We start from the raw sequence: 114,620 nt of genomic DNA on the forward strand, positions 1-114,620 counted from the left end.
TGAACAGACCGTCAATAGTGCTGAACTGTGTTGTGGCTTTGCAGCATGACAAATGTTTAATAAGACATTTCCCAGACCTGAAGAAGAACTTTGCATTAAGCTCAAAAGCTTGTCTCTCTCACCAACATAAGTTGGTCCAATAAAAGATATTACCTCACCCACCTTGACAATCTAATAAGAAAGAGACTAACATTACCAAGCTCTCTTCTTTTGTGATGCAAGCCAGGTTTCCGAACACATCATGTTAACTCTGAAGGTTCTGTTCCTCCTACCCAAACCTCCCAAAGTAAAATAGCATTATTTTTGAGGAACCATAGTATTTCAATCTCTGTTTTATCATGGTCAAACAGAATAACCACTCCTCACATACCTACAAACACATACATATATGCTGCAACCCACAGGCTACTATAAGGGAGAGAAACATATCGGTGAGAGGCAGAAGAAAAATCAGAGTTATTCACATTGCAAGAAAACAGATATGGGTCCCATTTGCTAGCGTGTTGGCTATGTTAGCATGCTTTAATATTAGTGTGTGTCAGAATAGTATATCATAATATTTTAAGAAAAACATCCATATTAGCAGCTTTTCCCTGGGGGTCGGGGGTGGAGGGATATTCACTTCAAGTGTTCCTGTGTCCAAACAAGCCCCAAGCAATTCCCCATTCATTTTGCTCTTCTGGCTTATCTTTTCACTGCTTTGGAGTGTATTCTTCCTTATCTTGGAAACAAATGGCCTCCATGGAGTGCTCCAAACAGCAAAGCTATTTATCTGTTTGACGTGTTTCCCTGTTTGGCTCCCCAGCCTTGAGACAACCAGCTCAAGTTCTGACAATCTTTAGCTGTGTCTGTGGTGGAGAGCTATGTGCCCCACTCACTCCAGGGGTGTGAATCAATTTCTTTGCCACATTTATCATTTACTGCAGTAAATCAAGTCTAATCAATGCTTCCCTCACTTGGTATGGGATGAAGTCTATGTAGACTTTCAGAAAAACAGGCTGGAAAGTAAAAGGAAAATAAACCAACCCAACAATTAAAAAATCAGTTATTTAATTTGAATAGTTTCAGACACCCTTTTTTGTTGGGAGCTGGGCAAGGGGCAACAGATAGGGTGAAATCTTGGTTCTATTGAAGTCAATGGAAAAACTCCCATTGACTTCAATGGGCCCAGGATTTCTCCCATTGTTGTTAATACTGAAGTGCAGTTCTACTCTAAAAAGGGAGTAGGTAAAAAGACACCATGCTCTGTAAGGCACATGATCTCCCTGTTCATTCAGCATCACATCGACTGACTTTAGAAACAAAACGAAATTTTCCCACTCCTCTTAGCCCTGGAGAGCCACCACAGCCAAGACTTGGAGAGCTGGACTGTATTCCCTCTAGACATCACCAGCAACAATTCCCAGTTACAGAGCAGTGGGGCTGGCACAGGTGTCACCAAGAGCATAATTTGGCCTGCAGATTCCCTCTGTCTAGCTTTAGCAAGAAGCAGCACTCCAAGCAGTAGCAAAGCGGGCAGGAGGCCTCCCTACGCTTTGAGCAAGAATGCTGGCAGTCAGGAACTGCCACCCGCACCCCTAACCTCTGGAAACATGGGCCGTTAGTGGTGACTGCCTTTGGAAATGATGCAGGTTGTAATAATTGTGCCAAGAACTGGGGGCAGGAAGTGGGACCTAGCCGGGCTTTCCCCTGGAGCAACATAAGAATGGTGCCTCCAAGGGAACCAAACCCAAATGACCACAGGGTTTCCCTGACAGAAGAAGCAGCAGTAGGGAAGGGAAGGGGAAGGGGATGGCTCAGCTGGGGGCCCCTTATCCCTAGGATAACAAGGGATCCCCTCTTGGACTCCAGGCCCCCATCCAGCTGGATGGCTGCAAATAACCCTGAGTAGCCACTGGCAGCTGCGGATTGAGGTCAGCTTCCGCCATGCCCCCTGAGGCTGCAATCAGGAGACAGAGGTTGGGTAGAAATCATCACGCTGGCCCTATGCCTTCTGAAGAGCCTCCTGCACTGGTGTGATCTTCCCATGGTTGGCTACACTGGCTTTGCACCAGCAGCACAACACAAAGTGGCTGGAACATGAACCCTAGTGTTTAAATACTCCAAATCATTCGTTATATAAGATAGCACAGACTGGCTTGCTCCACTGTCACCAGGCAAATTGCACCTAGTCTCTCTGAGTGCACACCCTCTCTTGGGGTGAAATCAGGTGATTGCAACCCAGGGCCCGGTCTGAGAATCTCCCGTGTATCAACCATGACTTACCTCAGCAGGTCTGATTTAGGCCAGTCTCTGCAATTCTGTTCTCTTCAGGACAATGACAGTAATAATCAGTGAGCAGACAGCCTCAATAAAGCCAAGTATTATTTATTTAGAACACAAACATTTCAGAGAAAGCATACCTTAAAGGCAATAAATCAGACTCTCCGCATCTCTAACTTACCAGGTGGTTAACCATCTTCCACATGGGATATCTGGAAGGACTAATTTCCTGTAGACTCTGGCAGACCCTCTCTCTGTGTCGGCCTGTTAGGGCTCATTGACAATGCCACGGACAGCCCAGGCAACTCACTCCCCTTTGCAGGAATCGACTTCCTTTTTAACTGTTTATTGCTCTTTGATCTGAGGACTCCCAGCTCTGGCAAAATGGGTCTGCAACTCATGGGAGACGGGAGCCTTGAAGCTAACAGCTTGCCCCACTGTCTTTGCTTGGTCCTATCTGGGAAGCTATTGTGCCGCCTTCATGCACAGACCCCATGGAATTTGAGCATTCTAGGCATATAACAGACATTCCACTACCTCCAATATAAATTAGATCAAGACAGTCACATAGGAAATTGCAACAACTCAATACACAACTACTTCTCCCTGACCTGGTAACCCACAGTGCTCACAACATTGTTACATCTCTGCATTCCTAACATTACTACATAGCAGCACTATGGCTGTCCCACCAAGCTTGGCAAGGAGGCAGGAGTGGATGTCAGCAATGGACTGAAAGGAGAGCATTCTGAGGAGGAATTTGGAGGGGGAGGAGCGGGATGGCATGGTCCAAAGGATCAGAGAGGAGGCTCCTGGCATGGAGAATGGTGCTGGGAGGGCGGGGGGGAGAGAAGGCATGGAGGTGCGAGAGGCAATTTGGCAGAACATCGGGTGAGAGTCAGGGTACTGGGTTTTATGAGATGTAGACAGGGCAGAGCTATGCACGGCCTTGACGTTGAGTGTGATGACCTCTTAATATGAAAGTGTGACCCTAAGAGCATCCCAGTGCCAGAGGGTAAGGGGCTCTCTGGTATCAAGCAGTGACAGCTGGCCTGACCAGCTCAGTGCACTCAACTCACTGCTGTCATAATTTTAATCTAAAGGGGGTCATGTAAGGTATCATATCTGAACTGGTAACGTGCTGGTCATAAGCGTTATTGTGTGGTGTATGCACAGGTGATATATGAAAAATTATAAATACGGGCTGGCAATATATTCTTAACATGTGTTTGGAAAAGAGGGCTTACGACTCCCCCACCCTCCCGCCCCAGGACAAAGAAATGTGGTTCTGCCAGCTCGAATGTGTCTCCAATGTAAACTGAGCAAGGAGAGACCATGGAAGTATGTTTACATAAAAGGTAAACAAAGCCATCAAACTAGCCAGTGGGGGAGATGTCCACTTAACTATCATGAGGGGTGGGGAGAGGAGATAAATTAATGTGGTGTCAGCTCCCTACCTGACACAGCAAGCTGAGTCACAAGGAAAGAGAAACTCAGAGAAAGCCATTTTGGCATTCTTCACCTGAGGAGACAAAGAAACAAAGCACTTGGGGCTCTGTGTGGGATCCTGGTTTAAGGACTTGCCAGCCATGCTGGAAGAATGACTGTGGTGAGAAAGCTATTCCAAACAAGAGACTCTAGTTTGTTAAGATAGGTTTCAGTCTTCAAAGCATATGTTTACTTTTGTTTGTAACCACTTCTATCCCAATTCCTTCTACTCGGAATCACTTACACATCTGTTCCTTGGTAATAAATTTAATAATCTTGTTTTACTACACAGCCACCTCAGTCCTGCTGTGTTTCAAACTAACCTGTAAAATCCTCAGCCACACTAACAGGTTGATGCTGTGTTCTGTCTCTTTAAAGAAGAAGCAAATGCGTTAAGGTTTTGAGAGGGAAATAGTGAGAGGGTCTGAGCACTCAAAGGAGAAGGTTTTTGGGGAAACTTGAACTGGACGGGTTGTTTCATCACCCTGCAGGGAGTAACCAGGCTAGTGGAAGCCAGGGTGAGGTCACTGAGCTGCAAACAGGGTGATGGTATCAGGGCTCTGAGCCAAAGCTGCACTGCACAGTAGCACCCAAGGTTAACAGGGAGGCAGTGACACAGCCCCTTACTGGTCTGGGTGACACCCCAAAGTGTCCCAGAGAGTTACTACGTTCTATATGTTTCTATCCATATGGAATTTGCTACAATGTCACTCTGAGGAGACACTGCAGGTATTTCACTCCAGAAAAGTTCCCTGAGGAGTAGTGGGAAAAGGTCAAGCTCTTGTGTGCCTGGACAAAGGCAGATTGGTGTAATGTCCTTAGCCATCAGGAGGGTTAATCCTTTGGAACAAAGAGATTTATTTCACTATAAAAGAGGTAGCCAGGTCCGAGAGGGAAACAAACCGGTTTGGAGAACAGGCAAACCAGCTCTCCTTGGCAGCCTGCCACAAAATGGGGGAGAGAGAAAACAAAAAATGAAAGCAGCAGATATGGACTCTGACGTGTACCTTTAACTTTTGCAACCTGCATTTCCCAACCCATATTTAGTTCAGCTTTCTGCAGCTTGTTTCTAGTAAGTTTCAACATTCACCCTTTATTTCTACCTGTTTTCTCTCTGTCATTCTCAAATGCATCTTGCTTATACCAGCTATAGTTGGATTTAATTGTGAGTAGGGAGAGAAAGAAATGCTCACTTAATTGTAAGATGAGGAAGGTTCCACCCTTACAGGAAGAGGAGAAAACAAGTGGCGGTGAAGTGACTCACAGGTATCTAGGATTATAAATTCAGTATCAGTAGCGTGAGGACTGCAGTTCCTTCCAACAGAGGTGAAACAGGAGCATGTGTTGGCACAGAGCAAGCCTGCTGATTTTAGAGGTGCTGGGACAATAGCAACAAGGGTGAAGAATTTAATGTTGTTAAATTGTGATTTCCTATATGCTTTTGTAATTGTAACTGAAGGTCAAAAAGAAAGTGTGGGAAGACTAAATTTGAGATGTGCTGGAGTTTCACAGTTCCCATGAGAGCACGTAAATCCTTGAGTTCCTCATCACGAATCTGTTACCCTGTTCCAATGACAGCACAGCACCATCCGCTATGCAATAACCATCCCTTTTCAAGAACTGTCACTTACCAATGACAAACTACCAGAAACTCTGCCACATTCAAATTTGTTTTTTCATTCCCAAAAAATTGGATTTTAATATTAGTAAGACACACCCACACCACACACATGAAAGCAAGAGACCATTCAAGCTAGCTTTCATCCTGAAGCAACCTTTTATGAGTAAGTCATACCTGCCTGGAAATATGGCATTTCATTTGTAAGACGTTAGACTTTTCACTATTACCATGAGCATATTAATTGATATTCTCACAACATCACTGTGAGATAGGCAAGTATTATTCATATTTTACTGATGGAGAAAATGAGGCATAGGGAGGTTAAATGACTTTTTCAAAGACACAGTGGCAGAGCTGGGACTAGAAATTATGAGTTCCTGGCTTTTATTCTTGGGCTCAGAGCAGCAGACCACATTGTCTCACCACCTCAGTGGGGCCAGCAACAGCCCTGGAATAGTAACACGAAGCAAGATTTTTTCATTTTTGAAAGGGAAACAACATCTACACCTAGAAACATTTCAAAAAATGGACAGCACAGTAAAGTAAATAAATGCTGAAAGTGGTAAAGAACAATTTATAACAGGACTGTAGACATAGAAGATTATACATAGCATTGCCTGGACCTCACAATAAAGAAACTCCCTTTATTTTGTACTAACAAAAAAGTGAGGAACACTTATTTGGATCTACAAACACAAACTGCCAGTGCTGCTTGGATTTTTATGACATTCACCATTCTTTTTAAAGTAGAAATTAGAAATAAAATATTCACAATCCAATAATGTAGTAAAATGTCATTATAAAAGTCACGAACATACGGGTCTATTTATCAAGATGATGTCATCAGTTGAGAGAGTTAACTGATGGTACAACTATTTTCAGTTATATTTCATTCTCTCTCTTCACTCCATTACTAACCTTAATGAAAACCGTTCCTGAAAGTATTTACTGAAGTTATAGATTCCTGCATTTGGGGATCAAAATTTTACTTTCTGATGAATCACTGGTGTACAAAATATATCTAATTATGAGGGTCTGAGAAAGTCTTGTTGATTCCCTTCAAAGGACTCTTGTGTTTAAGAACTGTCAACAAGGTAAAAAAAAAAAAGAGGAAAAATATCACCTCCTTTTTGCACACATTAGATGTAGGAACAATATCACATTATAGCAATGAGCTGTATTACGTAAAGGGTCAGAGTTTTTCCTAACACGCTTGTTTAGTCTTCATCTTCATTTGTTCTGCCAACAAACAGCAGTAGGTTTTCCTTTGGGGAAACCTCCAAGAAATTTTCTTTTCCACTTGGATCCTCTGAAAGTCTTTGGGGTTCAACTGCATAATTTGCTCCTTTCTCTTGCAAAACTGCGTAGCTTGCAGTAGCCAATCCTTCAGTCTGTTCTGAAAGCCTAATTGCAGTCTGCATTTTCTTTCCTAATTCCTCTATCAGTTTTCCAGAAACAGATGTAGATTGTAAAGAAGCCTTTGATTTTTCATTACTAACATCTAATGTCAAAGTGTCTGTGTCTCGTCCTAATCCATTGCAGTCAATAAGTGGGGCTGTCCTCTCCTCTTGGAGTGTCCCTTGTAGAGAATTTATTTTCCCATCTTCACTGGTTGAGGACTCTTGTTCATCTGAATCAGAGCTTTCTGTCTCAGATGATGAAGTACTGCTTGATTCTTCAGAGTCACTCGTCTCCAATTCAGAGGAACGCAGCTGTTGCTTGGAAACAGCACTGACAGCTTTTAACTCACTTTCTTCCTCTTGTACCAGAAGCGCAGCTGATTCCAGCTCTTCTAGTTCAAACCCTAAATGGGCCTTAGTTAGCTTGGCTTTCTGTAAGGATTCAGCAAGTGCTGCCAACTTTTTTGACCTTTAAAAAAGAACAAAACACATTGTTAAACGCTAGAAACAAAATATTTCCCATTTGATAATAAGTAGCAGGGAGCTAAACATTTTTGTTATTCATTTTGTTTGTAAACAACTTCTTTCTTCAGTTACAGAATGGTAACAGAAAAGGTACAGGAAACAGAGATAAAAATGATCCCCTATTCACTTGAACTTATTCACTCCCACAAGGCTAGAAAAGCAGCTACATAAATCATCACCTCAGCAAACTTACAGTGAATTTTTCAGAAGAAAGCACACACTTCTTTACAAGCTTTGGAGATACATTGTAATGAGAAACACCAACTGCAACTATGATGATGAAGCAACAGGAAATCTCTGCAGAGAGATTATCTATTTTTAATGTTGTAAAACTTCAGCATTTGGCTAGCCAAGAGGCTGTCATTAGCTGGTTTGAAGCAGCTTGGTAAGGCATGAATCCAGAGGGGACTAAGTCAGTTGGCTTTGTCGTACCCCAAATGCAAATAGGGTATGACAATTTTCTCTCAGCATTATCCAAAATACAGTATATTTACAGAATATATTTTATCAGGTTCTTCTCATTGGGCTACTTGCACTATTTTTAAACTCCTATTTTTCCCCTTTAATGCCCCTTAGTTATCTGATGCCTTCAGAATTATATTACATATTTACCAACCTCTTATTACCATTTCATTCTTATCCTAATGGATACAAATTACTGTTGATTAACATACTTCCCTAGTAAATGAGCACCTCCAAAACAGCAATGTTAACAAACCTGGGAAAGGTGGTACTGGACTTGGTTTTGTTCAACTGAATGACGTAATTTGTGAAGACAAAGTAATTGTATTAAATTTAATCCACTTAAATGCACAGAAAATGGGAAAAATAAAAATAAAAGAATGAAATCAGGACACAGGTTTTATGGCTAAGAAATCTCCTACAACTCTGTTACAAATGTGTATCTCCTCTGTGCAAGTCTCACCACTTTACTCTACACATTATTCACCCTAGGTTCATTCAGTCCTGAATACAAATAATTTCATATACTGCATTTCTCAATGCTTCCTTTCTACCGTCATTCTTCTAATCCCTCCTTTCCCCTTCCCTCTCCAATTTCTTAAAACCCACCTCTTTAAGACAACAAATCTTCCTGTCTTATCTTTAGTGAGTCCTACACCTTCCCTCAGCTGAACTGCTGATACATGCCAAATAAATATTTATGTTAGGAGTAAGAAAATATGTTGCATTAAAAAAACAAGGCTAACTGATATGAAATCCTAAAGTGGTAAGGTTTAGACCAGTTTTTTTTTTTTTTTTTTAGATGGTAGGTTAAAAATACAATCTTTGGGGAAATATTTGCCTATTGGTCTATTTTGAGCCACACATTTAGCAAATAAATTTTCATTAAGCCAAAAATAATTCATTTTACTTTAAAAAAGGAACAATGCCAAAAATTTAGATTTAAGAACTGATCAGCCGACAATTACCTCACACTAAGTTTTCCAAAAATTATCTTTCTTGTTATGTAAAGTTTAAAAGAAAAACATGCTGCAACCATGTAACTTCTTATGGGCCCTATTTCATATATGTGTTCTCTCTCCTATCACAGCAGCACATGTGCACCTGTTTTAGAACGTGTTGCAGAATAAATCAGTTCTAGATTTATTTTAAATTTATTTAGTATTGTACCTAAGAATGAACTAAACAAAGGTTTCAGAGCAGCAGCCGTGTTAGCCTGTAACCGCAAAAAAGAACAGGAGTACTTCTGGCACCTTAGAGACTAACAAATTTATTTGAGCATAAGCTTTCATGGGCTACAGCCCACTTCATCGGATGCATAGAATGGAACATATAGTAAGAAGATATATATATATATATATACACACACACACACACACATATATACATATACATACAGAGAACATGAAAAGGTGGAAGTAGCCATACCAACTGTAAGAGGTGAATTAATTAAGATGAGCTATTATCAGCAGGAGAAAAAAACTTTTGTAGTGAACAAAAAAACTGCTATACCCCTTTCGGTAAGGCCTACAATAGGGGACAACAGACATGGTAGGTCAACTTTCAGGCTTAGCAAGCTCATTTAGTACAGCTGTAGCCATAAAAATTTCTTCAAGTATTTGAAATTCAGCACATGCTTTAACAGAAAACTGTGTCATAAATTTATAAACAGAGAGAACAAAAAGCAAGAGAATGTCTTGAAATGTGGGAAAAAAGAAAACCAGGTATAAATAGCAAACATACATCCTGTTTCTTACTGTAGAGTTTTGCCTCAGACTATCAATCAACTTTTCACCACTTCCTGCAACAGCAGGTCTACTATAAATCCTGCAGTAACTGACTGGGTTTCATTTCCTCTGCCAAAACCTGCTAACCTGCAAGGTATGACACACTGACACTGGAGCAAGCAGCTGATAATGTAATACATAACTCCTGCGAGGCAAAAGTTAAAGCGCTTGTTCTCTCAGTTGAATGACTTTAAAGATCTTTATATTCTGCTTCCCAGGGGGGATAATTACTCAGTATAACATAGACTGTGCAATTTTTTTCTCCTAAAGGAATTTTATTTAAAAGGTGGAGGAAGGGAAATTTAATGCAGCTTCTTACACTTTCTTACAGAGATAGTGTAGCATTTAAAAACAAATCTTGGATTGAAACGGATTATTTGTTAACTTTCTCCATTCAAACCAAAGAACTCAGAAATTCATGTTTATGAAGAGTAATCAAAACCACATAAAAGTTTTAAAACAATAAAAAGCACGGACAGAAGCTCACAAATAAGCCACACACTTCTCTATGTAATGCCTGATACACATCCAAAATTTTCATCAACTATTTAATATACTAATTTACTTCATTAAATAACCCCAGTGATGTTCAGTCATAACATTTCCCCCAAATCATCTTCAGCAACTTGCATTTTCCTTAAAAGTACAAAGTTACGCAGGATCATAGGAACTGCCAGAGTGGATCAGATCCAAGGTCCATCTATCCTGCAAACCCCCCTGCAAGTAGACTGTAATGGAATAACCTGCCCACTCGGTTTATTTCCTGACCCCACTATTGAGAGGTTGGTTTATGCCCTGAAGAATGAGGTTTTATATCCCTTCCAGATCTCCATTTTTTTTTAAACTCTACATATGCGTGGTAACCATATAAAAATGCAATCTTTTTTCAAATGTTACTAAACTCTTGGCTTCAATGATAGTCTATGAGTGCACAGACTAAATGTATATTGTGCAAAAAGTTCCCTTTATAACTTTCAAACATGCTGTCTTTTGGTTTCACAAGTAAACCATGACTGATGCGAAAAGGAGGAATGTTTTTCTCTCTGCTGACTGTTGTTCAACTCCAGGCACGACAGCCCCTCCTTCCTCTCTTACTGCATAAAATTCAAGACAGCTGTTGTCACATGTAATCCCCTATATAATCTTATCCCCATGTTTCTCTTCTCTCATTTCTTCAAGCTCTTCTTCCCAATACTCTTTGTACTTCCTCTTATCTTCCCTTTCTTCACTTTCTGGTTTCTATCATCCAAATTCTTCCCTATCAAGTGCACCTCCTCCACAGCCCCTTCAAATCACTCCTTAAACCCTCCTAACCAAACAATCCCACCTCCCTCCTTCCTTTTAATATTCTCCACACCCTCCCTCTTCTCAGCTCCCAAGACTGCTAGCTCTTTATGGATGAAATATATCGTATTTCAGTTTGTAGAAGTCCAGATAAATTTACAACACTCCATAAATTTTATTATTAATACATAATAATTATCTGTGCCCCAGAGTATCTAAAGCTTAGAGTTCAAGAAGAAAATATACGGTAATATGTTTTGGCTTCTTCATTTGCATTATGCTACTTAACAAAAATGTAATACTATGGCTATATAGAAAGAGCTTATCTCTTTGAAGCAGCAAATACTTGTCCCCGCCACTCTTTATGCAAGTACAAGTACATACTAAACAGTGAGTCCACTTATGAAAGAGTTGGTGTCTAACAGGGGCAAGTCAGGAAGGAATAAATACTCTCCTACCGGATAGGTACAAGACTGCAACAGAAAATACACTCAATCTCTGAAAGCTTTGGTTTACTTCCTATGATTTGATCTACTTCAATAGTAATTTAATGATCTTAACTGATTTTCATTGCATAGCTGTTGCTAAAAGATCCACCCTAACCCTTCACATTGAAAGTTTTTACCAAAGTTGCTGAGAGATGACGTATTCTCTACCTATATCAAGTGCTACAGGGGAAAGGAGATAAAAATGACATAAGAGACCCCACTACTTTCTATAAAAATAAATAAAGCAGTTATGAGTACTCTGACTTGATTAGTAAATGCTCTCCAAAGACCAACAATTCCCCTCCTGAACTCTGCAGTTGACTTTCTGTAACTCTTTATGTGCATGGTTCTGTGGAGCCGTTGGCATGCTTACAGCAGATAAACACAAGGGCTCAGTTCCTGAGCTGTGGTCAAGAAGTTCTTGGTGCAGCTCACGACAAGGTGGAAGCATGTGCAGATTTTAAGCTACTGTTGCACTCCCCTAATCCCGAGTCCATTTGCAGCAGCCTAGAGGCTGTTCTAAATTCTGTTGACTGCCAGCAACCCCAAAGGACTCTTATGGCAGGCAGGGATCATGAGGGTGCAGGGACACCTTGGCTTCAGTAAGGGGATAGTAGCATCTGCATGATGGAGGCTCTTTGACACTTAGTGATCCCCATACATAGAGGGATCCTAGAGTGGCAGTAATGTTAGCATTGTTAGGACAGCTTTGTGCTGGTGGAGCACTGCAAAACTGCCCTAACGTACCTGAGGAATAGCCCAAGGAATAACATTTTGTTCTTGTTGGACTACATCCATTTCAGAACCCCATATCAATGTGCATGATGTATATATCACATAAAAGCAAGGAAATTCAGAATTCATATTGGCATCCTATTCTTATTCTGCTAAGTGCAACAGCCCACAAGATTAAATAATACTGGAGATGTATCTAAGAGCCCTGTGGTACAAATGTAAGTTGGATGATTGTATCAGCTTTACCACAGCACGGCCTGCAAATGAAAAAATGGGTTTGTGCCTTTCCCTCCACTTCTTTATATAATGTACAAAGAAGGGCTTTTCCCCTGCTTGTCTTGTCATCCCCTTTTTTCTGGAAGATGGCTTGAGAACTGGAATAGGAGTTTGTTTAGCCCTCACTTAAGGACTAAAAGATTATTTCTCAAAGATCTTTTCCTGCCACTGTGTCAGATATTTGAGTTCAATAGATTTTCAACAGTCTGAAAAATCCCTCTTCCTTTCAGTTACTCAGATTTCATTTTTTTGGTGCATATAATATCTTACCCCTAGGAGTGGTCCAGTCATCCATAGTCTCTTTCAGGAAAACTGGAGTGTACAAAGCTGACATTTCTAATTGTAAAAAACAAGCAGAAACCACTCCCCATTGTCAGGCCTTTATATATCATAAAGCAGCATAAAAAAGCACAATGGCTATTTTTTCTGTGCCGGTTCACTTTAAATCTTCCCTGCAATTGATTGATTATGCTGCAATGTTAGCATTATTTAAACTTGATTTTTTTGTATGCTATTCTCTTTGTTTTATGAATGGTAGATTAAAACAGAACAATGAACAGAAGCAGTACAGAAACACCTGATGACAATGCACCTGAATCAGGAATAGGCCAACTTCATCAGCTGCATGCTTGATATTTGAGATAGGTTGGAAAGGAGATATCAAGAAAAACAAGAACTTCCTATGTTTTTAAGAAGCAGATTCTATAAATGTTATTTGGGGAGTTTCTCAGCTCTATATTTTTTGTATTGTTGTATCAACTGCAAAAACACTTTTGTCTATACTGTATTTAAGGACTCTAGGATATTTTTAACAAGCACATTCTTAGCTATTATCACATAAAAACATGCAAACTTTCTGATAAAATGTTTGGTTTTTTTAAAATAATTTTCATCTTTTAAAGTCCTTTTGCTAAAGCAATTATGTAATCACTTTCCCTGATCTGAAGAATCCCAGGCTCAAAACAAAGAACAACGTGAATAGAAGATTTTCTACAGCTGACAACTAGTTAGATTCTGGACTTGTGATAGAAAGGGTGCCTTTTGGGGGAAGAAGAGGAGAGAGAGAGAAAGAGAATGACTCCTGATAACATGGAAAGGAAATAATGTAACTCCTCGGCCAACAAAAACAAACCCAATCTACATGTAAAGTCTGTAAAATAAAAGTAGGTCTCATCTATCTAAGAATACTTTCTTTTTTCTGGATATTCTGAGCATAGCTGAAGAATCAAGATCCCAAATTCTGAGCATAGCTGAAGAATCAAGAAACAAATCATCTGCTAAAATAATATTGTATATACATTCTTTGAACTGTAGAAGAATGAAGGCAAGTAAAAATCTGATGGTCAGTTATGCAGCTGCCATCAGGGAAAAAAGTTTCTCTCCTCTATTTAAGAGATAAACAGAACTAAATAGTTGTTGGCACACACCTGCCAATTGGGAACTGCCAGTTCATTTTATTTTTAAGGAAACAATCCACTAGCAAGGAGAATTGAATCTCAGGAATCCAGCTAGAGAGAGAGAGTACCAGAAACCTGACTCAGTGGAAGACAGCTAAACCACACTGCAGAAATCACAGCATAGAACACTTTCCCAAACGAGACTGTGGGTTTAGTTTGATAAATTGTACAGGTTAAAACAATAGTCCAGGGAACAGAAGTGACTGTATATCATGAACAGAATGGGGGATATAGTGCAGAGTTTAGGGACCAGGTAAACATGCCCTTCTGTTTCCAAGACCTCTAGAATAGTATTTAAGATTAAAGTAACTCTTTCTAGTAAAGTTAATTCTTCAGTAATGATTAATGAAATCTCATGATTACTTGAAGATATGCTCATTCAGTATGCACATTTGTGGTAATATCATCTTATTATTATGGTAATAGTGATCCTACATAAACATGCATAATAGGTATTTAAAGCATTGCACATAGTAATTATTATTGTCAAGATGCCAATTGCACTGGGAAAATGCTTTTAACTGCAGGTTAAATTGATAATAGGCACGTTTTATTTAATGTACAGCTTTAATAAATAGACAGCAGAGACCTCACACGTCTTGTTCATACACCTGACGTAATTACTGGAAGACAATGCTGCAGTATTATCATTAGATTACAACAGATCTTTGATGTGCTAGGTGTTTTCCAAATATGTATGAAGAGAGTGTCTCTGCCCCCCACAGCTTATCTGCTAAAAAGACAAAAACAGATGAGTGTGAGGGAAATTGAAACAGCACACAAGTAAAGAAGTAGGAAAAGGAAGAGAATGGTGAGAGGAGAGAGAGAAGGATTGAGAAGGGTTTGGGGAGCAGGGTGAGTGAGGCCAACAGCAGAGGGCAATAATGGAGGGGGAAGGAGGAGCCTGAAGCAAAGCTCCAATCAGCAGACAGAAACGAAATATCTCAATGTTCCAATTAAGGTCCTGTCTGCTGATATCACTGGAGTACAGGGGATTTAAAGACACCCTTTGCCTCTCCGCAGCTGATAGTGCTCCCAGAGCTTCTGTTCTGTCTCTTGCAGTCAATGTGGCTTGTGGAGTCAAAGGGCACTTGGAACCTGGTGCCCCATACAGTTGTCCTTCTTAGCCACATCCAGGGGAGTGAGCTGCCCAGGTCTCCTCCCCCAAACCTGCTGGCAAAGCACCTTCCTGTTTTATGGAAATTATTTTTATCATATTTTTGGAGGGGGAATGATCTGGAGAGTTATAGTTGCTGAAGAGGGGAGGGATAGCTCAGTGGTTTGAGCATTGGCCTACTAAAGCCAGGGTTGTGAGTTAAATCTTGAGGGGGCCATTTAGGGATCTGGGGCAAAAATTGGGGATGGGTCCTGCTTTGAGCAGGGGGTTGGACTAGATGACCTCCTGAGGTCCCTTCCAACCCTGATATTCTGTGATTCTAAGATAAGTTCTGTAGGGAGCCAGGGAGAAGACAACTCTTACAAAGTGAGCCTAGATATTAAATAAAAAGAATACATGCATAATTTGAGGCATCCATCCTGCCTTTGAATCCCTTGTTTGTAGTTTTCCCTAGATATTAATTTGTAGCAAAATAAAAGTAAAATGATGCACAACCTGCCTTTCTGAGTAACATACCCATCAACCAGATATAACACTACATAGGAAAAACTAAAAACACAGGAACTACTGGAGCAGGCCTTTCAGTCCTTGTGGTAGATTGCCCTGTGTAGCAACACTCTTGGTTTAGGGGTTTAGCCCAAGTAGCAAAACTACCTGAAAGAGTTAAAAATCAGTTAGCAATAAATATTCTATATAATGCAAGAACATTTAAGCATGCAACTTACATCATCACCATGGGAGTTACCCAGCTAAATTACTGTGTGGAATATTTACACCTTTGTGTATAAACACAGCGGCCAGGTTGGTACATCAGGCTTTGAATGCATAGCTCAGTGATATTTTGCTACTAAATGAAACAAAATAAAACCTCTTCATGTGCAGATAAAAGCGCCACCTTAATGGTTTAAAAAAACCCACAATAAAAAGATTATTCTACTGCATCGTAAGTTCGGCATGGCATTTTACAGATCTATAAAAAGAGTTCACTACCCTGAGAAGTTTACATTGTAAATTAGACATAACAGCATGGGATGGCACAATACATGCATAAAGCAACAGTGCTTTTTTTATAGCTATTCATTTATTGAGGTAGTTTTAACAGGTTTACAAATCCATGTCATCCAAATATCAGGGACAAAACAATAACCATTACAACAGTGAGTGTTTGTTAGAGAAACATTATACAGTAATACAATCTTCAGATCTCTCTATTTAACAGGGTGCTACCATATTACAGGTGAGCGCAACAGTGCATTCTTACTACCTATGCTTGCTAAGTCACACTGAGTTGCTGTGTGATGCGTGGATGCTGCCATGCTGGATCGCACAAATCACATAGCTAATCTGATTTTACATCTATGTTTCCTGATAGTCTGGACAAATTCTATAACATTTGTCTGATTCTGCTACCACTTCCCACTTTTTTCTGCTTTCATTGGAGAAAGAGCCTCACTACATTACAAAAACAACCAAGCCAGGGGATCGAGTTGCAACAATGTTATCCCCAATCCCAGGTGCAGCATAGTTCAAACCTGTTGTGTGGACAGGACCTGACTAGGCTTTAACCAATAATCAGACTAAAGGGTTTAATAATCAGACTAAAGCCTTGGCTATATTTCATTATGTGGTCCCGTTACAAATAATGCAGTCAGGCTGAATCTATACAACAGATTTTAATTGTGTTGTGCCTGGAGTAGGGGGACAACCCTGCTGGTAAACCCCTAACTCAGTTGGTTTTGTAGGGCAGACGAGCCCTATTTTAAATTAAGCCCTAAATTTAAACCTGCATTTTAAATGTTTAAAGAAAAGGCAGGCAAGCCTCACAGATGTGGCAGACTGTCCCTGGATAGAGTCTTCTTCATATAGTTTCCGGAGGTTCTACCATATGGGAAAATGAGTTTGTTACACTGCTAAGCAGCTATCCCCCATGGGAAGCCTGCAATGCCTCAATGTGCATTCAAACAGAAAATGACATCACACTGTGCCAATCAGTATAGCTGACTGATTTACCAAGGGCAGTTATTTAACTTATCTCCACCCTACGGGGATCTGGACTCACGAGATTCACCTTAGCGTGAAGTAGCTGCATTATCAAGCTAAAGGCGTTGTGCATGCTGGATTGCAGGGCATTTCCAATCACGCAAGTTTTACATGATTATTGTACAAGTTACCGAGCTTTAGTAAAAAACGGGGTGAAGACAAATTGCTGCTCTTGGTAAGGCCCGTCACAGTTCAGACTTCCATGCACTACGGCACTGAGCACACCATATATGCTTCGATATATAGATAAAAGAATCCATGGCAGATTAGTGAGCTTGTCAGGGGAGTATACCCACCTGAAATCAGTTCAGAATCATACCAAGCTGCGTTGCTCACCACTGCCCCATTATTCCGTGACTAGATGCATCATACATCTTAAGCCTCCTCCACTCTTAATATTGTTCTCCAAGTGGTTCCAGTCATGTTTTTAGTGATACATTTGTCCCCATAACATAAGGAAGGTGAAATGAGTGTGTGTGAATTTAGTGTTTGGGAAAGATGATGAAATAGCAAATCAGCCTATAAAGGACAATGAAATTATCTGCTTAGCCACCACACAGGTAGAACATAGACAGCAGTAGGATTATTTATGTTTCTACATGAATCATCAATGATGAACAGAAGTCATACAGATTTCAACGCATCTGGGAAGGGTCAGCCCCTTTGCGCTATTATTTTCTGTTCCCAAGAACCTGGCTCTCTCAGGAGCCAGCCTGCCATTGTCTTCCAGCCCAAGCCACACTAGGTTCATACTCCTAGGGAGAATGAGATAATGTCGACATTAATTTCACACAGGAACTTTGATGAAAATTAATTTGCAAATGGCAAGATGTCTAATAGCTGGGCTCCTTTGAAACAGAAGGCTCAAGCAAAGTTATAGTTGACCATGTTATCATGGGAGGAAAGAAGCAGAAGGGAATTTGATCCTTGAATGAAACAGATGGCAAAATAGCCATAGGTATTTGAAAGGAAAAGAAATTAGTTGTCAATCTAAAATTTGGATGACACCTTTCATCAAGTATGACATAGGTGCTTCAGCAGCCAAACCTGTGATTGGAAGATATCATATTGTTCTTCTGGGAACATCCCTTGAAGCTGATAATGAAAAGCTGGCCCCCTAAGGCAATACTATAAGTTACTACAATGGCATATTTTGACATCTAGAAAGTAGTACTCAAATCACTCCAACACTACTGAAAAAAGAGAGGAGATAATAGATTAACGATAGCATACTGTCCTTAGAAATTAAACTGAAACAGTAAAAGTTCCCTCCAAATCTTGAAAAACAGTTCCAAGCTGCTAGAAAGGAAAATCAACATTGATTTAATTACTGAGATACGGAATTGAAAGACAGCGAAAGAGCTCAATTAGATTTCAATAAAATACAGACATAAAAAAGATAGTAAAAAGAGCAGGCTTGATCAGGTACTATTAAAATGAAATAGAAGTGTTAATGATGATGGCGTAGAATGCAAAAGTAGACCCTTCGTTAATATGGACAAAAAAGCATAAATAGCCCAACAATCGAGATTATTGTAGGGTAATTTTTCAGAAAAAAAATCCTTACAAATGAACATTTAACTATAACAATAAACATCAACCTACAGACACCATCCATTTGCTGATCTCACTCTTTATAAAGCACTGGGTTACAAAAAATAAAAAACTTCAAAATATGGTTGGAGATAAATCTTTGACTCAGTTATATCTCTTGGCATATGCATTTTACATAAGAGGCCATATTTCCATGCTGCTATTTACAATTTCAAATTAGTCCTTCAAGAAAGGCTACGTCTACACTAGAAACTTCAAAGCGCTGCTGCAGGAGTGCTTTGAAGTGTGAGTGTGGTCACGTGCGAGCGCTGGGAGACAGCTCTCCCAGCACTCCTGGTAATCCACCTCCACAAGGGGAATAGCTCTGAGCACTTGAAGCGTGGCTCCAAGCACTCGGAGCTTGTCTACACTAGCTCTTTAAAGTGTTCAAACTTGCTGCACTCAGAGGGGTGATTTTTCACACCCCTGAGTCAGCAAGTTAGAGTGCTATAAAATGTAAGCGTAGACAAGCCCTTATAAGCTACTCACCCACTGGCACTCTAATCAAATTGTTTAAAAAGAGTAAGCACAGCATTTAGCCAACAAATATGCCCTGTATTGCTTATTAGGACCTAAAAATTCTGTACATTTAGCTTGTTTGCTCTGAAATACAAAAGTCATGTTAGACAGCCTGTGGATTTGTACTGGAAATGTTTATAGACAATCTGAATCAACCACTTTGCATGGCTATACGTTATTGATATTGTGATCATATGATATGATCTTACATTTATACAGTTCTTTTCATCCCAAAGTATTCTACAAAACAAAATGATATAGCAGCACAAACTATACATAGGTTTCATTTTAATCCATTGCTGGGAATATAGCCACCTCCAGCGTGAAACTTGTCTACTATTTAACAGAGCACAACAGTACACAAACGGAGGCCGAAGAACCCCCAAAACAGCCAACTGAAACCGGAGTTGAAACTTTTAAGTAGGCAGAATGTAATCATTGAGTTGGAATGTTCCAAAGACACAATGATTATCACCACTAGCTTACAAAGAATAACAGTTCTTTAATGAACGCAGGGGGGCAGGATCTGTTTTCCGTCCTCCCTGAAACATAGGATCTGTTTTACTTCCTCCCTGAACCATGGCATGTCCAATAGCACAATGCCATCTAGCACACCAAACAAATAGTGACAAAGAGAAAATGGTAGCATTTACTGAAACACCAACACTGCTTCCAGCAGTTCTTACTAAATCTGTTCCCTAGAGATTTCCCACCCAAGTAGAGACCTACTATGAGTCTACCTTAGCTTGTGAGATCTGACAGGCTCACAGAATGGGGTGATATGGCTAAAGGCTGATATTATAAACACAAATAATATATGTTTTACATATTTATTTTATTACACATTTTTCACAATAAGTCAGTGAATAACTGTAAATTATATTACAATAAATATAATTTTATTGACCACTAAAAAACAATAAATAATATTTGTATTGACCATTAAAAAAAAAACCCAAACCAAAACATCCCACCCAAATGAAAAAACTCAAACCAAAACATCCTACTAAATCTGATCAGTGAGCTCCAGAGAAAAAGTAGGGTTTCTTAGGATTATAAAACTTTAGCTGAAATGAAAACTGAACTAAAGTTTACACTACTTACTACATTATCTGCAGTAGAAGAAAAAGACAGAAAAGTTTAAACATGACATAAATACTGCAATATTTGTTCATATGAACTAGGGTTAAACCACCTTTATGGGCAGGTAGTAATTCATTCCCAGTAATGGGAGTTTTGAGCTTCCTCTGGTAGTATCAGCTGTTAGAATAACATGGGCCTAGCCAATATAAATTTCCTGTGACTGCAGGGAGCAGAGACTGGTAAACTTTCATCCTTCCCATCATCTCCAATGAATGGGGCTTGTGTTTTTTAATTGTTTCCTTGAGAGTAGCCCTTAGAGATAGAGGAGAGTATGCTTCAACCCAACTCTTCTGCTATAAAACTAGGAGATCAAAAAGAGAAACAATATAAACTGGAGCATCGTGTTCAAGAAGGCACCTTGAGGATTAAGTTCTCTCCCTGTACATGGAGGGCTGTGTTGCATAAATTTAGATTAAGTTTAGATTAAAGGAGATTCCTTTTCAAAGCAAGAACCAATCATCTGGCTTTAGAAAATGGAAACTGAACTTGCCCCTTTTAATATGAAACACTGACTAAAGTGGAAGAATCCACTGACCCCGAGTGGCACAAGACCTGTCTTCCGTTTTGAAAGTTTAGCTTCCAAGGGAGCATAAACTGGTTCTAAAATTAAGAGGGCGATGACAGGAAGGCAGAGAAAAGGAAGTGTACTTGTTACAGTCTAACTGGCAATACTGTAAACAAACTGGTGGCTCAGAGCACCACACTTCAGGAAACAAAATCTGAAATGCAGTACCATTGCTTCTACTTAGTTGCGCTGTTTCATGTTAAAGAGTTTGCCTGGTTGTCTCAAATGATAGTTGTCTCCCTCAATGGTAATTCTGAAATTCTACAGTGCTCCTTTCACACCGACTCTAAAGACTAATCTTTAGCCAATGCACGTTTATAAATATTAAGAAAGGATAAAGCTTTAAGATGTCACATCTTAGTTTCATTACTTGGATTTTCCCATAAGGGGAAATAAAATGTATTAAGTATAAGTACAGCAGGCAGCAACCCACAATCCCTTCTACATCTCTTGAGCCATCTTTATACAGGCTTTGGTCTCCATCTTGTATCTCTGGTATTCTTTTTTATGACACAGCACTCCTAACACAGTATGGTATGTAATGTGGGTGCTGTACCAGGAGACCAAAGGCATCCAAAGGAAGTGTACATTTTAGTCCCAGAAAAATGCTAGTGAAGTTATGACTAACAGATCTGCCAGATTGCTACTACTACCTTTAATCCTGACAAAGGAAAAAAGCCTCCATCCTTCCCAACCTGCTACCCTGGATTCTTCAGTAAAATGCACATCTAAAATGGAGGTGTGCCAAACTTGACCAGTTTACCAATCCCTGGCAGAAGGGAGGAGTCCATCCATTGCCATCTCAGAACAGCCTAAACAACATAGCTAGCTACAGTATTTTTGATCTGTGTTTGTACAGCACCTAGGACAATGGTCCATGACTAGGGCGCCTAGGTGCTACAGTAATACAAATAATCATCATCATACTCTTTTGCACCTAAAATGGTTGATGGTCTTGTTCCCTTGCTGGCTGACTCTAACAGGGGAATTTGCTAGCCATTTCGAGTTTACACCTAGAGCTGCTGGCCCACACTTGATGCAGCTGACCTAGAGCAGTAATTGTTGAGAGAGGGAGTCCCCAGGGAATAGTGGCTAATAGGCGTTAGGCCACAAACTGTAAATCATCAACTCGGCACATTATTAATCGAGAACTTTCACCCTTTTCCTCCGCTCACTCCATCCTCGTTCACACTTGTGGTTTATGGTGGAATCACTGACAAGGGGAGAGACCAAGCCAGCTACTGACAAAGCTGAAAACAGAAAAGGAAGATGTTATCTGCATGGAGAACAGCTTCCCCCTTTGATCACAGCTGCACACTCCACCTGCTTAAAAAGGCAACAACTACACAGGCTCATCATTCCTGTAGTCAAACAGGAGAGTCAGCAGAGATGTGCTGACTGAAAAGACACGACCCAAATCGCTGAGCCGTCTGAACGCAAACAGGAACTGCCTCCTCGCAACTTCGGAAAATCAAAGCCCAAGCCTGAGGGGAGAGAAGTCGGCTTTTTTCTTCCCCTCATTTACCCATAGCAAGGTGATTCCGACACTGCCTGGAGGAATACGAGCTAGAGAAAAGTGACGGAATAAAGAAAAAACAACAGAGATGAGAAAGGAAAAACATCAAAGGAAACTGCAGCCAGCAGCTGGGAAGAGAGATTAAATCCCTTATTAAAAAGCAATGTTTTACAGGATTTGCTAAAACATGTATAAAGAGGAGTTTCTGGTATTATATCCAACTATTTGTCACTTTTACAAGCCTGCAGGGCAAATAGGTTGTTACTTGAAGCCTCGACTCTAGTCAGTATTTTATATTACATGGGTAGTATTATTTATAAAGAGCCCTCGATGTACCTACTGTGACAGGTGTGGGTTTTAAAGAGGATGCAATCTACATGAAAAGTATGGTATTTCAAGATTACATTAAAAAAGGGAAAACATATGAAAAGACAAGCATTGCAACAATAACAGATGAGACAAAAGCTTATGGAAGTGCACACAACTTGTTAGCTACTGTTTTTAAATCAGGGACCCACGATCTAGTAGTTAAGTCATAGCAATTTGAGTCAAAAGACCAGGTTCTATTCCCAATATAGGCACTAGCTTTCAGTGGGACCTTTGACAAGTCACTTATCCGCTCTCTGTCTACGTTTTCTCCTCCGGAGAAAGTGATAACACTTTCAGAGGTTTTTAAGGCCAGAGAGGAACCTAGGGACAAATGATTATCTAGTCTGATCTCCTGGATAACACAAGCCAAAGGACCTCACCCCAATAATTTCTACATCAAGCCCATAACCTCTGTTTGAGCTACAGCATATTTTTTAGAAAGATATTTGGTCTTGACTTATAGACTACAAATGATGGAGAATTTACTATGTCCCTAGGTAGACTACTCCAATAGTTGATTACCCTCACTGTCAGACCACTGGATCTTGTGCCTTTTTCAACTATATTGAACTATATCTACTATCAGGAATCTCTTTTGATTGTAGGTACTTGCAGAACATGACCAAGTCACCTCTAACCTTCTCTTCCATAAACAACTGAACCTTTTTAATTCACATATTTTCCAGACCTCTAATCATTCTTGCAGTTTTTTCCTGAATCTTTTCCAATTTTTTAACATCCTTTTTGAATTGTAGACACCAGGACTAGAACAGTATTTCAATCATGGTTTCAATAAAGCCACATACAGATGTAATACCACCTTCCTATCCTTACCTGATGTTCCCCTGCTTACCTACCCAACTAGTGCATTCACCCTCTACAGCATCACAGTAAGAGCACTTGTTCAGCAGGTTATCTACCATGAGCCCAAAGCCCTTTTTAGAGTCATGGTTTTCCAGGATATGGTCCCAAATCTTAAAATGTCTCCTTCTGTGAGGTCACAATACAACCATAAACCCACTTGGAGAGTTTCTGGATAGAAACAGAGACCCCTTTAATTCTGCCTGTGGAAAAAAGGGGGCCTAAAGGGCTTAGTCCTGTCTAAGTAAAAAGCCAACACCAACATGATTGATATGAAAGTCTAAGGTCACCTTCACTAAAAACCATGAATTTGGCCAGAGACATATCTTTTCTTTATAGAAAACTGTGTAGGGGAGATCGGCCATTAAGGCTCCTAGCTCACCAGTTCTCCCAGAAGAAGTGATAGCTTCGAAAAATAAAATCTTTACAGAAAAGTGCAGAAAGCAATACTTAGCTAGTGGCTCAAAGGGAGGCTTCCTCAGAAAATGGAGAACCAAATTCAAGTCCTATGAAGGAGTGGGTTTCCCGACTTTGGAAAAAAGGTTAACTAGCCCTTCGGTGAAATTGGAAATGGTGGGGATAACAAACACTGAAAACCCCCAACAGGGGAATGGAAAGCTGTGGTAGTTGCTAAATGAACTTTAATAGAGCTCAGAGTGAAACCCAAAATCATTAAACAAAATAGGTAATCTAAAATGTCCAAAAGGGAAGGACCGAATGGGGACAAGTGCCACTGGCTACATCAATGGTGGAATCTCTTCCATTTCTGCAGAGAGATTTTTTCTAGTTGACGCTTTTCTGATATTAAACAAAACCTCTTGAATCTCTCTCCTACAGGAGACCTCTATGATGGTTCCTGGGAGTACCCAGGGTTGTGAGGCACCTCGCTACCACCTGCCCTTAACACAAGGCAGCCTTGTCTGCACCTGATGTGGGTCAGCTCCCCAACTTCACTGGCCACAGGCAACCCAAGCACTCCCCTCAAGGCTTCACAGGCCCCGCTGTCACTGTACAGCAGAGGTCCCGAAACTGGAGGGCACACCCCCCTGTGGAGGGCACAGAGGAACATTCAGGGTGGCGCGGCCACCCAGCCTCACCCGCCCCCAGCTCTGCTCCAGCCCCGCCCCAACCCCATCCCTGCACCTGGCCCCATCCCCAGCCCCGGCGTGGTTCTGCATCTGTCTGCGGGCCCGACTGCAGCTCCGATCCTGTCCCCAGCCCCCTCCCCAGCCCCAGCTCCATTCCTGGCCCAGGGCCGAGTCTGGGGGAAGGGCCAGGAGCAGAGCCTCACCCAGCCACAAGCCCAGCTGCCAGCGGCTCCATTCCCAGCCCAGGGCCGAGGCTGGAGGCAGGGCCAGGAGCAGAGCTACCCCCAGCCATGGGCCTGGCTTCTGGCCCCCACCGCAGCCCGGATGTGGCTCTGCTCCCACCCCTGACCCCAGCCTCGGGCCATGGCTCTGTTCTCAGCCCTGGCCCCACTCTTGGCCTCAGACTCACCCCCAGCTGCGGCCCCCTTACTCCTGTCCGCGTCCGACCCCTCGCCCTGGGAGCCGCAGCCCCGCTCCTGGCTGGGCTGGGGGGGAATCATAGACTACCAGGGTTGGGGAAGGGACCTCAGGAGGTCATCTAGTCCAACCCCCTGCTTAAAGCAGGACCAATACCCAACTAAATCATCCCAGCCAGGGCTTTGTCAAGCCTGACCTTAAAAACCTCTAATGAAGGAGATTCTACCACCTCCCTAGGTAACACATTCCAATGCTTAACCACCCTCCTAGTGAACAAGTTTTTCCTAACATCCAACCTAAACCTCCCCCACTGCAACTTGAGACCATTACTCCTTGTTCTGCCATCTGGTACCAGTGAGAACAGTCTAGATCCATCCTCTTTGGAACCCCCTTTCAGGTAGTTGAAAGCAGCTATCAAATCCCCCCCCCCCATTCTTCTCTTTTGCAGACTAAATAATCCCAGGTCCCTTAGCCTCTCCTCATAAATCATGTGCTCCAGTCCCCTAATCAGAAGACAGGGACTGGGGTGCAGACAGGGATAAGAGAGGTATGACCCTTAAAAGTTTGAGGACCACTGCTCTACAGGTTAGTGATAGGCACACTGCAACCCTCGAGCCCTCCGAGAATCTCCCTGAAACATCTAACCTCTGACCCACTGGACACTCTTAAGTATTCAACAATCTGCTGCTTTCAAAGAAGCAGTACACAGCAGCATACCAATTTCACCCCAGATCACCCCTTCACTTAACTCACAGGACTTAAATTTGTGTATGGTGAAATCAAGTATAGGTTTATTTAAGAAACCATAGAGATTCAAGTAGTAGCAAGTACAACTATTGGAAACAAATGGTTACCTATAAAATAAAATCATAACAAGCATTCTAGAGCCTAGACTTAATTAACAAGTTACTCTCATGTCTTGTATAGTATTCCTCACCCAAAATCCTTACAGCGCTTTTCAACCAGGTTGTGACCTTCCTTTCATGAGACAAGCACATTGTCAGTTTCCCTCCTAGGTGAAGGATTCACTGTGTCTTTTTGCACTGAGCGATACCACACCAATCCTTTGTCTTTATTCATAAATGGGACATCCCCCTGCTGTTAGTTTTCTCCTGTATATTTCCTCTCGTTGATTTCGCAATCCCTCAATTCACACTTGGCTTAGTATGTAAATAGGTATACAATACACAAATGAGCGACTCTAGAACCTGATGAGGATCAACACTCATTTGTTCAGACTGAATTTGCTGGAGGTGTAAACAGTTCTCAACCATCCTTAGAAGCAGCACAGTTGCAACCTGTGAAGTGCAACAAAGGTGCAGGATGCCATGTGACCTGGGAGCAGCAAACAAGTCCCGGCTATTGTCTGTGGGCTTATTTGAACCTGTGAAATCAGGTTAATTATCATAAATCTGTCTATTGGTAGCTAAATTCTGGACGTTGTGGCACCTAATGTGGCTCCTATAAACTGTATTTGCTGAAGAAGGGTCAAAGTAAACTTTCCTCTGTTGAACTGAAGTCCTAGCTTGTAAATCAGCATCACAGCTTTCCTACTGCAGAATGAACTTTGTTGTGGGAGCACAAGAGCAGACAATTACTCCCAACTGATGCAGTTGAGTGGCTACCACTGCCAGAACTTTCATAAAGACTCTGGGGGCAGTAGAGAGTATGAAGGGAAACACTTGACATTGACAGTGCTCCTGGCCAATCACAAAACACAGAAACCTCTTGGGAGATGGATGCATCACAAAGATAAAAGATCTCTCTTGTAGGCCAAGGGCTGCAAACCAGTCCCCCAGATCCAGAGACGGTGTTATAGCTGTGAGCATCACCATCCTGAACTTCTGTGTTTTGGTGAAAGCATTCAACAACCTGAGGTCTAAGGTCGGTCTCCACCCAACCTTCTTCTTGGGAACCAGAAAGTACTTGGAATAGAACCCCTTCCCTCTGTATTGGGCAGGTACTGGTTCTATGCGAAAAAAGGATAGGAATTCTTGTCTCAGCAGATGTTCATGAGCTCCGAAAAGGGGAAGGGAGAGGATATTGATGGAATAGCTCTGTGTTATAACCTCCAAAACTCAACTGCTGAAAGTAATCTGCTCCCATACAGTCAAAAATGGAAGAGACTATCTCCAAAGGGTGGGGGTAAGGGAGTGATGAGAGATGCAGCAGGATAATGCAGCTTTAGATCCAGAAGATGGGACAGTTCTTGCCCCTCAACCAAAGCATCAAAACTGACACGTAGATGACAAAGGTGGCTGAGGAGCGGTCATTGTGGAGGCAGATACTTTTTTCTTCTGGAACCCAGATCTCTTATGTGATTCCTTAGGTCTATGGTAGGCTGGAAATTGGGCTGGGCAGGAACTCTGCACCATCTGTTATCTGCTGAATCTGCTTTTATTCACATGCATGTAGATATCCATGGGAGTGGATAGTAGCCACCTTCAAACCATTGAGAGTGAAAGGACTCATTGTGGGGACTCACTGAAGAGACTGAGCCTATCAAAAACAACGTCCTCAACAGTATTCTGGACCTCTCTCAGCGTTCCTGATGATTGCAGCCAGGAGGCACGGGGTATGAAAATCACTGTAGATCTAGAGTGAGCTGCAGTGACAGTCACATCCAGGGAGGCCTTAACAAAGTCCTTGCTAATAACTGACCCTCTGAGACGATCTCCTGGAATTGCACTCCATGTTCTTGAAGCAGAAAGTCAAAAGAAGAGTTACACTTCCTGTAGTTGGTATAGTTATAGTTTGTGATCAGAGCTTGATAGCTGGTGATTTTAATCAGCAATGGCATTGATGAGTAACTTTGGAGATCAAGGAGATCTTGGTGTTTTTGGTTTTTATCATGCAAGGTGGCTTTAGAATGGCATTGCCAACTATGCTCGTGCATAGCATTGACGACCAAGGAATTAGGTGCTGGGTACGTGAACATAAATTCGGAACTTTAGCAGGAACATAATACTTTTTATCTGTCCTTTTACAAGTTGAAGGTCTGGTAGCTGGGGTTTACCAGATTCTTTGGCAGGTTCAAGTAAAGTCTCATTTATGGGCAAGGCTACCTGACCTGAGGTGGCAATATGGAGAATGCCCAAAAGTTTATGTTGGGTCCCATGGTTCTCCTCCTCCAAAGTGATCCTCTTCATAAGTTCCTGGAACTGCTTAAAACCATCCACATATGAGAGAGGAAGAGACATCACCATCTCACCAGGTGAGGAGATGTTAGTTTGTGGTGTAGCTTCCTCATCAGCCCTTTTCTCCTGTTGCTCAGAAGATCACTCCTGAGGTGGAGACAGATGCGGAGGAACAGGAGGAGTAGGTGATTGCTGCCTCTGGCACTCTCCAGGGGTGTAGCTGGGTGCTCTGGAGAACTGTAGCTGATAAGCAGCCCGAGCTGCCAATATGGCCACTGGGTGGGGCCATAAGGAAAAGGAGGGGAGGCACCAAGATTGGTCATACCAGGAGGAATGCACAGTGACACAAGTCTGCTTGCATCTTGGTTGGACTCTCTTTCTCAGAAAAGATGTCAGGAGAAGTAACTCTTAAAGAAGTCCCCCCCAAACAAAAATTACAAAAACTACTATAACTAGTAGAAACTAAAAGGGCTAAATAAAACCTAAGCAACAAATGTTAAGTTAGAAAGCTATTCCCTAAGGGAAAACAGCTACAAAGAGGGCACCACAAGATGCTCCATCTCAGGTCAAGGCATTTGAGAAGGAATTGAGGGCAGTTCATCAGACATTGTGCCCTACATATATCCTCTGTACAGGGCATGAGGCTAGCTAGGGTGAACGTGCGGACTCAATGGACACTGCTACAAACAGTCTCTGATCACAGGCACATGTGCACCTGAAGTGGAGCACTCACAGTCAATCCTGACTGCTGAATCCAACAGGCTAATAGCTGTGAAAATCTGCACATTCATAAAATAATTTGAGAATCCTAAAAAGAACAAATTAATTAAATTTTTAAAATAAATTAATAAATTATTTTATTTCACACATGTAGACACAGGCACAACCTGGTAACACTAAGAAATTATCAATGCACAAAGCCTAAAAAAATTATGTTCAGTAACAATTTTACCTGTAAATCCTACTTCCTGAATTTCGCTTCTCTTTTCTAAAGTACTACAGAAGTATCCAGGCAAACAGGTTTTGCATTGTTCACACTTCCCATTAAGTTATAGGGTTGGTCTGCACTACAAAGGTAGGTCGGCTTAACTACATCTCTCACAGCTGTGAAAAGTTTTCTGTGTGATGTAACCAAGCCGATCTAAGCTCTGGTCTGGACACTGCTAGGTCAACGGAAGAACCCCTTCTATCGCTGTGCCGCTGTAGGGTATGCCTATACTAGAAAAACTAAGGGCAGGTCTACTCTACAAATTTATAGCAGCACAGCTGCACCACTGTAGCGCTTCTGGGGAAGACACTGTACGTCGATGGGAGAGAGCTCTCCCGTTGGCTTAATAACTGCACCTCCGTGAGAGAGAATAGCTATGTTGGTGGGAGAAGCTCTCCTGCTGACATAACGGTCTCTACACTGGTGCTTAGGTCGGTATAACCATGTCGCTCAGATTAGAACGGCTATTCACACCCCTGAGCGACACATTCTACCACAGTAATTCTGTAGTGTAGCTCAGGGCTAAGTCTTGTGATTGAAACATTGCATTTTAGCCACTCTGGGAACTATTACAATGTCACAAACAGAGGATTAGAAATTTATGAGAGAAATAAATAATAAAAGTAGGTGAATTTAAAAAACAAAACAAAGATCTGGTTTTTATTCAAATATCCTGAAAGTAATCAAAAAGCACATCAAGGAAAGAGAATTACAGAAATGTGACGTGATCAGGGTAGTTTCTAAATAAAACATTATTCAACGTTTTCCAGGAAGTATCAGCAACTAGTAAAAGATTTATTAAATATGTAAAATTTATAGATTCATGAATAGTTCCACAAAGATAACTTCTAAAATATTGTTAAAATCCTTTTTTAGAAATCTTCAAATATTCACAAAGAAGTCACAGTACTATACTTCACAAACTTAGAAAGCATTACGTTTTATGACACCCTGGCCCAGGTCTTCCAAATGCTTATACTTGTGCTTCGCTATTTTAGGAAAGCAGTGTTCACATAAGCTGCATTCAGGTTCCCTGTGCCATAAGAATGGTAAAGATAAATGGCTTAGGTTTTGTCTACACTGACAACTGAATGACAAAACAAAACTTTTGACATTCAGATGTGTTAACACCCTCCCCCCACCCAAGACACAAGTTTTTCCGACAAAAAGCACTGGTGTAACAGTGCTTTGCCGGCAGGAGTGCTCTCTCCTGCCAACAAACAGCGGCTACGCTGCACGTCTTTAAGCAGCACAGCTGAAGCCGCACAGCCGTGTCTCTAAAAGGTGCGTAGTGTAGACAAAGCCTTCGTGAGTGGAAAAGCAAAGCAAGATAGCAAGGAATGGGCATAGGGCAGTACTAGAGTGACCAGATAGCAAGTGTGAAAAATCAGGACCCTCCCACCCCCCCCCAAAAGATAATTGCCTATATAAGACAAAGCCCCTAATATCGGGACCGACCTGATAATATTGAGAGGCAGCATTGGGGCTCAGAGAACATCCCAGAAGTAGGAAAAAGAGAGAGTAACAAAGTTAGAGAGAGAAGGTGGGTGAGGTAATATATTTTGTTGGACCAACTTCTGTTGGTGAGAGAGACAAGATTTCATGCCACATAGAGCTCTTCTTCAGGTATGGAAAAGGTACTCCCAGCATCACAGCAAAATGCAAGGTCAGTGGTTCTCAAACTTTTGTACTTGTGACCCCTTTCACACAGCAAGCCTTTGAGTGCGACCCCCCCCTTAAATATTAAAAACTCTTTTTTGTACATTTAACACTATTATAAATGCTGGAGGTGAAGCGGGGTTTGGGGTGGAGGCTGACAGCTCGTGACCCCCCATGTAATAACCTCACGACTCCCAGTTTGAGAACCCCTGTGCAAGGTGGAACAGGTTGTTTAGCATAAGTAGTTATCGTAAGTAGTAAGGGGCCATTCAAGGTAGAGTGGCCTATTAGCACCTCTGCAGTTAGTCACAGGACAAAAAGAGGGGGTTAATGGGTTACAGATTGTTGTAATAAACCATAAATCCAAGGTGTCTGTTCAGCCCATGATATTTAGTGTCTCACAGAGTAATGAATTTACGCTCCCAGGCTCCTCTTTTGAAAGTGTCCTGCAAGTTTCCTTCGAGGATGAGTGCTGATAGGTCAGATATAGAGTGATGGCTTTGTGAAAAGTGGTCACCCACAGATAATGTGGTGTTTTTGTCTTTTATCATTTGCCTGTGAGAGTTCATTTGAAAGTGAATAGAACATGTGAAACTCTATTAATATTTGTTTAAAAATAAACAAAAAGGGGTTTAAAAAGAAGTATAATACTTCACAATCTGTTTTGTTAGTCCTAGTGTTAGTTTCCATTCAGGCAAATGTGATACAGAAACAAGTTGTCTGGCCAAACTGCCAACACTGCTCTGATTTTCAAATGTATATTTCAGGGAGCAATTTTTAGTGCACAGTTTTTATATGTTTGCTGGTTTTATGCGGAAGCTTAATGGTGCTGACCACTGAAATAATTAGGAGTAAGATAAGTACTCAAAACCAACTAAAACCAAACTAAAAACAAGCAGCTTAGGGAATATACAAACCTTCCTTCTACTAGACACCAGGCAATGGAGTAAAGCTTTTACACCTAAGGTTGGGCTCTTTACTTCCAAGTATGCTCTCAGTTTCTACCAAACACCACTATTTGAAAACAGTAATTCACAAATCCTAGTGTCAGGAAAGTAGAAGAGTTGAGCGATCACAATCAATCAATCAATCTCATCACCTCAATGACATGCTGTGAATGTAATTAATCCTCTGTTTATTTAGGGAACTTCACACCCTTCACATAAAGCAGCAACTCCCTGCTGGCTTCAGACAAGGTAATTATGTTGTAACAAGGATTGGGTTTCGATCATAATGAGAGGATGAAAAGGAAAATGCTGCGAAGAAGCGTATCTTTTACATAAAGCCTACTTTTGACATAATTCAAATTGTGTTCTTGACACAGCCATCAACACATGGAATACTTTAGTTGCTAGCAACACATGTACTGTGCAAATGTGGGATTCACTCGGCTGCACACCTTTTCAGGGGTTCAACATGCCTCCAAACGGGTTAACCATATGAATTAGAATCCACCACAAATTCTAGCAATCAGAATAGTACAGGACAGGAGATAATTACTTTGGTCATTTTTCCCAGTTACTTTTATCTATAATGCCCCCTAGGGCAACACAGGCCGACACTGAAGAGAAACTTTATGGAAAGTGCAAGTCAAGAAAATCCCCAGAGTTTCACATTTATTATACAGGCTTCTTTTTCAACCAAAAGAACACAAAACCAAACTGGCCCTGTGTTACATTGGAAGCTGCTTATTTGCATAACTGAACAGCCAAACTCCGCCTCTTCCTTTCAAGCCTCTTTTTATGAGTTTGAACATACTTTGGCTCAGCAGAACAGGATTGGTGCAGCTCAGGGAGGTCATCCAATCCGCAACTCTGAAAACCCTACAAAGATTTAACCCCAAAAGCACTATGCTGCCAACTAGCGGGGTGGAGCCTTCTCCTAGCAGCATAATGAGGATGGAATGAGACACGCTGAGACCCCAACTGCAGGGAGCACCGAAAGCCCTGTACACCCATCACACTCCCGATAGCGTTTTACCATGTGTAGGACACAGTTTCGCTTTTCAACCTCAGCAGCTAGTCAAAGTTTGGTGCCCTTGGGATGTTCCAGCTGGAAGCAGAAATTCACAGAGTTTGGTATTTTGTTTGACACAATCTTGTTTATTTATAGGGAATGTACAAAGTCTACACGGGAGAGAGCTCTCACGTCAAAGTAATTAAACCACCTTCAACGAATGGCAGTAGCTATGTCGGTGGGAGAGCGTCTCCTGCCGACACAGCACAGTCCACACTGGCGCTTCTGTCGGTGTAACTTATGTTGCTCGGGGTCTGTGTGTTTTTTTCATATGCCTGAGCAACATAAGTTATATTGACAAAAGTGCTAATGCAGACAACCTAAGTCTGAAGGACAAAATGCTCCTCTCTGATCCATACAGGGCTCTTGACTTGACTCTCATATTGTTTTCCTTGTACACATGGAATAACACAAAGTTACTTACGCGAGTCATGACTAGAGAGGACTGTGTGGAACTTCAGAGAGAACTTAGAGCTGGGTAAATGCATAACACGATGGCACATTAAATTTAATATCGATAACTGCAAAGTAAAGCACACAGGAGGGAAAAATTTAAACTACTCTTATGCCTTATAAGGTTCTAATTTAATTCTATCAACCCAAGAAAGGGACCTGGGCATCACCATACACAGCTCACTGAAAACATGTGCTCAATGCACAGCAGCAGTCAAGAAAAGCTAACCAGTTGTGAGGAAGTATAAGGAATGGGATGGAGAATACTGAAAACATTATAATGCCTTTATATAAAAATCAATAGTGTGGTCACACCTGGAATACTGCGCATAGCACCGGTTACCTCATCTCAAAAAAGATATTGCAAAACTGGAGGAGGTTCAGAGAAGAGCAAGGTGAATGAACAAAGGTCTGGAAAAACTTTCATATGAAGAAAAAGTGAAAAGATTAGGAGGACTGTTTGTCTTAGAAAAGAAATGAAGAAGAGGTGACATGATAAAAGAAAATAAATTAATGATATACAGAAGAGAGATTCATTGCTTCTGTTTTCCCTGGCTCATCAGACAAGGACAAGGGGAACATTCAAATTAAATTAAAAGGTAGGAAATTCAAAACGGATAGAAGAAAACATTCTTTCCTCAGAAAATGTAACTGAGCTGTGGAATTCATTACCAGAGGAAGTTGCTGAGGCCAAGAACTTAACAAAATTCAAAAAGGAATTAGATATTTATATGGATATAAAAATATCCAAGTTTATCATAATTAATGACAAACATTTTAGAAAGGATTGTGATTCAGGGCTTAAGCCAACCTCTATCAGAGATCAAGATGAGATCTATGTGGAAAGCAGACTATTCCACATACACCTACTGCAGGGTTCTTACAGAATTCTCTGAAGCGTATGATTTTGGCACTGCCAGAGACATGACACTGTACTAGATGGAGCGTGGGTATGATCCAGTAAGGTGAACCATGTGTTCCTATAGAATCCCTAGTGGTTAATATTTCTAAAGTTTGGATGCTTATGTATTGTAGGGCAACCTGGGTATTCTCATCTCCAAGGCACAAGCAACCTTAATTGTGGCATTTCCTAACTTTCTAATGTTTGAAACCTTAATGTTCTTTTAACATTTTTTTTTTAAAAACCTTGAAACTTACATATGAAAAACTATCTCCATCGTATTGACATACATAAGGTTCCTCAGCAGAGTTGAAACCTTCAAATTCAACAGACAGACCTCTGCCACTTGAGCTAACAGGGTAACTGATAGTAGTAGTAGGCTGTCAATCTCTATTTTGGCCAGCATTAGCAGGAGATGAGACACACACTTTGCAAGTGGGTTTCAGATATTTGTTGACAGCAAAGGAATGTTAAGAATCTTAGGTTCCATTCCAACCTCTGGAATAGAGTGCGCTCTAGTGGTAACAGACCCTTCTGCCTGTTCCACCAGGCTTGATCTTTCTATCCCATCCCTCCAACCTGTTCCCTGTCCCAGTCCTGTCGTTTCCCCATCCCTGTCTCCTCATCCCAGTCCCAGTCTCGCCTTCTCTGGGCTAGTCTCCACTCCGCAGACTTCTCATCCCAGTCTCCTTGCCCAGCCAGCCCTACTGGGTCACAGTAGGCTTCATCTTTCTCACATGCCCTCTCTGCCCCATAGTCCCAGTCTCCTTGCCCAGTCAGTCCCAGTTTCTCACCACCCCAGCTCCTTATCTCCAGTGTCCTTGCCCAGTCAGCTCCGGTTTCTCTCTTCTGGTTCCTCATCCAATCTCTCTCGCCTTTCTCCCTGGCCTCCAGTCATCCCTCTGACTGTTAACACTCGCCCATCCCAGGTCCCAGTGTCCATCCCTAGGCTCTTAATCCAACTCAGAATCTCCCTCCATCAAGCCACCCAATTACTCTGGGAATTGTGAGCTCCGCCCCGCCAAAGCCTAGGAGCTGGGTATGTGAAAGAGTAGGTAATGGGGGAGACTGTGGACAGGGAGCAATCTTTTGGCAAGGGGAACACCAGGGCCTAGAGGAGCAGAAAGAGCTAGATGGGAGACCATAGAGTAGATCAAGGCTGCAGGAGCAGTGGGAAAAAACCACTCATGCTTTCCTGGCTTCAACAGCTGAAAAACTCCTGTGGGTCACAGCAGTAGGAGTCTCTTCTCACGATGCACAGGGTGTTCTCTCAGCCTCAGTGCTTCCTGCTCCCTTCTTCTCCTACATCATCCACACTTGGACTCCTTTGCTCCGAGCACCCCCGTCCCCCAGATAAACAATTGTTACCTCACAGCTCTTCTGCTCTCTGCATCCCCTGATGTCCTTCGCATCAGAGACCCAATGATTTTATTTGGAGGGGAAAGGGAGACAAAATTGGTCTTTTAGTCAGCTTTGGACAGGTAGCCATCATTCCCTAATCTGCATCATAGCAGTTTGTAAAAGCACTGACCAAACCCCTCCCCCCCCCCAAAAAAAAAAAAAAAACCCAAGCACACCAGACAAATTAAATGTAATTTTATTATGGAAATGAAAGTAGTAACAAGAATGACAGCAGGGCGGATGATAAGCTCACTTAGCAGGGAGATCAAATGAAGTGGTGACATGCCATTCTGACCTCAGGGGTTAAAGATGCAATTTTCCATCTGGCTGCATCTGGCTTTTCAACGTAAATGTTGACACCACCTGCCGAGGTTTACTATGAGTTGCTTCCACTATTCTCTATGTAGTTTTTGAAGCCTAGGTTAACATTTATTTCTCCCTCTGTTTTGTTGTGCAATATGCTCCCTCCCCAGTAAACAAATGGAAAGTTAAAAACCAAAAGTTACATTGAGTACACTACATTGCAAGGTTTCAGAGTAACAGCCGTGTTAGTCTGTATTCGCAAAAAGAAAAGGAATACTTGTGGCACCTTAGAGACTAACCAATTTATTTGAGCATAAGCTTTCGTGAGCTACAGCTCACTTCATCGGATGCACTGTAAGTATCAGAGGGGTAGCCGTGTTAATCTATATCCACAAAAACGAGGAGTCTGGTGGCACCTTAAAGACTAACAGATTTATGTGGGCATAAAATGTTGCCCAAATAAATCTGTTAGTCTTTAAGGTGCCACCAGACTCCTCGCTGTTTTTGTATTCAATGTAATAATTGCATTAAGTACTAATTTAACAAGGAACCTGAAGACATTCATTAGAAAACTACTCGGCAGGGAAAACTTGCTTTAAAATTATGAATGGCATAATCTGCCAGGCTGCATCTGCTAATGCCTTACACCGTTCTCCTATAAAGTTTAAGGACAATCTAATGAGAGAAAAGAAAAGGAGGACTTGTGGCACCTTAGAGACTAACCAATTTATTTGAGCATGAGCTTTTGTGAGCTACAGCTCACTTCATCGGATGCATACTGTGGTACGCATCCGATGAAGTGAGCTGTAGCTCACGAAAGCTCATGCTCAAATAAATTGGTTAGTCTCTAAGGTGCCACAAGTCCTCCTTTTCTTTTTGCGAATACAGACTAACACGGCTGTTACTTTTCTCTCATTAGGTTTCAGAGTAACATGCTTAACAGCCACATGCTTCTGAAATGGGAGTGTCTGAAAAGAGACGTTACCTATCTCCTGGCAACTGGAGTCCTTTGAGATGTGTGGTCCCTATCTGTATTTCATTGTGGGTGCACATGCACTCCATGCATCTGAGTCTGGAAGATTTTTCCTAGCAGTGACCATTGGTCCGTGCCTTCCTTCCTCTCCATGTGCTGTGGACTGAGGGTGTACGGGGCAGCAGGAACTGACCACCTCTTCGATTCCTTCTCTACTGCGAATCATGAGTGAAGGATCCTAAGCAGAGAAGAAGGAGAGCAGGTAGTGAAATATAGATAGGGACCAACACTTGAAGGAGGAGAGTTTACTTATCTTATCGGAACTGGGGTTCTTCAAGACACTGGTCCCTAAGTATATTCTACGGTGTGTGACTGACCAGCAGTGCTCATTGCAGGAGAAGGGTGCAAGGCTCTCGGTCACACTGGCAACTGGAGGGCTGACAAGCCAAAATACGCATCAGCTGTGGATGCCTGTACCAATTCATATCTTGTAAAGGTATTGATGAATTCAATGAGTGGAACATCTCGAAGAAACACCACCAAGGATGCCTGGACTCTGTCAAAGTGAGCCCTCACATCTTGTGGAGGAGGGGTATCTGCCAACTTTCAACATTGTAGAATACAGCCTGAGATCCAGTTGGAAAATTGCTGCAAAGAAAATCACTTCTCCTTTCATCCATCCTGCCAGGGACATAAACAGTCTAGGCAATTTCCTAAACAGTCTTGTTCTCTGTAGTTACAGTGCCAAAGCCCAGCATACGTCCTGAGAATGAAGTCTCTTGTTGTCATTACTGACATGTGGCTTCAGGAAAAGGGCAAATATCGCTTGTATCACTTGGTTCAAATGAGTCTGAGATCAGCTTGGTGGTAAATCTGGGGTGCAGTCTCCAAGAAACATTATCCTTAGAGAAAACTGTGTACAGTGATCACCCATAAGCAGCAGCGTCGCTAGGGGGGGAGCGGGGCAGCGGCTGCTCTCCCACCGAGCAGAAGTGGCGCCTTTTTAATTTTTACTCAACCAGCGGTGCTCCGGGCCTGGTGGCACTCCGGGTCTTCGGCTGCACTTTGGCGTCGGGTCCTTTACTCTCTCCGGGTCTTCGGCGGGACTTCGGCGTCGGGTCCTTCACTTGCTCCGATCTTTGGCGGCATTTCAGTGGCAGGGGGTCCTTCAGAAACCATGCAGTCGCTGAATGGGTGAAAATTAAGTGGTTGCCAATTGGGCAGGTGACTGCTAATGGTTGCTAGGTGTACCCAAACAGAACTGATGGACAGACCTGATGTCTTTAAGGAGAGTAAATAGTCTTGGGTGGTAGGGATGTCAGAGTCTTTTGGAGCGGATAGAAGATGTTGGCATCAGATGGAGAATCTTTTCCACTTGGCAGTGTAGCACTTTCTAGTGGACTTCTTCCTACTACTATTGAGAATGTTCTGGACAACTTCTGAACATGTCCTTCTCCAGTTTTGATGCCCATACAAATATCATGTTGTGAGATGGAGGAAATATGGATTGGGATGCCTGACTTTGCCTTTGTCCTGGATCAGAAAGACAGGGAAGGACTGTATTGTGATCGGCGGACATGCTGACAACTGTATGGGACTGGGAGACCAAATCAATCGGGGCACAATTAGACTCACCAATGCTCCATCCTGCTGGATTCTTCCTCAGAACCGGACGTTAAAGGGGAATGGGTGGGAATGCATATACTAAGGGTCTTGACCACAGGATTAGGAGTGCCTCTCCCACAGAGACCTGACCTCCAGCTGACCTGGAGCAGTACATTATCCATTTTTTGCTCCCTGGGGATGCAAACAGGGTGCAAGATAGAATCCCCCATAGTTGGAAAACGCTCTGGACCACCAAGTCATGGAGTTCCCACACATGATCTGTGACAAAATACCTGCTGAGGCTATCTGCTACTGTACTGTGATCTCTTGTGAAGTGCACTGCTAAGGGAGTAATCTGGTGGTGAATGCATCAGTTCCACAGGTTAACAGCTTCTATGTAAGGGGGGGATTCTAAACCCCATTGTTTCCTAATGTAGAACACTGCTGTCACATAGTTCATCACCTGAACATGATTTTGTATTAGTGGTAGAAAATGTTTGCAGGCTTCTCACACTGTTTTCAGCTCTAAGAGGTTTCTGTGTATCCTGGATTTCTGGGAAGTCTATGTTTCTTTTATGGTCTGCTCATCCAAATGGGCACCCCATCCCAACAAAGAGATGTTCATGAGCAGGGCCCTCGCGGGTGGAGAGGGAGAAAATGGGACTCCAACACATATATGGTCTCTATCTGTCCACTGAGGTCATCGCTACCCTGTATGCCACTGGCAGAGGTGTGTAGGGTATGTGTAGCTTTTCACTGTGGCATGTAGCTAACTGCTTCCACACTGCAGTGTGTAGCTACATGCATCAGTGAAAGGCTCTGGCAGTGGGAGGCAGCAGGGACAAGCTCTGGTAGCAGAGAGCTGCCAGGAGCCTTTCCCCACTGCCTCTCTGCTGCCAGAATTTTTCCTTGCATCAGGGAAAGGCTCTAGCAGCAGGGAGCTATCAGAGCCTTTCCCCACAGTGTGGAAAGATTCCAGCAGTGGGGAGGCAGAGGAACAAATAGCAATGTCGACAGGGGAGGCAATTCTTGGGTGCTCAGAGAACCGTGTAAGGTACCTACACTAAAGCATTCAGGCATGTCTTTATTTGCCTAAGCACTGTATGCATTGCTATTTATACTCATGCTAGGAGACTGTGCAGTGTATGCCATCATAAGGAGTGTGCAGTGAAGATGTATCACAAAACCCAATCTTGAAAATGGAAGACAGCTTTGGAAGGACAAGGGAGGTGAATTCTATGAGACAGCTGGAGTGAATGATGTCAAGTACCCATTTTACCACTGTTATTGTCCACCACATGTGGCAGAAGTGGGTTAGACAGCCACCAAATTGAGTACCTGAGTTCTCAGATGAAGGATGTGACATCTGGATGGATTCACAGCTCTCTAAGATACTATCAAAAGAACTTTTTAGCAGGATGCTGTGGTTGGAAGGAAGGAGGAAGCAGAGTGTTATGCTTGGTTCTCTGTGTTCTTTGTCTTTTTTGTGGTGATTTGTATCCTCTCTGATTATTAAAGAGTTGAGGTGGCAGTCTGGGTTTTTATGTTTGTAGCCTATGGAATTTCCTTTAGGGAACTGGGGTGTATATCTCCAAGGTGTGGAGGATAATCCTTGAGTCCTTCAAAGTCCTCTGCTATGGCCTGACTGGACCCTCTATGCATGATGATTATCGTAGCCACTGAACAGGAGGCTGTGTCAGCTGTATTGGCTGTAGCCTGGAGGGAGGATCTGGCAATTAGCTTCACCTTCCCCAATAACAGTATGGAACTGTTCGCTATTCTCTTGTGGGAATCTGTCTGCAAATTCAGTGAATTTTAAGTAATTAATAGTCATATTTAAAAAGCAACACTTGGTAATTTGATATTGTCTACTTCGCTCTGTAGCAGCATGCAAACCTGAAGAGTTCAGAACAGGACATGTAAATAAATATTCAGCTCCCTTGGCTGGTATGGAGTATTTCTTTTCTGCCCCTTAGACGTGGGGGCACATGCTGCTGGTGTGTGCCTGACAGCTTTGGCAGGCTCCAGAATAGCATCACTGATGAGGTGCAGTATTTTATTAGGCACAGCACTCTGTAGGATGTCCAGGAGCTCTGAGGTGTCTCTTGGACCTCCCCTGGGGGGAAATGGAATGCATCTGCCACCCTCCTGGGTAGATCTTGAAACTGCCTGTTGTCATCAGATACAGGAGAGGCTGGAGCAACCTCCTTGTCATGAGAAAACAAAAACATTCTTCGTGGGAGCGCCAGTACCATTGGTTCTGGTTCTTTTTCCTTCTTTCCTTCTGCATAGCCTCTTGAGGAAGTTTGGGTTCCTCTCTGGGAGGGGAATGACACAATGATGCTTGAGGGGACTTACAGATTCTTCATGGTTTCTACTGGGCCCCAAAGTCACCAATAAGGCCAGTGTGAGGGATCAAATACTGGGTGGGGAAGTCCTCATGGCAGTCCCACATGAACTCAGCCTTGTAGAAATGCAAAGGCACCCAAGAAATTCTGGACACCTCTGTGTGAGCTTAGATCTTGTCCCTAAGGAGGTGAGGGCAGTTCAATAACATCCAAGTCTCCTGAAAAGAAGAATGTCGGCTCCACTTCTAGGGGACCATGCATGATGAACTCCTACAGGACAGCAGTTTCTGGCTTGGTGCCATCCTGGGACAGATGTCTACCCACAGTGAAATACACAAGGATCAGCACTCAAAGAACCACCTCTAATAAAAGCAAAATAACAGATGGTTCACCAAATCAGACTGTTATCAACTATCTATGTATCATCATTTTGTTCAACAGCTTATTTGCTTTCAGCCAAGACCACATCACTATGTTTAAAATCATACCCCATCAATCCATCTCCACACACTCAACAGCATCATACAGTTTAGGCTATGTCCAAATTATAACCTTTAACCAATTGTAACCAGTTATTGGCACTAGCTGTAAATGTGCTTTGTTCCCATACTACATAGTTAAAATTTGGTGAGTAACCATGGCAGCTAAGAGTGTTAATCCCGTGTTAGAGGCCTATCCTGGCATGCGATTTTCTTTCTTTTAACCAATTTGACACACTGTTGTGTGTTTTTGTTTGCTTTCTACAGTGCTGATAGGAAGCTTTTACGTAATTACGCTTGTGCACCTAATAAGGCTAGTCCTCCTTCCCATAGTATCATGCGGGTGGTGTCATGTGTGCACTTCTTGTGATCCAAAAACCTCTCCGTGCCAATTGGCAGGGAGGTTACAAGAATGTCCTAATCCTGGTATATACATTCTGGTTCACCAAAGAATGTCATGTGAGGTCCTAAATGAAAGCAAGGGCCACAATGGTCATCAGTGTAGTTGTGAAATATATGTACAGATACTATGTAAGGAGTTATGGATGTGTACTGAAAACATGTTTTAAAGTCTGTATCAAGGCAGACAAACGTGTTTTCTGTCAGACAAAAGATGTTTATTCATCTTTCTCTGTCAGCATGGAAATTAAGCATTGTAAGCTAACGCAATGGCTACCCATCTACATACAAAGTCAACAGGGGAATGTGAAATCAACAGGACAGCAGCGCACAGGAAAATTAGCCATGGGGAGGTTATCCTGCCTCAGAGTACAAACAATGTTCCACCCCCTTTTCCTGCACCTCGGACGAAAATGGATCATGCTTCATGAAAACAGGATCTCTGTCTACCTTGATGGAAGACACTGCAAAAGACTTTAGGTGAGATAAGACTTATTTATACATGAGGTTAGCCTGTTAACTATAATCTCTAGGAAGCATTTTATTATTTTGCATTATATGTAATCTTTTTTTTCCATTATCCTTACATACTATCTCTTGAATCTTTGATAATAAACTTAGTCTTCACAGAGCCGTATATTTCAGTGCTGAGGTATTAGTAATTTGTGCTGATCCGAAGTTGAATCATACAAGCTAGCGTGTACACCAGTGGTCACCAACAGGTCGATCATGATTGACTGGTCATTCCGGGAGACTCTCCCAGTCGATCGTGATCTCCGTTGGTGCAGCGGGGCTGGCTAAGGCAGGCTCTCAGCCTGCCCCAGGCAGGCTCTCAGCCTGCCTCAGACCCACGCCGTTCTCGAAAGCGGACAGCGCGGCCCCACGGCCCCAGGAGGGGCGGGGGCATGGGTCTCTGTGCGCTGCTCCTGCCTGCAAGCACCGCCCCTGCAGCTCCCATTGGCTAGGAACAGGGAACTGTGGCCAATGGGAACTGCAGGGGAGGTGCCTGCAGAGAGCGGTAGCGCGTGGAGCCGCATTGGTCCCTTCCGTGAGTGGCGTGAGGCTGGGGCCGCCCAAGGTAATTGCCACCCCCTTCAATAGGCAGGTTCTGAACGGCTCTGCAGCATTAAGACCAGAAGTAGCATGAATACAGCAGGCCCAGCTATGCTGGACCAGGATATCTCTTTCACCACCCAACCTGCAGCCTCCCGGAGCCAGCCCCCCATACCCACTCCTGCATCCCAAAACCCTGCCCCAGCCCTGACCCCCCCCCCCACCAGAGCCAGCACCTCATGCCCCCTCCTGTACCCCAACACTGTCCCAGTCCAGAACCCCCTCCTGCACCCAAACTCCCTCCCAGAGCACGCAACCCCTCCTGCACCCCAACCCCCTGCTCCAGGCTCAGCCCAGAGCGCCCTCCCACACTGCAGACCCCTTGTCCCCATCCCAGAGCTGGCACCCCCTCCCAAACCCCAATCCCCAGCTCCAGCCTGGTGAAAGTGAGTGAGGGTGGGGGAGAGTGAATGACGGAGAAAGGGGGGAATGGTGTGGGCGGGGCTTTGGGGAAGGGGTGGGACCTCGGGGAGGGGCAGGGTAGATCCTGGGTTGCACTTAAATTCAAAGAGTGATCTTGGGCGTAAAAAGGTTGGAGACCATTCATGTACACCGTTCCCCTAGGGACAGCAGATCTGGTATTTCTATGACTCTTGGTACAGAAGAGGCTGGACACTACAGTGGAATGCTTCAAAGGGGCTCAGGGTCTGTGGTGCACCTATTGTTAATCTGCAAGGCAAAATAAGGGCTGGCATAGCCCAGAGAAGATTGCGTGGGTGGCAAACAGGCTGATGGCGTTAAGGTGCTGACACTCAGTTAAGCACAAGCAAGTCTCCCTCTCGCTGGAGGCAGGTCAGGTAATAAAGTGACTTTCAGTCCTATATACCCTAAGAATCCTCACAGCTTTTTCTGGGCGTGTTCTCCCCTGCCGAAGCAACATAGGATAACTGCCCAAGTTTTCCCAGAAATCACTGTTGCAAACATAAGCAGAGTGCCTGGTAGGCAGAGATGTGAAGCACATTTATCTCCAGCTCTGAATCAGAAAAGCTGCATTGTGGACTCATTCAAACTGTTTGTTCTGACTGGGTCAGATAAGTCTGTTAATAACTGGTTACAAATACACAGCTATACTGTGGAGAAGGCCTTAAACTGGAAGCCTTGTGTAATCAGCATTCCAGTACACTCTTCTCGTCTAGGATTTGAAAGTGCACTAATATATAAAATTGTCCTAAACCAGGGGCTCCCAGACGGCTGTCTGCTCGTGCAGACCCATGGAGAACTAATGGAGGTGCCTCCGCTTTCACAAGTATTCAAGTTTTTCATGGCAAAAAGGAGCCAGGACACCTATAAAAGCAGACGGAAACAAAAAGGGCTCAGCCTCTATTACGAGTTGCGTACAAATCTGAGGCAAGAAAACAGGACCTGCCTTCAGAGACTTTGAACCCTCAGTGCAGCTGACGCTGCCAGCCACAAGAGCAGAGGAACACCCAGGGAAGAAGGGGACAATGCATTTTAGTCGTGTGTTCAGGGGAGCAAAGAACAGGTATGACAAAACAATAAAATGGAGACCAAAAGTAGATAGTATCATCAACTGATTTCAAAAAGAACGAAACATTTCATTAAAGATAGCTATAAATACCGAAATATCCCCACCACAACCCGCACATATCCCCTTACAATGTAAGCAATTGCAGCAGCTGCCACAGGGTTGTTACATGATCATGCATGAGAGTAGAGGGGGGTCATGTGATCATTCTATTAGGATGTGCGGGCCCCCCCCCCCATTGTTAGCAGACCAGCCAATGCCTGTTTTTGATTCCCCTATATATTATTTGAAATCATATGTGAACCTAACAATTTCCTGCAACATTTATTAGCGGAAAACATTAAGGCTCTGATTCAAGAAAAGATCTCTGTTCAGGCCAGCACTTAAGCATGTGCTTAATTTCAAGCATACGGTTCAGTGTTATCCTGAATAGAAAAGGACATAAGCACATGATTAAATGCTTTCCTGATTTGGAGCCTAAAAATAGGAGATTGATTCTGCAGTTCCTCTGTCTCTTGCTCTCCTAATGACAGGCAACTATTGTGCCATATCATGATGACAGTAAGATAGCTTAATTGCCTCTTTCCAGAGGATGTCAGTTCTGCTTAACTGGTACCTAATGTATGTGTCTTGCAGTAAATGTATTAATCTATCAGTCCCTTATATCTACCCTACATTTTCCTCCACTGCATTTGAAAAAGGCTAAGTTCGATGACTGGCTTGCTAGATGTTATATTTACTGACGTGGACAGCAGCAATACTTCTCTCCTAGGACTCATTTCTTCGTGAAAGATGCATGAAAAGACCTCTGTCTTCATTTACTGTACTTTCTCTACTAAAGCTTCAGTCTGCTTATGAATTCTCCAATGGCTCTCTTTAGGCTACTGGCCTAAACTGGCCTAATCAAAGAAGTGAAAACTGATTGAACTGGCAGTATTTTGATATACTGGGATTAAACAGCCTTTTATACCATAATAGATTTTTTCCCACTCTTCATAGTGGTAGCAAAATTAATAATTTTAAAAATATACTAAAGAGCAAATGAATAAACAATCAAGTAATACACAGCATTTAGTAACAGGCAGTTGTGAATTATAGGGCTATTATTCATTGAGACATTCTGATGATGTCAAACCACATCTGTTTTAATAAAAAATAAAAAAAACCACCCTCAGAACTCAGAGATGTGCCATTACTTAATATTAGCCTATTTAAGTTGGATCCATATTTTATATAAAATAAAAAATTCTTTCATATTTCCCTTCCTGCCCCAATACTTGCTCTGAAATTTTCTTGGCCATGTCATCCAAAATAATCTGTTTTTTGTGATTGGTTGATTTACAGGATTCACAATTTCTTGTGAATCTCTCTGTTAAATTATAGACTAAGATTTAGAGGCTGCTTACAGACCATCAAGCCATATCAGGGTGATATTATATTATACTGTATATCAATTACCATGCCTTCAGCAGCAAGATATTCACAGAGCAGTTTTAACACATCCACATAGAGTACATTTTACAACCATGACTGTACCAAGGCATTCTGGAGCTACTGAGGCACCTGTACCCTAATTGCTGCTTGGAGTAGGGGCTTTTGGTAGCAAAGCACTGCACTGACAGGTGGAGGACCAGGTGAACCAGGGCAGCTTTGTCCATCACTGCTTCCTCTCTACCCCACGAAGACACCTGTGGAAACTGCACTTATTCAGCTGGATCTGTGCTACAATCCTCTTTCTAGGTGCTGAAACCAATTAGTACAAGCAGTAAATGTAAAATGCCTAAGTCAGTCAGTTGTTCTGTGCAGATGAAATATTGTATGCGTGTTGTTAGCTCAAGACATCCAATTCAGGATTTGTGAGTTGCCATAAACTTTTTTCAAATATTACATGAATGTTTTTTAATCATTTTAATTCCTTGGAAAAGCTTCTTGATTTCTGTGCAGTTACATGAACACTCCCATGAAGCTGCATCTCCCTTATGTATTAGCAGTCTGCAACCAAACAGAATTTATATTTTTCTTTAAAAGCAAACCTTCCATCCTTCTACTACTATCAACATTATTAAAAAAATAAAAAGCCTTCTTTTGTTTTGCATGAATAGCATGTTAGGTAAGTTTAATAAGTGAAAGATTGAACAGATTTCCATTTATGATTTTAAGGAAGGATTTTTTTTCCATTTTGAGGAGTTTACAAATTATCAACACTTGTTCCTGGATACAATATGCTAAAAACTCCTTCAGAATAGCAACTGATTTAAAACTTACTTGGTTTTTTGAATCCAAATACAATAGTCCGTAATGTAGAGATCATTAAGGATGTAGGCAGGGTCATTTTCTCGAAAAATCTTGTGAATGTCCAACAGACACTTCAAAACAGCACTTTTACCTGGAAAAAACATTGATACTTTTTGAAAAATAAATAAATGAAAACTAAAACGTTACAGTCTTACACTTGACACCTTAATAAATATTTCATTGCAACACCTTATATCTATGGCAGGTTTGGAGCAATCTTACTACCTTTTTGTGTTGAGTTAGTGCCTCAATCATCTGATTGGAATTCTCCCATTTCCCCTCATTTAAAAAACAAAATAAAGGGAGGAGAGATTTAGGTCCCAATTGCACAAGTTCTCTTCCATTGGGCTCCTTTGCATACACGGAGCCTTACTGAAGTCAATGGAAGTGTGCCCATTTACAGTTCATTGCAGGATCGGAGTCTTAGAATTCATTAGACTGTTTCCTGCTGCTGTTAGTGACAAACTGGTTGGCAGCTCAAATGTCTGAGATAAAAAAGAACATATCATACATTCCTAATAACTAAAAAAAAATCCCATTTTTAAAAACATGGGATAAATCTCTGAAAGATGTACATTTGGCAGTAGAAATACATTTTCTTATTTACAAGCAGAAGAGACCTGTTCTGCTTCATTTTTCTTTCCTATGTCACCATTTCTGCAAAGCAGATGTTTAGCTACAAACATTTCCTAATTACTTAGCACTTCCTTGCACCCTTTTTTCAAAAGCCTCAAAACCACTGAGGCTTAAGTGTAAGTGACAACACTTTTAAAATATAGTTTTATTAGCCAGTGAAAACAAGTATGGCTAATAAAAGAATAAAGTGTGCAGAGGGAGTCTACCAGCCCCTCTGCTGGGGTGAGCGCCTCCTAGATTATTTAATCTTAACTTGGCGAGGTTACACTCTTAATAAATAAAATAAATAAAAATAAATAAAATGTATTAAATACATTTTAATAAATATAAATAAAATTTATACAATAAAAATAAAAATAAATTAAATAAAATAAAATTAAATAAATAAAAAATTAAGATCTATACGAGATCAACTCAGAACTCCCCCTGCTGTCCAATCACAAGATTTTAACAGAGAAGTACCTCTGCACAGAAGAGTGAGTGTGTCTACGCAGAGGGGAGGGGAACAAGGAAGGAGAAGTTGTACAATAGGGTGTAAGTGGCAGATGTGGAGTAGCTGGAGATATGCTGCACTGGAAGGGAACTAGTCAAACAGAACACTAGAGAGAGAATCAGATAAAAATTAAGATGCACAAGCATGGGGCTGAACTATAACTTCTAAACTTTATCATCCTTAATATCTGTCAAGACAGACTATTCTGACTTGCAAAGAAGCAGACCCATTTTCTTAAAAAAATGACAATGTAAGTGAAAACCTTGTTTAGCTGTCAAACTGCCAACCAGACCAGTTTGCAGTTAACAACAATAACAAAAAAGAGTATAAAACAGGTTTTAAAAGTTCTCACAACACATAAAAGAGGGGGGACAAACTGGGTTTGAGATTCTCTCTCTAATGCCCCCATAACCCTTGATTCTACTTCACAGATATTCATGGGGGTTTGGTTGCTTTTCTAAGTGGTCCCCAGCTGCAGCAAACAGCACATCAAGTTAATGATTCCATAGCATTGTCTAGTGTTCTTGTACACGAGATAGAAAGGGAATTTTCATTTCATACCCACTTTATACATTGCTGCAATGATTTCACAAAGTCAGGATCCGTCCAATACACTAAGGGATGAGAAAGGGGAAATATGGTTTGTTACAGTTCTACTCTGTTTAGTTAAGGCACAATGGATGTGGTCACGGATTTCATTTTCATCACACTGTCCTTCAAGTCGCATACTGTTTACATTGTCAAAAAGAAAAAGGAGGAATACACTGTGTGACTGCACATGAGTGACAGTTCAGCTGACAGTTCAGGGCTGGCAGTGGCCTGAGCAAGACATTGAGGCATCTGCAATCTACTGTATTTTCTCCTTGTCTGGGGTCTGTAGATACCCAAAGATTGTAGTGTTGCCTGGGAGCATAAGAATATGAAGAGTCACTATATAACGTGGGCCCCTCAAAGAGAAGGTCCTTGATAGTACTTTGTACCTCATAGGGTAGGCCAGAGGCAGCCAAGAAGCTTGGGGCATGATTACTGCCATACCCATGGAATGTGCAGCTGTATCAGTGGCACTGAGAGAGGCCTGAAGAGATATCTTGGCAATTGTCTGCCCTTCTCTTATGGGGGCATGAAATTGTTCCCTCTGATTCTGAGGCAGGTGTTCAATGAAAGATGAAAACATTGAATAGTTTGTAAAATCATTTCAGGTCCTTCCAGGATTCAAAGATCATCACTGAATAGCAGCTTGGATGGTACCGGGGACTCTCAATAGGAAGCCTCAAGAGTTCTTATGTTGAGCGGTACTGGAGTGGGTACTGAAGGACAAGTGGTGTGCCCTTCTCATCTGGTTACAGAATATGGCACTGACAATGATTTTGGCCTGGCTCTAGAGACCTTGTGGCTTTGATGCTAGTGCTGTTCTAAGTTGTTTACCTCATTGCTTTTCAGTATGAAGCATGGTTTTCTTAGCCAGTGCTCTGGTTTCAGTACCAGAAATTATGGGAGCCTCGGCAGAACCAGGATGCAAGGTCTCCTGAGATCCAGAACAAGGGGTAACTTTCCCCTTCTCTTAGCCTGTCCTGAAGAATGTAGCCTTTTCTTCTTTGAGGGCCTGGATGGTTCTGAAGGGCCCTCAGGGTCTCTGCCTACCATTGCAAAAGACATGGTCACCAGGGGTCTGTAAGCAACCGGGTCTAAGGTACAGGGGGGTGAACTGTACCCCATGGGTCTCAGAGACCACTCACTCAACCAACAGGCATTTAAGTCTGTCCTCCCTCAATTTCTTAGAACTGCTTTTAAACCCTGAACAGATCTAAGGTCTTGTCTACACTGGCAAGTTTCTACGCAGTAAAGCAGCTTTTTGCGCTCAAACTGCAGACGTGTACACACTGCCAAGCCACTTTGTGTGCAGAAACTCCTCAGTTGCATCACTGCAAAAGAACCACCGCGATGAGAGTCGTCAGGCTATTTGCGCAGAGGCTCCAGCGCTCTATTGCCAGTGTAGACACTTGATTGCTTTCTGTGCTGTAATTGGCCTCTGGAGCTGTCCCATAATGCCTCAAGTGACTGCTCTGCTCATTGTTTTGAACTCAGTTGCCCTGGAGACATGCGTCCCTCCCCTTTCAAAGCACGGTTTCCGACAGCCATTGCGTGCTGTGCTGATCTGCTTCGGGACACAAAGCAAATCATTAACGTGGAATGCTCGTGCCCTTGAAAACAGAGGCAGACACGTGTGTGTGTGTGTGTGTGCATTGCAAACCCTTCCCAAAGCATCCTGCAGCCAGTTGCACAGTGGGATAGCTACCATAATGCACTGCTGTCTTTGCTGTTGCAAGAGCTGCTAATGTAGATGCGCTCCAGTCTCACAAGGAGCAGAGTGTGGACACGCAACAGCGGTTTAATTCCAGCATTTTAATCAAAGTGGTATAACTTGTGGCGCAGAAACTTGCCAGTGTAGACATACCCTTACATTTGAAAGGGATGAGAGTCCTCCCAGGCAGCCGAGGCAGCTTGACTATCTGACACAGATAAAGGCCCAAGACAAAAAAAACCCCAAAGGCTCAGATCGGGCAAATGACAAAGGGAAGAAAGAAATCCCATCCCAAAAAAGCACAAACTTTAAAAAAAAACATAAAATAAAGAAAATACCAAGCAAATAAAAGTTTAAGGGAAAGAGGTAGCAAGCTGTGTAGCTAGCTAACTGACACCGCATTGCTCTGTTTCCAGCCACAGATGGTTGAAAAGGAACTGGAGTGTGGTAGCAAGTCCCACCCTGCCTATATATTCTTGTAACAGAACATGAGAATTTGCAAGGCGCAAAGGCAGACCCCACAGACATGGCTGGCAAAAATCGCCGATCAAGTGTGCACAAGCAGATACACATCGTGATGTGGAGAACCCACAGGAACACTACTCAAAGAAGAAACTCAATTAAAATATCTCACCTTAAATTAACCTATTAATATTTTTTCCCACTGGTGGGTGTTTGTGTCTGTTCTCCTTCCTTGGATGTTTTGCTTTTAGTTGCACTCCGGACTTCAACAGAGTTTCCTCCAGTTTGAAAGAAAAAAAATTGCTTTGTATGTTCATTTCTTGCCTGTCACCTCCAATATACTTTATTTCTAACAGCTTTCTTGTCCCACAAACCCACTTTGCTTTTGCATTTTTGGAGAGAGAGAAGGGGACTCGTTGGAGCCTGTTCTCCTATCCTTACCCAAGTCCATTCATTACAGCAACCCGCCAGGTAAATACAACTCCCTCCAGAGCGTGTTAATTAAGGTCTTTCAGTCTATTCTTTCCTCAGAGAATGAGTGCCCTAAGTAGGTTCCTGAACTCTGATCTGTGCTCTCCATCATAGACTGCAAAGTAGTGTCTGCAGGCCTACGGGTGTGCAGAGCAGTGCCTCATGCTCTGACAAGGACATATAAGGAGCGTCTCTCAATTCCTTCTTGACCTTGAAACCTACCTCTGCAGTAGAGCAAAAGGAGGGTGGGAGGTGGAACATCCACAGGTAAAAACATCTCAAAGAACTCAAGTTACTATGAGGTAAGTAATCTCTCCTCCTTTTTCAAGTATATGTCCCTGTGGGTGCTCCACCATAGGAGACTCCCAATGAGTAACCCATCAAAGAGGTGGGTAAGTCCAGGACAGTTCAAAAGCCTGCATCACCAAAGGTGGTGGTATCTCTACAAACAGGTAAGATGGCAAAATGTTCGTCAAAGGTATAGAGAGAAGACCAAGTAGCAGTCCTGCCAATTTCTGCTATGGGAATGTCCTTGGGTAGCCCTGGCGATGTGGACTGAGTTTTAGAATACACTGTTGCTCTGTGTGGTGGGATGCATGTTGGCATTTTAATAGCAGGTGATGATGCAACCCGAAACCCACTTAGTCTGTGCGGAAATCGGCTGGCCCTTCAACCTATCTGCAATTGATACAAATAGTCTTGGAGAGGCCTGAAAGATTTAGTCCTATCCACATAGAAAGCAAGGGCCCTCCTAACACTCAGTGAATGAAGGTCTGATTCTTCTCAAAAGGCATGAGGTTTTGAATAGAAAAATGATAGCGAATCTCCTGGTTAATGTTATGTTCCAAGGAGACCTTTGGAAGGAAGCAAGGATGGAGATGTAATATAACCTTGTCTTTGTAGAAGGTGATACATCATGGACTCACTATGAGCACTGCCAGCTCCCCCATTCACCTCACTGAGATGATGGCAATCTTTCCATGGGGACTGACATTCAGGATACCGACCAGGGAATGCTTAGACTTTCGCACTTCCCCCAGCGGGATCTGAAGCGAGTCTGCTTGCCTTTTCCTGTGGTCCTGGAAGGTCTTAAAATCATCAGCGTGGGAGGGCAGTGGTGGCATTACTACCTTAACCAGAGATGGAGAGTATTATACAGATGGGAGTAAAATCTCTTCCACCTGAGATTCTTGTTCCTCCTGTACATCATCCAAACCAGAGAAGTGTGTGGTACCGAAGTGTGACATAGCACAGGACAGTCTAGAGATGCCGGTAGGGGACATGGTACCAGTGGGAGCTGGTGCTTTCTCTTAGGCCCCCAATAGAGTTGGTTGCTGTAGGGCCCCATAAGTTTCAATAACTCCACTGAGGAAGGGGATAAGGGAAAGGAACTCAGTGATAGTCAATCTTTGGGTCTACAATGTACATTCCCTAGGATGTTCTTCATGAAAGGAACCCATGGGAGTAGGGAATTCACAAGTTAAGGTGAATATAGCAGACAGCAGAACTCTGTCCTGAGCTGCAGGCAACTGAGATGGAACTGAGTGGTGGTGTGCTCACACCTCCCGATGTGCCCTCATTCAGAGCACGAGGCACTGTTCTGTGCAGGTGGATATTACTTTACAGTCTCCGATCAAGAGTGCACAGAGGCACGCACATCTATAGGGACTATACTCAAAGAAGAAATAAGAGGCACATAAAAATAATATTCGAACCTTAATGTAACTATTCTAGAAAGTGTAACTCATTTTCTAGCCCATCACCATGAAATTCACAATGTTAAGTTCTATCCAAGGACATTTGTTTTTGGCCTTTACTAACATCAGTTCTTTACTCAAGTCTAAGATTTCATGGCCTATGAAGACCATGCCACTGTTTTTGCCCCAAATTCCTTTTCTTCAAGTCATTTACTGCAGTTAACTTTATTCTGCAGTTTGGAAACACAGGACTGAATATCAACTTGATTACCAAGTACCAAGCATGAGGAATTTCAATTGTTTTGCACAGTGCAAAGACCCAAATCAAGGTTGAAGAAGAAAACAATCCATTCAGAAAGTAATGATAAGTGTTTAAGAATGTGCACAAGATTAGTATAAACATTTGTGAACTAAAGATTTTCTTTGTTTCATCATAGGTATTTGCTACACCAAAATTTTTCCAAGTCATACAATGATCACAGAAACAAGTCTAAGCATGGTAAATGGAATTCATTGTAAGGTGTCTTAAATAAATGAAAATATTAACCTGTAACAATTTAGTTTATTTGTAAAGTTACGGTATTACACTATATTGAGCAGTTAATAAACTGCTCTTATTGAAGAGATGTTTTCTGATTGCTCAAAAGTTAGTGGGACAGGTTTTAAAATAAATATATAAAAAGATCCCACATCTGTAAGACAAATGAAAACAATGATCTTATAAATATTTATGAGATTTCATTATATTAAACACAATAAGTGCCATAAGAGCCAGCGCATTTGCTCAGATTGTTGGACTCTGCAGGAGTTCACTGCTATGACTGCCTGCAGCAGAAATCCCACAATTTTAAACTCATGGAGTTTCAGGAGGACTTTTTCCTCTCCTATGAGGTTGTGTGTAGGAGGGTATAATTCGGGCCTAAATCTACATCAATCATTTGATGTAACAGAAATAAAGTCACTGTAATCTAACTTTTTCACAGGCTCAGTGGCTCATGCATTGAAAATAAAACATTTATAAAGTAACAGGAGACTATACAATTCATTCAGCTAGTTTTTATTTCCTCAATCTGATTTTTTTCCACTCTACGGCATCAAATCAAGTAAATTAAGCTCTTTCCCCAAGGACAATTCTGTATATTTTTTCCACATACCTGCAAGCAGCAAAATGAGTTTGCATCTAAAGAAATAAACTGAACTTTATTGTCTCCCTCTTAAAGGATAGCATGAAACTGAATATATGAGGACAATAAAAGATGTCACCAACCCCTTGTGTTTGCACCAATACAGTCATCAAATTCTAAGAGACAAAATCTCAAGAATATTTAAGCAGAGAGAAGTATACTAAAAAACTCAGTGTATCTCTATGCCAAACATATATATGTTAACATGAATTAATGCAAATGAACATTTAGTTTACCAACCAGCTCAAAAAAAAATTCAATACTGTGAATGTTGAGAGTGAACTCTACATATTTAAAACAAATTCACTCACAGTTTTCCTTCATGAGCTACCTGTCCAGCTGTTTTCCTGGCAGTTCTTCTCTTTTTACGTACATTTTTCTATTACATCAATTGAATAATATTTTGGAAAAGCAATAGTTTCTGAAAAACTGGTTAACAATTCATTTAATGACTGATCTATAGGCTTGTTAATTGTTTGTGGCAAATCTGACAAACTACTTTTTAATGAGTAGAAAGGACTGGTTTCCTAGGAGCTGTTCCTTAACATTCACAGGGTTATGCTCTGTTAAGTGCCTTTGGAAAGTGTACATCAGGGGTTCTCAAAGTGGTGGTCGGGACCCCTCAGGGGGTCGCGAGGTTATTACATGGGGGGTCGCGAGCTGCCAGCCTCCACCCCAAACCCCGCTTCACCTCCAGCATTTATAATAGTGTTAAATATATTAAAAAGTGTTTTTAATTTATAAGGGGGGGTCACACTCAGACACTTGCTATGTGAAAGGGGTCACCAGTACATTGAGACCCACTGGTGTACATCTAGTACACAAAGTCTCAGACCTTGGGCGATGCATTTTGTGTGCTATCAATAAACTGAACACATCAGACACTATCATAGCTGCAATGAAATTCCTTGCCAAAATATTTTATTCAACTTTAAATTCCAAATATATTATTATACTATGCTCCAGCTTCGTCTATCATCATTTAGGAAAAGGCCACAATTGAGCATGAAGTAAATCAGACTGCTCACTTGTCGAAAGTTAAGCACGTGCTTCAGTGTTTTACTGGATTCGGGTCAAAAGGAATGGTTTTGTCCATATGGCATCCCACTACTATATGTTTTGTTTACACAGCACTATTTGGTTATTTAACACTGTCTGATTTTGCGTAGGTAAAGGCAGAGGCAGTGCACTAAAAGACAAGCTTATAGATGTCTTCCTTTCCCCCTAAGATATAATTATGACTTTGAAAGTGATAAAAAAACATTTTATGATGCATACTGCATTATTTTGATGCTTTCCACATCATGAAGCTGTTATTTCAGCCCTTTCTGGGTCACTGATAAAACAATACGTTAGTACAACATGCATTAAGGAACTTTTAGTGCGTGTCAGCAAGATCTACACGGACAGCTAGTGCATGACACGTTGGTGTACACTAGAATTTACACCCCGGCTGGTGTGTACTACTGTTCTGTGTAGACAAGACCCCTTCATCCCCCATATAAATAAATATATAGTACGTCAAACTTCACTGTATATGGCTAATTAACACATATAGTAAAAAATTAAGTATCTCACCTAGTTGCAATATCATGACTGTATCACTGAAGGCTCGTGTCACTAATCTGAAATGTCTGTAGAGTGGATAACATAAAACTCTTCTTCCAAAGGATACCAGGACCTCAGGAATACTAGTGAAACTCTGAGTGCATCAATGAAATTGTATAATTAATTTACTTGAATAAAAAAAGCACTTAGTAATTTATTTTTTTTAAAAGACATTATAGCTACACACACAAAAAGGTCTATAGTTTTAATAGTTATGGAAACAATAGGTTAATTTTAAACAGAAACAAGACCCAGCACTTTCAACTTGCATGGTACAACTATAAGAGTCTGACAAATTTATTGGCTTTTAATTGAAAAATATTGAATTCAGAGCACATTACAATAAAACATTTCACTGAAGTCTTTGCCACTCTTTACATTACGGCAATGTCTGTCCCTTAACATTATGTATATTAAAGAGAGCTATAAAAAGCCTTTTAAGAATAAATAAAAATTAAAAACATATGATAACAGAATCCACGTGTACACACACAAGAACTCTAAAAATGACATATGCCTTTGCCTTTTAGCAAAGTTATGGATACGGAAGATAGAGATAAATATATCTCCCCTGGGAACGCAGCTCATTGTCCTCCTTTATGAGGGAAGAAGACCTCTAATTTACTTAGGCCAGAGGCATTAGTGAGTTATTAAAGATTCTCTCAAGAGTGATTTCCTTTCCATCTTTCACTCTTCAAAGATAAAACTTTCCATTTATGAATTTCAAAAAAAACCCAGCCTTTTTCATTCTGAATTTGCAATTGATTAAAATTAATAAAAACCACTATTGCTAACCACTCAGCACTTGGTTCATATTATATGAACATAGCAAACTTTTTTCATTTTAAGTTTATTGATACATATTTTAATTATTTATATATTGTTAGTCATTAACGTTACAGTCATAAAGTGTGCATATTTCATGCACAGCAAAATGACAGTCCATTCAAACTATATCTCAGGCAATATTGTTTACAGATTGATGAAAACACGCTGCTTCTACATGGTTTGCATAACAGATTAGCGCTGTACATGAAGACAAGCCCTTACAGCTCCTCCATCGGCATAGTTAACCGACGGAGCTTTGATGGCAGGATGCAGGATGGATTTTTCACACCCCTGAGCAATGTAGTTATACCAATGTAAGTCTGTAGTATAGACCTGGCCACTGTTATTAACAGCTTGGTGCCAGATGACTGAATTTCCTGGGTGTAAAGTCTACTGCTGACTGCAGCTGAGGCAAGAATTGCTACGTTGTACGGTAAATGCACACCCATAAGAAAACCTCTTCATTACAATAAGTTATGATTGTGAAAAAGTCAAGAGTTAAGACTGCCACTGCATTTATAACTTCATCAGTTGCGCCTAACTACATACAGTGTTACACAGTAACACACATGGCATTGAAATGTTAAAAACTACAGAACTAAATGCCCAAACCCTGCAAACTCTTACTACTGAATAGTGTTTGCTATCATGAGTAGTGCACCACTGGAAGTGTTTGCAAGATTAGGCCCTATTTTTTTTTTTTTTTAATTGCCAACCCTACAAACGGAGTCTTGGCTCAGACAGTTAAGCTGGGTTCTTTCTATCCTCTTTATCTTCACCAGAAATAAAGGTTCCACAGGCCAGATAAGCCCCTCAGTCACACCTGGCCAACCCTACTGCTTTATACAAGTGTAACAGAAACTCAGGGAACAATTCTACTGAAAGATGCACAAATGGAATAGAATTCAGTTCACTCAGTCTTGGCTGTATTGGCTATGTAAGGTTCACAGGAGTTAAAAAAAAGCATGGTTGAAAACATGAACCAAGGATAAATCACTGTAAGCATCCACTGCCCATGTCTGCAGACACTCTGAAACAATAGCTCTGAAAGATGTAAACTCAATCAGGGGCATGGGGATTCTGCAATTCTGCAACTATGGAATTTGGGATATTTTTCAAGATGCCATGAAATTCACTATTTCTGTCATGGAATTTGCTGTTTTGCTGCAGCCAAGAGCCTAACATTTTGTCTTCTGTCTGCAACCAGGCTGCAGTTGCTGCTTGCTTCCCATCCTTCCCCACAAGGAGAAGTTAAATGGATTACAGTGCATACTCCCTGCACTGTTGTTTTATGCCTAGTGGCAGAAGACTGGGGAGCCAGAATTACAGTCCAATTACAGCCCAAAGAGGAAGCCAAAAGTGCAGACTGGTGTAAGCTATGAAGCCTGGAAAACAGTGCAACAGTCAAGACCGATTGAGCTGCGGAGATGAGCAGCTGAAGCAGGCTACAAGTGTCTGACTTCCCTGATACAAATTATTATTATTATATAACATTTATTGCCATAGTGCCCTGAAGGGCACAGCCAGATTAGACCTCCCCATTGTGCTAGGCACTGTACAAACACCTAATAAATGACAGTCCCTGCCCACACATGGCAAAGGTGGTCCCCAGCTGGGCTATCAAGAAAACACTGCAAGAGCTGAGTTTCAGTGCACCGAACTGGGCTTCCGAAAGAGCACAAGGAAAAAAATACCATCCTCGAAAGCAACCACTGTAAAACATATTGAAACAAATTTAACCTGAAGTAGTTATTTTGTTTTTTAAAATCAGACCCACAGCTGTGTGTGTTTGTGTGGAGATGGGAAGAGGGAAATGAAGAATTGATAGCACAGTGATGAAATAAATTAGTGTTGCTATAGAATTTAGAGGTTGTTGCCTCAGAATTTAGAAGTTGCTTGAGCAGAATTTAACCATCGGTGCAGTTTGGTCCCATTGTGCCGTGTAGTACACGGGACTCTGATTATAAAAATACATTATGAATTATTCACACTTCAAAATGTGAAGAACGTACTAATTTAACAATATCAAAAATATTACAAAAGCAAATTAAATTCACAGGGCACTGTCAGAGCTAGCAGGCCCAGATGTGTTTTGACAGTCTCTTCATTCTGCTTTTCTCATTTTTGTGTTTAGGCAGATTATTAAAATTTACAAGATTCCCCCACACAAGAGTGGAATGGACACACAGCATCAGTTTTATGCCCTTACAATTGTGGAGAAACTCCTTACTATGGGTTTTTTATTATAATATCACCCAGAAGAACAGTTTCAGTTTAAAATGTGCTACAATCCTTGTTTGCTGGTATAAACCAGTTTTTAGGAATCACAGAAGCAGGATGAAGTAAAATATGAATATTTTAAATAGCTATAACTTGGCCTGTCAATTCTGACAGTATCCTTTTATAGTGCATCGCCTTACATAATACACTAGCTTCTATCATGTCTTTGTTTAAAGAGTATACATTTATTTGATTTAATATTTAAATGTTTTTGTTATATATAAAAACTTTATAAAGACATATGTGTGTTGTCATAAAGTAAAGTTATTAATCCGCCCCTTAGTAATTTGCAAACCCAGTGATCCATAATGATATTGTACTTGAGTATCACAACAACATTTGACATTCATATCTTGTGTTTTCTGTCAGCTGGTGCTCAGGATGAGAGAATTTTCTAGCAAAACAAATGCGTTTCATCCATATGTTTTTATCTTGATTGTTCATCAGTCATTCATTAAAAAAGGGACTTCTAGTCATTAAAGCAAATTTGCATGATACTGGAATTTGTGTGTACTCTTTATTATATTTGTTCTTACTTCCATTTTCCCATGCCATGATTACCTTCTTTGACAGAAATAAAGTTTAATGCCTTAAAACAATTTTAAATCAAAGAATTTAATCAGAGAAACATGAAGATAGAACTACACAACCATTTTAAAGTAATACATGGTCAGTATCCCTTCAAACAGGTAATATGCTTGTGTGTGAGAGAGCTCCGTGTGAAAAAGATAACAATTAGAATAATCCTTTCTAAAACTAATTGCCCAGTAAAATAAAGCCACTTGCCAGTTTTTGTAGTTAATTTTTAAGATACTTTTCAAACATTCTGATTGACAGCAGCTGTCTTACCATCCAATGCTGCTCTCAGCCAGTGAAATAGGAAGATTATCTCTGGCTTTTGTTCAAACAGCTGGAGTTTTATACTATTATTTTCTAGTGCTACAAATTTGGTTGCATTTAATATGCCTACTTGACAAATATTTTACTATATTACAGTATCAAGCTGGTAAAGAAACTACTATTTTTTCATAACAGCAGGAAAAATCCTAGTTTAGTCAGACCATAGCTTTACTATAATATCCTTACTGACATACCACAAACCACATCCAACCAGATAAGTAAACTTTATTAATTTAAGGAAAAAAGTTTATGTGGTAAGAATGATATATTTAATGCTTCTTCAGAGTGTCAGTCCACTCCATGTGAGCAAGAGAAAGCACCTGATCTTGTTCCGGCTTACTTATCAGATGCAGACATCTTGCCAAAGTATTTGTTTTACTTTTTCTATACCGCTGTTCTTTACATACATCAGTATTCCACCTAATGGATATTACAGTTTGCTCCACGGTGGTGAGAATGATATCAAAACTTTACCAGATATCTGTGTAGTGCAAAAATATCTCACTTACAATAAACTTAGCCTGGAAACGTATACTGCACTTCCTAAAAGATCCACTTTAAATAATTCTGTAGTCAGTTTTGGAAGTTACAACATGTAATTCATTAAAATAACTACATACAGCAAAAGGAAATTTAAAACATTCAATACATCTATAGTTATGAATGAGCAGAACATAACATACAGTAATAATGATATTTTAACCACCAACACGAAAGTTCTTGAAATTCACCTTACCTCGAGCCAGCACAAAGTTGCACTCAGTTTCCTGATATTCCATGACGACTCCACCTGATTTTTTTTTTGGGGTGGGGGGGGGAAATAGAATAAAGCAAATATTATTTAATTCAACATTCAAAATTGCAGGCAAAGTATTTTCAAATAATATTCTGCCAGTAGTCATTTAAATGTTTAAAATCGCAAAGGTTAAGAATACTTATGACGTGTGTATTTAAATAACTGGGAATATCTAGCTTATGCATAAAGCCTTTCACACACAACAGCAATCACAGAAAAACTGCATTTTAGAGGAATTCTCTCTCTCAATAAATACACTTTCCTCCGAGCAACAGCACCTTGAATGTCTGCCCAGTGAATCAACACAGCTCAAACTGAAATGCCTCTTTTTCCTAAAAACTGTTCAAGGTTTTTGGCTTCCAAATGGGGACCTAAATCCAGCAGTGCATGTACAGTGTGGTTCTTTTTAAACTGTGGCAGATTCATGGGATTTGTAAGGTAGTATGCTCTAGCGGAATGAGAAGGGCTAGGAGCCAGGAATTCCTGAATTATAATCCTGGCTCTTATTTTACTTTGATTTGTGACCTTGGACAAATCATTTAACTTCTGCATGTCTCCGTTTCCCCATTAAAAAATTAGCATAACAATATTTATTACCTTACCTAACAGGGTTATTGTAAGGATAAAGTTGTGTGTGTTTGTACAGCACACTGAAAATAGAAGTGCTATATTAGTAATAAGTATTATTATTATACCATTGAACTGTACAGACCTGCAAAGTTCTGCACACAATTCTAATGTCTATTCTTAAGGATTCACTCCAGTCAGGAGAGCGGGATTGTTTAAAAAGGGGAAGTAACAGCTCTCAGAGAATATCAACACTTGTTTGCAGAAAGAAAAGGAGGACTTGTGGCACCTTAGAGACTAACCAATTTATTTGAGCATGAGCTTTCGTGAGCTACAGCTCACTTCATCGGATGCATACTGTGGAAATTGCAGAAGACATTATATACACAGACACCATGAAACAATACCTCCTCCCACCCCACTCTCCTGCTGGTAATAGCATATCTAAAGTGATCATCAAGTTGGGCCATTTCCAGCACAAATCCAGGTTCTCACCCTCCGCCCCCCCACAGACAAACTCACACTCTTGCTGGTAATAGCCCATCCAAAGTGACCACTCTCTTCACAATGTGTATGATAATCAAGGTGGGCCATTTCCTGCAGAAATCCAGGTTCTCTCACCCCCTCCAAAAACCACACACACAAACTCACTCTCCTGCTTGTAATAGCCTATCCAAAGTGACCACTCTCCTTACAACCTGCATGAAAATCAAGGTGGGCCATTTCCAGCACAAATACAGGTTTTCTCACCCACCCCCACCCCCACACACACAAACTCACTCTCCTGCTGGCAATAGCTCATCCAAACTGACCACTCTCCCCACAATGTGCATGACAATCAAGGTGGGCCACTTCCAGCATAAATCCAAGTTTAACCAGAACGTCTGGGGTGGGGGGGGGGGGGTAGGAAAAAACAAGGGGAAATAGCCACTCCCAGTCTCTATTTAAGCCTAAATTAATAGTATCCAATTTGCAAATGAATTCCAATTCAGCAGTTTCTCGCTGGACTCTGGATTTGAAGTTTTTTTGTTGTAAGATAGCGACACTTCAATCTCTCTGGTCACGCAATCAGAGACATGAAGGTCGCTATCTTACAACAAAAAAACTTCAAATCCAGAGTCCAGCGAGAAACTGCTGAATTGGAATTCATTTGCAAATTGGATACTATTAATTTAGGCTTAAATAGAGACTGGGAGTGGCTAAGTCATTATGCAAGGTAGCCTATTTCCCCTTTTTTTTCCTCCCCCCCGACGTTCTGGTTAAACTTGGATTTATGCTGGAAGTGGCCCACCTTGATTGTCATGCACATTGTGGGGAGAGTGGTCAGTTTGGATGAGCTATTGCCAGCAGGAGAGTGAGTTTGTGTGCGTGGGGGGGAGGGGGTGAGAAAACCTGGATTTGTGCTGGAAATGGCCCACCTTGATTATCATGCACATTGTAGGGAGAGTGGTCACTTTGGATGAGCTATTACCAGCAGGAGAGTGAGTTTGTGTGTGTATGGGGGTGGGGGAGTGAGAAAACCTGGATTTGTGCTGGAAATGGCCCACCTTGATTTTCATGCAGGTTGTAAGGAGAGTGGTCACTTTGGATAGGCTATTACCAGCAGGAGAGTGAGTCTGTGTGTGGGGTTTTTGGAGGGGGGTGAGGGGGTGAGAGAATCTGGATTTCTGCAGGAAATGGCCCACCTTGATTATCATACACATTGTGAAGAGAGTGGTCACTTTGGATGGGCTATTACCAGCAAGAGAGTGAGTTTGTCTGTGGGGGGGCGGAGGGTGAGAAAACCTGGATTTGTGCTGGAAATGGCCCAACTTGATGATCACTTTAGATAAGCTATTACCAGCAGGAGAGTGGGGTGGGAGGAGGTATTGTTTCATGGTGTCTGTGTATATAATGTCTTCTGCAATTTCCACAGTATGCATCTGATGAAGTGAGCTGTAGCTCACGAAAGCTCATGCTCAAATAAATTGGTTAGTCTCTAAGGTGCCACAAGTCCTCCTTTTCTTTTTGCGAATACAGACTAACACGGCTGTTACTCTGAAAACTGGTTTGCAGGGCACCTTCCTGGCCAAAGTACAGCTCTATGCTGCCCCCTCTCCCAATCTGTGGCGGGGAGCGGGGGGGAGGGAGGGAGTGTGCTAAGGCTGTTTTGGGGAAGGGAAGAGAACATAGCTGAAGAACACGGTGCTCTGGCTGTTCTGTTACCTATGGCCCATCAGAGGCTATGGGAAACAGAATGTAAGTAAGGGGAGACTTATGGTTACTCTTTCACAGGGGAAGGGCAAGCCCCACAACCTGTGGTGTGCTAGGGGAAAGAGAGTACTCAGAATTGGGGCCAAAGTTTTCTGTGGCTACTTTGAAGGTTTCAAAAGTTTTGCTTTAGTTTACTGACTGTTTCCCATAACTAATACCTGTGCTCTAAGAGGCATTTTAAAACAAAAAACAGTTGTTTTAAAGCTTCAGAGCTATGGAATTCCCTGAACAGAAGCAATTCAAAATAGCAGCTTCTGTGGAACTCCAGAACCCTGTCCTTCATCCTACACGCCCACCAATGACATTTTACATAACCAAACACACACTGTTGTGACAAACAAACAATTTGAACTATTATAAAACTACCCAGAAAAAAAATAAAAAAACCAGTATTAAACAGCTGTCCTTTCATGTAGTCCCTATCTAGATAATCAAGTCATAGCATAGCAATGATCCAAGAAATAACCTGAAGTGATTCATTTGTTTTTATATCTCCTGCACCACACCCTCTTTCCCTTTCGCTCCCACAGCTAAGTGATGCTTCAGACCTGTCGCACCAGCATAAAAATCATTTGGAATGATACCAATTCTAAGCTGCTGTCCATTAGGCTAATCTAGAAATTTAACATTCAGTCCTCACTTTTTAAATTCTGGACCAAAGTCCACTTTAAAAGCTATGCCTTGTGGTAGACAATGCAATGTCTTGTAGACTGGCTGCTGAGCCACTTCTGAAGTTTCATGAAGGAAAAAAAAACTTACATTTTTGTCTCCTTCAGTAATACAAATTTCATAGCAGTATGCCAGAAGGATATCAATTAAACTGAAATACACTTGATGACGGGTTCTTTTATCTAGCAGGTAAGATTTATTTGTGAATTTTCTCAGCTGCTCTCTCTCTTCTTCTGACCAGGAGACTAAAAAAAGTAAAAGGACAACAGATTACAAATTAAAAACCAAAATGTTCCTTTTACAAAGAGATATCCTTTTTCCACAATCCCATGAAAGCAAACTGGTTAACAATCATGTATTTAAAGCAAAAACAACAAGGAGTCCTCATGGCACCTTACAGACTAACAAATTTATTTGGGCATAAGCTTTTGTGGGCTAGAACCCACTTCATTGGATGCATGGAGTGAAAATACAGGAGCAGGTATAAATACATGAAAGGATGGGGGGTTGCTTTACCAAGTGTGAGGTCAGACTAACGAGTTTAAATCAATTAACAGCAGGATATCAAGCGCGGAAAAATAACTTTTGAAGTGGTAAGGGAGTTGCCCATTACAACATTACATATCTCTAAGACAAAAAGCCTAAGTCATTCTTACTTTGATTATTATCAATCTTTTATTGAACACTTATTAACTCGACTTAGGGTTTAACTACACAGGGAAGTTAATGTGCAGTAAGCCAGGGTGTGAATTTAAAGCACAATAGTAGCTACTCCGCACTAACTCCCTCTGTGGACACTCTTACTGTGCACTAAGAGTGCCCTCAGGTGGTTTAGCTTAATACTCTTCCAAAGTGCATTAAGCTAGTGAGCACAAAGGCTCTGTCAGTGGACACTAAAGTGCCCACACAGGGAGTTAGTGTGGAGTAACTAGTGCACACCTGTTACTGTGAGCTTTCTCCCCATGTAGACAAGTGCATAGGCTTTTAGGATTGCCAGTGCCCCGATCATGCAAGTTACTCTGTTTAGGCAGACCCATGTACCCATGTTAGAACCATTCTGAAAATGCCAGGGCTCAGTGAGGTTGCAGGGGTATCCTGTACAGAGCTTTATGCAAAATCAGGGCCAAAGACAGTGACTAAACATTTCTGAAGTTCTTACCAAGGAACCTAGATATTAGCATTCCCAGAGCAGTGGCAGGATAAAGAAATGATAAGAGAAAGAACGAAAACAAGAGTAATTCTGTCTCTCTGAACCCAGTCAAGTTTGATTTTTAGACCTGGATAAGGTTTAGAAGCTGTGCTGGTTGTATTGGCTGACAATCGCCTCCCAGTGCTGAATGAAGATCAAGAGTGAAATCCTGTCCCCGCTGAAGTCCATTTCGCCATTCATTCAGCCTGTCACCCCCCAGTGTTCATGCTAATTTTTTTCTGTTGGTTGCTTTTGATACTGGTGCTCTGAATGTCTCAAACCTTCACAGGAACAGACTGGGATTGGCTCTAGAACAGCTATTCTCCTTTCTTTTTTACATTACCCAGAAGAGAGGACTGGGCAATTGCCTTTCTGAGCCAAGGATTTTCTGACACAGGGGTCTATTTTCTCTCTTCCTGTTCCCTATGGGGGCTGTGAGGAGGGTTTAATGGGAAGGCATGGTATACCTGCCTTCCGCATGCTGTCACCATCCTGCTCTCTCTTCAAATCACTGGAGACATCTGACACAACTGAAAAATTAACCCAGATCCAGAGCCCACGGAGACTGGAATTAGATAAGGGCTAGGTGGTAGAGACTGAGTTATTGGAGTTCATAGAATCATAGAATCACAGAATATCAGGGTTGGAAGGGACCTCAGGAGGTCATCTAGTCCAACCCCCTGCTCAAAGCAGGACCAATCCCCAATTAAATCATCCCAGCCAGGGCTTTGTCAAGCCTGACCTTAAAAACTTCTAAGGAAGGAGATTCCACCACCTCCCTAGGTAACGCATTCCAGTGTTTCACCACCCTCCTAGTGAAAAAGTTTTTCCTAATATCCAACCTAAACCTCCCCCACTGCAACTTGAGACCATTACTCCTTGTCCTGTCATCTTCTACCACTGAGAATAGTCTAGAACCATCCTCTTTGGAACCACCTCTCAGGTAGTTGAAAGCAGCTATCAAATCCCCCCTCATTCTTCTCTTATTAATTAATAGTAAGCACGCAGGAAAACTGAAGTTATTACATACTACGAGAAGTACCCCAAAACTGACCACAGTTGTATTAGCGCCTTTAAATGAGGGAGCAAGCCTGCCATCTGCGACTCACGTTCACAATTTGAGTGCCTTTTTGGTTCCCCAGCTGCTTTCAGATGTCACGTAGTAGCAGCTACCAAGCTCTCTTTCCATCACTTGTACTTGTCAAGGAGGTCACGGCCTTTTCTTTCATATACAGACATCACCAGGGCCAACTGTCTCTTTACAGTTTAAGGCTGGATTACACCAATGTGCTTCACATGAGGCTGTACTGTAAATCCATTTAGAATTTGTAGCTGGTAGAGAATGAGTCTGCCTACTTTCTAAGCATACTAAGAGGCTGCCTGCTTACTATATTATCAGTAGGGAATACATTACACTCATGCGTCGTGATTTGCATGGTCTGCCATTTTAGCTGTTGATTTTGAGTTCTGAAGAACTAAATTGTTTCAGTCTCAGCTATTTGAGGAGTCACGTTATTCCTTATGTATTAATGTTGCAGTTGCAACTTTCTGAGATGCTCAAGCTTACAGCCATTAAGTTTAAACAAAAAATGTTCTGGTGGCAAGGTGCTGTCTGGAATGTTGGAACCGACTTCCGCCTTTGCTCTGACACCACTCAGATTTGATTATCTTCAGTAATATGCTATTTTCCCATACTTTTCCACAATGCAGGAAGAGAAGCCAATCTGTGTTGCAGGGACCAGGAGAAGCCTATTTCAATGGGTTGGGAGGTCCTTTTATGACCATTTTAACTGAGTTTTGACTGTATATAGAATTATTATTCCGCAACTAGTGCACTGTTACAGGCACTTTTATAAATATGAATAAATACAACATATCCTCTCTTCAGGTTTATTCCAAGAACAGATATGAATAACCGCATTTACTGCCCTACTGGCATTCTTAAAGTGTCAAGTAAAAATCATGTGTTTTGATTAGCTGTCGGGAGCAGAATATTAAGAACACGTCTGGGTCCTGCAGATAGATGAATCCCTAGATAATGTAGTACTTGATATATTATGTTTGCCATTCAACACATCAGTAAAAGATTTTTGCTGTTAGATTTTCCAGGGAAAAATTTCTATCTGAATCCAAAATTGACTGTAGTGGCACAATCTCTAGTGTACACATAGAAAATTAGTCCCACATATAAAATTATACAAGTGAAAATTGTCTGCTAATTTCTGCTCTCTCACAAGACTTGTTTTTTAAAGGAACCCAAAGGTAATGTTTCTGATCACTGCTTAAATGCAATGCAAAAGGACCCTGGAATTATCCTTAAACTACAGAAGAGATAGGATGACTGACCAGAAATAATCCTTGTGCAAACCTCAGGCTACGTCAACAAGAAATCTCTTTTAAGTCAAATTAAGAAGCCAAGGGACCTGATCTAAAAATTTTCATTAAGACTATCTAGAAACTTTATGTCAGTGTTTGAGTGGTGGTGCTGCTGGTGGTGTGGCAGTGTGTTGTTTAGCACACTGTCTTTTCTTCAGTTACCTTATGTAGAAAATATTAAGTACATTTCCTTAGAATTATTAGAGTATTTCTCATAGTTATATCACGTAAACAAATTTCTCTTTTATGCATAAACCCCTTCTCTTTAACACAACCATGTCACATTCTTCCAACAATTCCAGTAAATCCAGGAAATGTGTGTTTACACTGGAATATTGCTCACAGTTTTTATACAATCCACATCCTCATGGTTACAATCTTCTCCATAAGAAGTGCAGTCTTCTTTATCCCAGGATCTTGGCACAAGAGTTTATCCAAACATACCATAAAATGTTACAAACGTAATGGACACCAAAGGCTCCAGCACATACATACACACACTCTCTTAAAGCATCAGACTGCAAATGGAAAAAAAATTGTACATGCTTCTTTTTGAAAATCTTCAATGTCTCATCTACTTCATAAGCATTACATGCTTTGATTTTAGCTTTTTGCACACTTCTTTGTGAACTAAACATTTCTTAGGAATGAAGCCAACTTAGTTCCAAATTCCCAGAAATTCAAGCTTTTGTTATGTCTTGAAAAAGTTGATCTCTTTCTGTTGCCATGGTTTAGTGAGAAATGACAATTTAGCAAGAATGATGGAAATTCAACCCTTATTCTCCATCAGTACAGAATGATTTAGCATCTATTCCTTATATTTAGATTCCAAAACTTACAAAGAGATCTTTTGTAAGTTTCGGAATCTCTTATTGACTTTTTCAGTGAATTATCTGGTTCATTTACACTAAATTATCTATAAGCCGCCATGTGCAATGTTTTAATACATTTGAAATAAATTGATTTCTGAAAGAACATACCATGAAAACATTTGCATTTTGCTATGCTAGGGTGGGCTCTACTGTGATATCAGAAGCTGTCGCATCAGGGTGTCCGCACTTACAGTAACATCAAATTGGAAAACAAGTCACTTTCAAATTTCAACTAGCTTCCAATAGAGAAACCTCAGTAAGAGGCTATTCTGAGATCTATTGCAGAATCATGTATAAATGGAAATTCCACCCTACTGAGGCCAACATAAAAGAGCACAAACTATGTCAAAATGGAAGACAGAAAAGCTGAAAGTGTAACAGGGAATCTAAGAACATGTCTACATGGCCTGCAGCAGCAAGTCTCAGAGCCTTGGTCAACAGACTCGAGCTTCTACACTTACAACAGCTATGAAGATGTTGGAGTACAAGCTCCAGCCCAAGCTGCAAACCCACCCCCTCCTTAGGATTCAGAGCCTGAGCTGCAACATCTAGCTATTGTTAGAGTGGTAACCCAAGTCCGAGTCTATGATCCTGGACTCGGACACTTGTTGCTGCAGTCTGCTACAAACTGTGTAGATGTATCCTAAAGGCAAACAACAAATCTTATCTTTTCAAGTCTTTGGTTAAGTATGTCTGTGACAATCAGGGTCCAGACACACAGGGGAGACCATAGGGTCTCAACCCCAAAGAATAAGCAACTGAATCAACTGATTATATACAACAGTATTGTACTACAAAAGTGTATCGAATAATGTCTTTTATGAAAGCTGGTGACACATTGGTCATGAATATTATTGCGTGATGAATGTATGGGTTGTGCATAAAGAGTTATGTATATGTGTTGGAAATATGTTCTTAAAATGTGTTTTGGAGACAGGGCATAAGTCAAGCCTGCCCTAGACAACGCAATGTGGATTTCCCTGTCTGACTGGCTTGATTACAGGCAGAGGACAATGAAAGTACATTTACATAAAAGGTAAATAAAGTATTCAAGCTGATAAGTGTCAGCGGAAACAGCACTGTGGGCATACTGGGGGACAGAGTCCACACTCCCCAGGAAGTCTTCCTGGCTCTGTAGGCAGAGACAACGGACTTTGGGAAACATAAGGGGAGAAAAAAAAGGCATTCTAGTTATCTGTCACTTACGGAACAAAAGGGACGGCACACTCTGATTCTGTGAACATTGGATCCTCTGGCCTGGAGGGTTAGAGATGCTAGTAATTTAATGTAAGAAAGAAAATCACTTTGGCAAAAATTGTAACTTCATAAAATTAAGTTTTAGTCTCTAAAAAGTGAGAGGAATTGGACACTTACAGAGAGATATCTCTGGGGAACTCAGGAACTGGTTCACCGAGTACTACCTGCAAGTCAAGGTTAAGACTGGCAAAGTCTCGAGACGTTTGCTGATGAAGCGGACAGACTGGTGTGGGAGGAAGCTGATACAGTCTAATCTTCAGCAAAGCTCATTCTTGCTAAGGCGGAAGGGTAAGACGATGGCTTATGGTTCTGGACTCTCCTGAGGAGCATATCAGTGACACAGTCAATTGTAGGATTTACATGCTGCTTGCTGGTTGACTGAAGTTCACACTTCAAGCACTGGTAAATTAGATTTTTAAGTGATTCAGAGTGAGAAGGCTGGGAACAATAAGATAAGGTTACAGTTTGTTGTTTTCTGTTTATTTTGGATAAATGAAATAGAACAAAGGAAAGCATTAGGTAAACAGAACAGCAGCAAGGGCAGTATGAACAAAGAAACGTATGCCAAATAGACAAGAAATAAATTAGAAGAGTTCTGTGCAGACCTCTGCATCTTCTCTGCAGGTAAAAGGTTGGACGAGGTGAACACCCTCCTCGGAGTCTGACACGCTCTATGGAGTGCACCCGGCTCTCCAAAGCATATTTGCAGTTCCACAGCCTACAGTGATGGGAGGAGACAGACCCTCCAGCTTATAATGGAGCCCAGGATGGATATAGCTGGAGAGAGAAAAATTGCAACTGGAAACCTTTCAGATCAAACTACAGCAAGAAGAGAAAGGGAAGCAATGCCAACATGAACTCAGTATATGGGAACTAAAAACAGAAAATCCTCAAGCAGTAAATCGATCTTCCCCAAAAAACACCCATTTGGGACGCACTGAGCCCTGTATACAAACAGATACATTGTATTAAAGAATATTTCACTACTTTCAAGAAACTGTGTGAATTACATAAAATTCCAGAAGACACGGAAGTCTCCCTGCTAGCGGCAAAGCTCTTCGGTAAAGCATTAAGTGTATTTAATTAAATGGAAACTAAACAAGCTTCAATATATAGTGAATTGTAAAGGGCTGTATTGCAAATATTTCAATTTGCCCAAAAATGTATACAGTAAGGTTTAGAATGATGAGTCACAGAGAATATGTATATAAGATATGTGATTCCATGAGAAAACGGGCAAAGGGACTGAGAATTATGACCATTTATTTGACCTTTTGAACAAGACGATTTCCTGAGTATATGCCCTAAGGAGATCAGAGAAGCCATTTGGGATAAATCCCTGGGTTCTGAACAGGAAGCAGCAGATCTGGTTGATTCCTATGTACAATCAGAGCATCACAATATCAGAGTCTGAAAGTCTACAGAAGATTGCTACCTGGCAATAAGAGAGCTATTAAGGAGAATGATATGTCAGAGAAGCTAAATAATCCCTCAGAAGCATCTGGCACTGCCCACTGTCATATAGAGGTAACTGGATTAGATGGACCACAGGTTGGCTCTGGTCTACCCCGGTAATTCCTATACTCCTATAGTTGCACAGCTGTATGCATACACACACCATGGTCAGCCATCAAATGTAACACACACACTATGGGGAATACTAGCTCGAACCTCCTTCTCCAAAAATCATAGGTCTCCACTAATTGAACAAATAAAGGATGCCCCCTTACGTGTCAGTAGCAATAGGTCTTATAGCCTCGTTACAGGCCAGTTGTAGAGTGAGGAATCACAAATTACAAGCAAACTCAGGTTTGTTTCCCTAGTAGTGGAAAATAATTCACATGCTTACTGGCCACAAGGTTAGACATGATCAGGAACAAGAAGTAATCCAAACCTCGTGTTCCTAGCTATCTCAGTGGAAAAAGTAGCAAACAAATGGCAAATGTAAACTGACTTTTTAAAAAGTTTGCCACTAATAAAAATTAATTGGAGTCTATATCTGAAATCTGGATTTTAGGAGGCAAGTGTGTGTGTGCAACGAATACTACATCTCTTACTGTTAATGTGAAAAGCAACATAAACCATGCAAAAAGGTGATCAAGCTCCGCAAGCCATAACAGTGAGAGGGCATGAATGACAGAAATATATGAAGAGGTATATATTTTGAAGAGGACAAGAGTGTATCTTATAACATATATTCAACTGGAACTAATATATACAGAGAAAATTTAAGCTCACTAGAGGTTGGCAAAGAAGATTTGCAACAATTCCCCAAGGATAAAGTGGTGAGACATTCATTAATTTAGCTGATACAAAGTGCCAGGTGTCCTTAATAAAATCTCTCCCTGGAGGAAATATATTTCTTCTAGTTGACAAATAAAGATCTTTCCATTTATCAAGGGCTTTGAATTATAAATTACCCAAGCCTGAGACTGCTCATTAACATACGAAAACACCTATCTAGTTATTCATATTATTTTTCTACTTTTTAAAAAATTCTGCATAGTTTAGCAGAATAAATGCATAACTACATCTTCTGCCACTTTAAATGTGTGCTACACACGCTTCTGTGTTATCAATGTGTTTTGTCAAACAATATTTTCATAGTATTTAAGGTTAATCTCTTGCAAAGTAGCATCAGCTATCACCTACTGTGTTCTACATACACGAATTCTTAAACTTGATTTAAAATATTTTATACATTAGTCAGTGCCCAGATGATGTCTTTTATCGCCACAGTTTAACTACATGAGCATTTTTCACAAGCTCAGAATGTAAGAGACAGAACAAAAATAAAGGTTATCATGGCAAACTCAGAACAAGACACATATTACAAGAGATTATCAGGCACCTATTATAGAGCAACTTGATCATTTCCTTAAAAAAGAGCTGTTTAAATTAAACTAATCTTTTTTTTTAAAAAAAACACCCTTTCTTCAATGGTAACACGTAGTGGAACCAGCAATGACATAGGTCTGCACAGATAAGGTTTGGTTTTGGGTTTTTTTTTGTTTTTTTTGGAATGGCTGCACATTGTCAGAAACATATATGAATGTGTTTCAAATTGCTTCTTAATATTAGAGTCAGTATGGTTTAACATCCTTTAAAGGGAGTGAATAACTATCAAACAGTCAGAGTGTTTCACTGTAAATTCTACTTCCAGTGTTGCCAATGACTTTATGACACTGAGCAAACTCCTTAACCTTCTTGGTGTCAGTCTACACAGTTGTAAAATGGGTCTACTTCTGTGACATTATACAGCAATATGCATTATTATTATTATTGTGATTTCAACTGTGCTCAGACACTCCACTCAGGATCCAAAAGAGCTAGATGCTGTACAACAGACAATAAGAAAGAGTCTCTGCCCTCCAGATATTCAACAATATACCGTATTGGAAACCTAAAAAATACAAAGTGCATTGAGTTAAACATCTTTGCTGCTGTCAAACTCACCTGCCTTGTCCATCGCTCCAAACACATCACCCTCTTTACAGTCCCTTGAATGCCTCCACATCCATTTCAAACTCCATGTTCTCAATTTCAAGTTTCTGCTAATGCCTACCTCTCATTCCTGAATGTTCATCACTCTCCTGTTTCCTACCAATTCCATCTCCCTCCCTACTTCCTTTGTCCTCTCTCCCACAAGCATTTCTACACCTTCTCCCATGCAGCCATTACATGGGAGAGTCCTCCCTGAATCTCAACTTCTCTCTTCCTCAAGCCCTCCCCAAAACTATTTTTCCATGGTCCATGAAAAACAAACCTGTAATTCCCTATAAGATATATCAAAAAAGGTATAATCCTTTCTTCTCCTTTATGTTTGTGTCACCTTTTTAGACTGTAATATTTTGGGAGCAGGAGCTTGCTTTTCAAATATATTAGCAAAGAGCCTAGCAAATTTTTGGTGGTACATAAATCATAATTTTTCACCATATGAAAAGTATTTGCTGAAGGGCAAATCAGTGCCACTAATGTCACCTATGCAGTGAATCCAAGGAAGACTTCAGAAGGCAGTAAGACAGCCACAACATTGTCAACCTGTGAAACTCCAAGTAACTGTATTTATTTGGAGCCCTCGTGGCACCTTAGAGACTAACAAATTTATTTGGGCATAAGCTTTCGTGGGTTATAACCCACTTCACCAGATGCACGGAGTGGAAAATACAGTAAGCAGGTATAAATATACAGCACATGAAAAGATGGTAGTTGCCTTACCAAGTGGGGGGTCAGTGCTAACGAGGCCTATTCAGTTAGGGTGGATGTAGCCCATTCCCAACAGCTGACAAAAAGGTGTGAGTATCAACAGAGGGAAAATTATTTTTTGTAGTGCTAACGAGGCCAATTCAATCAAGGTGGATGTGCCCCATTCCCAGCAGTTGACAAGAAGATGAGAGTATCAACAGAGGGAAAATTATTTTTCTGTAGTGACCCAGCCACTCCCAGTCTTCATTCTGGCCTAATTTGATGGTGTCCAGTTTGCAAATTAATTCCAGTTCTGCAGTTTCTTGTTGGAGTCTGTTTTTTAATTTTTTTTTGTTGAAGAACGGTGACTTTGAAGTCTGTTATTTAGTGTCCAGGGAGATTGAAGTGCTCTCCTACTGGTTTTTGAATGTTACGATTCTTGATATCTGGTTTCTGTCCACTTATTCTTTGTGTAGAGACTGTCCGGTTTGGCCAATGTACATGGCAGAGGGGCACTGCTGGCACATGCTGGTATATATCACATTGGTAGATGTGCAGGTGAACAAGCTATATTTTTTTGGAAATTTACAGGCTTATGGAAAGGTTCAGTCTTTAAAAAGAAAAATTGTTGCTGTTCTTTAAAAAAAAAAATCAGACAGACTGGTCACTGGTAAGCATGATGGATTACTGTAAATAAAACAAGTGATCCCTGGAGCATGTAAATGCTATATTAAATATATGTGTCAGCCTGAGTCTTTGAAGACTTTTGTATTGCCTAAAAAGGAGTTTTACTGTTCAGCATTTTGAAATAAAGTAAAAATGAACTTTTAACTAAGCTGAATGTGACCGTTACAAAATGTAAAGCCTTTCATCTGGATTCTGTAGAAGCAAGACTCTAATGTGAACCTTAGCAGCAAGAAAGAGAGCCTTTCAAAAGTTTCCCCCTCATGGGAATGGCTATGTAATTAGGTAGGCTTTTTTTTTTTTTTTTTTTTTAAGGATTATTTGACTTGCCTTAGACATTGTAAGCATGAACAAAAATCTGAGACTGTCAGTTTAAGAAAAAGGTGCCTATCCCTGAAATGATACACAAACACAATAAAGATTAAGTCTAGTCTCTAATGTAGGGGTGCCAACCTGAGCCTGAGAAGGAGCCAGAATTTACCAACGTACATTGCCAAAGAGCCACAGTAATATGTCAGCAGCCCCACATTAGCTCCCCCGCCCCCGCTTCAAGCGCCTCCCACCCAATAGCAGCCCCACCAACCAGTGCCTCTCCATCCCTCTCAATTAGCTGTTTCATGGTGTGCAGGAGGCTTGGGGAGGGTGGGAGAGGCAGCAAGGCCATGGCAGGCTCAGGGGAGGGAGCAATAAGGGGTGGAGTGGGGACAGAGCCAGGGTTTGAGCAGTGAGCACCCCCCAGCACATTGGAAAGTTGGTGCCTGTAGCTCCAGCCTTGGAGTCGGTGCCTATACAAGGAGCCGCATATTAACTTCTGAAGAGCCGTATGTGGCTCCGGAGCCACAGGCTGGCCACCCCTGCTCTAATGTTTCCACTGGCATCCCGAGCATTGTGCAGCAAAAGCAGTTTTTCAGTGATCTTAATAGCCTGATGACTGCCATTCAAGCTGAGAAGAAAAATCAGGAAGAAAACAATGAACTGGAGATGCAATGATTGCAATAAACAATAAAAATATAAGGGACAAAAAAGAAAAAAACCACTTAGGACAAATGAAACAGCAAATTAGAGGAAGACAAAATATACAGTGTACATAAAAGCTGAAGGAAGAGACAGAAAAGGTTAATTAAAAGTAGATTCAAGGTAAGAATAGAAAACAGCTAAAGGCATTAAATGCTAATGAGACTAGCAGATCCAAAAAAAACTGGTAATGAGATATTACGAGAACTGAAGAGGTAAAAAACAAAACAAGGGAAAATAAGCAAGGAGGAAAGTAAGAGCAATAATCAAACAAATAAAATCTTCAGTTAATTATAATACCATGCAAAAAGATATCTGCATTTGTACTTACTCCTCCCAGTCAAAAATAAAAGTAATCAAATGTTTATTCTAAGAAACTATTTATCATTAAAAAAAATTCTCGACAAATTAGTAAAAGCAGTAACAACAAAAATTCAGCTGCTTTTTAGTTCAACATTTTCAATAGGAAAGTAAATTAAATATCATACTGACTTATGTCATCTTCCCATGAACTTCTACTAGCTTACATAGCATTTTACAAACCTTTGTTCATTAAAAGATCTTCTTTTTTACAAACGCAATATACTTTTCAATTATGTCCGTTTTCATCCATTCTCCCAGCAATGTCCTGCCATTGGCCAACCAGCTGCCAAGTTCCTCCCAGTACTGCCGAATCCTTGACAGCACAGGTTATCCACAAACACAGGTGGGAGGGGGGCTGAGCTATAGGACAAGTCTATGAGATATAGGACAAGTCTATACTAGAAAATTGAGTCAGCCTAAGTTACATTGACATACAGCGGCCGCAGTCGTTAAATTGCTTTTGCATGTCCACATTATGCTCCTTGTTTCAGCAGTGCGCGTCTCCAACTAGCAGTGCTTGCATCAATGCAAAGAGCAGTGCACTGTGGGTAGCTATCCCACTGTGCACCTCACTACTATCTAGCACAGGCTGTTTTGGGAAGGTTTTGCAATGCCTCACGGGAGCAAACGAGTTGCACGGGGTAACTGGGAATATGGTTTCAATGTCCCATGATGTAGTTTTCTCCATCCCATAATTTTATCTGCATCCCAGAATGTTGCACGCCTCTTTTCAAAAGCTCAACAAACCCGTGTGTCCGCCATCTCTGCAAGAAGCATGGATCCTACACAGCTCTGCACTACTGTGATGAGTGTTGTGAACAAAGAGTGCCTGATCCTGCAGCATTTCCAGAGCCACAAGGAATATGACAATTCTTTGCAGGCTGGCTTGCTGTGCACCATGAAAAGAAACAATTCAAGGTTGTTGTTGGCCATCAAAGAGCAGCTGCAAACAATGAAGCGCCAGTTCTGGGCCCAAGAAACAAGCACTGACTGGTGGGACCGCATCATTATGCGGGTATGGAATGACAAACAGTGGCTACAGAACTTTCGGATGCACAAGGCCACATTCCTGGAAATGTGTTTGGAGCTCGCCCCAGCCCTCCGGCACAGCAACATCAAAATGAGAGCTGAACTGGCTGTGGAGGGCAAGTGGAGATTTCTGTGTGGAAGCAACACCAGATTGCTAACGATCAGTCAGGAAACAATTCGGAGTTGGGAAATCCACTGGTGGGGCGGGGTTGCTGTGATGCAAATGTGCAGGGCCATTACTCATGTCCTGCTACGAAGGAGTTTGACTCTGGGCAATATGCAGGACATAGCGGGTGGTTTTGCAGCAACACGGTTCAGGAACTGCAGTGGGACGATAGATGGCACACATATCCCTATTCTAGCACAGGACCTCCTTGCCACAGAGTACATCAACAGAAAGGGCTACTTTTCTATGGTATTGCAAGTGCTGGTGGCTCACCGGGCACATTTTACCGACATCAACTTGGGATGGTCAGGGAAGATGCATGACGCATGCATCTTTAAAAACACAGGCCTGTTCAGAAAGCTGTAAACAGGCACTTTCTTTCCAGACCAGATGATTACCACTGGGGATATTGAAATGCCTATAGTGATGCTGGGAGACCCAGCCTACCCCTTATTCCCATGGCTCATGAAGCCATACACTGGCCACCTCAACAGCAGCTAGGAGCACTTCAACCACAGCAGGTACAGAATGACAGTTGAACGTGGCTTTGGCTGCCTGAAAGGCCTCTGGTGCTGTCTACTCACAAGATTAGACCTCAGTGAAAAAAATATCCCCATGGTTATAGCCAGGGCCATCCCTGGGGAATGTGGGGCCCAGGACATAGGTGCCAAGTTTCTATCTAGCCATGGGTGCTCCCCCCAGCTCCGCCCAGACCTGTCCCCACCCCACCTCTTCCCACTTCTCCCTCCCCCGAGTGCACTGTGCCCTTGCTCCAGATGCGGCAAAACAGCTAATTGGCAGTAGGTGCTGGGATGGAGATGGAGACACTGATTGGCGGGGCCCGCCGGCAGGCAGGAGGCCCTCAGGGGAGGGGGAGGTTGCTGGGGGGGCTCCTCCTTGCTCCCCCCGCCCTCCCATGCCTCACCTCCCCGCCCACCTCCTCAGGAAGCACGGGGCCTCCCAAAGCACAGGGCCCATGGCAGTTGCCCCAATTTGCCATACCCTAGGAATGGCTCTGGTTATAGTTGTCTGCTGTGCGCTTTATAATATCTGTAAAGCAAAGGGGGAGAAATTCCTGCCAGGGTGGAGGGTGCAGGTGAAACAGCTGTGTGCTGATTTTTAACAGCCAGATACCAGAGCTATAAGAAGAGTTCGACCTAACTACGACGATCTAAGCGCTCTACCTCTCACAGAGGTGGAGTTATTACGTCAGCGTCGCGGGTGAGTTACATCGGCGGGAGCAATATTTTAGTGTACACGCTTACACTGTTAGGTCGCTGTAAGCTGCCTTGCGTTGCCCTAACCCTGTAGTCTAGACCAGGCCATACACTGGTGCTACTTCAGCAAATTTGCCCTAGTGATAGTGTCAGAAATGTGACAGAAGAGGGCAGGCTTTACAGAGAGCATAAAGAAGTGGAGAACAGGGGTTTTCAAAATTGCTCTCTGAAGCTCTGCTAAGGGGTTCTTGCTTCTACAGCCTTGAACCAAGGAAGAATTTTTGCTTAGGTATGGGCCAGTTCAGCAAGGTATTCAAGCACATGCTTAATTTTAAGCATGGGAATAATCCCATTGATTTCCATTGGACTATTCTCATGCCTAAAGTTAGGCACATCTTTAACTATCTGGCAGAACTGAGATCTACTTGTCTTGATAAGAAGTAAGAAAGAGTGAGTCTAGGCTACCCTCAGTTCTGTGAAGAAACAAAGAACTCCTGGTGGGAGCCTGGAGGGGGTGAGATCTTTCCTATTTTGATACATCTAGAATATCCTGTTAGGTTCGCAAAGGGAGAAAAACACACAAGTAATGTATCAGTAATGTATCAGTGGAGGAATCATTAAGAAAATTTTCTAACTAGAGTCATTATTCTCCTATACTTATTTTATTCTGACACCACTACTTTGCCAGTAATGTACAGCTATATAATCATTACTGGGGTTATACATATATATTATATATATTTATTTTAAGGGTTATACATTATATATATATATATATATTAAGCATGGCGAGCCCATTCAAACACTCTTGTCCCATAGTTGAACAGTGATAGTTCTTTACCTGCTTCAACATGTTGAAGGTGCGTTCACCTGAAGCCACTGATGCAGGAAAACTGACAAAAATACGCAATGCAATTGTGATATTAGGAAACACCCCACAGAGTCCAAGTTCAAATATTTCTTGAAGCAATTCCTTTGGCTTGCAATCCAATTTAAAGTTTGTGGAATATATTTGTTTGAGGAAGATGACCTCGTCACTGAGATCTTTTGAGATTTCTTTGTTGTACTGTTGCTGAAATTGTTCAGCTACAGAAAGTAGATCTTCATTACTCAGTCTATTGAACTTCCAAAGAAACCCAAAAAGGGTACAAATTAGTTGCAGTGACTCAAATCAACGTGTAAGACCTAACTGAATAGAGTCAATGATGACAAGGAAGACACTGACCCTATAATGCTGCTTGGCATCGAATTCAGGAGGTAAGTTGCGATTGGTGGAGAACTCAGATGAAATGCCAATATTCTGTGCTACTAATTTGGACTCAGTCAGGATCGCATCCCATCGATAAGATTTTCAATGTTATCCCTCTCAACATCAAGTGTAGCATTGTGTGCTTCAATTACCAGGTTAGTTTGGTGGATCATTGTAAGTAGCTTCATCCACAAAGATGACATCAGAATGTATTCAAATTTAGACGTGCTTTTGAATAGACTGAAGTTCAGTTCGAGCCTGTGCAGTGAGATTGAGAGATTCAAGCTCATTTAAAGACTCTCTCATTGAATTCAAATGCTGCACAACTGGTTGAACACCATCAATCCGTGCAGACCATCTAGTTTTGGACATCCCATGCAGTGAAACAGGAAGATACTGCTTCAGAATTTACCACCTTTGTGGACTGTTACTGAAGAGATTGTACATTTGCTGAATAGTTCCAAAGTAAGTAATTGCCTCCTTGCATGATTCAGCACAGTCAACACCTACAAGGTTAAGTGTGTGGTTTCCACAGCTGAGGAAAATACAGTCTGAATTATGCTCAAGCAGAACTGCTTGTACGCCTTTGTACTTCCCAGCCATATTAGATCCATTGTCATCGGCTTGACCAATTCAGACTTGAAAATCTAACTTAAAACCTTCTAGAATTGCTAGTACTTGAGCAGCAACTTCTTTTCCAGTTTTTCTCATGAAATCATCAAATAAATCTTTCTTCAATTGAAAATTTTGAGCTGTCTACAATCCTAACCTATCAAATAACCATAGTAGTCTGTTCTTTGTGAGAACAATCTGGAGTGGCATCAACAATGATTGAAAAATACTTGACATTTCGAATCTCATCAAGAATTGTTTGTACGAATGACCCACATAGCTCATTAAACTCGTTTTATATGCGTGTGGAGAGATAATGGACTTGCATGTGCTTTTGACTCTCTTGCAATTCTCGAACACGTTTAACATGCTCTGCTAAAAGTGGGTCATATTTGCTGAGGAGCTCAACTATGCCCAGAAAGTTTCCATTTGCATGATCACCAATATGTTGACTGGAACCAAAGAAAGACAATCCCCACTCAGAAAGAAAATGGATGACGTTCAGGATCCGCTCGAGAAGTTTTTTCCAGTTATTAGTTTCTGTAGAGCGTTCACTCAAGAGTAAATTCTCAACTGAACTTTCAGCTGATGCTGCCCTACTGGCTGATTTCCATGCAACATAGTTTTCTTTGTGTGACATTGAACTCTCATGTGATGGTATCTGGTCTTTCAACTTCCTCCAGCCTCTGTTGATGCTCCACCCTGACTGATCAGAGAGAACTGATGCATTTGTAGCACTTTTGTTCAAAATGAAGCAGGGTGCACAGTACAGAGATTGTTTTTCCGTACTCCAGCATAACCAGTCTCTTGTGCAGGTCTCACCATTTGGAAGAGTTTTTGTCAGCACATGAGTAGGGAAAGTATGATTATCAGCATCTTGTGGAATGTTACTTGGAATTTCAAAACAACTAATTTGAAGAAAAGATTGCATTTGGGCCGCATTGCTTTTGTCAATAATTCCAATGTCAGTCACAGTCAAACCGGTCAAGTACAGTACTCATGAATTGCTCTTGCTGCGTAAGATCGACACCTTCCTGTTGCTCTTGAGTTTCTTGATCGTACACAGGATCTTCTGCTGCAGCTGTTACTGCTGGCACGTCTCCTTGACTACTGTCCTCATGTTCATGTATTGGCATTGAAATATCACCTGTTGCAGTTGCGGAGTTTTCATTATCTGTAGCATTGTTTGTTGGGTAAGGTGTGTTTTCCAGTGGTTTGAGAAATGAAGTTATTGGCTTTGAGCTCTTAGCTGCTGCTTCACTCAGTTGTTTTCGCAATCTCTTGCTTGCACCACTTTCAGATCTCCTCTTCATAGTGATCTATCTGGTCAATACGTAGCCTACCCACCCTTAAAATATTCTGCTGTAAATAAGTAGCTTATCTACACTTGTAATCTTCTACTGTAAATATGTACACAAATGATGAATGGTACACAAATGCTGTAAAGACTTAAAAGGAAGGAATACTAATTAAGAACACAAAATGAAACAGACAGACAGGTTATTATCCTTATCACTGAATCAAAACTCAAGCACACAAGGTATAATATAACATGCTGAGCTGAAGACAAAGGGATGACATATATATAGTAAACACAGACACGGATACAGACAGAGGGATAATGTCCAAAAATTTCAAACGTGTGTCCTCACGAAACTCACTCTACAAGACTGTCCTCACAAATCTTCACCTTGAATCTGGGCCTATAGACTACGAAACCCTATGATGATGGCCAAGTTACCAAGCTAGGTCTCAACCAACCAACCAGTCACCTCTTTTAGCTACCATATGAAGATAATAATGAGGAACTCTCACACATAAATAATTCTAGTCAACTAGACGTAAAACTATAAAGACACTAAAATCTAACAATTCTCTACCTTTCAACACGCACTTGATCCAGCACCAGCCACTAGTAATGGTTTGTTTATATAATCAGCTTATCTGAGAGGACATGTTCATCATGGTCTAATCTTGTGCATCAGAACAGATGTATTTTAATATTTATGAACATTTTGAACTCTTTAATATGACAAAATCTATATCAGTTAACAAAAAAATTATGTCTGTTACCAAATCACATCTCTTATTTGCTTAAATTTACAGCTCTAAGCTGAGTGTGTGTATCACATTTTGGTCCGATAGGGATGCGCATAAAAACAAGTTGTGAAACTTATTAAATGCCCTGTCTATGCTGTATTCTGTTAATTCAGAGATCAAAAGGAGAACATTTAAATGAACTGTAAATATATTGATATCATTGTATTGATTTCTCTTTGACGTATATAGCAAATCACCTACAAATAGCAGAAAACAGGCAATTGCCTTATGTTAATCTATGTAGCTAATTACCAGTGATGCTTAGGAAATAGGTCTACTTCAGAGTCAGGATGATTGCCTATTGTTCAGCTAAGAACTCTGAGCTGTCAAGAGAAGGCCGGGAACTACCTACAAAACTCTTGGGTCCTGATCCTTTTTCATCTCAGATCTGCTTGATGCTTTATGCAGGGAAAGCTTAAGTCGTAAGACCCCACCTGGATCACTCTGGATATAAACATTGGACTGAATCCACGGACTAATTCTGAAAGAACTCTTTGCAACTACAAAGCTCACCATCTCTATGAAATTGATCTCAGAACTGTACTCATGTTTGTGGGTACACTGATCTTTTAACCAATATTCTCTCTCTCTTTTCTTTTTTAATAAATTTTAGTTTAGTTAATAAGAATTGGTAAGATCTGAAATATTCTTTAACTTGACAGGTGATTTGTCCGATCCTTTGGGACTGACAGAACTTTCTTATACAATGAATAAGGTTTTCAGTAATCCTCATCATATTTGACTTGAGAGTCTGGGTAGAAGCCCAAGGCTGGGTTGCTATAAGGGAACTAAGTTTCTCTCTTCTGTGTAACCAGTAAGGTATTGTAGAACCCGTTTTGTGCTGGCTTGGTAAATCTAAGTATTGGAATATCCACCAGTTAGGGGGATTGTCTGCCCCATTCTTTGAAGTTTGCCCTAATTGAGTAACCTCAATGTGCCACCACCCTCCCACCCCCGTCCTGAAACCCCAGTCACACTGGGTTGACCAGATAAGGAGCAAGAACTTTGAACACAGATGTAAGCCCTTGTTTTAGAGGACTTATAGAGAAAATGCTAAATTTAAAAAAATATTTTATAGAGAATGGAGATGTGGGTCCATTTTTAAACCACTTTAGGCTGAAAAAAGGTGATTATTTTGGGCTTCTATTACCTCTATAGGTATTTAGTATGTATAGGTATAAGTATGATCAGGCTAGCTCAAATTTCCATTCAGTGACCCATTCAAAGTAAAAAAGACAGTAAAATTGATGAAGGTGGGCTAATTACAAAAAAATAAATTTTTGCTTTTCAGTTTAAACTTTCACTGAATTCTGCAAATAAGTGCTCTCTAACGCCAAAATAGAATCGTTCTGACTATACAGCCACTCCATAATGGACTGAGTCATATACCCATTATAAATCACTTACATTTTGCAACATTAATTGGTTTACAAATATAATACAAGTAATAGTGCTTTTTAAAAATTTCTTACAAGTGGCACAAATAGAAATGGATTCCTTTTTCAATAAATTTCTGTCAGGAATAATGAGTATCTCCACAGTTAGAAAGAAATGTCCCTTAAAGCTGAAAGTCATAAAATGGAACTTAATACAGTATTACTATATACATATTATCTGATTATATAAGATAACATGGTAAGAGTAAATGTGTATCGTCTTGTTTTCTGCAAAACTACACAGCATACAAACTATACATACACGAAAGCTTAACACATGTACTACACAAGCATTGCTTTTCAAGCCATGGAAAGACAGGCTGATAAAGGACAAAAGACGTTACCCACTCTACAGTAACTGTGGTTCTTTGAGATGTTGTCAACACAGAACCCACTGTAGGTGTGCCTGCATCTGATGAGCATGAGATCAGATTTTTTTTTTTTTTTTTTTAACACAACAGTGTCCCTCAGGGTTGCAAATGCACCCTGTGCCTCCTCATGCTTCTATGCAAGAGCAGAGTGACCACAGCCCTCCTTCAGTTCCCTGGCAATTCAAAGCCCTTGGTAGCTGAGGACTCTGAAAAGCAGGGATAGAGAACAGGTTGGGGGATCCACACTGACAACATCAACTTGAAGAACCAAAGAAACCATAAGGCAAGTAACTGTCCTTTCTTCTTCAAGTATGCATGAGAGTGAATCCCACTTCAGGTGAATGGCAAGCATTACCCCTCAGGATGGGAGGAATGAGGAGTTTCAGCTGCATCAGTCAAACCTTGATTGTAATACTGCTCTCCTAAACTTAGTCCTGACCCAGCTGCTAAGTCCATAGTGTTTGACAAAAGTCAGGGAGTTACTCCATGTCATTGCCTTGTACATCTCTGATATTCGCAAATGTCTGAAGAATGTAAATGTCACTCTGTAATGAGTCTTGATGTTCAGTGGGAGAGATTCACCAGCCAACTGTTAACACAAGGAGATACATTGTTGTAGCCAATTGTGATATTCTCTGAGATGAGATGGCTTAACCTTTACAACACCCATCTACAGCCATAAATAGAGAGGGTGAGTCTCAATGGTTTTGTCCTATCAATATAACAAAGCAAAGTCTTGGAAACATCTAGTGTGCAATTTATTTTCTCCCAGTGCATAATGTGCTTTTTGATGGATTGATTCAGATAAAGTTTCAGACCACTCTGAGGATGAATTTTGGGTAAGGCCTTAATACTACCTTGTCCCTATATAATAAAAAAGAAACATTCAAGAAATATTCTTCAAATAGTTTGAAAAGGAATAAGTCTGAAGCTTAGCCGGGGTAGCTGGTCAGATACTCGCTGGGTTCTGTCTCACTGAAGGCAGTAGGAGGGCAGTAAGAAGGAACCAAGGGAGGGTAGTGGCAACTCCACACCTTATGCCCTTGCATGGGAGGGCACAGGGCAGCCCCCATGGGCACTGCTGTAAATTCAGTCTGGCACACAACAAACACTTTCAGTGGTATACAAACTGACATGCCCAACAAACTACAGGTTTATCATACAAATGGGCATCATCTAAATCAATCTCAAAGGATATTATAATAAACGCAATATTAGTTTGTGCCGCTAGAGTGCCTGTACTTTTAAACTCTCTGACATTTTGCAGCTGGGCATTGGCCCTAGCCTCCTGAGAGTTTTTAATATGGGCATGATCCAAAGCTCTTTGAAATCATCAAAAGCCTTCCCATTGACTTCAGTGAGCTTTGGTTCAGGCACACACGGCACCCTTGCTTTCTGCAATCAGATGTCTGCCCAGTCCTACTGGATAACACAGCCACTCACAACCAGTAAGAGAAATCCTTCCCTTTCCACAATATACAGGCTCAATTCATACATGTGCTCTTTCAATATCACTTCCTCTTCGGCAATACCCTGACGCATCAGTTCTTTTCCAGAATGTATCACTAATACAGATCTGGAGACAGTCAACTTGCATTTTCCTTGGAAGTATTGAGTAAAATATTTTTGTGACATCCCTGTTACTTCTAACTCTGTATAAACAGAAATTCCTTGAATCTTCGTTATAACTCAAATTGGCTGCACTGTCTTTGATTTTATTGCTTTAATACTTTCTTCAAACATAGAGAACTCATCAGATTGCTCACTGATTGCTCCTCCACAGCATGTACATACTTTCTGTACCCTTGAGGCTTCCTGCTCCCTTATGCATCTGCATTAATGACAGATCTCCAAGTGGAACCTGCACTCCCTCTCATGGTGATTTCTTCTATCACATCTAAGTCAGGGTTCAACAGCCTCCACTGGTTTCAGACTCTCACTCGGTTCCCTGTCATCTCTTGCTAAAGTTTCCACTGACACAATAGCAGCTTCTTTCTCAAATCTCCTTCAGTCAACAATTTCTTTTGGCCGCTGTCATTACATAACCCAAACACCACACAGTCCTTTAATGAGTCATTTAAATTTACACGAGTGCTCACAAAATGCCATGAGTTTCTTAAATTCAGCCAACAGACTGAGGGGTTCTGATCACGTTTGTGACATCAAAACTAAACTTCTTCCCTATAATGAGCCATCTGGGAAAGAGATGGTCCCTTAGGACTGTCCCAACCGCTGCATAACTTTTCCCAGTTGGATCACTAAGGCTTGTCGAGTTTTTGAGTCATTTCTGAGTCATTTCCTATAAACCCCATGTTTTTCTTCAGGAACATCATTTGCAAAAAAAAAAACAAAAACAAAAACTATTTATTCTATCAATATAATCTGCCCACTGTTCTTCATTTTTGTTGTATTCTGTAACATGGCCAAATGTGGTAACAACTTTATTAAATGAGAAGTCAACAGTGAGAGCAAACAAAAGAAATAAACCTCGCTACCTTTTTGTTTCCATGTCTCTCACACTTTTGTCCAATGTCTTTAATCTACTGTGTCTCCAATTTATGTGATGTGTGTGTTAACAATGCCTCATTGCAATGGCTGGATGGAGATCAATGAGAGAATGTACCAGAGCTGTTGCAACACACACTGTTTACCCAGATTCCCTTCTATTTCCTGTGTGAAAGGTCAGAGTACAAGGAACTAGAGCCTAGAAACACAAAGTAATATTTGTACATATGGATCCCATGTTTGATGTATTAACAATTATCATTTAGTATGGCAAATCCTGTGTTCCTAAATCATCTAGGAGATGATATGACGATCAGAGAACATATATAAAGGTTACAGTCAACTCTAAAACCACTTTATGTAAAAGTAGTAATCTCACACAGATACCCATTAACAGTACTGTCACAAGTTCATCCTCTAAAGATGAAACACATCTTGTAGGCCATAAACAAGGAATGGAAAGAAGCCCATAGGATACATAAAAAACATATGTGGAATAACCACCTGTGGAACAATATAATATACAAGTTTCTAAAGATGATTCATATATTGTATAGAAATATTGGCTGATACTAGGACAGTTTTATGCAAATGATTCTGAACAATGAGACGTACAGTACAGTGTCTGCATCATATTCACAAGTGGATACAAAAATTAATTACTACTGTATTTTCAACAAAAGGAAATATCTGGTACCAAAAGAACAATGACTTACGAAAATCTGAAAAAAGGAGATATACTAATAACACATGGGGCACTCCCACATTCCAGCTAATATAATGTCCAAACAAAGACAGTTTTAATTTGATATTACATTTCATGACTGTCAACTCTTGAGTGGTTTCCATGAGGTCCTTAAAATCGAAAGCAAAGTCTTAAAAGGGAACTGAGTCTTCAGAGATCACTGATGTGTCTAATATAATCCTTGAGAACAGATGACAAAGAGCTAAAACTATAGTTTCTTCTGAAGATACAAGGTTGCATAATAATGAATTGCACAAAACTCTAGTAGTTTATATATAAATGCTGCAGGAGAGATGACCAATATCTCCTATCCAAACAGACACTCAACTCTTCAAAACAACTTCATTATAATCATCCTTGAAATAAATAATAACAAAGGGTGGTATTAATATTACAGATTGGAAATTGCTAGCTAGAACCATGACTTTTCATCTTGAAGACAGCTTTCTGACAAGTAATGTGGAACAGAAGCAATAAAAATTAAATGAAATGTATACACTCTTACCGAACGTTGTTTGACTAACATGTTCCTGATGACACCTTCCCTGGGAAGCCATCTTTTTTGCATAAGCATCAACCCACCAGGGCTTGTACTTCAAAACATGCTGAATGACTTCATCTTCAAAAAAGTCAGCACTGGAGAAAAGAGTCGCTTGTTATTTATTTCAGTGTATAGTACACATACAAAAAAACACCAATCCCAGATTCTCAGAGGCATTTGCCATTCACTAAAAATTAGGGGTTTCAAGCGATTAAAAAATTAATTACAATTAATTGGGCAATTTAAAAAAATTAACTGATTAATCACACTATTAATCGCACTGTTAAACAATAACAGAATACCATTTATTAAAAGTTTAAAGGGTTAACTGATTAAAGGGCCAGCCAGCACAGCCAGGGGGCTGCTCTGGCCGGGTGGCACTGCTCTGGGCTCACTAACAAGGGGATGGGATCTGAGCAACAAATAAAGGGTGACTTAAGCAAAAGTCAAATGATCACAGAACTCAGAGAAACATTGTAGAATCCATCTAAAAAGAGAATGTTTATCTGCTCATGGTTAAGATGGGTTGACTGCCATTGTTACTTAGGAGAAAACAGAACTACGATGTCTGCAACCTAAAATGCTGGCAAGGATTGGTTACCCTGATGCTTGAGAGGTCAACTATGAAATAATATTCTGCAGTTCGCAGCAGCAGCAGCTCTGCTTGCGTACAGACTGGCCTTTGAGTTTAACTGACCAGCAAAGTAAGCCTGAAGTGGATGAGCAATGTCTTGTGTCACTGTCACACTTATGAACACCCTCTGAAGTCTAGTGTTATGAGACATGAAGAGTCAGGCAAATAAGAAGTAAACCCATTTTTTTTTCAAGAGATTTTAAAATCCATCATCTATCAAATGGCAAAATACATTTATTTTAGCTGATGTAAATTCACTTCATCAGGAGGAATAAAGTAGTACTTACAGATAATGATCAGGATCAAACTTAGCAGCCTCAGTCTCCAGTCGTTTCTGTCTGCGTCCATCTGCAGGGGTTAAGTCTGGATCCTTAACGTCAATAACATCACTGAGTTCATCCTGGAAAGGCAACAAGAACAAAAAGAATAAATGAGAGTTTAGAAGCAATGCTGAACAGCCTTATACTAAGGTGAGCTATTAGAATGATAGGTGCCACTACCAAGTCTCCCTTACTGAAAAGCTATGCATTATGGGTAAGGCTGTGATTTAGTCACAGAGATCATGGAAGTCATGGAATCAGTAACTTCCAAAGACCTCCATGACTTCAGTCAGTGCCAGCTGGGATCTGCAGGGTCCCCTACAGCCTGTGGAGGCAGGGAGCTGTGGGGTTCCCCCAACTCTGCTGTGGCAGGGTGACCAGGGAGCACCAAGCTCACATGGATTGTGGAGACCCCTGGAGCTCCCAGTCCACTGGTAGATGCCCAGGCTCCACATTTTGTCATGGATATTTTTAGTAAAACTCAGGGACAGGCCATGGGCTTCCATGAATTTTTTATTATTGTCCGTGACCTGTCTGTGACTTTTCCAAAAATATCCATGACAAAATCTTAGCCTTAATTATGGGTCATAATGCTATGCCTTTCATTGCATAATTTGTTTTTATGCACAATTAATATAATTACATTTCTTTTGTTTTTAAGACATTAGCTTAAAGTAGAAACAGTAAACGATGAAATAAAAAAAGCTCTGACCTGGATCCAGTATTTCCCCCATATTTTACAATTCTACTGCTTTTTGATTCATAATGTATCTGCTGTGGATTCCATGTTGATTGTAATAATGAAAATTGGGTGCTATCTTTGTTAAATCTACTTCAATCAGTTCTGCTCACCTGCACCACACCTTTTAAATACAGACTGAGTTGCTTAAATAAAAAATGGCCAAATGCCTTGGGTGTTTCAAACACTATACATTCTGTTTGGACTTTTCTCTTGGTTACAAAGAAAAAGATGCACTATTTTTCATTAATGCCTCAAATTTGCAATACTTAATGAAAGCTATTGCAATAAAGATACAGACAAAAACCAGGCATTATTGTTCTTGCAATTCTAGGGCCCAGTCCTACAACATGTTGTGTATCCCCAAATCCCCACTGACTTCTACATTCTGCACCTGAGATCGCAGGACTGTTTATGCACAAATTGACACTCTTAATATTGAAGTGGGCAATCATTAGTAATTTGGAATTTCGCTGTAATAATCAAACTAATGGGGCATTAATATGGGTGTAATATGTACTTCTGCAGGAATTCCATGGCAACAGACCAATTAATATACGTGCTATTAGAATATGAAAGCTTTCCCCCAACGTTACTTCACTTTTCCACTTTAAGACATAATAATTCATGCAGTAACCAAGTTATATGGTCTTGGCATTACAGTTAGAGTTGATAGAAACAGCTAGTACTTCTACCTCTTGGTATTATGTACAGAAACAAAACATTAGTTAGTAAATTGTCTGTAATCTACTACCATAATAAATGCTGTACATATTTGTGATATCTTTATGTAATCCTTATTCTCTCCAGGCTGGAATAAATTGGAGATGAACTACAAACAGTCAATAAACAAAGAAACTGTTTAGTGTATATTAGCAATGCAGATTTAAGCCTACAGTTTAAGACTTTGATCCAGCAAATTGTTCCACACACATAGATTCCTGTGTCTGAGCAGTGCCCCACTGACTTTATGGAATCTACCCAAGCAGAACAACTTGGAGGACTGGGGTCAAAGTTAGTAACAGTTTCTTCTAAGCAAATAATACATACACCAATCTTATTTCAATTGTTTTTAATAACTGTATCACCAATATGAATAATTGAAGTGTCCTTTTTCGTTCATTTTACTCAGATAACTCCAAAACCATAAGCAGTTTTACTATCTAGTTAATAATTTTATTATTGTGAACATCTGGCATAAACATATATAGTCAGACAAGAATGCAGTAATTAGTCCAGACTGATGCACTTCTTTTGCAAGTTAGCTAGAACTTTCTCCCTAGACTACACACATACAACAAACTATAAAGTATATCCTTCAAAATCCACTTCTAAGTTTTGGATATAAAGTCAAGATTTTGTTTACAATTATATTAAACAATATGTATGCATTTAGCACTAACTCTGAAAACAAAACCACAGTTTATCAACAAGCAACCTACGTATCTATCTTCTGACTGACTTCACTAATATACTGCCATGGATCCACAGGATATGTGCTACACCTCAACTTTTAAACAGTTCACTAAAGGTACCCCTTCAGCATTCCAGATCCCTAAGAGGTCCCACTCTTCCTCAAGGGTAGGCCACACAGCCTCATCGCTTCCAAGACCGAGTGTCTGGGCTCCAGCACTCCTGTTTCTCTCCATGAACTCTGCCCAGAATATCCAACTGAGATGGTCTCTGAACAGGAATCTTTTACCCTATACAAGGATCAGTGCACCTTAGCAAATATCTGCAGTAACGTGAGGCAGCTATGTGACAAAACACCTATGTCTCCTCCTCTTTACACCCAGCACATAGCAGTACAAAGCACAGAGGGAAACTGAGGTGTACACTGGATTCATAATTACTAAAAAAATTCCCACATCTGTAACATATATATGTATTTTACATCGTTATATGGCATTATAATCTTTAACATATTTATCCTCATACCACTTTCATGTAGAGAAGTACTATTTTCCTTATTTTACAGCTGGGCAATTCAGACAAGAGAAAAGAATGGACTATAAAATAATTTAATTTTGCGTTAGATAAAATCTTTGCATTTCCAAGTTGATAGTTCAAAGCATTGTTTGTCCTCATTTTTAGACCCATCTTTTCAATGACATAGAATCATAAAAATGTAGGACCTTGAAGGGTCCTCAAGAGGTCATCTAGTCCACTCTCCCTGTACTAAGGCAGAACCAAGTAAGCTAGACCATCGATGGCAGGCATTTGTCCAACCTGTTCTTAAAAACCTGCAATGAAGAAGACTCCAACCTATTCCAGAACTTAACTACGTTTATAGTTAGAAAGATTTTCCTAATATTAACTCAAATCTCCCTGGTTTCAGATTAAAACAATTACTTCCGGCTCTGCTTCAGTGGACGTACTAATCACCATCTTCTTTATAACAGCCTTTAACATATTTGAAGACTTATCAGGTCCCACCCTTAGTCTTTTTTGCTCAAGACTACACAGGGAAAGGTCTTTTAACCTTTCCTCACAAGTCAGGTTTTCTAAACCTTTTATCACTTTTGTTGCTCTGCACTCCCTCCAATTTGTCCACAACTTTCTTAAACTGAGACACCCAAAACTGGACACAAGACTTTAGCTGAGGTGTCACCAATGCCGAGTAGAATGAAACAGTGACTTCCCATGTCTTACATACAACACTCTGATGGGTATTAACAGGAATATTAACCATTTTTGCAACTGCATCATGTTGTTGGCTCACATTCAATTTGCAATCCACTATAACTCCCAGATCCTTTTCAGCAGTACTACTGCCTAGCCAATTATTCCCCATTTTGTAGTTGTGAATTGGATTTGTTCTTCTTAAGTGCAGTACTTTGCTCATCTTTACTGAATTTCATCATGTTGCTTTCAGATCAACTCTACAATTGATCCTGGTCATCTTGAATTCTAACCTTGTCCTCTAAAGGGCTTGCAACCCCTCCCAGCTTGGTGTCACCCGCAAATTTTATAAGCATATGCTCTATTCGATTAACCAAGCCATTAGTGAAAACACTGAGTAGTATCAGAACCAGGACTGACACTTGTGGGAACCCACCAGATACATCCTGCCAGTTTTACCACAAACCATTGGGAACCACACTTTGAGTATGGTCTTTCAACCAGTTATGCACCCACCTTACAATAATCTCATCTAGACCACATTTCACTAGGTTGCTTATGAGAATGTAATGTGGGACTGTGTCAAACGCCTTACAAAAAATCAAGATATATCATATCTACTGCTTCCCACTATCCACTAGGCCAGTAAACCTGTCAAAGGAGGAAATGAGGTTGATTTGGCATGATTTGTTCTGGACAAATACATGTTGCTAAATTGAACACATCTGAAACATTATTGCACTGACTTTAAGTCCAATTGAAATCAGCATGTTAGGTCATACCAAACACTATAAACTTTATAGCGGTCGCTTTTAAAGAAAAATCACACACCTGCAATCGCTGAAAAACTCCTGATTTCAAATTTCCAAACCCATAGCAGCACTGTAAATGTAAAGTGCTTTCTGCAATTTCATGATAAGGGGTCTGTTCAATTTCCCAGTCAAATTCTTCCTCTTCCTCCTCCTCCTCCTCAGCTAGCTCAGCAGAGGTACCTAGAAATGTTTTGTATCATAACAAAAGAAAAGGATCTCAAAGTTGATACTTTAGTCGAAGTGTAGCTAATGAAAAGATTACTAGTTAATCTATGAATCAGGCTTTTTTGTTTTACTAATTTTTTAAACTATTAGAAAAACTTTTCTAGTATCAGACGACCCTATAGTTTCCAGAGAAAGAAAGGAAAATGGAAGATTGACAAAGGATTTTGTACCATTAACAGATTTCAGCAATAACAAAGTCTGCATTAATTTATGTACTGCTGTTTAGATTTTTTTTTCTTTAAAATGATACTATCTGGCTTGGTGAAAAATATAAACTATAGTTACAAAGTTCAATGCTAAGCCATGAAAACTATATGGGGGATAATTTAGTAGCTGTACATATAAATGTCATTTAAGTACCAAATGCGTAAGTATATATTCACTGTGTGCATATGTGTGGCCCACATACCAGTATACAAATTAGATCCATGTCCTGCTTAGCTCATGAAAGCCTGTGGGTAAATTCTGGAGTTGTTTTTGAATGTCAACACCTCTATTCAGGAGTGCAAAACATCAGGTGCTGCTGACAAATCTGTTACTTCTGGGGGAATTCTGCACCATTGTGCATGTGCAGCATTCATGTCGCCCACAGAATTTTTTTGTCCACAGAAAATACATTCTGCTAGAGGCACTAGTTATGTCTTTCACCCACCAGGAGCTACTATGGCGCCAGAACGGATGTCAGCTGCTCCTGGGTGGGAGCAGCCAGCTGCAGATAGAGAGGAGAAGATGCTGCGTTCCTCACAGTGCCCTGCTCACGAGGCCAAGTGAGGAGGTACAGGGCATGGGGGGGACAGAAAGCATAGGGCACATGGGACTACTGCAGGGGAGGCACATATCAGGGTTCAGAAGGGCTAGTTGGGGGGACAGAGGCAGATGTGCCTGACTGAATGAGAGAGGCCAGGGATCAGCCAGGGTCTGCATGGGAGAGGCTCCCCAACAATTCCTTACCCCCCACCAGAAAAGAAACAACTGTTCAATACTTCTCCCGTCCACACCCAACAACCCTCTAGGTTCACTCCCAGGCTCCTTCCAAACAATTACTTCCCTCTCCCTCAGCTCCTCCATTACCCGAATCCCCCAAGCCTTTGCACTGCTTCTGAAGAGTGCGGAAAATACACTTCTGTATTGTAGTTTAAATGAATTATTACTCAAAGTTCTGTATTAATATGCCTCGTAAGAAATCTATTTGTCAAAAAATATTTCCTGAATCTTTTTTGTTGTTTGTATTGTTACAGACATACTTGCTGACAGGTGGTATGAAATACATTACCAAAATAATTGAAAGTGGCATGATTATATTGTTATTTTGACATATAAAATATGCAGTATTTTGCAGAATTCTAAAATATTGCGTGCAGAACCTTTAATTTTTGGTGCAAAATTCTCCCAGGAGTAATCTGTGCTCAAATGGCTCCACTATTTTCTTTAAGAGCTCCCAAAGAATGGTTATGGGTCACTGTTCACCTGCACCCACAACTCTCTTTAGCAGGGTTCCACAGGGTTCCACACGACTCACCTTGTTTGACATGTCTCTGGATCCATCAGGAGGATCAGAGAGGATTGTATTTGTATGACACCAACATGTGCATGTGATTGTATGACACCTACATCTAAAACTTCATTTTATCTTAGTCAGCATGACTGAGAACCCTTCCCAGTGCCTAATAGAGAGCAAACCTTGGATGAGAGCTAGCCTGAAGAGACTCGATCCACAGAAGACTAAGATAATGAGCAGAGACTGGAGGAGGCAACTGGAAGGAATGTCAGGTTATATCAGCTTTTTGACTGAAGGTTGTATTCCCCAGCATTTGTAACTCAAGATTAGAATTTGACGGTTCATGATAGTTCATTCTTGCCTCTCGATAGCCAAATGGCATTTGCTCTAAGAGCCATTTTTACACATACTTGGCAAAAAGACTGACTTTATTTTGGATGCAAGCCTCATCAGTTATGCTTGCTTGATGGGTACTGCATTGCGCTCTACCCTCGATTACACCTTAAGACCACTCAGAATGCTCACATAATCAGTGAGCCACATTCTGGACTATTAAGCAATGTTTCATACAGAGAGACCCTCATGTTAATGCTCCATGCACGATCAGTGCCCCACATTCCTACATGTGATAATGGAGGCTCAGAGACAAACCAGATATATACCAAGAGCGAAACTGCGGCCCCACTGAAGTCAATAGCAAACTTCACATTGACTTCAATAAGGCCAGGATTTCACCCCCAAAATCACAACTCCATATATTAAAAAAAACCACACACACACACAAGGAAAGAGATATTGCTAATTATTTGGTAAGAAGACAATCACACAATTAACCACATTTATTCAAGCCTTCTTCTATATGTAACAGCATTCTTAGGTCTTTTGCAGGGGTTGAACCTGAGACCACGAGATCTAATGAGCTACTATTACTTGAGCTAAAAGACCAGATACCTTAGCACAAAGGCAGCAGCAGAATCTCAAACCTCTATGGATCATACAAACACAGGGGAACAAAGGATTAGTAAGTGTTATATATTTTGAGATGCAAATATAACTCTTACAAATCACTTTCTCAAACCATGTAAACGTGTAATGCACTTCACACAAGGGAAGTTTTCTTGCTTACAAATTCACCTTACAAACTCAAACAAAAAATCAACTATACAAGTTAAACTTTTAAAATATGTTGTATTTACCAGTGTCAGTAATCATACCTATCTCTTCCACTAATGGTTTAGCTGATCTAGATTTCTTCTGTGCTAACAGAGCCGTCAGCATGTCCAACCCATCAAAATACTGACCAGGAGTCTCCTTAGGCAGTCGAACTGTAAAAATGCCTTGAAAGAGAAATTAAAATTTGGTTCAGATGTATAACAATTTAAAAGATAAACTGTAAAAAAATGTACAATCATTTCTTCTTATTGAAGCTAAATGTTTGGGAAGCTATTTGGATGTATTTCATTCATGCAACTAAAATTTTCCCATGTGTTCATCTCTATGCATTTTTTAGAGTTAACCTGATTGTATGAATTTCACAGAAATCGGAAAATTAAATTATTTTTCAAAAGGTACACAAAAATGCAACACTATCATTTATGGTGATGTCTTGACACAGCTCATATAACAAAGATAGAATAAGTACATTTTTATTTTTAAAACTTTTTTCCCCTCCAATAATCAACCATAAGATTAAAGAAAGACACATTTAATATTCTGATGCATATTTTATTTCAGGTGTATAAACATGCCTTTGGAGGCAGCAGACTGTATCTTAATAAGCCAAGGTCTTGGTTACAAAACATATTCTTGTGGGGCTTTATTTTTTAATTGAATAAATTGTTGAACCAGATAGTTTACAATTTTAAGCCCCAATGCTGCAGTCACTTTCACACACGCAGATATTGTACTTACATCTGCACTAAGTCCCACGGCAATCAACAGGCAATGCACAGAGCTCAGCAAAGATCTGATTACAAGATCCAGGCATTAAATTTCGTAAATCTTGAGCAATTTGTGTATATATTATTTACCATGAGGCCTGAAAATGTGTGTCTACTTCCATGTTTTGACATCACCATATGAAAGATAATGCAGATGTCATAGCAAATATGAGTATTGTATGGTATTTCTACTATTGCTGCTTTAACATAAATTAGAATTTCTTTTTGGAGCTCAACGAAAACTTTACTAGTCCTGTCTCTACAGCAATACATTACTTTTGGTGGGCTGATGTGTGTATTTCCATTGATTTCTTTCATAAGACTAGCCAGAAGTCTGTCTTGAGATTTGTTCTCTTACTAGTTACTGAAACTTATTCATTCTTATATTTCTTGCAGGCTGAATGGGCTAGTGATCTTGGTTCAGTGACTTATATCGTTCATGTCACATTGGAAGAAATAATATACAAAGACCTTTCTTTAACAGGAACGTTATGATCTGTATCCATGAAGAATTCAGCCTTCAATACAGAAAGTTCTATTATGAAAGCCACTCTCACTTGTGGTTGGTCACTTAGGGCTTGGCTACACTATCCGCCGGATCGGCGGGCAGAGATCAATCCAATGGGGGTCGATTTATCGACTCCGGTACTTCACCAGAACGAGGAACTCAAGCGGAGTCGACAGGACAGTGTCAGCTGTCGACTTACCCCAGTGAAGACGCCGCAGTAAGTGGTTCTAAGTACATCAACTTCAGCTATGCTATTCACGTAGTTGAAGTTGGGTATCTTAGATCGATCCCACACAGTAGTGTAGACAAGCCCTCAATGTCCTTTCAGTAGATGAACACCAGGGGCTAGCTCTTCATGCCAGATAAGAACAGAACATGGAAATGTCATTACTTTCCTTCTTTTTAGCTAGCATAACCCATTTGTGTTTATATAGTAAATGTATATAAAATAAACCACTGTGAACTACAGATTTTAAAAAACAACCAAAACCATGAGGATTCCCAGTTAAACATACTTTGCTGCAAGTAAATTAAAAGTTCTGTGTAATTACAATGCAGCAGAAGGTACATTAGTAGAGCTCACGTGTTGTGTTTTTAATAATAAAAAAGATCAATGTTATTAACTAATACCTTTGTCCACATTATAAGATGCTTTTTCTCTTCCATCTTCCACAATTCTTCCAGGAAGAGTTAGCCTGTGAACAAAAATGACATATCTTATCAAACGCCTGATTTATCATCCAGACTAATGGCTCGACCAGTAAAACTATATGGCACATTCCCTAAGCAGTACAGGAGATTTAACTACATGACTCTCATTGATGTTAATGGAAGTCATGCAGCTAAATCCCTGTGTACTACTTCGAAAGTTTACCCCCCATGTAGAAATGAAAGAGATCAGCATTTGAGAGAGAATTTGATATTCCTGTTTTCCCAGCCAGGATAGGATCAGCATCATTACAAAGACATCATCGGCACTATGTGGAACAGGTAAAGGATTTTGCCATTTCAAGGAATGAAGAGAGTTGACCCAGAATGACAAGATAGGAAAATCCTTCTGTTATTTTAGACTAACTGATATACTATTTTCCACCCACCTACTCAACCCCCATTTATGGCAAATGAACATGTACAAGAGATGAGAGCTGGTGCCTTGATGCTTGAAGTTCCCATAACAAGAGAAAGAAGAGTGTTAAAAATACAAGATACTATAGGCAAAGGGTTGTCAAACTTTTTAAGTGCGGATGACCTCTTAATATTGAAATTGTTTCATGGATCTTCTATACCATTCATGATTGCATTACTTATCCAACATGACAAAGTAATATCAGGAGCGTATTTAACATATTTTAGCTTATTTTAATGTGATTTGGCAGCTGGAAACAAGAAGAGAACCAGCACCATGTAACCAGCCAGTTCTCTGCAGACCACAATATAGGAACTGCAGCAGTAGAATGTTCTGTAAGACACAGAAATAAAGTTCATTCTCTTTTCAATATTTTTATTTTATGAAGCTCAAGGTTTTAAAATCCCTACATTACTTGCCTGAGAAAGTAAGGCTTAGCATAAAATTTAAAATCCTTTCCTTCAAAATATACATCAAACTCAGAAACTTTGGCATAAGGTACATTGATTATTATAGTAAGAAAATCTGGATCCTGGCTCAGTTCAAATGCTGGAGTTATCATGATGAATGCAGCTGAACAGGCAACCACACTCCCTGTAAAATCCTATTGAAAAAAGGAAAAAAGAAAAAAGATTACGTTCATAAAAGAAGAGAACTACAAAAATAAATACACTCTCTGCAACAGGATTTAAGATTGGAGGAGAATGTGATATCTTCTATATACCCGTGACCAGAACATCTCTGAACAAAAGAACTGTTTACATTTTCGTTGTCAAGAATTGTAAAACAATCTCTTTGGTTCCTAATTAGAGCTCTTTAATCAAACCAACTAAATGAAGATAAACTCCTAAAGTATTTTAAAGTGCCAAGCATATTCAGTATGTAAAGCACAGTGCTGATAGTGCTAAGTTTTGGTTAATTAACTACCTCTAATAATCATGTCAATGGAGAAACAAAAGAGTTTTTAATTTTAGCAAGAAAAAACATTCCAGCTATTTGTTGATGTTGGTTTGGGGGTTTTTTACACTTATACAATGCAAAAGAAATCCTGAGTCCTACTAACATCATAATTAAAACCTGATAAACCTGGTAGAAGTATAATCCATTACATGAGAAGATGGTGGTACATGACCAATTTACTGATGCCTACGACTAGTCATCGTAATCAGAATTGGATAGAATTCAATACACAATATTTGAAAATTGATTCCTATAGGGAGGATATTGATCATGGTGTATCCAATTTAATCCATTATTATTCAATTCCCTTCTCCCATGCACACACTTTTCCCCCCAGAAGAATCTTTATAAAATATTTAGGAATATGGTAGGAAAAGTGAAAGAGATAGAAGATGGAACTGATATGGTTCATGGGACTGCCTTGCCATTGCACATATGAGTGAGTGTTAGCTTGCCCTGTTTGATTTCAGAGTTCCTAAAACCTGAGCTCTGCTATAGCAGTTGAAAAAAAGATCAGTCTAGTAACCTGATGTGTTTTGGCTCCATTGCATTAGCACATCACAGTAATGGACTCCTAACAATGATTAAAATCATAAAGGCAGGAAAAGTCTCAGTAAGTGTAACCTCTATACAGAATAATTTAGATAGTCATGAATTTAATACATGGCTTTTACGTAAATATCTTCACAACAAATAATGAAAAGTTTCACTTGGAGCAACTAAACACATATCAACCAATTTTTTGGCTTCCTGCAACACTAACAATACTCCTGACGTTCAAACACTGCATTCATTCCTGTTGTTAAAAAGCAGATTATAATTCCCCAGTTGCTAAATGTTAGATTTGTAAAGTTCATTAACTGAATTAAATAAAATTTGGAAGAGAATTGTCCATATGACGGAAAGTATACTAAAGCAGAAAAAGAAATTATTTTAAAAAATCAATTAAAAGTATGCTTTGAATATGACAAAGAATCACAGTATCAAATTACTCACAATTTCACAATCTAAAATTCTGCTGAGCAATGAAGATATTAACACCTCATTGCACATGTAGAGGACAGTAAACTCTGAAGTGTTGAAATCCAATAAATATTACAGAAAACAGGCTGAAAAATATGAGCCAGATTTATGATATATTAAAGTACAACCCTCAAGAACAGGGATGGGCAAACTTTTTGGCCCGAGGGCCACATCTGGCTGGGGAAATTGCATGCAGGGCCATGAATGTAGGGCTGGGGCAGGGGATTGGGGTGTGGGAGGGAGTGCGGGGTGCAGAAAGAGGCTCAGGGCAAGGGGTTGGGGCGCAAGAGGGGTGCGGGGTGTACAAGGGAGCTCAGGGCAGGAAGCTGGGGTGCAGGAGGGGGTGCAGATTGCGGGAGGGGGCTCAGGGCAGGGGTGCAGGAGAGGTGTGTGGTACGGCAGGGGGCTCAGGGCATTGGGTTGGGGGCTCAAGGCAGGGGGTTAAGGTACAGGAGGGCTTCGGGGTGTGGCAGGGGGCTCAGGGCAGGGGGTTGGGATGCGGGGTGCAGGAGGGGCTCAGGGTGCGGGCTCCGGCCCGGCGCCGCTTACCTTGAGTCGCTTCGGGGTGGCAGCAGCATGCAGCAGGGCTAAGGCAGGCTCCCTGCCTACCCTGGCCCCGTACCGCTCCCAGAAGCGGCCGGCACCACATCCCTGCCCTCGCCTGCGGGTACCTCCCCCAAAGCTCCCATTGGCCGCAGTTCCCTGTTCCTGGCCAATGGGAGCTGTGGGGGCAGAGCCTGCAGATGAGGGCAGCACGCGGAGCCCTCTGACTCCTCATCCCCCAGGGGCCACAGGGATGTGATGCCAGCCGCTTCTGGGAGTGGCGCGGGGCAAGGGCAGGAAGGGAGCCTGCCTTAGCCCCACAGCGCCACGGGGGTGGCAATCCCACAGGCCGGATCCAAAGCCCTGACAGGCCGTAGTTTGCCCACCCCTGCTCAAAAAAGACAAAATAAGGTCCTTTATCCTATCTTTTGTTTTTTGCACGAATATATTTTGCATCTATAGGTCTGTCAATCCATAAATGGCAGATTTACATTTATTGTGACAGTGCAGTCACAGGGCACCACCATTATGTTTAATCAAAAGTACAATACACTGTGCTGTATCAGAAATTCATTTTAGTTGAGTATTTCCTATTAATGTCTTTTTTCTATTATAACAGATATGGGAAGTTGGTTAATACCCCACAGACAAATGTCTATCTTCCCCACACTTCCCTGTGTCCATTTTTCATTTTATGAATACATTGTTTAAGAGACCATAAATTATAAAACAAAAAAAAGTATTGTTTCTAAAGCACACATTCATTCATAGAACACTAAGAACTTTTCTTAAAAAAATTCTGAAACACTCATTTCATATCATGCATTACAAGAGCTCTTTTCATACATTAATCATATGATGCATTTCAGCACGCTCTCAAAGTAAAAATGTAATTATGTTCAAATCATAGTTTGTGGTCGGAGTACATTGATGTCACTTCTGAATTTCTTGAAATTCAGTCTCCAGTCCTGCAAAGATTTATGTCCGCAAGCAGTTTCACTGAGCTCAATGTCTGCAAAGTGTTTGCAGGATCAGGGCCTATATAGTTTTAGTTGACCAGTAATGTTTAACTGGTCAACATCTACTTAAAAAAAAAAAAATCACATCTCAGGGGCAAAAAAGGAACTGCAACCTCCTGGGAAGAATTCCCCCCAATGCTTGACTGCCATATTCAGTGTTACGCTGCTTCCCGAACAGTGCCAGGCATATGGAGCATTCTTACGGTGTCAGAAGAGAATCCATAGTACTGAGCAAGAATCTAGGCTGCAGCAAAACCCAGCCTGCATAAGGCTGCTGTAAATTAGCGTCCCACAGCTGGCCCAGAATCAATGTGACCAAAGAGCAATTTAAAATTACCTTTGCCTCTCTTTCCCTAATCTGTGCCTTCTGTGAATTACAGCTATAGATCTTATTACTACAGATGCATCACTATTTCCTTTATAAACCCAGTTTTTCAGGGGATACTTTAATTCATCAACAAAAATTAATTCCATCCTACCAGGCAAAAAATTGGTTTGGCTATTAGAGGGCTCCACAAATATTCTTTTGATCAGCTAGAGATAATTTTCTTTTGGAGAAAAAAAAAACCCTAAGAACTGGTTTGTTTATTAAAAGGAAATTTATATACTATCCTGGATGCCTTTTTGGTGGATTTAAAAATAAATCCTTTAAAAACAAAAGAATTATAATTTGGAAAAGAGTTATTCTGCATGTAAAATAATATTTTCACAATAGTCTTTATTAAACATACTCATGTTCTTATCACAATACTGTCTTCTTTAAGGCCATAATGCACTGCATTAACACAACGCTACCTAATCTACTTAATAGATCACACAGCTAATGCGGCCATCGGGTGGGAATGGAAGCACAGGCCTTGTCTACACTGCCAGTTTACAGGGCTGCAACTTGCTTGCTCAGGGGTATGAAACACCCCACCCCCACGCCTACCCCTACCCCCCTGAGCGCTGCAAGTTTCAGTGCTGTAAAGTGGCAGTGTAGACAGTGCACCAGCGCTGGGGGCCATGCTCCCAGCCCTGGTAGCTACTCCCCTTGTGGGGGTGGGTTTTTTATAGCGCTGGGAGGTGCTGCGACTACACAACCATGTTAAACTGCTGCTGTTGCTAGTAAAGGCATGTCCACAGATACTACTGCTTTTGACACTAAGAAAATACCATGGATCTGAATCGTTGCTAGATATTTCACTTTTTCTCTTTGCAACACTTTAAACACCATACAGTACGATTCTGAAGAGAACATTAGCTAAGGGAGAGATAAAGATCTATTAGGTCATCTAGTTCATTCCCCACCAATTCAGGATTGTCCTCTACAGTGGATCTGCAAAAAGAAAAGGACTACTTGTGGCGCCTTAGAGACTAACAAATTTATTTGAGCATAAGCTTTCGTGAGCTACCGATGAAGTGAGCTGTAGCTCACGAAAGCTTATGCTCAAATAAATTTGTTAGGCTCTAAGGTGCCACAAGTACTCCTTTTCTTTTTGCAGATACAGACTAACACGGCTGCTACCATGAAACCTTACAGTGGATTTATTATCCTATGCTTTGTCCAATCAAGCTTCAGTTGTCCCAAAGTGATTCAACTTCCTTTGTGCCACACCACTGCCTTTCTAGTGCAATATGGTGAAATACCTGACCATTATGTGGGGTTTAGACACAGAAAAGGCGTTTTTTTAATTTCATGCCCTTAATATTATGACATGGTTATTCAGTTTCCTGACTGTTAATTCAAAGAGCCAGTTTAACCGGGGGCATGGCTATACTAGAAACTTCAAAGTGCTGTTGTGGGAACACTCCCGCAACAGCGCTTTGAAGTGAGAGTATGGTTGCACGCGAGAGCTGGGAGAGAGCTCTCCCAGTGCTCCTGGTAATCCACCTCCATGAGGGGATTAGCTCCCAGCACTCGGAGCCTGTCTACACTAGCACTTTAAAGCGCTATTGTGGGGTGATTTTTCACACCCCTGAGCCAGCAAGTTAGAGCGCTATAAAATGTAAGTGTAGACAAGCCTTGACATTTAGTGTAAATGTGCTTTCAAAATAAAACTTAGGGCTTGTCTACACTGAGAAGCTGGACTGCTTCAACTATACCCCACAGCTGAAACAGTACAACCCACCCTTCTGTGGATGCAAAAATCACACTCCCAACCAAACCAGCGGGACCCACACAAGCAGGGGGTAGGTAGCACCCCCTCCCCCTCACTCCCCCCAACCCTTCAAGGACACCTAGCCCACGCTTCCAGGGTCCCTCTCCGCGGTGTAGAAGGGGCCGGCTCTGGCTGCAGGGGCCGGCATGTGAGGGGAAAACGTTGGAGGGCAGGGGTCTGGGCACTGCGGGGGGCGGGGGTGCTGAGCGGGTCTAACCTGCTCGCAGGAGGGGAGGGGTGGCGGGAGTCAGTCCATCTGTCCGAAGGGGGGGAATGAGGGTCTGTCTGTCGGTTGCTCTGCCTGTGGTGGGGGGCTGTCTGTCGGTGTGTCTCCCCGCGGGGAGGGGGGGAAATGAGGGTCAGTCGGTCGGTCGCTCTGTCTCCCCGCAGGGATGGGGGGCGGGATGAGGGTCTGTCTGTCTGTCGCTCTGCCGGGGGGGGTCTGTCGCTCTGTCTCCCCGCGGGGGGGGGGGCGATGAGGGTCTGTCACTCTGCCGGGGGGGGTGTCTGTCACTCTGTCTCCCCGCGGGGGGGGGGGGAGGGTGATGAGGATCTGTCGGTCGGTCGCTCTGCTTGGGAGGGGGAGGAATCTGTCTGTCGGTCTGTCTCCCCGCGAGGGTGGGGATGAGGGTCTGTCGGTCGGTCGCTCTGGCTGGGAGGGGGAGGGGTCTGTCTGTCGGTCAGTCTCCCCACGGGGGGGGGGGCGATGAGGGTCTGTCGCTCTGCCGGGGGGGGTGTCTGTCTGTCGCTCTGTCTCCCCGCGGAGGGGTGGGGGACGGATGAGGGTCTGTCGGTCGGTCGGTCGCTCTGCCTGGGAGGGGGAGGGGTCTGTGAGGGGGGAGCGAGGACCGGCAAGTCCGCGCGGCCAGGCAGTAACGGCAGCGGCGGAAACGCGCTGCGGACCCCCGCCGCCCTCCCAGCGCCGCCACTTACTGCGGCGCCGCCTCCTCACTCGCACGCGGACCAAGCTGCGCGCGGCCCGCGCGTGACCCGGACACACATGGCGTTGGGCGGGGGCGGGGACACAGGCCCCAGAGCGCGGGAAGGGGCGGGGCACGTGGAGACTCCACCCGCGGAGGGGCTGGGCAGCCCCGCCTCCGAGAGTGCCCCGCCCCTCGCTTACTGTGCTGCTGCTCGGCGCCGCCCGTGCTGAAAGCACAGCCCGCCCAGGTGGGCCGTGCTAGGGCCGCCCAGCTCATCTATCCTCAGGCTTCACGGTGTCCCTGCTGAGGGGAAGGCCGCCCCCTCCACCACATACAGCCCGGACACCTGGGTTCTCTTCCTGCCCCAGCCCTAGGGGGCTGCAGTGACCTCGCTGGCTTGGTGGTTCTGACGAAGGACATCCCACAACTGGGGATTTCTCTGGTCCTATTCTCAAAGGCTGTCCTCTGCGGCTGAGGCCCTTGTGTCCTAGGCCAGCATCAGGACTTGGCCTGTTTCAGCCCCAGGGGTGGGTCCTTAAGGGAAGAAGTGGAAGCCATAAATACAAATCCTGGGACCCACCTTCCCCTGAAACCAACCCTCCTTCTCTCCCTCCCATGGGTGCCTTGGAGCTGTCTGCAATGTTCTTTGGGCAGCAGGTGGGCATGAATAGTACCATCATTAGTCCATTACAAATAAACTACATTAAAAAAATGTGGTTACAAAGTGAAGCACTCAAAAGTCCGGAGATGGGAAAGTTAAAGTTGCCTGTGTAACCTTAACTCTGCCCTCTTTTGCGTGTGCATTATGTTCTTCCATTTTTTTCTAACCTTAGATACACCTTTGTGACATCCTGAAGTAATAGGTACCATGACGCCCATTGTAGATATGGCCACGTACTATTTATAATTATACTGCAGGGTCAGGCCCTGGGAAGTAGGTGCCATATAAGAGCTAGAAATATGAGTAGGGCTTGTAAGGAAATAAAAGCAAACATACAGCAAGAAAAAGCAACTGTGGGGAAAAGAGAATGAAATAATACAGAGTGAGGGTCAAGCAAATAGAATGTGAGATTAAGATTTAAATTAATTTAAAAGGTGATTGGGATTTTTTGAGAACTGAAATTTTTATTCAGGGGTGAAAAACCTTCAGAAAATGGATAAACAGAGTATCATTCACATAAGGAACTTCCACTCACTTAAGTAGTCCCACTGAAGTCAACAGGTGAAGGTGAATAAGATTATATATGTGAATGGCTCTTTGCAAGGATGGGTCCTAACTAATCAATCCATAGATTAGAAATGCAAAGTTTAAAGAGAAAATAGACAAAGAACCTCAAAGAAAACATTAAACGTAGAAAAGCTGAGGCTAAAAAGCAAAGATATTCGACAACATTTTTTTAAAAATAGCATAGAGTGTAAAAGCCCTAGCTATTGTGAAGGGGAGACACTGTCTTGGTTTTCAGTTCAAAATAATTATCCGCATCTTTAAATGTTGGTGTATGAAGACCCCCCATTGAAATGCATCATGAATCTCTTTCCTAAAGGGGGAAAAAGAGGCGTATTTAACCTCTGCTGGCAGTGGCTTTAAAAAGAAAGAAACACATTCTTTTACAGAGAAATGCCCTTTTTCTTAAAAATATTATAAATACTCCACCTGCTGGAAAGCCAGAGCATATGAGCAAATAACATCACTGCATTACAAAACACCTCTGCAACTGGAGGAAAGGAGGTGGACCAGTAGTTAAATTGCTGTAATCTAGATAAAATATTGGATTCCTGAAATAGTCACTCAGATTCACATGATCATCTTCAGGCTTCTGGTTTGCAGAATCTCTCAGTCTAGTAAGTGCTGTTTGGGTGTTTTTTCTGAGATCAGAATAGAAGGTGCCACAGTGCATTATAGAGAAAAATCACAATTGTTCATCCCTAGTACCTTCAGAAACCAGTTAGAAACACAAGATTTTGACTTCTCCTATCTTAATGCCCTTGGTGGCCCCCACTAATTAAACATTCTTTAATCTGAGTTTGTTTCCAAGTCATTGATTTAGTTTCTCTGGACTTTATAGTCCTTAGTAGTTTCAATTATAAAAGCATTTTGACCATCAATGGATATTTTAGTAGCTTTATTTCTTCTTGCAGTCTTTATCTGTTTTATTTCCCCAGAGAAGATATGGAACCGTGAATCACACTGATCTTCTGTCACTTTTTTAGATTTTTTTAAAAAGAACTCTAATATAATGTATTAATTATGTTTTAGCACTAGACACAGGAAAGTATGGATCATGTCCTTTATTGGCTTTGGGATCATGTTTTCAAACTTCAAATTACTTTTTTAGAGTGGAATTTAAACAAAATCAAGGATGTATGTGTAATGTACTTCCCAGTGTGTCTAGGTAGATAGAATGACAGACTTGTTCAAGAGTGTGTGTGCACGTGTGTGCATGTGAGCACGTGGGTTGAATGCATGAGAGAGAGAGAGATCATGTTCTGTTTTAGCTGTTACCTGCTCAAGGATATAAGCCTTAATACTACTATACATAACACAAAGACCCTGGTCATGACCTCATCTGTGAACTCCAAGTGCCGGTTCTGTGTCAGGGAGATTTCCTGCTGGCATGGGGCTAATGGAAAAGTGGAGAGGCATGTCAGGGTGTGCCAAGGAGTTATAGGGGGCAGTTGGCATTGCATTCTGGCTGTGGCCAGCTCCACAGGAAGCTATGGCAGCACAGTGTAAGTTAGAGCTGCCCCTGGAGCTGCTCTAACTGACAACTCCAGAAATTCAGAGGACACAAAGGTAGCATACATTCAGAGGACACAAAGGTAGCCTTTGCATCCCTATGACCTCCTGTCCATTTTTACTGCAATCCAGAATCAGGGTCAAATTCACTTTTTAACCCAAGTGATAGGGTCCTATTTTTTGAAGCAGGAGGCCCTGAGTTATTTTCCTGCTTAAAACTGTAACCCACTCGCCAGATACATTACATGTCCCCTTCTATGCCCAGTCCAAAGAGAATGTGAGTCTGTTTCAGAGCCTGGCTCTTTAGCTCAAGCTTCAGCAACTCATGCAGTTAGCTGTTTCAGTGCCCAGCATCCACCAAGATGGTCGCTGTAATACAACCTTGAATTCTGTGTGCCAGAAAACAAAATTGACTAGAAGGTGTCATTCTTACCATTATTTCAGAGTAAAATCAAGATTTAGTTAATTCTAGTTCAGCAATAAAAAGCCCCAGTGTTAGCCCTTTACAAACATTTGGATACTCTGTTTTTCAGTGTGCAGGATCACCACACGTTTCTCCAAGCTCTCCCTCTATGGTGTGATACCTTGAACAGGTACACCTATTATCCAAGAGTAAAATAGTTAAAGGAGTAAATTTAGCAAAATGCATGTCCAGTTTCCACAGTACATAATTCGGCATCATTTACAGGATTGCATAATGAGAAGCCAGCTGGATCTTATGCTAATGTTAGAATATAACTTTCTCACTAATACAGAACATTTCATTTTATTATGCTTAAACTGGGAGGAAATGTAAACTAAAACATTATAGAGAGAGCAATTTTTGGCTTTTAAATGTTTTTCTGACGTAGAGAACAAATCTCTCATTGCTTAAAAGCCACATCTTAATGGAAATATGAAGAAATCATCTTGTATGTCATCAGATTCCTCTAAACTGGGAGACTCATGTGAATGTGATTATAGGGTAGATTTTTCTTTATGGCTATAATCTATCGTAATGCAGTTCAAACTGGTCAGATTCCCATGCTAAAGCAATTCAGTGTATGAAGGCTTCTTGATCCTCAGTATTTTCAATAATAATAGAATCATTGCTGATATTTAATGACTATTTTACATGTCCATGACTCTTTTCTAACTTTGATTGTCTTCCATGCCTTTTGCAGTCCTAATCCAAAGCCTTCAAGAAATTTTTTAAATCTCAATTTTCATAAATGGGCAATGATATTACAGACATTGGGCCAAACTAAACCCTGATGAATCTAAAGCACTTGTCTACATGGGAAGGTACCATGTGGCAAACCAGGATATGAATCTACAGTGCACTTAGCTTGCCATGTGGTAATATCCTGTGTGGACACTGCTACAATGGACTATAAATTCTGTAGTGCGCTTTGACTAACTGCCAGGGCCGGCTCTAGGTTTTTTGCCGCCCTAAGCTCTGAGAGCGCAATTGCCCAAGCAAAAAAAAAAAAAACCAGGGTGGCCAGAACGCCGCCCAAACAAAAAATGCCGCACCTGGAATTGTTCCGCTCCAAGCACATGCTTGCTTTGCAGGTGCCTAGAGCCGGTCCTGCTAACCGCCATTTCAAACAGCAGTATGTCAAAGTACACTACAAAACTTTTAGTGCGCTGTAGCAGTGTCCCCATGGGATGTTACTGCCCGGCAAGCTAGTGCACTGTAAATTCATACTCTGGGTTCACTCTGTAAACAATTCCTTAGAAGTCAATGGAGCTGCACTTTGAATGAATTTAATTTATTAAATCCTCATTGTCCCTACTCACATTTCTTATTTTTATTAGCTGTCCCAAGCCAAGTGGTTAAAACATTGATGCTGGTCCCTACCAGTGTCTACGTGTTTAGGGAATTTAAACAGATGTTAGCATGATATGTACGTGATTCATAGACAATTAATTATATTCAGTTATATATCCCCACCATCTGAAACTGGGATTGTAATCATGGCAAAGTATATGTATGTGGGGAAGATGCTGGGATTATGGATATGGCAATTCGGGAGAGGAATGTTGGGATTGTGAGGATGAAAATAAAGAAGTATTTCATGATTAAGGCAGTGGATTGGGACTCAGGAAATCTGTGTTTAATTCCAGACTCAGCCACTGACTTCCTATGTGATGTTGGATAAGTCACTTTGGGCCTGATTTTCAGAGCACCTACAGCTCCAGTCCAAGTCCAGGGGCACTTGAGATACTTTAGCACCTCTAAAAATTAGGGATGAAATCTTGGCTTCATTGAAGTTAATGAGGCTTGAATTTCACACTCTGTGCCTCAATTCCCTATCTGTAAAATAGGGATAATAATACTTCCCTACTAATGGACACAAATCTGCCATCAGGAATCATAACATTCAAAAACCAGTAGGAGAACACTTCAACCTCTCTGGCCACTCAGTAAAAGACTTAAGGGTGGCAATTTTGCAACAGAAAAGCTTCAAAAACAGACTCTAACGAGAAACCGCTGAGCTTGAATTAATATGCAAACTAGATACCATTAACTTGGGTTTGAATAGAGACTGGGAGTGGCTAGGTCATTACACATATTTAATCTATTTCCCCATGTTAAGTATCCTCACACCTTCTTGTCAACTGTCTAAATGGGCCATCTTGATTATCACTGCAAAAGCTTTTTTCTCCTGCTGATAATAGCTCATCTTAATTAATTAGCCTCTTACAGTTTGTATGGCAACTTCCACCTTCTCTGTATGTATGTATATATATCTTCTTACTATATGTTCCATTCTATGCATCCGATGAAGTGGGCTGTAGCCCACGAAAGCTTATGCTCTAATAAATGTGTTAGTCTCTAAGGTGCCACAAGTACTCCTGTTCTTTTTATGGATACAGACTAACCCGGCTGCTACTCTGAAACCTACTTCACAGGGGCTCTGATTGCAGGGCACTAGTCATATACTAAGACAAGAGGAGCCATAAATATTCCTACATAGATAGTGGCACGGGAAAAGGGGAATGCTGGGGTTGTGTGTGGGTGCAGCCACTGGACAATACTGAAACATGCATGTGGAAAATGAGGTTGGAGAGCATAGTACCACCATTTCCTGCCAGGTAGGACCAGTAGGGAGATGAAGTAGGTTTGCATTTTACCCCTGGTGTTCACAGCCATGTGCAGGTTACAATCTAAACAACTGTTTAATCATCAGATGGGGACGCAAAGAGTCTCCAGAACATGAGACATATTTACAATGCCAAAAGTGTGTAACAAGATAATTTTTAAGTAATAATATATTTGTCAAAACAGTCCAGTTAAAGCTACCATGTAAGAAGTTTCACTTATCTGAGCTGGCTCCCACCACAGATATAGATCTAAACTATCTGTCTGAGTGTCCCTGTCTTTGTAACTGCTGCAATATATTATCAGGACTTGACATGAATGCCAATTCAAAACACAGCCAGAAAAAAAGAAAGAAAGGAGCTGCATGCAATGGTGAACTATGGGCAGAGTATAATGGATTTAAAGGCAGAGTGATGTAACTCTGCCTAAAATCCCTAGCTACTGCTTTCGTGAGCTGATTTTGCTTATGTGTATCATCTTATGGTACTTTAATGAGTTAATATCCCTACAATGGCTTGATTTAAACTAAGCGAGAGTGAGCAGATAGGTGAGTGGCACATCACAAGGTATTGCAAAAGTGAAGGGGGTAAATATCCCTGTAAAAATCCCCTACATTTTGCAAACTGCATAATTTGCAATGGCCCATAGCTCTCCTACGTACAAGTTAGACGTAAACAACAGATGGTGTAAAATTGAGCAAGGCAAATGTCTGAGCTTTTGTTATTGATACCTCTTCCTGTTAGAGAGAATGAGTGTGTAATTCTTTTGCAGGACAGTATATAAGCGCTGAAAAAAGCACACATATGTTTGTGCTTGTGGTTTTTCTGTGCTTTTTCATTTACTATTGCTATTTTCTCCTGCTATGAAGTCATTTATATTTTGGCATCTGCTCTGAACCTAAGTTAAATTAAGTTTTCAGTAGTAAATGTAGGTAGATTTTATCATACAGTTCTAATAAAAGAAGTGCCGTGCCATTCTTTTCAGTTCAGTAAACTCTTTCCAGGAATATGAGACTTAAGTACATTGTGGGATACTGACAATCTCAAAGAAGATAACTTAAATCATAAAGGGGCTGATCCTGCAGAACCACCCATGAGTCCCATAAGGTGTTTGGATACCAAGGTGAGAAGCATGGCACATAAGTCTAGCTGGCTAATTTCATGGAAATGAAACAGGACCAGGTTCCTTAATGATTATTTTCTTTATTTAAAAAAAAATGCTTGAATTCTTTTTAATTTTGTATCTTAAATTACTATTACCCAGCAACATTCAGTCTCCTAACTGGAATCTCTATAACAATCTTAAGGGAGTAGTTACTAATAGGAAACAGGTCCCAGTGTCTCAGACCAGTACTTGCACATTATCAGATATATGTGTACAATCCTGACTTGAATCCTGAGTCTTCTTCCTGTACGTACAGCTGCCATGGGCAATCTCCCAGGTACTTGGACAAATCCTTTAAAAGTGTTTTGTTACCTTTTATTATTAATTGTTATTTGTATTATGGTGGCCATCCTTAGATACCAGTCAAGATCAGAGCTCCACTGTCCTAAGGCACGGTACAAACATGGAATGATCCGTTATTTTATTTATAAAATCTAAACTTGGGTCCTAAACTACCTGACACTGACCTTTTAATAATCCTTTCTGACTATCTTTAAGTAATTATCTTTTTCCTAATTGCACCTGTATACTCGGTGTGGGGGGGAAAACTTATTTGCAACATTGATGCATAGATACATAGATGTATAGATCATTAAAAATGCATTAAAATAATGTTTAGAAAGACCAGGGCCAAACATGCTGGGCAAATTATGCATTTATTAATTAACAGTACAAGAAAACTAAATCACAGCTGGATCAGTGCAAACAGGATGGAGAGCTGCCCTGACAGGATATCAATGGATTCCCCGGGTCGCTTAAAGCTCGTGTAACTTCCTTGGTGTGGGGGATCAGGGATGTGACAGAAAGCAGGAGAGGATGAGTTTGGGGCACACTAGGCTCCAGTAATCTCTTGTCAGTGCAGCAATCCTCTGAGGGAGCATTCTTGCCAACACAGTGCACAGCAGCCCTTAGCTTGGTCTCCAGTCCGTATTAGGATCAGGTAGCTTGTCTTTCTCAGTCCTTTCTGGTTCCTACATTGAGCATATTTCATCTGGCCCCAGAGATCTGGCCCAATCTATTTAACCAAGAAAAGAGTTGTGACTTCGAGTCAAGCAAAAGAAACACTTATGTAGCTAACAGAATATCCAAAAGAGATTCTCCAAAAGGACTCGTTCTGCCAGATTCTTTATCAGTTCTCACATTTTCAGCAGAGTGACTGACAATCTTCTTTTCTCAACATTTATTCTTTACGTATGAAGATCCAACTCCTGCCATTCTTACTCCTCGTTTTGGCAGGATTTGATCCTAAAAGCAAATCTGATTTTAAAAGCATAGAACATTGTAACATATGGAACTGAATACCTAATCATCTCACACTTTTGCACTGGATGCATCATGTACAATGTACTGGCTCCTTCACTACCTGTGTGTCTGGTATAAGAAAAAACACATTGTGGAGTGCAGGCGTCATTTCAGAAAAGTGAGACCACTTTATCTGGGGCCTATCCTTTGCTCACAGGAGCAGTGCTGTGACTTCAGTGGGGTTACTCAAATTAGTAAGTGTTGCAGCAGCTAGGCCCTTTGTTTAAAAGCCTGCCATTGAAACAGTCTCCTGAGAAACGCATTTAGTTTTCCTGAGGGCATCAGGAGGCATCAGGCATACAACCTGACTCCAGCATACTTCAGCACTACACAAATAACTTAAAGATACTCAATGAAACCATAAGACAACACTGAGCAGACACAATTCCAGTTTGTTTCAGGAATTAAATGTGTCTTAAGATATGTCTACACTTCAATAAAAGACCTGGGGCTGGCCTGGGTCAGCTGACTCAGGTTCAGCGAGTCTATAAACAGCACTGCACACATTCGGACTAGGGCTGAAGCTGGGCTCTGGGACCCCTTGTGGGGGGAAGGTCCCAGAACCAAGGCTCCAGCCTGAGCCCGAACATCTACACTGCAGTTTCGAAGCCCCACAGCCCGAGCCCTATGAGCTCAAGTCAGTTGACCTGGGCCAGCTGTGGCTCTGCTGCAGATCTTGTATCAAGCACACACCCTTAAAGAGAAAACTTGGGGACCCTATTTCCCTAGAACAGCTGTTACTTCAGAGATTTGTGACTGTATTGCCTCCATCCTTTGGGTAGTTAAATTCTAGCCATAAGGCATAATATTAATACTTGCATTTCTATAAAACCTTTCATCCAAGGATCACAAATCAATTTACAAACCTCACTGAGTTTGATTCCCTAATCTGTAAGGTAGGTCAATATTATCATCTCCATTGATCTTGCATTGGTGGGTGAAATAATTTGCCCACAGTCACAGCAAGGCAAGTCCAAAACATAAGAAAAGTAAGTGGATTCTTGTATTCCTGCACTCCCATGAAAATTTCACAACTCACCACCCATCATAATCTACCTCTGGCAAATGGGATGCAAATAGTGTGTGTGTGATAAGGTGCGGATGTGTGTTGAGGTGCATAGTAGACAGCATCTCAGTGCCTGATTTCCCAATCTGGCAGCACAGACAGAAGAAATGTATTTCAGGGACTGATTTATCCCCATCCACCTCCTGTCCTCCTCACCCCACATACACACTCACATAACCATGGCAATTTGAGGACCTGCCAGTCATAAGTCTAGCTCTGGGTAATACAGTGATAAGTCAGTGGTAGAACCCAGGAATCCTGACTCTCAGTTCCTGTTCTCACCACCAAACAGGACTTTTACATTGATTGCATCCCTGACCAAAGGGTCTCTAACAGTGAATTATGTGTGAAACACCTCTTGGCAGTGGGACAGTGCTCCAGTGAACCAGTTAGTCTGTATGGAATTAGAATTCCACAGTTCTGTGTGTCACAGGACCTACACTCCTAATTGCTACCGGGATTCTTTTTGAGCTCAAAGGGCAGGGGCCTGTGTTTTGGAGCAAGAGGACTGGAATCCTGTCCCTGCTGCCAGCACGAAGTTCTGCGTGGCCAGGACATGCCGTTTAGGGTACGTCTACACTGCAGGTAGGGGTGTAATTTCTGG

At 41.2% G+C, this 114,620-nt stretch overlaps 1 protein-coding gene across 1 annotated transcript; it reads right to left on the bottom strand.

The window, feature by feature from the left end:
* Nucleotides 1–5,000: 5,000 nt before the first annotated feature.
* On the bottom strand, nt 5,001–104,754 carry SHQ1 (SHQ1, H/ACA ribonucleoprotein assembly factor). The gene is made up of 12 exons (XM_074957499.1): nt 104,670–104,754; nt 98,470–98,654; nt 97,555–97,619; nt 95,691–95,813; nt 92,773–92,933; nt 88,548–88,660; nt 87,591–87,721; nt 63,806–63,960; nt 60,167–60,220; nt 55,393–55,516; nt 46,540–46,660; nt 5,001–7,240 (listed from the first exon to the last, which is right to left on the bottom strand). The coding sequence occupies exons 2-12, from the start codon at nt 98,610–98,612 to the stop codon at nt 6,589–6,591; spliced, it is 1,842 nt and encodes a 613-aa protein (XP_074813600.1). The 5' UTR covers nt 98,613–98,654; nt 104,670–104,754; the 3' UTR covers nt 5,001–6,588.
* Between the last annotated feature and the right edge of the window lie 9,866 nt (nt 104,755–114,620).

Source organism: Natator depressus, chromosome 7, assembly GCF_965152275.1.
Source record: "Natator depressus isolate rNatDep1 chromosome 7, rNatDep2.hap1, whole genome shotgun sequence".
Lineage (NCBI taxonomy): Eukaryota > Metazoa > Chordata > Testudines > Cheloniidae > Natator > Natator depressus.

What these genes read in the sequence shown, in the direction of transcription:
- SHQ1 (XM_074957499.1), bottom strand. Translation starts at nt 98,612, where the DNA reads ATGATAACTCCAGCATTTGAACTGAGCCAGGATCCAGATTTTCTTACT. An exon ending in ACCATTAGTGGAAGAGATAG is followed by an intron (nt 92,934 to 95,690) that starts GTATGATTACTG and finishes AAACATTTCTAG; the next exon opens with GTACCTCTGCTGAGCTAGCT. An exon ending in ATTTGGATTCAAAAAACCAA is followed by an intron (nt 7,241 to 46,539) that starts GTAAGTTTTAAA and finishes TCTTTTTTAAAG; the next exon opens with GTCAAAAAAGTTGGCAGCAC.